General features: G+C 44.5%; 1 protein-coding gene and 1 pseudogene across 5 annotated transcripts; both read left to right on the top strand.

The window, feature by feature from the left end:
* Nucleotides 1–5337: 5337 nt before the first annotated feature.
* On the top strand, nucleotides 5338–108655 carry SCAF11 (SR-related CTD associated factor 11). 5 transcript variants are annotated; one of them, XM_040343903.1, is made up of 16 exons: nucleotides 5339–5628; nucleotides 18914–18988; nucleotides 21542–21696; nucleotides 25685–25762; nucleotides 29083–29168; nucleotides 36041–36096; nucleotides 37445–37476; nucleotides 40814–40905; nucleotides 58012–58110; nucleotides 68990–69084; nucleotides 76363–78930; nucleotides 78979–79317; nucleotides 80622–80992; nucleotides 96912–97133; nucleotides 97983–98102; nucleotides 107841–108655. In XM_040343903.1, the coding sequence occupies exons 2-16, from the start codon at nucleotides 18928–18930 to the stop codon at nucleotides 107952–107954; spliced, it is 4488 nt and encodes a 1495-aa protein (XP_040199837.1). In that variant the 5' UTR covers nucleotides 5339–5628; nucleotides 18914–18927; the 3' UTR covers nucleotides 107955–108655. The 5 variants fall into 5 exon arrangements, 4 of the variants coding, with proteins under 4 accessions (XP_040199837.1, XP_040199836.1, XP_040199835.1 ...); XM_040343902.1 differs by having other exon boundaries at nucleotides 78967–79317; XM_040343901.1 differs by having other exon boundaries at nucleotides 76363–79317.
* On the top strand, nucleotides 46573–46691 carry LOC120933857 (annotated as a pseudogene).
* Nucleotides 108656–127001: the final 18346 nt, after the last annotated feature.

Raw genomic sequence — 127001 nt, 5'->3', positions numbered from 1 at the left:
TTCTGTCCCGCACGAACGTCGGATAATGCATATCTTATCCCTACTGGAGCGTGGTCTGACCACGTGATAGAGCCAATCGAGGTATCTTTAATCGCATGCAAATGGCCGTGAGGTACCAGGAAGTAATCAATGCGCGAATACGACCGATGGGGTTTGGAGTAGAAAGAATAATCCCTCTCTCCAGGATGGAAGAGCCGCCATGAATCAATCAGCTGTGCAGTGTGGAGTGCCGTGACTATCCGTTTACAAGCGTGGAGCGACGTGGATGATGTACCCATGGAGGTATCCTCCGGGGGGAAAGGGGTATGTTTAAGTCACCTCCCAGTATAAGTTGGCCTTCTGTGTATCTCATAAGTTTGTCCACTGTTCTTTTAATGAAAGTGTCCTGGTGGACATTGGAAGCATACAGATTCACCAGCGTCACCCTGCTGTTCCCAATGAGGCCCTTCAAAAACAGGAAGCGGCCTTCAATATCTGTCTGGGTGTCTTCAAGTCTCCAAGGTATCTTTGCTGAGTTAAGGATGGAAACCCCTCTAGACTTGGCCTCTGAGTACGCCGAGTGATAGACCAGGGGGTAGTATCTATTCTTAAGTAGTGGCAGGTCCCTAAAGTGTGTTTTCTGTATCATGACTATGTCTGCCTTCAAGCGGCGCATGTCATGGAGTAGCATCTTTCGCTTCTCGGGGGTGTTTAAGCCCTTTGCATTTAGGCATATGATGTTGAGTGTGTCCATGTCCGCACCTGGGGCAGGGGGGTTGGGGGGGGTATTAAGGTAGGGGGTTAGGTCAGTAGAAGTAGGAAAACAGAGAGCAGTACACCAGGGAGAGAAAGAGATAGAGAGAAAGAATAGAGAGCTGACACTAGGTCGTGCAGCAACCAAGAGCTCCACTGCCGCATCCCTGTGCTGGTCTCTGGCGTGCTCCAAGGCTGCCACTCTAGCCTCCAACGAGGACACCAATGCCTCTCCCGGCATTACCAGCTCCGCTAGCGTGGATACCTCCCCGCGGACCTCCTGTATGTCATGGTTGTCTGTTTCCTCCAACCGAAGGATAAGGGTCTTAATGTCAGACCGGGTCGGGAGTGCCTCGATATCCGCTCGGGTCGGGAGGGCAAAGAGTAAGGCCCTGATCTCCTGGTCCTGCATCTCAATGTCGGGTGGCTGGGTCTCGGGGGACTCCGGATCGATGGGACCACAAAGCTGGCCAAGAGGAACGGCCTCTGGTGCAGTCGCAGCAGGTGAGTCGGTGCTGTTAGCTGAAGTGGCGGCCTCCTGTGGGGATCCACGTGGCGGGCCTCGTGGCGCGGTTGCTCTGGTGCCCAGGGATTGGTCTTGTAGGGCGCAGAAATATCTGTGGATTTCGCCAGGCTTTGCTCCAGAAGACTTCCTGCGGTTAGTTGCCCTAGTGTTTTTAGGGGATTCGGGACGGGAGCTCACAGAGAAAGCTGCCTCACTCAGCCATGTCCAGGCCACGCCCGGGAACACTTTTATATATAAATCCTGTGTGGTAAATGCATGGTTGATAATTGTGATGTATGAATAATGTGTAGAGTAGAAATTTAATTTCATTGTGAATTTGTTTCAACAATGACAATAAATCTTATCTATCTTATCTTAAATGTAACTCTATCTTGTGGACTGGATAGTTGCACTCACTAGAAGTGAAGTTTCGGCTGAAGAAGGTTATTGGTATTAGCCCAGCTGTATACTCTTGATCCAACATGCCACCAATTTTATTGCCTTTTTGCATAATGGTAAAAATCGAACATACCCCAAAATTTCTCTAAAAATCTGGAGTTTTTCATTTTTCACTTACAGCTTTCAGAGTTTGTAAAATACCCCCCAAACCATATATTTTCTGAAAGCATATGACCTCTGAAATATAAAGAAGGTGCTACTGATTTTTTAGGCCCCCGCAGTATTTGTGCAAATGTTTATCAAAACAATATTTAAGCTAAAAATAGTGGATTCATACATGGCAAAATGTACAAAATTCCTAGTAAATATAAAAATTAAAACTGTATTGAGTTAATAATTAACAAATATTTGTATGTTTTAAATTGCACCTCTTTGTGAAATTGCGAAAACTGAAGGTATGCAAAACTGTAAATAAAAACCATTTACTCAAAAAATCCGGAGGTTACCATTTTTCAGTTACAGCTTTCGAAATTTGAAAAGACCCCTCAAACTAGTTATTTTCTGAAAGCACATGACCTGTAGAGTAAACAAAAAGTGCTACTGATTTTTTGGGTCCCGCAATAATTGTGCAAATGTTCATCACAGTGGGCATTTGGCGCCTAATTAAGCTCAAAAATCAATCAATCTTATCCCTTTTTTTACCAAAATACACTACATAAGGCAGTCCCATTTATGTCAATTGGGATGCAACGGCTGCCCAGGCATAGCTGCTGTTCCCAATCTGACATTTGTATGGATGTGGGTGTGGGTACATGACCCCAAATGTGGGAGCTCAGGGACATGCATGTGACCTACATGGATGTAAAATTGGGAGCAACGACTCTGTTCGTGCAGTTGCTACATGCCAAATAACATCAACATGACTGCCTGCACAGAGATGCACGGAACACCTGTGTGTCCCTGTAAAGGTACGCTTTGTATGCCCTTTCACATCCCCCTCCCACATCAGGTCACAGACAGACTTGCAGCGGGGTGGGAGGTGGTCAGTGCCGAAGCTCAATTTCTATTGGCAGCCACCCTGGCTCTTGTTTGTTGTGGTCTTCAAGAAAATGGCGGCCGGTAGAGACATGGGGCCAGATCCACAAAAGGGATACAACGGCGTATCCCTGTTCCTAACTATGGAACTGATCCACAGAATCAGTTTTCCATACTTAGGCAGAAGATCCGGCATGTGTAAGGGACTTACACTGCCGGATCTTAGGATGCAGTACCGCATCCGCCGCTGGGGGCATTTCGTGTCAAAATGCCGCCTCGGGTATGCAAATTAGCACTTACAGAGATCCACGAAGCTTTTCAGCTTCGTTTTTTCTCCGTAAGTTTTAGTTTGCAAACGTAAAATTAGGGCTGCTTTTACAAAGTGTAAACTGTTCACACCTTGTAAAAACAGACCTTTCTGTCCAGCGACGCGATTTTTTTTTATTTTGAATTTTTTTTTTTTCGCGCCGTATCTTTTTTTTTTTTCGACGCAACTTTATTGACCCGTCGCAATCCACAAAGCGTAACGTAATTTCGCAGTATGCACGTCGGGAAAATGACGTCACGAGCATGCGCAGTACGGCCGGCGCGGGAGCGCGCCTAATTTAAATGGGAATCGCCCCCATGAAAATAGGAACGCCTTGTGCCGGCGGAATTTAAGTTACACAGCCCAAAATTTCTAGGTAACTGCTTTGTGGATCGGGCACTTAGGTAGAAATTTTAAGGCAGTGTAACTTAAATGGAAAAAATTAAGTTACGCCGGATCTTTGTGGATTACCCCCTTGGTCTCTTCCAGGCTCGGACCTCTAGCGGCGGCGACGGCGGTGGTGAAAAATCAGGAAAACATTTCCCGGGAATCGCGAAAACCGGGTAAAAGGTCTAAATCCCAGAAATGTCCCGGGAAATTCGGGACAGTTGGTAAGTATGAACTTACTACCCCAATCTGTCCTACTCTGTTTGCTTTTAGACGATCCCTGAAAGCCCTTCTCTTTAGAGAAGCCTATCCTGCTCATATCCAATAACTGTACGTACTTTTATTTTTCAGATCATCCTCCACAGTTATTACCTTTTGCATCACTTGACCCTCCCTTCTAGATTGTAAGCTCTAACAAGCAGAGCTCTCTGATTTCTCCTGTATTAAATTGTTTCATAACTATACTGTCTGCCCTCATGTTGTAAAGCGCTGAGCAAACTGTTGGCTCTATATTAACCGCTTGCTGACCGATGCATGACTATTTACGTCGGCAGAATAGCACGACTGCGCATATGGACGTACCTGTACGTCCACTTTAAATCTCGTCATTGCGCGCGCCCCCCCCCCCCCCCCCGCCGCGAGCTCCGTGAGTGTGAACGCAGGTCCCACGGACTCGATGCCCGCCGGGTGCCCGCGATCGTGTCACGAAGAGGCAGAACAGGGAGATGCCTGTGTAAACAAGACATTTCCCTGTTCTGCCTTGTGACAGGACAGTGATCTACTGCTGCCTGTGATCGGAAACAGTGATTACTGGTGTCACTGGTAGCCCAGCCCCCACACAGTTAGAATCACTCCCTAGGACACACTTAACTCCTTCCTCGCCCCCTAATGGTTAACCCCTTCCCTGCCAGTGTCATTTACACAGTAAACAGTGCATTTTTATAGCACTGATTGCTGTACAAATGACAATGGTCCCAAAATAGCGTCAAAGGTGTTCGATGTGTCCGACATAATGTCGCAGTCATGATAAAAACCGCAGATCGACGACCATTACTAATAAAAAAAAATTTTTTTTTTAAAAATGCTATAATTCTATCCCCTATTTTGTAGACGCTATAACTTTTGTGCAAACCAATATACGCTTATTGCGATTTTTTTAACAAAAAATATGTAGAAAAATACATATCCTAAACTGTGGGAAAATACATTTTTTATATATTTTTGGGGGATATTTATTATAGCAAAAAGTAAAAAATATATATATTTTTTAATTGTCGCTCTTTTTTTGTTTATAGCGCAATAAATAAAAACCGTAGAGGTGATCAAATACCACCAAAAGAAAGCTCTATTTGTGGGGGAAAAAAGGACGTCAATTTTGTTTGAGTACAGCGTCGCACGACTGCGCAATAGTCAGTTAAAGGGACACAGTGCCGAATCGCAAAAAATGGCCTGGTAATTCAGCAGCCAATTCTTCTGGGGCTGAAGTGGTTAATCCTGTATAATAATAATAATAATAATAATAATAATAATAATAATAATAAGCAGAAGGCAGCAGATCCCTACATATGCAATACAGAACATTACTGAAGTTCAGCTGGTGATGCAGATACAATTTGCACTTCCATTTTCTTCACCTATGCATACATCTGTAAATCTGAAATTGTAATGAAGAACTGACCACATATCATCGTTTCTGGAAGATATAATAGGCACGATGAACAAAATGCAGCCAGCAGGGGGCGCCAGCCTCCATGTTTATAATATACCTCAACACATGAAAGCTCAGCTACAATGGACGCTGAATGGAAACTGAAATGACCCTGAAAAGCCCCCGTACTCTGTTTTCTTTCCCCCTTAATGACGTCAAGGCTGACTGGCGTCTACCCCGCCTGTTCTCGCGGGATTGACGTGCAGAATCGAACCGTCAATCATTACGTGTCATCCTCAGAGGGGGCCAGTGATTGGTCGTCAACAACAAGTCGTCCCCTAATTGGCAAGCAAGATGGCGAGGGCTGTTTTTGTGCTTTGAACTAGGCCGTTGAGCGCCGCCGTGCGGTTGTGTCGCGTTCCAGCTTCTTCCGCTGCTTCAGCTCGGGCATGTGGCCTGCGCAGGAGTAGGTTTGTGTGAGAGAAATAGAGCCGAAGCCTTGCTCGGGTGTAAATGTGGCCGGTGTTTGTCGTGACGTCCACTCATAACACGGGAGGAGGCGGTGGCTGCAGTCGGCACACCTAGCGGCCGGAGACGGGCTGACATCTAGAGTTGGTAAGTGGCGTGCGGCCTGCTCAGGCGCTGCGTGTGTCCGTGCGGCCTGTGTATTCTGTCTCTGTGGTGACTTCCTCGTGTGCTCCCGCCGGGCCCTTCCTCGTGTGCGTGTCGTCTACACGGGCCTGGTGAGCGGGCATTGCGGGGAAGATGAGCCAACGTTATGACGGCAATGTGTTCGTGTGGCTCTGTGGAGGCCCCGCTCCGCCGACCGGTCTCGGCTTGTATTAGGACAGCACAGGAAGGGCTTTGGAAGGTTTTCTAGGAGAACACAAGCATGGCACAGCGTAGGAAACTACTATTATAGGACAAGGCCTAGCCCCTGAAGCAATGCAAAGCCCCAGTCCAGTCACAAAGCCATGTGACCAGTGTATAGACTCATGGACACCAGAGAGGAGTGCATGGACAGGAGAGGACACGGTGCTCATGGCCTTGTTTGTTTAGTGAATACAGATGGCCGCCTGCACTGTGTTCAATGGATAGACGTGAGATTAGATGGGCAAATAGGTCAAAGTGCACATACTAAGGTTGGCCATACACTTTGCAAATTTCTTTCCTGCCAAGGAGAAAATTGCACGATTCCCCCATTAACGCAGGCAGTGTTTACTGAGGAATCTGCAATTGTCTTGTCGTGGGGGAAGTCATCTCCAGTGATTATCGCTAGGGGCTATAGAAGCTGCTATCGCTAACCGCAAGAGAATCCAGCAGGCTGGTTGTACCCAAGTTGATCAACTTGGTACATTTGGCCTGCCCATTAAAGGGGTTGGAAAGGTTTGCTTTCTTTTTTTTTTTTTTTTTTTTTTTTAATAACACACGTCATATTTACACTGTGCAGTTCGTTTTGCACAGAGTGGCCCCGATCCTGCTGTTCTGGGGTCCCTCTTCGACTGTCTCGGCTCCTCCCCTCCACAATAGCTACCCCCCTCTGGGATGCTCTCTCCCAAAGGGGGGTTTACCTTGCGTGTGCGATCCCGTTTCATACACTCAGCGTCCATAGTGTATGACTTGGTCCTGCCCCCCAGCGGCTGTGTTATTGGATTTGATTGACGGCAGCGGGAGCCAATGGCTGCGCTGCTACCAATCAACGCAGAGACTCTGTGGAGAAGGACGCCTGGGGGACGTGCAGAGTGGGTGAACGTAGTGAAGTAAAATGGGGGGGGGGGCGTGTTTTTATTTTATTTTTTTTCATCTTAATGCTTTGGATGCATTAAGGTGAAAATATACGAACCTTTACAACCCCTTTAACTAGGGATCAACCTATTTATCGGTGTGGCCGATATTTTATTTTTTAGAAGTAACGGTCCAAAAAACAGACCGATATTGCTTCAAGGGGGTTTTACCAGGGTGATGCATGCATCACCCCAGTACTGTTCTTTTAGAGCAGACAATCGGCATTATCGTAGTAACTAGGGTTGTCCCGATACCACTTTTTTAGGACTGAGTACAAGTACCGATCCTTTTCTTTATGTACTCGCCGATACCGAATACCAATACTTTTTTTAAATGTGTCCCCAAATGCAGCCATGTCCCCCCACATGTTCCAGCCATGTCCCCCCACATGTTCCAGCCATGTCCCCCCACATGTTCCAGCCATGTCCCCCCACATGTTCCAGCCATGTCCCCCCCACATGTTCCAGCCATGTCCCCCCACATGTTCCAGCCATGTCCCCCCACATGTTCCAGCCATGTCCCCCCACATGTTCCAGCCATGTCCCCCCACATGTTCCAGCCATGTCCCCCCACATGTTCCAGCCATGTCCCCCCACATGTTCCAGCCATGTCCCCCCACATGTTCCAGCCATGTCCCCCCACATGTTCCAGCCATGTCCCCCCACATGTTCCAGCCATGTCCCCCCACATGTTCCAGCCATGTCCCCCCACATGTTCCAGACATTACAGCTTTTGTTTGAATAGCTGTATCCCCGCCGCGTATAGACACTCCCCCTTGCGCGGGATTGGACAGATCACTCGTCCAATCTCGCGCAAGGGGGAGTGTCTATACGCGGCGGGGATACAGCTATTCAAACGAAAAGCTGTATTGTTCCCCGCACGCTGATTAACGGCGGCGGGAACAAGTATTCTATTTTAGTATCGGGGGTATTTGCGGGAGTACGAGTACTCCCGCAAATACTCGGTATCGGTCCTGATACCGATACTGGTATCGGTATCGGGACAACCCTAGTAATAACCAATGCAGTTTGGCAGCCGCGCAGTTATTGCAAGCAGTGGGAGGGGACGTCCACCCACCGCTGCTCGCCTGGGCTTTCCCGCCTAACGGGGAGGCCCAAGCAACCTGCCTGGCACGTCCGCTGACTGGCTGAAGACCCGAACAAAGCCAATGCTTTGTTTGGGTCTCATCTAGTAATCCCGAAGCAATGTCCTGGCATCTTATAGGTGCAAATAAAAAATAAAAAAAAGTATTCAAAAACGCTGATCTTGAATAGTTTGAAGTGCAGAGGGAGTGGTTTGGGGTCTTATAGACCCCCGATCTCCCCATAAAGAGTACCTCTTGCATGCCTATTACTGTCACAAGGGATGTTTACATCGTATCGGCACCAAAAAAAATGAGATTGGTCGATTCCTACCATTAACTGTTTGAATTCCTGCTGAATCAGTGTTCTATCAAAAAAATGCCTCTGGGTCTGCGCATGTGCAGTACGCAACGTCACTCCAGCTGGTATGTTGATCAACTGGCGTGACGTCAACACGGTGCATGCACAGATCGTCAGAGGCAGTATCCGACGATCTGCTAAGCACCGAGGGAGAATGTAATTGTTGTATTCTGCCTCGCTATTGCGGGTTTTGTGTGTTTTAAACTGCCCTTATACACAGCAAAAACTTGTTGTTTAAGACACTTAAGCCGCCGTGCAACAGACTGTATTGAATATACAGCCAAAACCTGCCCCGCAACAGTGGGGCAGCATCTGACAATTTCATTCTCTCTTGGCGCTTAACAGATCGTCAGATACTGCCTCCGATGATCTGCGTGTGCGCCGTGTTGAAGTCATGCCAGCTGATGAACATATCAGCTGGAGTGACGTTGCGTACTGCACATGCGCAGACCCATCTGAGGCATTTTTTGACGGAGGGCATTTCTTGATGGAACACCAGCCATGATTCTAACCTTCTATGGATTTTCTGACGGGAATTCTGTGTTGACAGCCTGTTGGTGGAAAATCCAACCGGACAATTGTCTGATTTTCCTGCAGACAAATATTGGGTGGCAGGCTTTAACATTTTTTGTGGACAACGGTCTGTTTTTACGATTGTGTGTACACAAGTCCAAGCACGCAATGCTCACCAAACACAACATTAGCAGAAGGTGCTCAAAGGGTGGCACTAAAGAGCTGAAAAACCACATAGTACGTAACTATGTTCGTATTTGTTGGCCGACAATTGTGTGCCGTTTGTATGCAAGACAAGTTCATAACCAGTGCCCTTCGGACAAAAGTCCAACGCTTTGCGGTAAATCTGATCGTGTGTACGAGGCTTAAGACAGAATTTATATAGCGCCAACAGTTTATGCAGCACTTTACAATATAAAAGTGAGACAATACAATAAAATGCAAGCGGATTAAAAGAGAAGTAAAGAAATCCTCCTTCCTTTTTTATTTTTTGATTCATACTTTGGTGGATGCAGCATCTGTCCCCTGGTTCCTTTGCACTGAAAACCGAGAGATCGAACATCGCCGATCGCTTGGTTTTTAGAACTGAGATGGGTGTCAGTCCAGGCACCTGGCAGCTCCAGACTTCCGTTGTCGGTATGACGCCGAGTCTGGACTGACATTGGTGGCGTCAGCAGAAAGCGGACCTTAGTCTGCTCTCTGCTAAAAACGGGTCACAGGAGTGTAAAATGAAGTGCACTCCTGTGACCCATAGAAGTACACCCAAACAAGCTTTGGCTGGACTTATCCTTTTAAAAGGGCCCTACTCAGAAGAGCTTACAATTTAATAGGGTGGATCAGGTGGTAACTGTGGGGGAATGAGCTGATGGAAGTGGTTAACAGATTAGTTAGAGGTGTGACAGGTTCCCCTGAAGAGACCATCTACCCTTTTCTTCTGCGTTCATCGCTGAAGCATAGTGAACTGTTTACTATGCTCCAGTTCGTAAATGAAGCATTGTAAACAGTGTTTGCTATGCTTAACCACTTAAGACCCGGACCAAAATGCAGCTAAAGGACCTTGCCCCTTTTTGCGATTCGGCACTGCGTCGCTTTAACTGACAATTGCGCAGTCGTGCGACGTGGCTCCCAAACAAAATTGGCGTCCTTTTTTCCCCCCACAAATAGAGCTTTCTTTTGGTGGTATTTGATCACCTCTGTGGTTATTTTTTGCGCTATAAACAAAAATAGAGCGTCAATTTTGTAAAAAAAATGCAATATTTTTTACTTTTTGCTATAATAAATATCCCCCAAAAATATATAAACTTTTTTTTCCCTCAGTTTAGGCCGGTACGTATTTTTCTACATATTTTTGGTAAAAAAAAATCGCAATAAGCGTTTATCGGTTGGTTTGCGCAAAATTTATAGCGTTTACAAAATACGGGATAGTTTTATTGCATTTTTTTTTTTTGCAGATATACGTCGGCAGAATGGCACGGCTGGGCACAAGTACGTCCTCTTTAAGTGCCCAGCCGTGGCTCGCGCTTGCCCGCGACCCGGTCTGATGCTTCGTGACCGTGGGACCCGATCAACGCCGGAGTCCTGCGATCGCTCCCTGGAGCTGAAGAACGGAGAGAGCTGTGTGTAAACACAGCTTCCCCGTTCCTCACAGTGGCAGCTTCATTGATCGTGTGTTCCCTAATATAGGGAAACACGATCAATGACGTCACAGGTCCAGCCCTGCCCCCCTACAGTTAGAAAAACATATGAGGTGGCACATAACCCCTACAGCGCCCCCTAGTGGTTAATAAACTGCAATCGTCATTTTCACAGTAAACAATGCATTTTTATAGCATTTTTTTTCTGTGAAAATGACAATGGTCCCAAAAATGTGTCAAAATTGTCTGTGTCCGCCATAATGTCGCAGTCACAAAAAAAAACGCTGATTGCCGCCATTAGTAGTAAAAAATTAAATAAAAAATGTAATCTCCTCCTATTTTGTAAACGCTATAAATTTTGCACAAACCAATCCATAAACGCTTATTATGTATTCTTCTACCTATTTTTGGTATATTAAAAAAAAAAAAATCGCATTGGACTAAACTGAGGGGAAATTTTTTTTTATATCTTTTTGGGGGGATATTTATTATAGCAAAAAGTAAAAAATATTGCATTTTTTTTCAAAATTGTCGCTCTATTTTTGTTTATAGCACAAAAAATAAACGCAGAGGTGATCAAATGCCACCAAAAGAAAGCTCTATTTGTGGGAAAAAAAGGATGCCAATTTTGTTAGGGAGCCTCCTCGCACGACCACGCAATTGTCAGTTAAAGCGACGCAGTGCCGAATCGCAAAAAGGGGCCAGGTCCTTTACCTGCATAAAGGTCCGGCCGGGTCTTAAGTGGTTAAGGCTCCATGTACACGGGACGTTTTTACAACTGCTCCTAAATGATTAAACTTGACAGATGGTAACCCACGTTTAAAACTTCAGATTTTGCCGCGTTTGCTTTTAGAATAGTTTCTAAAAAATATACAGTGCCTTGCGAAAGTATTCGCCCCCCTTGAACTTTGCGACCTTTTGCCACATTTCAGGCTTCAAACATAAAAATATAAAACTGTAATTTTTTTGGAAGAATCAACAAGTGGGACACAATCATGAAGTGGAACGAAATTTATTGGATATTTCAAACTTTTTTAACAAATAAAAAAACTGAAAAATTGGGCGTGCAAAATTATTCAGCCCCCTTAAGTTAATACTTTGTAGCGCCACCTTTTGCTGCGATTACAGCTGTAAGTCGCTTGGGGTATGTCTCTATCAGTTTTGCACATCGAGAGACAAATTTTTGCCCATTCCTCCTTGCAAAACAGCTCGAGCTCAGTGAGGTTGGATGCAGAGCGTTTGTGAACAGCAGTTTTCAGTTCTTTCCACAGATTCTCGATTGGATTCAGGTCTGGACTTTGACTTGGCCATTCTAACACCTGGATATGTTTATTTGTGAACATTCCATTGTAGATTTTGCTTTATGTTTGTGATCATTGTCTTGTTGGAAGACAAATCTCCGTCCCAGTCTCAGGTATTTTGCAGACTATCAGGTTTTCTTCCAGAATGGTTCTGTATTTGGCTCAATCCATCTTCCCATCAATTTTAACCATCTTCCCTGTCCCTGCTGAAGAAAAGCAGGCCCAAACCACGATGCTGCCACCACCATGTTTGACAGTGGGGATGGTGTGTTCAGGGTGATGAGCTGTGTTACTTTTACGCCAAACATAACGTTTTGCATTGTTGCCAAAAAGTTAGATTTTGGTTTCTTCTGACCAGAGCACCTTGTTCCACATGTTTGGTGTGTCTCCCAGGTGGCTTGTGGCAAACTTTAAACGACACTTTTTATGGATATCTTTAAGAAATGGCTTTCTTCTTGCCACTCTTCCATAAAGGCCAGATTTGTGCAGTATACGACTGATTGTTGTCCTATGGACAGAGTCTCCCACCTCAGCTGTAGATCTCTGCAGTTCATCCAGAGTGATCATGGGCCTCTTGGCTGCATCTCTGATCAGTCTTCACCTTGTATGAGCTGAAAGTTTAGAGGGATGGCCAGGTCTTCGTAGATTTGCAGTGGTCTGATACTCCTACCATTTCAATATTATCGCTTGCACAGTGCTCCTTGGGATGTTTAAAGCTTGGGAAATCTTTTTGTATCCAAATCCGGCTTTAAACTTCTCCACAACAGTATCTCGGACCTGCCTGGTGTGTTCCTTGTTCTTCATGATGCTCTGCGCTTTAAACGGACCTCTGAGACTATCGCACTGCAGGTGCATTTATACGGAGACTTTATTATACACAGGTGGATTCTATTTATCATCATTAGTCAACATTGGATCATTCAGAGATCCTCACTGAACTTCTGGAGAGTTTTCTGCACTGAAAGTAAGGGGGCTGAATAATTTTGCACGCCCAATTTTTCAGTTTTTTTGTTAAAAAAAGTTTGAAATATCCAATAAATTTCGTTTCATTTCATTGTGTCCCACTTGTTGATTTTTAAAAAAAAAATTGTTTTATATCTTTGTTTGAAGCCTGAAATGTGGCAAAAGGGTCGCAAAGTTCAAGGGGGCCGAATACTTTCGCAAGGCACTGTATATCAAAGAAACGCTGTTAAAAGCAACTGCCTAAAAACGACTGTAAACGAGAATGTGTACATGGTCACATAAGATAACATTGAATGTGTTCAGGGGCAGTTGAAAAAAAGCATCCAACTGCCTTTGAACGTCCGTTTTAACAGCAGCAGCGTACATGGGGCCTAAGCGTGCGTCTATGTGGAACTGTATCCAATGCTCATGCAAAATCCAGATACATCCACGGGCCCCCCCTATCTAGATGGCAGCTCACTTCCTTGTAGAATGTTAACAGATTGGACTGGCAGGAACAACCCTTTATAAACCCATGCTGATTACTACTAATTATTTACCTCAGTACCCTGAGGAAACCTACACAAGGAGAACATGCAAGCCCCAGGCCAGGCAGGTAGTGCTGTGGTTGTGGTTCAAACCAGCAACCCTAGTGCTGCTAGGCAGAAGTGCTAACCACTTGGCTGGCCCAAATTATTTTAGAATAATTGACCTATCCTTCTCAAGGATGCTAATTACTGGTGATTTGTTGCCAATATCGATGCTTTATGATTCACATAAATATTTGCAGCCTATTAAAATTGATATGATGCAAAGAGATGGGCAGTGGATTCTGGTGTGTACGTCCTGCAAGCTGTTGCATCAGGGGATTAGCTTTTCACGTGATTCAGGAAATGTAAATGGATAAGCTGGCTGTGAGGTGTACTGTCTATAAATTGGAAGAGGCCATGCACACTTATGCATTTTGCTTTTCTACTTCCTGGTCCATTCATCTCTATGTGATATGCAATCAATGTAGCTAACACTAGCATTGCAGGATCTTTTTAAAGCTGCCTATAGAAGGATTGTAATTTGGGTGGAACAGCAGGGACTAAGCAAATTTCAATCCATGTGACACCACTGCCTGCTCAACAATTGTTGGGGGTGGCAAAAAAAAGCTGCTCAATCAGGTGCTGCAGCCAATGGTTCACACTACCGCAACTTGTGTCGCTCCAAGTCGTGCGACATGACGACAAATTGCATGGAAGTGAATGAGAGCCGTCTTAATGCAAACAGAAAAGGTTCCTGTACTACTTCAAGGTGATTTTTTTTTTTTTCTCCTTCAGCTGCAAACTTAAAAAAAAAAAAAAAAAACGAGACATCCATCCTTCAAGTGGTTGGAGGGAAGCTGCAGAATGACAAAGATTTTATTACAAATTATGTGAGCTCATAAAAAATGCACCAAAAACGCACTGTAACGCACATGTTTTTGAGGTTAGGGGAGAAAAATGCACTGGACTGCATCAAAAATGCAGAAAAGCATCTGAAACACATCCAGACTGTGTTTCTATGGTGTGAACTGGCCCTCGGGGATCATATTTTGGGACCTGAACTCCATGCCATTTTACACAGCACAGTGGACAAGGAGAAGGTCATACTGATTTTGAGGAAAATAAACTTGATTCAGAAAAGTTTTATATCATGGCCCCCTAACAGCAGGGATAGACTTCACAATCCAAGGAATCCGCAGCCAAGAAAATTTGGGGGTCTGGGAAGACTACAATGGCGGTCTACACTGTGGTTTACACACAATTCTTTGTGCTGGTGCACGTGTATCAGGTCTCCTGCCATGCAGTGGGCATGCTCCCTCTGGCCAAAAAAAGGGTAGGACGTACCCTTACAGGATTTTGCCCAGGAGAGCCATTGTGCCACAGTATATCTGCGTGACATGGTCGGGAGCCAGTTAAAGCGGAGCTCCACCCTAAAGTGGAACTCCCGCTGATCTGAACCCCCCCCCCCCCCCCTTCGGTGTCACATTTGACACCTTTCAGGGGGCAGGTATTTGCACCCAATTCCGGCCACAGTCTCGGGCAGACTGCGGGCATGACGTCAACCCCCCCCCCCCCATATTGTGTTCTGGGAACACTCGGCTCCCAGTACACAGCAGGAGCCTATCGGCAGGCGTAGCGCGACTCGCGCCGTAGGGAACCGGGCAGTGAAGCCAGAACGCTTCACTTCCAGGTTCCCTCACCGAGGATGGCGGGGGGAGCAGCAGAGTGACGAGCGATCGCTCGTCCTCTGCTGCGGACGGCGCTGGACTCCAGGACAGGTAAGTGTCCTAATATTAAAAGTCAGCAGCTGCAGTATTTGTAGCTGCTGGCTTTTAATACTTGTTTTTTCAGCGGACATCCTCCTTTAAGAGCAAATTTTCCAAAGATGAGGGCTGCTCTCCAAGTCTAAGGGTCCTTTCACAGAGGCTTGTCCATGTACAGGCTCCACTTTGCTCAGCAGGGATCGATTCACTGAGCAGTCGGATGACAGTCAGTTTCTGCTTTCACTGTGTGGAGATGGATCTGTCAAAGCCCCGCTGTTCTCTACAGAGATCGGATGAAAACAGGCCGCTTGTCCATTTTTCATCTGATTCTCCAGATAGATGGAACATATGGTTTCCATTCGTCTGGCTTTCATGGACAGGATCGGATATTGGTTGATGTCAGTGGACATGTTATCTGCTGCTCCATAGGGCTGAATGGAGCGTTTGATCAGGTCCGCCGACCTGATTGGAAAGCCCGTGTGAAAGGACCCTTAGCCCTGGATCACATTGGTGCGATTTGACATATCAATTTCCGGCAATGGCACCATCCTTATCGGGGCAACGCTGCATTTGCGACGCCACACTGATTTCAAAAAGTAGTTTCTGTACTGTTCGGGGTGCGATATACGTCGACGTGTGCAGGAACTCGCACAGATGTCTGAAATCTCAGCAGACTGCACTTGCACGGCTTCATTCCCGCAGCTCAGTGTGAACCTGGGCTTAGGCTGGGTTCACACTACGGTTTTCCCGTCCGTCAGCCGCATACGATTTCAGTATTGAAAACGGACGGGCACGGACGGGAAAACGTATAGATAGACAATGCATTGCAAATCGTATGCACTCAGATGCATCCGGGTGCATACGATTTGCTGGCAAAACGTTTTTTAAACGTACACAAAACCGTGTTCAACCACGGTTTTGCGGTCGTTTTTAAAACAGTATGGCAACCGCATACGTTTTCCTTTAACATTAATGTCAATGGAAAACGCACATATGTGCGGTTCCATACGTTCCCGTCCGTTTCAGCCGCATACGGTTTTTCATATAAATCGTATGCGGCTGACGGACGGGAAAACCGTAGTGTGAACCCAGCCTTAGACTGCAAAGGAATATTGGCATTGATGAACACAGAACAGAAATGGGAATTTTTCAAAAAGACTGAACACATTGCAAAGTGTATTCCCATGGGCAACAAGCTAAAAATAAAACCTATGTGGCTCGCACCCAATCTTAAAAAGCTATAAATAAGAAATTAGTTTTAAATATAAAAATTGGAGGTCGACCGATATGGGTTTTTTTCTTGCCGATATTTAGAAATCGGGGCGGCCGATATGGCAATTGTTGCGGCTGATATCTTGGGCCTTTTTTTTTTTTTTTTTTTGACAGATGGCACTAATAGGTGCCACTGGCAGGTGGCACTAGATGGCGACAATACAAAAAACTGTCACAGCCCCTACCTATGACTGGTCTTCACAGCAAGGAGCATTTGTAGGTCTGAAGCATGTCAATAAACACACAGAATAACCATGCTCAACTTGCCAACCAATCAGCAACCACCCAAATTCACCTGTCTAACAGTGCGTTAAAAACATGGGTTTAGTTCCACGCATTTGCAAATACATGCGTAAGCCACAGGCCCCGTCAAGGCTCTGTGTACTGCAGTCCTAACTCTACTAGATAGCACTAGTTGGCAGGTGGCACTGGTTGGCATTGGCAGGTTTCACATAGTGTAACTGGGTGAAACTGCTCTCTGCAGCACCGCAGCGTGAAACTATGGAGAGAACCTGACAAATTCAGCGTGAGGTGGGCGGTGCCCAGCAGCTATCCAGCCAATGATCTCTCTCCCTTTCACACTTAGCCACCCATAGCGTCAGTGGTAAAACTCTACTATTTTTACCGCCGACGCTATGGGCGGATTTGCAGCGCTTTTAACCCCTGCTAGTGGCCAAGATGGGGTTAAAACTGCCAGCTCATTGCCAGCGGTATAGCCACGCTGTCTCATTGATTTCAATGGGGAGGAGCGGTAAACACACCGCTCCAAAGATGCGGCTAGCAGGACTTTTTTTACTGTCCTGCTAGTGCAACACTACAGTGTGAAAGCCCTCTGGCTTTCACACTGGAATGAATGGTGCAGCTGTTTGAGGGCGGATTGTAACGCTATAGTGCCTGCAAACCGCCCTCAGTCTAAAGTTTCACAAACACTACTCTGCCAAACAAAAAAGTGTGAAGAAGGAACCCCCATGTTCCTCCTCCCTTCTCCACACTCTGCTGGCAGAGGTGCGGCCAGTGTTGAATATTGGTCCAATTTGGATAATAATTGGCCGATGGCAATTTCTCCAAAATGGGCAAATATCGGCCAATATATATCGGTCGACCTTTAATAAAAATTAACGCTATCATTTAAATGTTACAAAGAAATTGTCATTAGTTTTGAATTTTCGCATCCTTTATTTCCCTTTTTTATATTTTTACAGATTGCAAAAGAAAGTATTACAAACACCAAAAAAATCTTCAAATATATTAATAGTAAAAAGCTCGTTGCAAAATTAATCTGGATATGGGACAAAGGGCACATTTTATTAAATACTTTCTTCAGCTCTGTGTTATACAAAGAAGCATGGGGGTGGTATTGACACAGCCACAAATGTACCATTATGGCTCAAAACTGATACGGCCCAGAAATATTTAGACAGAATAATGGTGGATAAAGCACGTGGGCCAGATGGTTATCCACCCACGGATCCTAAAGGAATTGAGCTCTGACTTTTCAAAGTCATTGTTCCTAATTTTTAGGGACACTTTAATGACAGGAATAGTACCAAAGGCCAATGTGGTGCCCATATTTAAAAAAAGATCAAAATCTTTACCAAGTTACTATAGACCTGTAAGTTTATCTTCCCTAGAGGAACCACTTCAGCCCCGGACCATTTCGCTGGTCAAGGACCAGGCCACTTTTTGCGATTCGGCACTGTGTTGCTTTAACAATTGCGCTGTCGTGCGACGTGTCTCCCAAACAACAAATTGACTTTCTTTTGGTGGTATTTGATCACCTGGTAAAAATCGCAATAAGCGTTTGGTTTGCGTAAAAGTTATTGCATCTACAAAATGGGGGATAGTTTTATGGCATTTTTATAAAAATATATATATATATTATACATTTTTTTTGTGACTGCGGCATTATGGCGGACACTTTTGACACCATTTTGGGACCATTATCATTGATACAGCGATCAGTGCATTTTTATAGCACTGGATTACTGTAAAAATTACACTGGCATTGAAGGGGTTAACCACTAGGTGGCTCTGCACAGACTGAAGCAGCGGCACATTTGTGCCATTGCTTCAGTTTTCCCCATTGCGCTGATTACATTGGCAAATGCAGGGGACATCTCCTAAACCATGCAGGTTTAGGAAATATCCAGGGTAGCTACAGGTAAGCCTTAATATAGGCTTACCTGTAGCATAACATTGTTTTCAAGGGTTTACAACCCTTGTAAGAGGAATTGACCCAAAAATGTCTAGAATGTCAGATGGAGATATATAAAAAAAAAAGTTAAACCTTATTGAGGGGGTATTAAAAAAAAAAAAAAAAGGAAAAAAACCCCTAAGGTCGTTTTTTTCCCCTGCCAAATGGAAAGAAAATCGGCTACTGTAGCTATTCCCAAATGAAGTTGTGGATTACTTGAGATAAAACTGCATATCTGCTTTATACTACCCTGTCCAGAAGCTGACAACACTGCACTGATTTCACTGCAGAATGAACAGTATTCTCACCCTATTACAGCAAGTTGAAATTCTGTGTACCTATTGGAAGGAACAAAAAAGAAAATGTACATAAGCGGGTGACCATTTGCATCAAATGTGTGTGTTTTTTTTTTTTTTGGTGTGTGTTTTAGCTCTACTTTTAATTATGTAACGGTTTGTTTATAATTGTGTGGATAGGAAAATTACCTGCACTTCATTTATACTTGTGCATTGTTTGTGTTCTAGGTTTAGTGGGAAAGATGAGGAGCAAACGTTTATGCTCATCTGATGCCAGAGACCAGCAACATGAAGAAAAAGATGGTAAGACTGTTGTAGCGTGTATTTTTTCAATTAACTTTTTTTTGCTGTCAGACTTTTTTTTTTTTTTTTGCGCACCTGTTGAAATTTTCATTCTAAAACCCCAAAAATATAATTTATTTGGTAAAAGCAGAAGCCCTTTAGAATAGAAAAGATTGTACTTGAAATTTTTTTATGTTGCACAATATTTGTGCAGCTGTTCATTAACCACTTAAGGACCGGCTCACGTACATATAGACGTCGGCACTTTAAAGATGGATATCTCGGTAATGGCAGCAGCTGCTGCCACAACCGAGAGTTCCATTTTTTCCGTGGCCGGTCCTGTAAACAATAATGGTGGTCTCCATTGGTAGCGGCGGAGACGATCGGGTCCGTCTCCCTCTGTGGCATGGATACGAGTGAGGGCAAGATGGCCCCCACCCGTCTCCATACCATAGCAGGGTGGAAGCGACGTCAAAACGTCACTTCTGCCCATGCGTCTTAAAGGCAAATTTTTTATTTATTTTTATTGCACTTTAGTCTAAATATGAGATCTGAGGTCTTTTTGACCCCAGATCTCATATTTAAGAGGACCTCTCATGCTTTTTTGTATTACAAGGGATGTTTACATTCCTTGTAATAGGAATAAAAGTGACCTTTTTAAACTGTATAAAAAATAAATAAGAAAACAAGCTTGCGCGCAGAAGCAAACGCATACGTGGGTAGTGCCCGCATCTGAAAACTGTGTTCAAACCACACAAGTAGGTATCACCGCAATCGTTGGAGCGAGAGCAATAATTCTAGCCATAGACCTCCCCTAACTCAAAATATGCAACCTATAGAATTTTTAAGGGTAAAAGTTTGATGCCATTCCACGAGTGGATGCAATTTTGAATTGGGCTAACCTTACTGTTTTATTTTTTAATAAAAAAAAGTGACCCCCCCCCCCCCCCAAAAAGTGCGCTTGTAAGACCGCTGCACAAATACGGTGTGTGACAAAGTATTGCAATGACCGCCATTTTATTCTCTAGGGCAGTGGTTCTCAACCTTCTAGTGGCGTGACCCCTTGATAAAATTTCCCAAGTTGTGGGGACCCCTAGCAGTAAAAAAAAATTTGTAGCGTGGGTTGTCGGCACCCAAGACAAGTAATTTGCGCCCCTAACCCACAGACTTTTAGCGCTCCCCGAGTCCCTTCCACTTGTACAGTATTAAAACCCCTTATGGTACATTTTAGGATGTACCACTCTTTCTTTGTTCTCCTTTCTTTCCCTTTTTTATCTCCCTCTCTCCCTAATTTCTTGGTGTGTTTTTTTTTTTTTTCTCGCTCTAGCCGTCTTTTTGTGTTTTCTCCTATTCTTTCTCTCCCTTTTTTTCTTTGTTCCCCTTCTGTTAAAAAAAAAAAGATGTATTCTCAATTTTTTTTACTCATTCTCTCACTCCTTGGTGGGGTTAGTGGCAGTGCTGGTGTGGGCCTGGGATGAGTGCCGTGCTGGGGGGGAGGGAGGAGTTCAAGAGCGCCTAATTTGGCTGATCAGATCAAGGTCCTCTGAGAACTGTCGTAGGGACTTTTAATAGCAACTATAATCACAGGTATTGTTACTCACTGTGTCTCTGGCTTCACTGTGTCTGACTTTGTGGTTTCCCGCAGCAGTGACACCTATGCCCAAATCAGGAGATGGGGTCTCCTCCAGCCCCTCCCACTTCACATTCCTCACGAGCCAGCTGGCACCTAGTCTCTGCCCCCTAGCCATGTCATGAACTGAATGGGCGGCTGCGAAGAGGGTGAGTGGGCGGCCGTGGGCTCCAGGAACAGCCCTGCTGAGCAGCCACGAAAGGGCTTGGAGAGCAGTTCGGGATTCAGGAACAGCTCAGGATTTGGTGACCCCTGGCAAATTGTCATTTGACCCCCAAGGGGGTCCCGACCCCCCCCCAGGTTGAGAACCACTGCTCTAGGGTGTTAGAACCCCCGAACATATTTTTTTTTTTTTTTTCTAGCAAAAACCCTGTTTTTAAACTTGTAAACACAAAGTTTGAAAAACAGGCTTGGTCCTTAAGTGGTTAAACCTATAATTTAAGTAAAGCACAAATTAATTTTAATGTACACCATTGCAATGTAATTCCTGTTTCTTAAAGTGATATTTAAGCCTTGCTTAAGCCAACTGAAGTGCATAGCCTTGGGCGGCGGGTAAAAATTGGTGGAGGAGTTACTTGAAGCAGTTTTATACTTTGTAGAACCTGTCTGTTAATATATTGTTTTATCCTTTTTAGGTTGGGTTCACACGATTGCCACATGAGGCTCACAGCAGGGGTCCGGTGCATCCCTGTTTACCGTTTCAGGTCTTATTTCAGCCCGAATTTTTGGGCCGATTTCCGACCTGAAACTAACCAAAAGACGCACAGGACCCCTGTGGAGATATGTGAACCACCTCCATAGAGTCGGTCACAATCTCCTACCATGCATATTGGATGCGGGAAACCCACATCCAATTTGCATAGGTGTGAAGTTGAACCCAGCCTTAAAGTTTCTTTTGCAAAAATGTTAAATGTGTACTTTTTTTTTTTTGCTATATGTTGCAGGTGACGAAGGCAAAGGTGGGACTGGTGCCAGTACTTTAGCATTAAGTTCAACTGAGAGGTGTCCAATTTGTCTGAACAGTCTTTCCCCGGAGGTTGGCTTTCCAGAAGATTGTTGTCATGCTTTCTGTATATCCTGCATTCTTAAATGGTGTGAAGTAGGTATCAAATATTAAAGGCTCTAGAGTTTGTGTTTCTCCATGTCATGTTTTATCTGTCAGGGCATACTTTTGCTATCCTTGATAAAACCAGCATTTGATATGGGGATTTTTAGGCTTAAAATAAATCCTAGGCAAAAGGAAGTTGATATAGTTTAATGGCATTTTACTCCGTTCAAATGCTTCTGCTGTTCCAAATGGATTTTAGGTAAATTTTTCTGTATTTGCTTGCCTTACCTTGTAATGATGGGCTCGCGTGTTGTGGCTGTAGTTTGTAGTGTCATGGCTGATCAATTACCCTTTGTCTATACATTCAAACATCTAGCTTTTCCCTTGCTGCAAATACAGAAATATGCCTGCGATTGCTGGAAATCCAGTCAGCTGCTAACTTTAAGCCATTCATGCCTGCACTATAGCAAAAGATGGCTACAGCACGGGCTTGCTTTGCTGGGGGGGTCCTCAGATGTCCTCTCGCGATCATGCTGCCTTTGTGCCCCCTGCGGCGTGTTCTGCGATTGCCGAGTCCATTGGACAAACTATGAACAAAATGATAAATTTAAAGTGTTGCATGACTGCACAATTGTCATTCAAAATGTAAGTGCTGAAATCTGGCCTGGGCAGGAAGGGGGTAAAAGTGGCCAATAGGCAAGTGATTAATAAGCAGACAACCATGCCTTTGTCAGAACTGCTCGACAAAGAGATGAAAAAAATATTTTTAGTATTTCTGTGGCACATATGTATATTTTGCTGTGGGAGGGAATACTAAAAGGGAGACAAACTCCTGTTTCTAGTATCCAAAGGAGCCCTTTTCAAACTTCTAATGTAAGATCGACTTCCCCAGCTGACCCCAGGACAATACAAGTCTTTAAAGTAGAAGTTCAGCCTAAAGCTAAATCTACGGGCAGCCACATTCTAAGACTAATCTATCTAGCCCTGTAAAGCAAAAATCGCTATACATACCTTTTTGTAGGCATGTGCAGAAGAGGCAGCCGACAAGGGAATCCCCATAGTAAGTCTGACTCTTCCACACAGCATCCACTGCTAGAGACCAGCCTGGCTGCAGAAAAGGTGTGTGTTAGGGCTGCAACTAACAATTATTTTCATAATCGATTAGTTGGCCGATTTTATTGTTTTGATTAATCGGATAATAACCTTAAAAAAAATTGAATACATGCTTTTCTGCAGCTTCTCCATTGAAGTATATTGAACCAAAAAAAAAAAAAATAGCACCGTTTTGTGTTAACAAGTCCTTGCCCTTTCCAAATACGCAGCAGCTGGAAAAAAAAAATCACGGCTGTGAACGTGTCCCATAGGAAAACATGTAAATGACCTGTATTGTGTTTCTGCAAAAAGCACCAAAAAACAGAGGCGTGACCCAGGCATGAGATGTTTAGTAACATAATGGGGTTAAAAACAAAAATAAGTATAAAAAGAGCAAATAATCGCTACTGTAAGGGGTTAATTTTTTTTACTGTGGGACAGTGAAAGTGATATTTACAGTAGCGATTTGCTTTTTTTGTACTATAAAAGGCTAATTTTTTTTTTTTTTAACCCCATTATGTTACTGGCCGATTAATCGATATGAAAATTGTAATCGCTTTAATTTAATCGATTAGTTGTCGATTAATCGATTAGTTGTTTTTCGGCTTGTGTGTGTGTGTGGCGAGGGATTTTTGCTTTTTTAGGGTTAGATTAGTATTGACTCGCTGGATTTTTGCAGTCTAGGTGAGCAGGCGGGGGGGGCAGTAAAATCCAAGATTCAGCCACCTGTTTTTAACGTGGTAAAATTAAAAGCTCACCTATTTTTTTTTTTTTTGCAGGATCAGCAAGTGTTCTTTATTTAAGGGGGAAAAAAAACATGGGGAAATATGCATGTATTGCGGGAAAAAGATACAAGCATCATACTTCCTTAGTTTGTTATACAACAAGGTTTATTTTTTTAGTTTTTTCAGCCTTAAAGTGGTTGGGAAGGCAAAAGGTTTTCCATCTTGATGCATTCTATGCATTAAGATAATCCTTCTGTCTGCAGCAGCTTCCTTGAATCCAGCGATGTTGCTGTCCGGCGGTTCCCCTCCTCTGACAGCAGCAGGAGGAGCCAATGTCAGTGAGCCAATGAGTAGAGAGGAGGCCAGGGCTCCATGTCTTAATGGACACATTGCAAGCTGCTTGCTGTGGGGGCACTTAACAGAAGGGAGAGGCCTGGAGCATCGAAGAAGGATCTGGGCTGCTCTATGCAAAACCATTGCACAGAGCAGGTAAGTATAACATGTTTGTTATTTTTATAGAAAACAAAATGACCTTATCACTTTAAAGAGGAACTGCAGTCTACTCGCATTATTTCTAAAAAAAAAAAAAAAAACCTGTTTACCATTCTGAAGCTTCCCTCAAACCACTTTGCATATTTTATATATACCGTGATTCTGTACTTGCCAAATATGCTGAAGAAATCTCCCTCCACTGAGTCTGGCTGCAACTGTTTTAATTGTGGGCAGCTGAAGCTGCTGCCTGTTGACTTCCTGGATTTACACGCACACATGCAGCTCTCATTGTCATCGTACTGTATTCTGGTAGTGGACAGCCCCCGCTTTCAGAATACAATGTCCTGGTGGTGGGACTCCTGCATCTACATCGCTTGTGTGGATGATTATATATATATATATATATATATATATATATATATATATATATATATATATATATATATATATATATATATATATATATATATATATATACATATAAAAATTTATATTCCTTTTCAGCCCGCTGGCTAATAGAAACTTAGCGTTTACTTTAAAGCCTACTTCATTTGGGTCTCATTTACACAAATATACAGTTTATAAAAACAAATCTGTTTGTCGCCAAGGCCATTACATTCATATCTAGCATGATAAACAAGAAGAGGCGCCTCTAAGAGTAGACGTTGGCTAAACACTTTAATTAGCATATAGTATATGCACTCACATTTAGGTGTGTAAAAACGAGCATATCAATTTCCAAATGAAGTCCCGGTGATCTTTTCTACGACCTGCTTCCTGAATCCAAGCAGCTGGGGCGGCACTCGCTGGGCTGGCATCACTCCATCAGGTGGAAGCCGGCGTCTGGAGGAACTCTGCGTCAGGCCGAGGCTTGAGAAGCAAAGCAGGGATGGTAGCAGGGAGATGGCGTCACCTGATAATGGACGCGTTTTCTGAGATGGCGCGCTGTGATGGTAAGGCAAACCACACTTCTTTTTCAACAGACCTGTCGCAGCGCACCAGTTCTGTTTGAAAATGAAGTGCGGTTTGCCTTACCATTGCAGTGCGCCATCTCAGGAAATGCGTACATTATCAGGGGACAACATCTCCCTGCTACCATCCCTGCTTTGCTTCTCAAGCCTCGGTCTGACGCAGAGTTCCTCCAGACGCCGGCTTCCACCTGATGGCGTGATACCAGCCCAGCGAGTGCCGCCGTAGCTGCTTGGATTCAGGAAGTGGGTCGTAGAAGAGGTCACCCTGACTTCATTTGGAAATTGATATGCTCGTTTTTACACACCTAAATGTGAGTGCATATACTAATTAAAGTGTTTAGCCAACGTCTACTCTTAGAGGCGCCGCTCTTCTTGTTTTGCAGTCTGGAATCGGGTTTCTGTTCCCCCATGACGGCAGCCCTCGGAGCCCCTGGACATTGTGCTCCCATCCTTTCCACACTATATATAATTAGTTTCACATGGACTCTTGGAGACTTTGTCCTGTTATACCAAATGCTGCTAATTGGCAGAGGACAGGACTATTAGTTTCTTGCGCATTTACCTGTATTTTTTATATCTAGCATGATGTTGGTATTTAGTCCATATTAGACATTTCAAGATCCTAATTTCAGCGTGCACCTTAATTGAAGGCTTTGTTTTTATATTTTGCTGTTTCTTGGTTTTGGTGTGTGTGTGTGTGTTTAGTTTTTTTTTTGTTTAGTTTTTTGTCAAATATGTATTTTTTTTTTTCATTTTCAGACATCCTCCTCCTGCCCTGTTGACCGCAAACCATTTCAAACAGTGTATAAAATAGATCCGGTTGGCGGGTGCACCAAGGTAAGATTTTGGTTGTTAATGCCTAAATTAATGTAGTATGTAAAAATGCTGAAGTGCTGTGAAATATGTGAATAAGTACATTCCATGAAGCTTCTTGACTTTTTCAACATGTTAGACAAGGCAAACATTAGATGCCTTCAGTTAAAGTACTTAAATTCTTAAATTTTCAATTCTTGGAAATTCAGATTTGTGGGAAAAGTACAATCACCATGTTTATACCATCCTACATCCAATTCAGAAATGTAGTTTTGGGTTTTCTAGATTGGGTGCCAATGGTTACACCCACCAGACAGTTGGAACTTGTCTTATTTTGCCGACCAGCCGCTGTCATTATACTGCGGCAGGTCGGCTTTCCTGCGCATTCTACCAAAGGTGTATGTCGGTCTTTGCATAGGAGATGGCAGGCGTGCAACTGCCATGGGTCCGACTGACTGTCTGCCAGCGACCCATGTTTTGCGGTGTACAGAGGCAGAACAGGAAGCTGTAAACAAGGCAATTCCCCGTTCTGCCAGATGACATGTTGGGTCCTCTGTTCCCAGTAATCCGGAACAGCGATCTGTTATGTCCCTGGTAGCCCATTCCCCCTTATCCCCCTTATGGTTGGTACACACCCAGGGAACACACTTGACCCTTTGATCACCCTCTAGTGTTAACCCCTTCCCTGCCAGTGTCATTTTTACATTGATCAATGCATTTTAGGGATCGACCAATATAATTTTTTTTTTCCTGTGCCGTCAGGATACCGATTTTTCGGCCACCTCTCATGCCCGATGGCCAATATGATGTGTGCTGATGGGCTGTAATTTTTTTTTTTTTACACCAATTTATTTTTTTATATTGTCACATTTATTGCTGCCACAAAGAATGTAAACTTTCCTTGTGACAGTAATAGGCATGTGACGGGGGTCTATAAGACCCCCAAACCTCTCCTCTGCACTTGAAAGATATGAACTTGAAATATCAAGATCTGAGTTTTTTTGCATACTTTATATTTTTTTAAAAGGGTCTCTTTTAATAACTTAAGACCCGGACCAAAATGCAGCTAAAGGACCAAAATGCAGCTAAAGGACCAAGCCCCTTTTTGCGGTTCGGCACTGCGTCGCTTTAACTGACAATTGCGCGGTCGTGCGATGTGGCTCCCAAACAAAATTGGCGTCCTTTTTCCCCACAAATAGAGCTTTCTTTTAGTGATATTTGATCCCCTCTACGGTTTTTATTTGCGCTATAAACAAAAATAGAGCGACAATTTTGAAAAAACAATATTTATAACTTTTTGCTATAATAAATATCCCCCCAAAAAATATTAACTTTTTTTTTCCCCCTCCATTTAGGCTGATTCGTATTCTTCTACCTATTTTTGCTAAAAAAAAAAATCGCAATAGGCATTTATCGATCTGGTTTTTGCTAAATTTATAGCGTTTACAAAATAGGGGATAGTTTTATTGCATTTTTATTTATTTTTTACTACTAATGGCGGCGATCAGCGTTTTTAAATTTTTTTTTTTTTTGGGAGTTAAGTGTGACCCCCATGTGTTTCTAACTGTAGGGGGCGGCGGCTGGACGTGTGACATCATTGATCGCCTTTCCCTATATCAGGGAACAGACTATCAATGACAGCGCCACTGTGAAGAATGGGGAAGGTGTGTTTACACACACCTCTCCCCGCTCTTCAGCTACGGGGACTGATCGCGGGACTCCGGCGGCGATCTGATTGCCGCGGAGCTTCGGACCGGGTCGCGGGCGCGAGCCCCCAACCCACAGCTGGGCATTTAACAATCACGTGCAGGTACTTGATTGTGCCATTCTGCCGACGTATATCGGCGTTAGGCGGACCTTAAAGCGGAGTTCCGGACACAATTTCACTTTTTAAATATAAATACCCCTGTAATACACAAGCTTAATGTATTCTAGTATAGTTAGGCTGTAAACTAAGGTCTGTTTTGTTAGGTTGTTACAGCATTTAGACACTTTATGAAATAGATACTGGGGCCATCTTAAGTGTGGGCATCATGAAGCCAGACTGTGTGACTTCCTGGATTTCAGCCTTGCAGATCTCGCACATGCTCAGTGCTACACAAGCAGTGTAATAGATTTCAGATCAGGTTTCGGCACCTGTGCTGTCCAAGTCACATGATTCCCAGGAGTCTGTGCGGTGTAGGTTAGGAAGCTTAGGCACCTAGGTGCAGGAAGATTAACTATTCTGCCTAGCAACAACACTTTGAAGGCATCTAAAAAAAAAAAAAAAAAATGTTCTTAAAGGACTAATGACTTTTTTTTTAAAACTACTGATGTAATGTTATATTTATGGGTGGAACTCCACTTTAAGTGGTTAAGATGGCAATAATCCAGGAAGTGATGTCATGACGCTTCCGGGTCACTTTCTCCGAAGGAAGCATTAGCTTTGTGCGGGGCTTTGGCCAGTCAGTGGACGTGAACATTGTGTTAGAATTTTCTCTTCCTGTTCCCTTTTTGGAGGAAAGGCGCATAGGCACAGGAAGGAAGAAATGTGCAGAGCTGTACTGTGAATAAACCAGCATTCTGCAAATCAATTTTATATGCACCATCCCAGACACTAATTTCATACTGGTTTTATCTCGGTTGTGCTTGTCAGAAGTTATCATGCTGATAACAGAAGAACTGAGCAGCAGAAAGATGCAGGACTTGGGGCGTTGGAGAGAGATAAGGGGGGGGGGGGTTGAAACGTTGACATCACTTCCACAGGTGAAGCAGTAATAATTACTTTATTAAAGATAAAAATACATCAAGGTGATGTATGGGTGTCGCATGTTATGAAAGTTGATCCTTTTAACTGCTTCAGCCCCGGAAGATTTTACCCCCTTAGTGACCAGGCCATTTTTTGCCATACGGCACTGCGTTGCTTTAACTGACAATTGCGTGGTCGTGCGACGCTGTACCCAAATAAAATTGGCCGCAGCAAAGTCACCTGGAAGTGGGAGCTGGTACCAGCCAAAGGTGCCAAATGTGGCAGCAGGGAGCGCTGCTTTTAATGTTATATGTTGAAGAGATCAACTATTTCCATTGGGTGTACGTACTTTTTACAAATCTGAGTGAGTGAGTGAATAACTTGTATAGCGCTACAAATGCGAACTGAATCACCTCAAGGCGCTTGGTATCCATTGCCATCCTTATCCTTCAGAAAAACTTTATTGTGTGTGTATATCACATTTTCAGTTCTGCAACTTATTTATTTTTTGCATTTAACAGTTTTTATATAGCCCTTCTAGTTTTCAGCATTATGACATGCCTTTTTTATTTTTTTGACATTACTATGACCATTCTCTGTATTTCAATCCCTAAAGATCCATGTCGTGGCAAGAACACAAAAAGAAAATTGCAGCTGTAATCTGTGCCAGTGGTGCTGTACAAAAGGGAAGATATGCTTTAGGTCAGTAAACATGAAGATGTAATTTTTACAGCAGAGATAAGATGAGGTCAAATTTTATATTAAGTAATTTTATATAGCAATCTTTTAATAAATGGGTGGATGTGAAAAGTGTTGTGGCCAATTTGACTTTCTATCCTAGTCTGGGTGGGGAAACTGGCTACAGATATTGTGTGTTCCAATTTTATATATGCATTTTGTCTAAACCTGTCATTGTTTTCGTGCTTGGGTGCACCAGATGCATGTGATTATTTTCATATGTCTGTGGGAGGCTTTAAACTTTATTTTTTACTTAATATACTTTTTACTCTGATATTGGGTAATACAAGTTCACATGTGTTGGCACAATGGATGTTACAGATTCTCTTAAATGAAACTTTGGGTGTCTTAGACCCCTGATATTTTCCCTGCACTCCATTGAAGGTGATCAAGCACAGATTTTGCTTGATTAGCTTCTTGAATGATGCTGCTGAAACCAAGTGGGGAGGGGGGCATGCTTATCACTTCTCGCTTCATTCACTGCAAAGACAATCCGTGAAAGGATGTTCTGGACAGCCTAGGTGCCCAGGAAGCGAAGCTCAGGATACATGGTGGTGGTGGAAGTTGGGCAGCTGCAAATCCCTTCCACAGGAACACCAATAGTCCACTGCTGAAGTGTACACGCACTCCTGGCTGCTATAGTGTGTGACATGAGCTGTACATTGGAAGTGAAAAGGTTAAAGCACGATTCTGTCTTTTTATAGTTTCGTTATTTTATTGATATTTCATGAGGGGAGGTGTGAACAACTGGTAAACCCACGCAGTGGCGAAAGCATCTGCAGAAAACCGTTTGAAACGGAGATAACAGAATTAACACTTTTTTTTAGACTCCAAAGGGGCAGACTGTTCAAGAATTGCATCAAGATTGGTAGTCTGCAGGTAAAGCAGGTTGCCACAAGAGGCTGAAACTCTCTCAGGTGAAAGGAAATAAGTCAAAGTAGAGCAGAGAAGGCAAAAAAGTTGGGGGGTGCCAGGTTGTAGTAGAAGACCCACAGATTTTAGACCCTGCCGGAAGGCTTAAAATGTGACGGGCTTGCAGGGTGTAGAGAAGGTTAAGTGTAAGCCATGGTTATCATATCTTTAAAATCTTGGGTTGTGATTCATAAGGGTGCTGGACATATTTTTCCACAGATTAACCTCAGATTCATGCAATCTGACTTGCAAAGAGACAGATTGATTCTTTGGCAGCCAAGAAAAAAATACATTTGGCATTTTTTTTGTTGATGTGCTTAGAGACCTGGGATTGGGCAGTGAAGGAAAGCTAACTTGATGTCCTTCTGGGATATGAGGTAAAACAAGGTTTGAAGAATCCAAAAATTTGAGACCAAAACGAGTTATGGACAAGACCACCATATATGTAGTACATTGCCACGTAACCACAACCCTGGAAGCATCTGTCAGTATGATTTTGGGTTTGCCAGGGCAATCCGGGCCGGTGGGATTTCAAAGAATGCCCGTAGTGGGATATCCTGAGGTGGTAAGAGGGAGTTGTGAGATTTTGAGCTGTCTGATAGTATTTAGTTATATTGGGGACTCCTAGACCTCCCTGCAATCTATGAATGAAAAGCATAGCCCGAGCAACCCTAGTTAGTTTGTAGGCCCAACTTTAGCCTTTTTTCTTTTCTTTCTCCCATCGAGACACAGCAAGTCTTGCACTAGCAAGCAAAATACTATACGATTATGATAACCCTCCTAGTGGCTCTTTTTCTTTATCGTACACCACAGAGCCATTCATTACATAATGGGCTAAGGATCACCAGTGGTGATTGGACTTTGGCACAACCAATTGAAGACAGTTCAAGTCTGCCTTCTGTAGATGCAGCCATTTCTTGTATAAATAAGAACCTGACTTGAGGTGTTTAAAGATCCTTCTGAAAAGAAGTTGGAATCTTTACTAAAAATCTTCCTTCTGGCCGGTTCAGTTGCCCAACCTGTAGCAGCAGTAGGCATGTGTCAGGTCTTCAAGGACCAGGTAAAACGGGCTGAATGAGCTGCCTCCAGAACAAGTCAAATTGTGGGAGAATTTGCCCTAAAGCCTTATGTTTTACAATGGATGCTATGAGAGATTCGATTCAGCAAGCATCTCGTCTCGCACTCCAGCTGATGCATATGTGCAGAATTCTTTGACTAAAGCATTGGTCAGCAGAGGCATCATGCAAAAAACTTTTGGCCAGTTTCTCCTTCCATGGCGAACGCCTCTTTGGGGAAGATTTTGAAAAATATAGCCAAAAGATATCGAGTGGGATGACCAGAGTAGAAGAAAAACAAGACCTTGTCTTAAATGTTCTCTCTCCCCGGCTCCTGGTAAATCTACCTCCAGTCAGTGGCGAAGGCATTTTCAGCCAGCCACAAAGGCTAAAGACCAGGCTCAGAAGAACAAGCTGTGGGGTTAAAAACTTAAAGCGGGAGTTCACCCGAAAAAAATGTTTTAACATTAGATTGAGGCTTATTTTGGGCAGCAGAATCGGGTGTTTTTTTTAAAACGAAGCAGTACTTACCGTTTTAGAGAGATCTTCTCCGCCGCTTCCGGGTATGGTCTTTCGGGACTGGGCGTTCCTATTTGACAGGCTTCCGACGGTCGCATACATCGCGTCACGAGTAGCCGAACGTCGGTGCAGCTCTATACGGCTCCTGCGCACAAACGTTCGGCTACTTTCGGAAAATCGTGACGCGCTGTACGTGACCGTCGGAAACCTGTCAATTAAATAGGAACGCACACACCCGGAAGCGGCGGAGAACATCGCTCTCTAAAACGGTAAGTACTGCTTCGATTTAAAAAAAAAAACACCCGATTCTACTGCCCAAAATGAGCCTCAATCTAATGTTAAAAATTGAGTTTTTGGGTGAACCTCCACTTTAACGCGCAAAGCCTCTTTATGAAGAGGTGCCCCCGCTCGGCCGAGTGGGGCTACGGCTCCGTCAGTTTTCAGTGGCATGGCAGACAGAAATCCAGGACAAGTGGGTAGTATCCCTAGGGTACAAACTGAAATTTCGAGAGATCCCATCTTCTCGGTTCCGAAGCTCAAGGCTCTCCAAGGATCCACTAAAGAGCATCCTTTTCAAAGGATTGGATCACTTGCTGTCTCAAGGGGAGATCACAGAAGTACCCCTAAAGGGTACTCCCAAAACCAAACAGACGTCAGACCCATCCTGGATCTAATATCTCTAAATCGATTTCTGAACATTTGCCATTTCCGAATGGAAACTAGTTATCGCCACCCTACAAGGCGGAGAATTCATGGCGTCGATGGACATCAAGGATGCATATTTACATGTGCCTATCCATCCCGCTCACCAAAAGTTCTTAAGTTTTGCTGTAGAACATTGCCACGTCCAGTTTGTGGCTCTGCACTTTGGTGTGGGTACCACGCCCCGGGTATTTACAAAGGTACTAGCACCTCTGTTGGCAAATCACAGGGCATAGTGATAACAGCTTTTTATACAAAAGTCCCCCTAATGGCGCTACCACATGGTATAGTGACACACAGTGTACTGTGATGAGTATAAAAAAATCTCAGTGCAGCTATCAACCAATAGGATATGGGCAGAAGAACAGAAACAAAAAACAGCGCACAGAAGATAAATTGGTAATATCACTTTATAGTCTCAATAGGCATAAAAAGCAAAGATGTAAGCATAGACAGATAAAAATGCGATTAAATGGCATAAATGTGAGTAAACACAGTCCACAGCAAGTCCACAAGAATAATCTAATAATGGAAGGATTAAATGGAGAGGTGGCTGGCTGTATATCCAAGCAGTAGGCAAACTGTAGTGTGGGAATTAAGTACAGTACCTCAACGCTTTGTCAAAGCGTCAGGGACGCGAAACATGTCAGTTACGGCTCTTCCCCACCACCTTTGATGTCCACCGGAGCTTCTACAATATTTTCCTGCTTTCACCGATGTTCTGTTTTCCTACACAGTAACATTCGTGTGTGTGTTTCACTTTGCCTGCTGTCCACATCTCTGATTGGCTAAATGATCATAGACCCAGCCCAAAGCCGGGTATTCCTACCAGAGCCAAAGATCAAGTCGCTATAGGACCTGATCCACAAGTTCAAAGAAAAGACCATCTATTTGCATGAGGCCATTTGGGAAGATGGTAGCCTCCTTTGAGGCTGTTCCTTTATGCCCAGTTTCATTCGAGACTACTTCCAGGACAGTGTTTTAGCCGCCTGGAACAGGATGATCCAAGCTCTAGATTTACCCACGCGCCCGTCTTCACAGGTGCGCCAAAGCTTCCATTGGTTATAAACCAAGAACTTGCGGAAAGGGAGATCCTTTCTCGAAGTCACCTGGAAGGTGGTGTCTATGGATGCCAGTCTAATGGGCTGGGGAGCAGTGTTAGAAGCTTCAGCCCAGGGAACCTGTGCCAAAACCAAAAGGAGCCTGCCCATCAACATACTGGAAATATGGGCAGTTTACTTAGCCCTCAGAACCTGGACACACAGGTTACAGGGCCACCCTTTTCGGATTAAATCCGACAATGCTACTGCAGTAGCTTACATCAATCACCAAGGAGGCACCCGCAGTCAGGGTGCTCAGGAGGTGAATTTGATTTTGACATGGGTAGAAGAACATGTTTCTTGTCTCTCTGCAATATTCAATTCAGGGGTAGAAAACTGGCAAGCGGACTGAGTCACCAGGAGAGTGGTCTCTCCACCCTGAGATCTTTCGGGCCATATGCCAGAGATGGGGGATCCCGGATGAAGACCTGCTAGCTTCCAGGTTCAACAGGAAATTTGACAACTTTGTGTCCAGGACGAGAGATCCTCTGGCCTACGGATCGGATGCTCTAACAATTCCGTGGAATCCGTTTTCACCGATTTATGCGTTTCCTACGATCGCTCTCTTACAAAGGCTGCTTTGCAGAATCAAGAAGGAAGGAATTCCAGTAATCTTAGTGGCCCAGAAGGCCCTGATACACCGAAATCATGAAGATGGCGGTAGGAAAATCTTGGAAGCTTCCGCCTCGGCACGACCTGCTGTCGCAAGGTCCAGTGTTCCATCCTTCCTTACAAAAGCAAAATTTGACGGTTTGGTTACCGAGACCCACATTCTGAAGAAACAAGGTATCTCGTGCCCAGTTCTTTCTACACTTATTAATGCTAGAAAGCCAGCCTCCAGACTTATCTACTATAGAGTCTGGAAAGCATGTTTCATGGTGTGAAACTAAGAAATGGAATCCGCAAAATTGTGACATAATTAGGATTCTCGCCTTTTTGCCAGCTAGGAGTGGTATTGTCAGTGTTGCAAAAGCAACCTTTTGCACCTGTTTGCCATATTCCGCTGATTATTTTAAGCAGGAAATTTGGCTTTTTTGATTGCTATCGCTTCGGCTAGGAGAGTATCTGAATTAGCAGCTCTTTCTTGCAAAGAGCCTTATTTAATTTGTCACAGACAACATTTGTACTACGACCCCATCCTGCCTTTTTACCTAAGGTGGTGTCGGCTTTTCATTTAAATCGAGACTTTGTTCTGCCTTTTTTTCTGGATCATCAGACAGCGGAAGAAAGATTACACTCCCTAGATCTAGTGAGAGCAGTAAAGGTGTAGCAGCAGGCAACCGCTCAGATACACAAAATTTATGTTTTGTTTATTTTTCCAGATGGTCCCATGAAGGGACAAGAGGCATCAGAATACACCATCTCCAGGTCGATTCGACAATTATTCAAGCCTATGGTTTAAAGAACAGAACTCCTCCTTTTCGTGTTAGGGCGCACTCTACCAGGGCGATAAGCGCTTCATGGGCAGTGCATCACCAGGCTTCGTTGGCTCAGATCTGTAATGCTGCAACTTGGTCTTCAGTCCACGCATTTTCCAAATCCTATCAGGTGGACGTGAAAGGACATGAGGATGCTGCCTTTGGGCGAAGTGTGCTGCAGGCAGCAGTATAGGGCTTCTTGTCCATAATGGCCTGCTTGATCTGTGTTTCCCACCCTTAATTGAGCATTGCTCTGGGACGTCCCATCATGTAATGAATGGCTCTATGTCCCGTGATGTACGATAAAGAAAACAGGATTTTTAAAACGGCTTACCTGTAAAATCCTTTTCTTGGAGTACACCACGTGACGGAGCCATTCATTACAAAATTGGTTAAGGGTCACCAGCGGTGATTGGACACTGGCACAACCAATTGAAGACCATTCCCCCTCCATATAACCCCTCCCGTCTTTAGTTGTGCCAGTGTCCAATCACCGCTGGTGACCCTTAACCCATTATGTAATGAATGGCTCTGTGTCCCATGGTGTACTCCAAAAAAGATTTTTTACAGGTAAGCTGTTTTTAAAACTTTTTTTATTTTTTTCACTCTAGACTTTTTACTAGCTTTTACTTCAATCTCGAGTCTTTTTGCATTGCTGCTTTCTACACACAGCTGTCAAGATCAGGGTTTTCATAGCTTGACCGTTCACTGACATACCTGGACGTTGCAGGACTAGCTAGTCCACAGGGACTCCAATTGTTTACCTCTGTCTGTGATCATGCACTGCATACTGCTTTCCTGAAAATCAGACCTGCTGGGAGAGGTTATCCTGATCTATCCTGTCTTTTTTGTTTTCCATTGGCAAATCCTCCCGTATGCAGTAGTATAACCTGACAGTATAAGACTAGTGTGTCCATGAAAAGGATGTTTGGGGAGCAGAAAGTGACTGGAGCCACGATTTTTTTTTTTACACACACACACACACACACACACACACACACACACACACACACACACACACACACACACACACACACACACACACATATATTTCTCCATCTATCTCAGTTTTTCAGAATATAGTTATGGCCATCATTCACTTACCTGTATATTTATGTTTTCATTTATAGAACGGATGTCGTAAAGAAATATGCAAATGAAGTCATGACTATTTGCGCAAAAGATGGTATGTTGCATTGAAAGCTACCTATTGCATTTCCTATGTAAGTGACTAGTTGGTGTTGCATGTGCAGTGGCATAAGGGATGAACTGAATAGACAATTTCAATATTTTGCTGCGGAGCAATTTAAGGGCTTGGCAGGTGGTCAGAGGGGTGGTTGATCTGTTTTTGCTGCCCACTTAAAGGATAAGGTCACCTGGCATCGGACAGCTAGGGGGCAATATACATATAGCGTTTTTAAGTGGTTTACCGGGATTACCTGAAGCTCATAAGCCGTAGGAACACTTTCAGAAGCAGCCGGTGTTTCTCAGGCTTACTGCTTCCACTGACGCACGAAACTGTGCGACTGATCTAAAGATAAAAGATTTGGGGTCTTTTTGATCACAGATCTCTTCAAAAGACCCCTTTCACACTGGAGCGGTTTTCAGGCGCTATTGCACTAAGAATGGCGCCTGCAAACAGCCTCTGCTGTGTCTCCAGTGTGAAAGCCTGAGGGCTTTTACACTGGAGCGGGATGGTGAAAAAAGGCAGGTACCTGTTAAAACCAGTTGGATTGGCACGATGATCCAAGCAGAGGTTTGGGGGACCCCCAGCCTTCTGGGACATGTCACAGGTCACAAAAAGCTGCTAGACCATTAACAAAGTGCAATGCGGTTCGTGCATGCACAATGAGAAGCTGACTGTAAAGCCGCAAGGAGTCACAGGCGGCTTCCCAAACTAAACCTGCCAGCGCCTGGACTCAAAGATGGCTGAAGAGAGGACCGCACTGGATCCTTGGACAGGGGATTGTCTTAAGAGTCAGCAGCTACAGTATTTGTACCTTTTTAACTTAAAGTGGTTGTAAAGGCAGAAGGATTTTTATCTTGATGCATTGAGATAAAATGCCTTCTGTGTGCAGCAGCCCTCTAAGCCACCCTAATACTTACCTGAGCCCCATCTCGATCCAGCAATGTTGTACACGAGACTCTGCTGTCTGGGACTGTCCGTCCCCCATTGGCTGAGACAGCAGTGAAGTGCCATTGGCTCTTGCTGCTGTCAGTCACTGAGCCAATGAGAGAGGGGTGGGGACGGTCTGTGGCTCTGTCTAAATGGTCAGAGCCTCGACTTGGGTGCCCCCCATGGCAAGCTTCTTGCTGTGAGGGCACTCAACAGAGAGTGGGGCCAGGAGTGCTGCAGAGGGTCCGAACAGAGGAGGATCTGGGCTGCCCTGTGCAAAACCACTGCATAGCAGGTGTGTAGAACATGTTTATTTTTAACAAATAAAGACTAGAATCGCCTTAAATTTCTTTACTAGGGTAAAGAAGCACTTTTAAGCTTGATTGCAGTGTACTAACTTTTTTTTTATTTTTTTTAGGATGCAAAGATGATGGAATAACAGAATTGCAGGTAATGTATTGACTTTGTTTTGGCTGATAGACTTTGTTACAGTAAACCTTTCAGTGGTTCGCCCACCCTCACACTAAGGGTTTCCCCAACAGCAATACACCTTTTACTCTTGTTTACAGTCATAGTCAGTGTGGCAGCAGGGCGGGGGGCAGGTATGGGTGGAGGAAGTTCAGTCGTCGTGCTGTGGCAAGCACGCCATTGGCTTTCTAGGATGCCCGGGGGTCCTAACCATCCGATTTTGATAAGCGGTGTATCGGAATGTTGGCCGCCCGCTGTCCTAACAACCAACTGATGAGATGATCACAGCCCTTTGGGGGGGATAACCGAATTGGAGGTAATTTTATTATCTTTGTTTTGGCTGATTTACCCTGTTATCTTAAAGCAAACATCAGTGGGACATCGAACAGTTTGCCTGTCTCTGGGTCATACATTCAATTCAAAATATAATTGGCAGTTTTAAAGAGGTAAAAAAACTTTTTATCCCCTTAGCGCTTTCATTTCAGTTTTTCAGAATTTACTAACTATCTTATGTCCAAGAGAAGTTGTGCCAGTACCCATATAGGACCGGTTCAGAGGATTCTATTCAAACATGTTGATGGTACTAAAGCCCAATGGGCTTATCCTGGACCTAAAATCCCCTCCAATACCCTCACATTCCTAAATTTTTGCATGGAATTCACAAGGTCAGGTATTGTCTTTCTGAGAAAAAAAACTTGGTATCTGTAGACATTCAAGATGCGCATATTCCCGTGTATCCATTTCAACAGTACTTTTTATTTTTATTTTTTGTAAGCTTTACAGTAGGAGACAATCGCTTCCAGTTTGTTGCACTGCCATTTGGCCTATCCTGTGCTTCCAAAGTATTCACAAAAGTCCTTGCTCTTCTTTCCTTTCTCAGAGCATCCAGGTCATAGGTTATCTAGAGGACCTTCTCCTGAAAGCCCCGTCCCCCTTCCAGCTTTCTGGAAATGTCCACAGGATGCTTCAGGCTTTTTGCCGGGTCATCAACTTCCATAGCCTTCTATTTGCCTGGAATACTTGCGTCTGATTTTAGACACATCCCTTGCATGTATTCCACCCTAGCTCTGGACTTGAGGTCCATTCCTCCTTGAGTTCTTCGTAAGCATTCTAGGTCTTATGGTAGCCCCCGCAAGGCTGTTTCATTAACATAATTTTGAGACATAGCGCAACAGCTTGACCTGGAACAAGCATGAGCCTTCTCTCGACCTACCGACTGGTCCTGTCCAGAAAAGTCTTCCCTAACATAGTGGATCTCAATCCCAGTCTCGACAATGCGGAAGTCTTTACTACTTTATCACTGGAAAGTGATAATGACTGATGGGAGGAAGAGGGGAAAGATCCCTGGTGTCCGGAGTCCTATGAGACAATCTCTGTCTGGGCTCCTGCAAGGCCACGCCCACATTGTTTCACTCCGTCCCTGAAGCCTATTCATGGGGGTATAGTAAAACGTGTGTACGTGGCCTGGGGGGAGCCCAGGCTGAGCTTGTGTGTGTGTCTCAGTGGATGCAGCATCACCCACGCTATTCTACTCTTGGTTATCAAGTCGTGTTTTTTTTTTTTTTTTTTCTTATTTTTTGAGACTACAAAATTTTTTGGTAGTACATCAGATTGTAAGGAAACCTTCTTCCTCCATTTTTATTTTTAATATAATATTGCAATAATGGGAATTCTTGAAATTTTAGGGTTTAAGTTTTGAAGCTTTATATCTTGGAGAACTCCAATTGAGTCTTGCCATCCTGACTACTTATAGGATCCTGGAGTTGAGTCGTTTCCCTAGTCGTCTTCATTTCATTTGCATTTAGTAATTGTATAACGGTCTTGCCAAGAAGTGGTGTACCGTATATCCTTTCATCAAACTTAAATTGTATACTAAAGTCTCAGGTTTTTTTTGTTTAAAAATAACATTGTAACATATTGTACTTGCCTGTTCTGTGCAGTGGTTTTGCACAGAGCTGCCCTCATCTTCACGGGTCCCTCTTCAGTGCTCCTGGCCCCTCCCTGCTAAGTGCCCCACAGCAAGAGGCTTGCTATGGGGCACTTGGGCCGCTGCTCTGTTTTCCCATTTAGCCACAGCCCAGCCCCACCCCCCTCTCTCCTCATTGGCTCACTGACTTTGTCAGAAGCGGGAGCCAAAGGCGTCCCTGCCAATCAGGTAGTGCAACATCGCTGGATCGAGATGTGCTCAGGTAAGTATTAGGGGGGCTGCTGCACACAGGCTTTTTTTAATCTTAAAGTGGTTGTACAGTCAGGTTTATCTTGATGCATTCCATGTATTAAGATAAAAAGCCTTGTGTGCAGCAGCCCCCTATTACTTGCCTGAGCCCGTCTCGATCCAGCAGCGTTGCTTTAGAACCACTTAAACCACTTCAGCCCCGGCAGGATTTTCCCCCCTTAATGACAGGCCATTTTTTTGCGATACGGCACTGCATTACTTAAGCTGACAATTGCGCAGTCGTTTTTTTTTAACCACAATTGGAGCTTTCTTTTGCTGGTATTTGATCACCTGCGGTTTTAACCATTTTTGGAAAAAAAAAAATTATTTTCTGTTAAACACACCAAATAAACCACTTTAAAGGGTATTGACTAATGTTTGGATGAAATCTGCTGAAGTATCAGACTTTTTACCTGTGTCAATTAGGCTTCATATTAACACATTTTATATTTGCTGTGTCAGGGTAGCTGTGCATTGTATTTAAGCAGTTTGCTAGTTTTATTATATTTGCTTGATTTTGCAAAATAATTGATTTTATATGGCGACACTTGTTAAAAAAAAAAAAAAGTACTGCATTTTTAATATTGTGGGTTTGCATTGCACATATTTTTGTATAATTTGAACATATAACAGATATTCTGCATTTGAGATCTATACTGGTATTGCATAATATAATTGCGGGTGAGTGCCAAGTAATTGTGTAAACCTAAAATCGCTCTTTATCGGAAACCTGTCAACTCTTTAAAAAAAAAAAAAAAAAAAAGAGTAAGTCCTAATGAAGAGCAGACCACACAAGGTACCTGCTATGGCCCTTGACTTCGGTCTTTGGTACCACCGTATAGATAAGACCCATGCCCATTTCACATGTTCAGTGACAATGTTATTTGCTCTTGAAGACTCTCCTTGCATAGTGAAATAGTGGGTGGATGAACCTTGGCACTGGGGAGGTCATACTCTAAGTAACAGAGAAACCAGGATAAGTGGGTGTAAAGTAGGTGGCTTTTTTTTTGCCACCAAAGGTAGTAATGGCAACCTTGTGGTTAACTCTGAAATTGGTCTGAGGCTTTTTTATAAATCATTAACTCAGAATTTCTTTTATTTCAGTTGAGGAATCAGAGCTACGATGGCCTTTGCTTGGCTGGTGATTTTATGGTTGCATCCATTTCTGACCCTGCTGAGATAAATCACATTAATAGGTAAGCTTATTGTACAAGGTTTTACTATGCAACACCCATAGTGAATACATCTGCATCTTTCCATTGGCTTTCAATTATTGGAAGAAGTGAACTGGTGAATGTTTAAATATTTTTTTAGATGGAGATCTATCTCTATTATTGCACAGCATTGTACTGCACTCAGTAGGGGGGAAAGGTGAAGTGACATGGGTATGCTGCTGGGTATGATTTGTGTTTCACTTGCTTGGAAACGACCATGCTTGGTGTCATTATATCACATTTTAATGTGACATGGGCTCCTGCTCTGTACAGGCTCACACGCAGGTCTGTGAAGAGTGATAACATGACCTGCAACTGTGTGTGTGCTGGCTAAGGGCCCTTTCAGATGGAGCGGAATTCATCAAGTGGATCTCCGCTGATCCCAGCTGAGCAGGCGGGTGTCCATTTACAGACGCAGCCGGCTGTTTTCTATTGGGCAGTTGGATGATAATTGACTGTTTCCATCTGACTGTCCTCCATTCCTCCAGATGGATGGGAAACTGATCCCCATCCATCTGTTTTTAGCAGACCGCTGGTGTGAAAGGGGCCTAACACATAACTAGCCAATTTGTTTACAAATATACATATGGCTTTATAAATGGCATATATGTACTCAAATGTGTAAATCATAAATTAACTTCACAATGACTATAAAAGGGTAGTAAAAAATTATATACATCTTAAATGTATTTTTTACAAACAAGGATGTCTTTATTAAAGTGATACTATAGTACTTTTTTTATTTTATTTTTTTGTTATTTAATTTTTGTTTGTTTAAAAATAACATGTTATACTTGCCTGTTCTGTGCAGTAGTTTTGCACAGAGCAGCCAAGATCTTCTCAGATCACTCATCGGCGCACCTGGCCCCTCCCTCTTGCCCCCACAGCAGGCAGCTTGCTATGGTGGCACCTAAGCTGAACCACGGCTCGGTCCCCCCTCCACTCCATGTTGGCCCACTGACTTTGACAGCTGCGAGAGCCAATTGCGTCCCGCTTCTGTCTCAGCCAATGAGGGAGAGTCCCAGACAGCTGAGACTCATGCAACATCGATGGATCCTGATGGGACTCAGGCAAGTATTGGGAGGGGGCTAAGGGGCGCTGCTGTGCACTAAAAACCGGACTTTAGAACCACTTTAAAACCCTAAGAGTACAGCTGTAAATGGCAACCAGACTGGCATGATCATAAAACCGCAGAAGTACACCATGGTACAAGTGAAAGGGTTACATAGGTTAAGTGGGACCATCTTTTGCGGCAATCCTGTGCAAAACAATATTCTGAAGTAAATGATTGCTATACCCCCCCCCCCCCAAATGGAAAAAAGGGGGGCAGATAAACTGTGGGAACGGGAAAAGGGAGAGGACTAGGAACAGATGAGGCAGTCCTACTTAGCCGTCCAAGGCTGCCAAACCTTGTCAAATTTCTTAAGGCAATTCCTATTTGCGTACGCCAATTATACAATGGAAAAACGGCAATAAGCGAACAGTCCCAGGATGGCACAGTAGCAGGGGTAAACGTTCTTATTACAGAGAATTTCTTCACGTAGTACAGAATATATTTCAATTTGGTGTGAGGAAATTTGAGCATAGTCCTGTATACCCAATAATGTCAACTCAGACCTTGGGAGGCTCAGTTGTAGATTAACATTAATGAGATCAAATTCTTTGTCCACAATGGAAACCACTTAAAACAGGCCCAAAACATAATAATGTACCAGGGGCTACTAAACAGCAGGGACAGAGTAGTGACCAAGGATTTAGGGTTGGAATGTCAGCCCGCCATTGTTCCCACACGAGATGACAAGCAACATACAGGGAGGAAGAGGGGCTTCTGAAGGAGCTCATGAGACAAAAGACCCTCAATAGGATCAACTTGGATTATAAGTGTACATAAAAATTGGGATCGAGCAGTATGACTCAGTTGGAAGAATGAAAGCACAAAGAAAAGCTGGCCTAGAATCTTCTAGGGTTTTTTTTTTTTTTTTTTAAACTAAACCGTGTTCACAGCTGTAGATTTTGCAAAAATTTACTAAAGGAAGTCCCTCGTCCCCCCCCCTCCTATGTTTCTATCTTAGAAAAGTGGCTAGTGTGAGAGTGAAATTGTTCATCTAGGATGGAATCCAACAGTACACTGGAGTCCCCTTTTAATAAAGACCACTGCCTCAATTTCCAGAAATAAGGTCCCAAAGAACAGTAGTTGGCCTATATTTGGAGCGTAATAAGAAAATTAAAGTAATCAGATTGTTCTCCAATGTGCCTTGAAGCAAAATGATTTGTTCCTCCGGGTCACTTATTTTATCTAAAACAAATGGATATTGGTTTGCAAAAACAAATGGTCCGCTCCCTTTTCAGGACAGTTTGCCAAATAAAATTAGGTAAATTGCTTATGTAAGAATTTTGGGATGTAAGAGGGTTGGAAATGCATTTCCTGTAAAATAGTCTGCGTGGTGGGAATGATGGTGTTGAAGCCTCTGCACCTCTTCACAGGGGAATTTAAAGCAGAGGTTCACCCTCAATAACAACTTCAGCTTATTCAGACCAGCTCCCTATTTACATACACATTCCGGTATCCATAATTTTTAAAACGGTTCCAATACCTGTATTCAGTAGACAATAGCAGCCACTTCCTGGTTTCCCTCCCGCGGTAGTGGGCGTGGCTCTTTGTTTCTCAGCGCCCCAGTGTTTACTGGGACAGGATTGCAATGTCTTCTGGGAGAACAGTGTCACGCTTCCCAGGAGACGATTTCTAACACAGAATGCCGAGATATCGCGAGATTTTGCTCGCCGGCCGTTGTGATGCTTCACAGTGCGCACAAGCAAGATGGAACCTTACAGGACGAATTTTTATAAATCCTTTTCTTGGACGGACAGTTCATGGACGGACACGGCTCCTTAAATCTTGACAAGTGGGTTATGTTCCCTGTTTACAGGAGAGGACTAGGCAGAAACATGTTGGATAATTAAATACATGTTACATTAACAGTTGAACAGCCCCGCCCAGGGGGCGGTCCCTCTAGACATAACCCTCCTCCCTGCAGTATGCAGCCTAGTTTTGTTCTGCCTAGCAAGGAGAAGGACGTATGGCTCTCTTTGGGCCCAGCGCCCTGAGGAGGAATGTTATTTTACTTTTTCTTGAAGAATCTTCTTTCAACCGTCAGCTGAGAGACAGGCTGGATAATATAGATCCTTGTAGTCTACTCAGTCCGACCAGCAAGCGTGGGCACACCTTTGCAAAGAGGCTGGGTCTGCCACGCCATACCCCATGACTCCTGGGGTGGCCGGTGAGCTTTGCTCCGAGGTCCACATATGACTGGGCTGTGGTGTTGTCTCACTCACAGTGGACCGGGCCGACAGCTACCTCCATTGCGGTTGTAGTTCTGTCAGGTACGCGTCAGCGGGTCCTCGCTCGGACAGGTAAGTACAGTCCCTCCCGCTTCGGTGGGTTGGTACGGCTGGGGTTTCGTGGGTCCTTTTCTCCTCCCTTCCCCTTTCCTGCATTGCTAACATTGCCGCTGTCAGAGGGGGGGCCCTTTCTGAGGTGACTGTTATCTGGCCTGTGTTTTTTTTTTTTGTATGGGGCTTTCCTGTGAAGTTTTTCACTGTTAAAAAGCCCTAAGAGACTTTTCCTGTTTAAACGCGGCATTTGGCCGATGCTGGCGCCATTTTTTTGGGAGGTTTTTCAATTACATTGAAAACTCCCATTGGCGGTCATTTTGTCGTAGCCGCGCTATGACGCAGCTTACATTGCGGTCAGCTATTTTCCTGTGGCTGCGTTCTGAACGCTCGGCGGCCATTTTGGAGTAGTCCTGACCCCTAGTGCTGTATCCTACAGCGCGCACACAGGTCCCTGCAGATGCTGCACAGTTACCTCACGGTTATTTTCCTCTCACACACCGTGTGCTGGGAGCGGACCTGCTGCCACCACATGCTGGTGGTGGCAGCAGGCGTTGGCACCTGGGATTCCCACAGAGGTTTTATTGTTAGTCCTGGACATGTTTGTGCCAGGGTGGGGGTTGGCTTGTGGGCGGGTGGTAAGAGTGCCCCCTTCCCCTGTTATCCCCTGGGGAATGCTCTGTTATGGAGCCATGGACCAGGTACCTGGGCAGTAAAAAAAAAAAAGCAGAATAAGGCATTTATGGGTGCGCTTCTCACTGCTTAAGGGACTCTCAAGCTGGATAGTGCATCTGGGTTTCCGTTGAGGGCTCTGTCTTTTTTGGTTCACACAAATCGGACCGCTCTGTGTAGGTTTTTTCCTTCTGTGCCCTTCTTTGATAATTTCTAAGATGCGGAATGAGAAAAGCCGCTGAGGGCTTTTGTAGTTCCTCACCACCGGGTGGTTCAGTGCCCCTTTTCAAAGGGTGGGCTTCTTCTCCGGTGGTGGACCCTCCGGGTGTCATGTATTGGTGACCACTCTCCCTATTGCGGGAACCCCCGCTTGTATGGATCTGACTGATGGAAGATCCGAAGTACTGACCCGTTCCATGTTTACCATGCTGGAGTCCGACTTGCGGCCTATTGTGGCTACTACTCTGGGGTCTCAGTCACTCACGGAGTGAGCATTTTGCACCAGACAGTGGAGGCGCACCGACTCTCTCCCGAAGTTATTAGGCTAGCGGACCAGCTGGTCCAGGGCCTTGTATAGGTCTGTGATGCTTCATGAATGCCGTGCCCATGTTATCCAGGGCTCCTGTTTCAGAGATGGTTTTATGCACACGCTGGTGTAGTGGTAACTCCATTACTTGGCAGCAAGAGTCATTGGTTCGAATCCGGACATTGACACCAATCTGCCTGGAGCTTGCATTGTCGCTCCCTGTGTCTGCGTGGGTTTCCTCTGGGTATTCCGGTTTCCCCCCACCCGCCAAAGACATGTGTGCATACGCCTGCATATAATACATACACACTGTGTATGTATTATTAAAGGGCAACCCTCCCAGGCCAACAAAGGCTCAGCTGGGGGACTAATCTGTCCCTGGGTGCATACGCCGATCACGCCTGCACCCACATCCCGCTATTGTATGTAGCTTTCCCTCCCCATCTCAAGGTGGGGGCGGCTGGTAGGTTCACAATTCGGTGAACCTCCCTGCTCTCCAACCAGTGGGTCTGCGAGGTGGTCTCTTCGGAGCACTAGATGGGGTTTCCTCCTATCCACAGAACGGAGTTATTTTCTCGTGTCTTCCTCTCCCGCCTCGTTGGTCTGCCTTAAGCAGTGTGGGACTTGCTGAGCTACGGGGTAATTTAACCTTTCCTGCAGGACGAGAGGTTTGGGGTTTTCTATGGGCCTCAGGCCCCGAATACCTTTTTGTGAACATCTGGTAGTTCTGCATGGGATCCATTCGTTCGGTGGTAGCTGCGCTTCATCCGAGGGACGTTCTGGCGTCCTCCGACATCAGGGACGCATACATGCATGTCCCATTTTGCACAGCTCAGAGCTTTCTGTGCTTTGTGATGGGGGAGGGCCTCTGTCAGTCTGTGGCCCTCCCTTTTGATCTGGCGTCAGCACCAGGGGTTTTCACCTAGGAGCTCGCACGTATCCGGACTTTGTGGGACTTGTTTCTTCCTTCCTGTGGTCGGTGTTTATGACGGACACCAACCTCAAGGGTTGTGGGGGCACCTGGGAGGTCCAGTCGTCCCCGAGTCGTTGGACTTGCGTGGGCTTACAGCCAAACCTCCCTGAATGCGCCCGCTCTCGTCTGATCGTGGTAGCTACCCAGGGTCGGGCCTGGTTAGTACCTGGGTGGGAGACCGCCTGGGAATATCAGGTGCTGTGGGCCCTGTCTACCGTTCATTGTCCTACTATTTTGGGCGATCAGGCTATGCTTCCCCTCGTGGTCGAGGAGGTTGCAAGGTCGTCCGATCTGGATTCAGCCGGACAACGCCGTGGCTTCGGTCTGCCATCAGGTATACCGGCAGGTGGACTACTGGGCGACTGGTCTTTGTGCTTGGGGGTGTTTCGGCGCCCTTGCAGGATGGTGAGTCTTACAGGGCATGGATTTTCTGGCCGCTCGTCTCCACTGCAAGGGTGTCAAAGTTAGTGGCCAGGTCTAGTGATCTTGTGCAGACGCGTCAGTTGCGCTAATGGCCGTGTGGGGTCTGTATCGGCGGCTTTATGCCGTTCCTCCATCTTGGTAGCTTCCTCGGCTGCTCCACAGAGTGGAGGCTGAGGGGATCCCGATGATTCTAATCGCTCCAGACTGGCCTTGGTGTCCTTGGTACGCCGATACCGGGCACCTGGTAGCAGAGGTACCCTGGCGGTTGCCAGGGCGGGAGGTCCTTCTGTCCCGAGGTTCCATACTTCCTCCTGTTGTACAGTCACTGACTTGCTCAACATGGCTATTGGAAGCCAGACTTTAAGAGACCGGGGTCTGTCCAACTTGGTCATCTTAACCATGCTGAGGGCACGGTAGCCTTCTTCAGGAGGATCTACCGTCGCACCTGGAAGACTTGCATCTCTTGGTGCGAAGAGATGGATGGAGTGACGTCCAGGGTCCTGCTGTTTTTACAGCTTTGAGTGTATCTAAACATTGTTTAAAGCACCGTTTTGGGGCACATTTCAGCCTTGGCTGTGTTCTTTCAGTGGCTTTTTGCGGCGCGTTCCCTGGTGGGTACCTTTTTTTTATGCAGGGGGTTTGTCGTATACTTTCCCCTCTTGGCCCACCTCTTCCCCCCCCCATGAGTTTTGACTCTGGTGCTCTCGGTTTTTCAGGAACCCTCCTTTTGGAAACAGATTTTTCTCTTGACACATCTCAGAAGGTGGCCCCTTTAGTGGCCTTTACCCTCTGTTAGAAGGGTTTCTAAGTTGGCGGTCTTGTCTTGCAAACCGCCATGCTTAATCCTCAAGGATTAGGTGGTGCGCCCGCAACCTTCCCTTCTTCCGTTCAGGTGTTTTCGTTCATTTCACCTTAACGAGGACATTGTACTTCCATCTTTGTGTCCTCGGCCGGCGCATCCTAGGGAGGTTGCGCTAAATACTTTGGACCTTCTTGTGTACCTGCCTGCTACGGCTCCGTTTTGGAGATCTGACTCTTGTGTCGTGTCTGTTCCATAAAAGGGCCTGTCATTGTGGTGATTATGGCTTGCAGCTCATGAAAACCCCAAATCCACAATCCCCAAAAATTTGAATCTTGCATGCAATCAATAAAACAAGGATTGTACATAGAAAAATATCGGACCTCTGAAAAGTATAAGCATGCATATGTACTCGATACTTGGTTTGGGCCCCTTTTGCAGCAATTGCTGCCTAAATGTGGCATGGAAGCTATGAGCCTGTGGCACTGCTGAGGTGTTATGGAAGACCAGAATGCTTCAAATGCAGCCTTCAGCTCTTCTGCATTGTTCGGTCTCGTGTCTCATCTTTCTCTTGGCAATGCCAATGAGAATCTATGGGGTTCAGGTCATGCAAGTTTGCTGGCCAATTAAGCACAGTAATCCACGGTCATTGAACCAGGTTTTGGTGCTTTTGGCAGTGTGGGCAGGTGCCAAGTCTTGATGAAAATGAAGTCGGCATCTCCATAGAGCTCGTCTGCAGAAGGAAGCATGAAGTTCTCCAAAATCTCCTGGTAGACGGCTGCGTTGACCCTGAACTTAATGAAGCACAGTGGACCAACACCAGCAGATAACATGGCTGGCTCCCCAAATCAACACAGACTGTGGAAACTTCACACTGGACTTCAAGCATCTTGCAGTGTGTGCCTCTCCATTCCTCCTCCATACTCTGGCTCCTTGGTTTCCAAATGAGATGCAAAACTTGCTCTCATCAGAAAAGAGGACTTTGGACCACTGGGCAACAGACCAGCTCTGTTTTTTCTTTAGTCCAGGTAAGACACTTCTGAAGTTGTTCAAGAGTGGCTTGACAAGAGGAATATGACATTTGAAGCCCATGTCCAGGATCCGTCTGTGGTGGCTTTTGATGCACGGACTCCAGCTTCAGTCCACTTCTTTTGAATGGCCTTTTCCTGACAATCCTCTCCAGGCTGCGGTTATCCCTGCCACTTGTGCACCTTTTTTCTTCCACACTTTTTCCCTTCCACCTAACTTTTTCTATTAATGTGCTTTGATACAGCACTTTGGGAACATCCAACTTCTTTTGAGGCTTTCCCTTCTTATGGAGGATGTCAATGATGGTTTTCTGCACAACTGTCGGGTCACAGTGATTCCTACTGATCCAAACTGAGACCATTTGAAGGCTCAGGAACCCTTTGCAGGTGTTATTGCTTAATTATCTGATTAGAGTGGGACACTTTGAGCCTAGAATATTGCACCTTTTCACAATATTCATATTTTCTAAAATTGTGGATTTGGGGTTTTCATGAGCTGTAAGCCATAATCACAATTATGACAAATCAAGGCTTGAACTATATTGATTTGCATGTAATGAATTTCTCTCGTATATTTCACCTTTTAAGTTGCATTGGTGAAATTTGACTTTTGCACGATATTCACATTTTTTTCGAGTTTTGCCTGTATGTAGTGTGTGTCCTTGTTCTACAAGAAATGTTGGTACAGGGGTATAATATTTTGCATGGGCAGCACAGTGGCTGGCGCTACTGCCTGGCGGCGCTGGGATCATCATTTCAGCTTCAACCATGACATTGGAGTCCTGCATGTTTTCCAAGAATGCAATTGGTGCTAAAAGCCATGGCTGGCAAAGGTGGGACATAATTGCAGCAACTTGCTTGTGTGCCTTCTCTGCCGGTTCACATAAAGCTCTAACACTGCCAGCAGCAGCACATCCTCAGCAATGATTGCAATAAGTGAGGTGGGTGCGAATAATACATGCATGTGCAATTTGGCATGTATGTGCTCTAATTAGTAGAAAGGGGTGCATTTGGAGGCTTGTCCTGGCTTTTTTGGCATCCCATATTTCAGAAGTACGGTAGTCATGGCATTTTCGGCCAACCCCCTACGGCTTGGTCTTTTCAGGTGGCGGTGGGTGCAAAGTTGCTTGGCGTATCAGTGCTCTCCCTATAACAAAGCTTTTTTTAATAGAACATGTTATGCAGTGGAGAGTAACATAGTTGCTGAAAAGATTATGTATGTCTCGAGGCATGGGGGTTTGTCACATTCATATACAAGGATGTAGGTAGATGTATGCCCTTGTAGCAGATCAATGGGTTTATATTCTATATAGGATGGTGGTTTTTATATCTCCATCAAAGTTCTAACCTAGTCATTCTATGTAGTGTCTATTGGGGCTAGTCTCTATTGAGAATTTAAGATAAATGGTTCCACCATATCTATGATGATTATGGCAATTCCAAGAGTGGTTAAGGCATTTTGGACATTTAATGACTCTCCCTAATATAGTAAGTTCTTGCTAATCCTCTCATGGGCTGTACTGGAAGAGGTGCCATTGCTTCAGTGCGCCGATTACGTCTGTCTATCTGCTAAACCGTTGAGGTTTAGGAGATATCCAAAGTAGCTACAGGTAAGCTTTATTGTAGGTTTTTCTGTAGCAAAAAGTGTAAGGATTTACAACCACTTTAAAGTGGTATTGGTGACGTGTTTACTGTTGGAGGAGGTGCGTCTCTCATGGGCTGTCCTGGAAGACTACTGGAAACTGTTGCCAGTAAACAGAGCAATATTTTGGAGGTGTGGGACTTTAAAGTTGCTTAGTACTACAAACATGTATAACACAATGACTATATTTATTACATGGAAAAACATTGATAAAAAGTCACCATATACAATATATCCACGAGAGAAGGTATATATTGTAAGATACAATATATAAAGTGACTCAAGTGCTGATAAATATTCAAAATTCCAAATATATGTGTGAAATAGATGCTCAAATGATAAAAGCTGCAACTAAATAAACGTTTCAAACACTGTGGCATGTAAAATAAAAATAGTGTATTTGTGCTAAAGTCAACCTAATTAATACAAAACACACCTTAAAATATATGCAAAAATGCTAATGCATTATGATCAAGAGATTTTAAATGTCCACAAAATGGGTGCCTTGGTATGCTGGTGCAATAAATACGATACCTAAAATCAGAGATTATACATAAATGTCCAAGGAACTGGTGCAAATAGGCTTGTCTATTGATTAACAGTCTCTGCACGTGGCACTCACAAGCTAATTGGTAGAGATTTCAGATGCTTGCTACCAATGTTCCAAGATTGCTTTGAGTAGACTCTCAAATCAAAAAGAAAGATACATAGTACAATATGCTGATGCTGGCTTCTGAGACACTACAGTGTAAGTACAACTCACATGCCATCAGATGAACTCCAGCACATATGATCAGATACAAATACTGGACTCCTCCGTCTCCTCGGGTCTTGTCACTAGGATCCTCCCCTCTGCGTTGCGTCACTTGACTTTTTCAAGGTACCTTAAAGTCGCGTGACATAATGTGTAGAGGGGGGGCCTAGTGAAGAGACCTGAGGAGTCCAGTATTTGAGGACTTAGAGCTGAGTTGTGGTCAGAACATGAAGGAGTAAGGGCCAATAGCCCTATGCATCACGCTGACCCAGAACCCCCCAGATATCCTGGAACACCCGCAGAGAGTGATTTAGATCACTGATGTACATATCATTAAAACGGTATACCCTGTAAATCAATCAAGATATATAACGCGTCTACATCAGTACATGTTGATATGTATAATCTCTTCAAACTCGCTTACTTAAAAGCTTCCTTTAAATTGGTAGCTGGGAGCCTATGATTTATTGCAGATGGGCTGTCTCAATTTTCTGTATATAAGATGAGGTAAAAAATGTGGTAGTAAGTAAAATGATTTTGGGCAAAACACACCTCCAGCACATAGTACCTAAATGATTACACATCCCCATTTTGTATTTGTATAAGAACTTGCCTCCGTATGATGTACAATCAATGGGTTTTTTTTGTACTCCAAAAAATGTACCAGTTTGACCAGCTCATAGTGTAGATTGCCCAGAAATTCATAAATCTTCTAAATATCTTAATTTTGTTATCTCAATTCTAAAGGATTTAGAATTGGGGAAAATGTATATGATCTCAAATCCTGGCTGCTTGCTGAGTCCCACCTAGTTTTTGGCACTGCCTAGACAAAGGGGCCTGCTTTCACAAGAAAATATGAAATATTTATTTTTATACTTGGTGTACTATAAAATAACAAAATAGAAAACCTATTGTAAACAAGAGTGGATTACTCAAATCACTGTGGTGTAAAACCTGCTGAGCCCTCTGATACCTTCTGCTCATTGGAAGGTTGTGACAATCTAGAAGCTGGTACTCTTGGAGATTTTCATGATCTTTTCATCTCAGTATACTTGATTACATCTCCCCTTGTCAACATTCTCACAATACTTTGCTACCAAGTGCCAGTGTATATAGTATTTTATCACGTAATGTTAAAGTTACAGAAAATGAATAACCTGAGAATGTTTTAGGTGTATCTAAAGCCAGAAACATGTTTTTTTTTATTATAAGACTATTGAGATTAATTAGAAAACCCAGTTTGCCATCCAAATGCAGTGAGGAATCCGCTATTTTTTTTTTTTTTTTTAACACCGAAGATTTGTTTAATGACTTCTAAAGGTGTGCACCAACGGCCATAATGCTACGGTCTTATTTTTTTTTCTGCTACATTGGCTCTTTAATAAATATATATAAATATTTTCAATGTTGCTACAGTGCCTTGCAAAAGTATTCGCCCCCCTTGAACTTTGCGACCTTTTGCCACATTTCAGGCTTCAAACATAAAGATAAAAATGTTTTTTTTATTTTTTTGAAGAATCAACATGTGGGACACAATCATGAAGTGGAATGAAATTTACTGGATATTTCAAACTTTAACAACTGAAAAATTGGACGTGCAAAGTTATTCAGCCCCCTTAAGTTAATACTTTGTAGCGCCACCTTTTGCTGCGATTACAGCTGTAAGTCGCTTGGGGTATGTCTCTCTCTGTTTTGCACATCGAGAGACTGAAATTTTTGCCCATTCCTCCATGCAAAACCGCTCGAGCTCAGTGAGGTTGGATGCAGAGCGTTTGTGAACAGCAGTTTTCAGTTCTTTCCACAGATTCTCGATTGGATTCAGTTCTGAACTTTGACTTGGCCATTCTAACACCTGGATATGTTTTATTTGTGAACATTCCATTGTAGATTTTGCTTTGTTTGTGATCATTGTCTTGTTGGAAGACAAATCTCCATCCCAGTCTCAGGTCTTTTGCAGACTATCAGGTTTTCTTCCAGAATGGTTCTGTATTTGGCTCCATCCATCTTCCCATCAATTTTAACCATCTTCCCTGTCCCTGGTGAAGAAAAGCAGGCCCAAACCGTGATGCTGCCACCACCATGTTTGACAGTGGGGATGGTGTGTTCAGGGTGATGAGCTGTGTTGCTTTTACGCCAAACATAACGTTTTGCATTGTTGCCAAAAAGTTCGATTTTGATTTCATCTGACCAGAGCACCTTCTTCCACATGTTTGGTGTGTCTCCCAGGTGGCTTGTGGCAAACTTTAAACAACACTTTTTATGGATATCTTTAAGAAATGGCTTTCTTCTTGCCACTCTTCCATAAAGGCCAGATTTGTGCAGTATACGACTGATTGTTGTCCTATGGACAGAGTCTCCCACCTCAGCTGTAGATCTCTGCAGTTCATCCAGAGTGATCATGGGCCTCTTGGCTGCATCTCTGATCAGTCTTCACCTTGTATGAGCTGAAAGTTTAGAGGGATGGCCAGGTCTTCGTAGATTTGCAGTGGTCTGATACTCACATTTCAATATTATCGCTTGCACAGTGCTCCTTGGGATGTTTAAAGCTTGGGAAATCTTTTTGTATCCAAATCCGGCTTTAAACTTCTCCACAACAGTATCTCAGACCTGCCTGGTGTGTTCCTTGTTCTTCATGATGCTCTGCGCTTTAAACGGACCTCTGAGACTATCGCAGTGCAGGTGCATTTATACGGAGACTTGATTACACACAGGTGGATTCTATTTATCATTAGTCATTTAGGTCAACATTGGATCATTCAGAGATCCTCACTGAACTTCTGGAGAGAGTTTGCTGCACTGAAAGTAAAGGGGCTGAATAATTTTGCACGCCCAATTTTTCAGTTTTTGTTTAAAATTTGAAATATCCAATAAATTTCGTTCCACTTCATGATTGTGTCCCACTTGTTGGTTGTTCAAAAAAAAATAGTATTACATCTTTGTTTGAAGCCTGAAATGTGGCAAAAGGTCGCAAAGTTCAAGGGGGCCGAATACTTTCGCAAGGCACTGTATGTTTGATTCATTTGTGGGTGTTACTAGTAGTCCCAAACAGCTGTTTTTTTTTTTTTTTTCCCCCTATGTTGGTTTAGAATTGTCTGAGTTGCAAAAAAGTATAATGCTTTTTCGTCTGGATCTGTAGGCACCATTCTCATGTGCTTTAAAGGGCAGACTACAATTTACTGTGGGAAACATGGTGCCGGCTTTCTGTGGACAGCTGCGAGTTGAAGGCAGTGTACAAATCGATGCAGCCGTCCGCATATAATCAGACAGCTATTACCTGTGAATGATTGACCCTGGATGCACACTGTTTCCAGGTCCCGTCATCCACAGGAAATTGCTGCATATCCGATTTACATGTGAGCCTGTGGCTTCCTGCTTGCAGTTTTTTGCAGAAAGCCTTTGGTTTACCCCAGGAAATTGTAGTGAGTCCCCAAACACACGTGTAAATGAGGGATTATTTTGGGCAAAATGCAGTTAAGTCGTGGTGATTTAATTGATTGAAGGCTTCTGTCAATATCTGTGGTGATATATTTAAAAAAAGAATATCTAAATTTTGGGTTTCTTCCATGACCTAGTGGATCCTTCTTGAGAATACAATATTCAGAAAGTCTTGTTTAAAACAAACTCTTCTAAACAAGATATTGGAGTGGCACATCAATTTGGTTAGGTTAAGTTTAAAGCCCGTGATTTGTGCCACGTAGTGGTTGCAAATATTTATAGGCACAAATGCAGGAAACTATTTAATTTTCCTCCATTTTGTGCTTTTTTTTTTTTTATGCAAAAATTTCCATATTTGGTGATCTGTACATTAGATTCTAGTTTGCCATTAACACCAAAGGCATCTGCACTTTTAATTTTGTATTTTTATATGTAAACTATTGGAGGGCTAATCTGAAATGACTGAGCTCTGATAAACCACCCATCTAAAACCAGACATCTATTTTTAGGTTGCGCTTTCAGAGCAAATAATATTGTAATCTTGATCTCCATTTTTTTTTTTTTTTTTTTTAATGACATCATAAGATCAAATTCGACTTTAAAGTCCGTTACTACAGTGGGTTTTAAATCTGTTTTGCAGGCATTTAACCAAGCCAACACATGAGCTTCTTGATGATTATGGAAGACTTCCTCGCATTAAAAGCTCTTTTCGGTTGTGGGCAGATCCTCAGGAGCGTGGAAGACATTCTTGCTTTAAAAAACAAGCAGCTCTTGTAGCCCTTATTTCCTTCTCTCAAATAGCTGACGTAAGAAGCAAGTTTTCTATTGGTTATCACAGAATACCTTGCCAGAAGCCTTGAATCAAAACCTTAGATGCAGAGAGCAAAAAATCTTAATTGCTTAATCACCTCTGTTAAAATTCTAAAAGGATGACATTAAGAACAAATGAGTACATGGGTGCTGCGGGCTCATGACCTAGTAAGCACAGGGTTAAGGAGCAATGCCAATGCTTATTGTATGGTTCACTGAACTCCAAGGGAGAGAACTCTACCATTGTATGCAGTTGTTTAGGGTTGGCAGTGTAAATGAGACCTTAATATTTTCCTTGCATCAAGCTCACTTCATACCCGTGGACATCGTATACAGAATGACACATTCCCTGTAAGATTTAGAGATTGCTGTGGGCACAGATCACAGCATGACTTGGTGCCTGTGTACCCTAGTGCAAGGCTGTATTGTACTGCTAACAATATGATTTATACAGCTAATGGTAACACCCACAAATCTGTACAAGCTGTCAGTTTTTCCTAGCTTTTGTGCTTAATGATACTTTGGTCAACTTAGACTTTTTAGCTACAATTATGCCTTTGAACCGAACACTGCCATGTAAGTTAAGTACAGTGTGGTTAAAGCTCACCAGACACTATTCCACCCCCCCCCCCCCTTTTTTTTTTCTTCTTCCCCTTATACCTTTTGTAGTCCTAAAAGAAGTATGGCCAGAGCTGTTTTTTTTTTTTTTTGTTACACCATACCTCTTTTGGATCGCAGGAGTGCACTTGTGTTCTTATGTAACCCAGATTCTGCTAACATTGGCCTTTAGCCTGCTGTCGGCTAAAGTTGGAGCCAGTCCAGTCTCTGGAAGCATCCCAACAATATTATTGAGATCCATCCGGATGCCTGATCGGCAGCTAGCTTGGCCTCTGTATCCCTCCTGCCTCCTCCCTAGCCCAGTGCTGCAGGGGCAGAGCAGAGAGCTTAAGCTTGCAGCAAAAATAATTTGCATAAATTTAAAGGACACCGTTTAGGACAATAAGGGACCGCAAAGATATAAAATAGTGTCTAGGGTTGGGCTTTAAAAGGGATGTAAAGTGTTGTTTTTTTACATAACATACACATAACATAAATCACAAAGTTATTTTGCATTACCCTTTTGGCCCTCTTGTTTGATGAATAAAGTCTGTTTACAGTTAAAATGAATACTGAAGTGAAAAGTCTTGGATGGCTGCACTCCCATTAAATCACCTTTTATTGATCCATGATAGAAAAACGACAATCCATACAGCAATAGGGGTACAAATACAGCACAACTAACGCGTTTCACGCCTTCCCTGGTGCTTAGTCATAGCAACAGAGTAGAGGGATTTTGTTACCTGGAGTGGTGTATGTATTCTTTAAAAATAATACTGGCTAGTGTACTGCTCATAAGTGACTCTTCCTTTATTAACGGCCGAACAGGAAATCTAATTCACATTTGTGCTTTCTCCTTGGCTAACCCACACTTATGTATTTTCAACGTACAGTGGTTGTTTTACTAAAACTGGATCACGCGGAATCTGGTGCAGCTCTACATGGAAACCAATTTGCTTGCAGATGTTTTTTTTTTTTTTTGTGAAAGCTTAATTGAACAAGGTGAAGTTAGAAGTGAATTGGCTACCATGCACAGCTACACCAGATTTTGCAGTCTTCAGTTTTAGTAAACCAACCCGAGTGTATTATCTTAAGGTAAAATGTACACATGCACAAAAGACTAGTTCCCTTTTACAGTGTGGTAACACACTCCACAGTTAAACATACTCTGCTGAGCTGCTGGTAATTTTTTCTCTGTTTAAACGTTGCGTTTAAAAAAAACACTGTTGCTGCAAACACGGTACAACAGTCTCCAAAAGAAACGTATTAATATTTTCTGACAGGCATAAGACCCCTTTCACACTGGAGGCGCTCTAGCGCCTGCAAAAAGCCTCAGCTGCAATCCCAGTGTGAAAGCCTGAGTGCTTTCACACTGGTGTGCTGCGCATCAGGAAAAGTCCTGCAAGTGGCTTCTTTGCAGCGCTTTAGGAGTGGTGTATATACACCGCTCCTAAAGCGCCCCTGCCCATTGAAATCAATGGGCAGCGCTGCTGAACCGCAGCCAAAGCGCCGATACAGCAGCGTTTTGCCTGCGCTTTTAACACCATTTCGGCCAATAGCGGATGTTAAAAGTGCCCCACTAGCGGACGAAAAGCAATGCAAAAATTACGGTAACGCGCTGCTAAAAATGGTGTTTCAATGTAAAAGCAGCCTTAGTATTAGAGCGTGGCGGTTTATAGGATTTCTGACGGATAGAACCTCTGCTTCCAACACAATTACTGGTCTCCTGCGTCCTTTGGTTTTGTCCGATGGCACGCTCATTACTACGTGACACAGTAGGCGCAGGAGAGCTTTAATGTGGTGTGTTTTTTTTTTTAACACAAATGCACAACTTGGTCACTAGTAACGGAAGTGGGGGGGGTGGGGGGGGGGGGAGATTTCTCAACCTACACCTGTAAAACCTCTGCCTTTTCTGTGCTATCCAAGAAAACATTTGGTTTAAATTGGTCTTTTTTGCAGTCTACAGTGTTCCTGCTAACATGCTTTAGTGTATTTGGATTTTACTGTATAAAAATGTGGTTATTGAAAATGTATTTTAGTGCAGAAATGGAAGAGACGAGCGAGCTGTGTTTGATACAGCGGAAGAGGGAAGGGATGAAACATTTGAGGCTTCCAACTACAATGGAAAGAATAGAAAGGTATGTGCTTTTATTGTATTTGACTGCACACTTCCACATGAAATCAATCAACTATGTACTGAAAACTTTTTTTATACTAAATTTCCATCTCCAGGCACATAACTCTCCTGATTGCTGATGGCAAAAATGCTTCTAGGGGCTCATTTACAAAAGTTTATCCTTGGTGAGTTTTTCAGGGATGTTTGACAGGCAGTGAAAAGGTGAGAAAAAGGGGGTTGGTAGGTGGTGGCGCCTGCTGTGTAGACTATACTATAATTGTGCTGATAAAGTGAAATATGTAAATACTTCTTAGATTACATTAAGTGAAAAAATATATACAAATGAAAATAAAAATATGAAATATATATATATATATATATATATATATATATATATATATATATATATATATATATATATATATATATATATATATATATATATTTAGTAAATGTGTCACATATAGATCTGGTAATGCTCAATACATGCATAAAGTCCATATGATATTGCATAAAGTCCATAAAGTGATTAACGTGCTGAATAATACATTTTCTAAAGATATATTGCTGTATTATAAAGTTCTGATCCGTGCAAAGGGTGCTGCATGCCACTCTTAATAGAATTTCAGGTTATTCACTCTGTGCACCCTTCCTCTGTGCTCGAGTGTTTCCCGCACTCACCAGATTAAAATCCCCTTCTGGGGTAGCAGGCATCCACAGTGTACGTCCCTGTACATGGACTTTATGCAATATCATATGGACTTTATGCATGTATTGAGCATTACCAGATCTATATGTGACACATTTATTTACTAATATATATATTTCATATTTTTATTTTCATTTGTATATATTTTTTCACTTAATGTAATCTAAGAAGTATTTACATATTACACTTTATATACACTTTATATTTCACTTTATCAGCATCAGCACAATTATGGTATAATCTACACAGCAGGCGCCACCACCTACCAACCCCCCTTTTTCTCATATTTATATTCCACCCCGGTGGGATACTTTTGTAGGGGCAGCCACTGTAACCGATATTCTTTTATACTTATTTGCATTCATTTCATTGTCCTCCCTGCAAAACCTATATACATTTATTTTTTTTCCGTGGCGCGGATTCATACTACCTTTTCAGGCAGTGAAAAGGTGTTATGTCATGTCCCCATCTGTTTAAACACCTAAAAAGCTGTGGGTGGTACTACTTGCTGGATGCGTTGTGTGAGTATATGCGTTTGTGCGGCTGGAATTCCCAGGTGCGGCCTCTCTACCTAAATTCAGAACATGAGCACAACTTCGTACTGCATCTAGCTGCAGTGAATGTCTTAGACTTTGCACTTTTTGGCTTTTGACCGAATGAAGGTGCTAGAAATGGATGCATGAGGGCTAAATGTCCAGTGTGCACATGGTCTTTAGCCACACTAATCTGACACTTCATTCTCAAGTGTTCATTTTTGTTAACATGATACGAGTCCTCTGTGGCACCTAGGGAAAACAAAAGTAAATGGGAGAGAAAGCAGTGCATAGTGTGGACACTTCTATTGGCTTTACAGCAGTGAGGTCCCTTTGAGATCCCAGAGGAGTGATGCCTGTGCAAGAAAAGGTAGGAGATCAGCATGGGCACATCTGCACAGCTGGATTAGTGATATCGTGCATCAGTACTTGGCACTGCCATGGGACCCAGATGGTGTCCTTTGGTCAGATAAATCTTGCTTCACACGGTAATATTGGGGTGGGGAGTGCAGGTTAAGGTTTTTGGGGAAGGGGTTTATATTTTGTCTGAAGATGGGCTTTTCTTTTAATATATCGAGCTAATTGCACAAAAGCCATGTAAATGGTTTACTATTTGGCTTCTAAAAAATTTCAGCAAGATATATATAAATGGTTGCACTAAAAAACACTTGGAATCTTTCATAAAGTATGAAGCTTGTAATAAACAAATTTTTTTTTTTTTTTTTTTTGCTTTTTTGCATTTACGTTCACCTTCAGCAAGATTTTACAAAAATCCTCCAATGCAAATTTCATGTTCTGGTTAGTAGTACATAGCAGCACTCCTATTTTAAATGCTGCATCTCCTCCCATTACCTATGCAGCTATAGGGGGGTTGTCAACAAAAACGTCTTTCCCCTATTGTTTGCAGGATGGGCTAGACATTAGTTGTGTGCCCCTAGAGGCAGTTCAAACTACACACTTGCCTTCTCTTGCTGAGGTCAGGAGACCTCCCCCATTATAACCCTTCCCTCTTTCAATGTTTTTTTTGCTGGTGTCCATTGACAATGGACGACTTCTCTATTGAGTTTACCTCTTTCCTATGGCTGTAAGAATTCTTGTGTTGGACATCCTGGCTGCATTAAAGCCACTGAGGCTTTTGCAAATATCAGTTGCTCTCCATTTTGTTGAAGTGAGGCTGGCTTGTAATGTTTCTGGGTGAATTGGCTCCTGCTATAGGTGCTCCCCTTGATACGTAGTGCAGCGTGTTAGGGGCAGGAGATATGCACATCGTGGAGGGCAAAGCCAGGATGGGGTCTGACCCTTCGTATCTTGCCTGCATGAAGACTTCAGTGGGGCAGAAGCCTTTTAAATATTCATTCGTAGGTTACCGCAACCTCCCAAAGCTAGAAACCACCCGTGTGATTATGACTTAGTTGGGAGCAGTTTTTTAAATTTGCCACTATTTGATAGCCAGGGCAAGCATCTTTATTGCTTTTACTTTGCCAGAATATGCTCCTATGGTGACCTAATGGATTGGCACTCAATGCGCTGCCTTGTTAAGTGGGTTATTGAGACTGCACGGCCCTGCCTCTTCCTCTAAATGTGCTTACTGATCGGCAACAGCTCCTCGCTTTTGCTCAATTGGCACAGCGCAGTGGTCTCCCTGTTTTACCTGGGTTCTCAACGTCCTACAGTGCTCTGCGCAAAAAGGCCCTCTCCCTCTACAGGCGCAGAGGTTTCAAATACCCATGTGGACACTGGCAACTCCACAGAATCAGTTCAACTTCAACTTTAACCTTCATCTTTCTGCCCCTCCACATTCTCCCTCCCCTCCGGGTCCTGCATGATGCAAGGACACCGTAGACCAAACTCATTGGTGAGGAGGAGCAACCAACTCTACTCTGCAGATTCTGGGAGGCAGTAGGGAACCTTCAATCTAGGCCCTGCTGCTAAGCCCTTTACATCAAGTGGAGGCAGAAACCAGTGGCCCCTGTCTAGGTAAGAACGCTTACATGGGTGCAGACTGCATACTTGGGGGGGGGGGGGTAGTTCTTCCCCCTCTCTATCCTGCAGGACTTTGTTGCTCCTTAACCACTTCCCGCCTGGCCTATAGCAGAATGATGGCTGGACGGTGGTTCGGTTATCCTGACTGAGCGTCATATGACATTCAGAATAAATAAGGGCCTCTGTACACCCACATGGCGGCGATCGGTGCGGTGTCAATCTGACACACCGATCTCGGTAAAGAGATCCAGCGGAGGCTCTTTACCACCGTGTCTGATCACAATGTAAACAGAACTGTTGATCGGCTTTTCCTCACCCACAATGGACCACCAGGGATATGCCACTCAATTCCCAGGCAGTTGCCAATCGGTACCCATCCACAATGCTTGCCAGTGCAATCTATCGGTGCCACCCATAAGTACCCTTCGGTGCAGCACATCAATGCCACCTCGTGCCGCCTTAGTGCCCATCAGTGATGGAGAAAACATACTAATTGGCAACATTTTATAACCTGTGTAAAGGGAATAGTTGCGCTATCTATGTGAGTGAGAATGTTTTATAATGCTTGATGTGCCGTTAAAGTACAAACTACAGTGGAACAATAGATCCAACGGCATATAAACACAGATAAATACAGTGATGAAAATAAGTATTTGAACACCCTGCTATGTTGCAAGTTCTCCCACTTGGAAATCATGGAGGGGTCTGAAATTGTTATGGTAGGTGCATGTCCACTGTGAGAGACATAATCAAAAAAAAAAAAATCACAATGTATGATTTTTTTAACTATTTATTTGTATGATACAGCTGCAAATAAGTATTTGAACACCTGAGAAAATCAATGTTAATATTTGGTACAGTAGCCTTTGTTTGCAATTACAGAGGTCAAACGTTTCTTGTAGTTTTTCACCAGGTTTGCACACACTGGAGGAGGGATTTTGTCCCACTCCTCCACACAGATCTTCTCTAGATCAGTCAGGTTTCTGGGCTGTCGCTGAGAAACACGGAGTTTGAGCTCCCTCCAAAGATTCTCTATTGGGTTTAGGTCTGGAGACTGGCTAGGCCACGCCAGAACCTTGATATGCTTCTTACAGAGCCACTCCTTGGTTATCCTGGCTGTGTGCTTCGGGTCATTGTCATGTTGGAAGACCCAGCCTCGACCCATCTTCAAAGCTCTAACTGAGGGAAGGAGGTTGTTGCCCAAAATCTCGCAATACATGGCCCCGGTCATCCTCTCCTTAATACAGTGCAGTCGCCCTGTCCCATGTGCAGAAAAACGCCCCCAAAGCATGATGCTACCACCCCCATGCTTCACAGTAGGGATGGTATTCTTGGGATGGTACTCATCATTCTTCTTCCTCCAAACACGGTTAGTGGAATTATGACCAAAAAGTTCTATTTTGGTCTCATCTGACCACATGACTTTCTCCCATGACTCCTCTGGATCATCCAAATGGTCATTGGCAAACTTAAGACGGGCCTTGACATGTGCTGGTTTAAGCAGGGGAACGTTCCGTGCCATGCATGATTTCAAACCATGATGTCTTAGTGTATTACCAACAGTAACCTTGGAAACGGTGGTCCCAGCTCTTTTCAGGCCATTGACCAGCTCCTCCCGTGTAGTCCTGGGCTGATTTCTCACCTTTCTTAGGATCATTTAGACCCCACGAGGTGAGATTTTGCATGGAGCCCCAGTCCGAGGGAGATTGACAGTCATGTTTAGCTTCTTCCATTTTCTAATGATTGCTCCAACAGTGGACCTTTTTTTACCAAGCTGCTTGGCAATTTCCCCGTAGCCCTTTCCAGCCTTGTGGAGGTGTACAATTTTGTCTCTAGTGTCTTTGGACAGCTCTTTGGTCTTGGCCATGTTAGTAGTTGGATTCTTACTGATTGTATGGGGTGGACAGGTGTCTTTATGCAGCTAATGACCTCAAACAGGTGCATCTAATTTAGGATAATAAGTGGAGTGGAGGTGGACATTTTAAAGGCAGACTAACAGGTCTTTGAGGGTCAGAATTCTAGCTGATAGACAGGTGTTCAAATACTTATTTGCAGCTGTATCATACAAATAGTTAAATCATAAATTGTGATTTCTGGAATTTTTTTTTTTGATTATGTCTCAAAGTGGACATGCACCTACGATGACAATTTCAGACCCCTCCATGATTTCCAAGTGGGAGAACTTGCAAAATAGCAGGGTGTTCAAATACTTATTTTCCTCACTGTATATCAAACTGTGAAGATGTTGTATACTAAAAGAAAATACTAGCAAAAAATGTATAAATATGAGAGTCTACAAGTACGGTATATATCTACTGAACAAAAACATGCTCAAAATGAATAAAGAAATGAGTGCAACGTCCATTACATCCAAGGAAAGTGAATCCAATTCCCCAGTGCAACAAAAAATGTTTTGAAAGGCTGAAGCTGAAATTGAAAATGGATATCCCCACCACCAAGAAGGTAGGCTTATATTTGTGACGCACTAGAGGTAACGGGGACCCTTGCTGTATAAGGTAAAGCTCCTAGTAGTAGCAAGGTCGCAAACGCCTGCAGATTTTACCCTCTGCGGGGGTCTTGAGTCCGTCTGAGATGTCAGAATCCCCAGGCTTTTATCGTCCTCACCGCCAGTACTGTATCTCCGTCTGGTATGTTAGTGGAAGTTTCTCATCATAGAGGGGCTAAGCCCTCCCTCGGACTGGGATCGGGCGTGTGAAAGGGTAGAAAAAAAACTTGAATATTGTATTATCCTGTACTGATGTTTTTTTCAAGCTACAGGACTATTGGCATTTTTTATTTTATTCAGACTTCATGAAAGTAACTTTCTAACCCTTACTTTCCAGCCATCCTCCACAGTCAATATAATCATTTCAATTTGCCATATGAAGTGAGAAAATCTGTGAGGGAGTTCTGACCTTCCCGCCAATTTTTTCCTGACAGATGTGAGGGGGACATCCTGAGCTTCTGTCAGTGCCAGGCTGTTGATAGCTGAGGGTAGAGCTCATGTCAGTGCCAGGCTGTGGGTTGTAATGGCTGATCACAGGGAATCTCAGCCATGAAATGTTATAACCAAACAATTTTTTTTTTCAAAACATTTTTATTTTTAAGCAAAAAAAAAAAACTGCAGAGGTGATCAAATACCACCAAAAATCTCTATTTGTGGGAACAAAATAATAGTTTGGCAACAGTGTAGCATGACTGTGCAATTGCCATTTAGACCGCTCTGAAAATTGGCTTGGGCAGGAAGGGGTAAATACCTGGTATTGAAGTGGTTAAAGAGGAAGTAAACCCAGATGGTTCCCTGCAAAGGTAAAGCATAATGGGCTACGATGCATCGCATCGTAGCCAATTCTGTGACCCCTGCAAGAGAAGCCCTCAATGTCCCCGTCTTCCTCCATTGCAGCGAGCGTCCATTCTAAACCCCTCTTCTGGGGGCCGTGAACTCCAGCTCTGTGACTGGCCGTAGTCGCGTGACGTCACTACCGCACATGCGTGCGGGAGCGGCCACTTACGGCATGCCCCGAGCTAGAAACGGCACAGCGTGCCCTTTCTAACTGGGGCTTGCGCAGAAATCGATGTACGGCGATTTGTAAATATCTCCTAAACGGTGTCGGTTTAGGAGATATTTCCAGTACCTACAGGTAAGCCTTAATCTAGGCTTGCCTGTAGGTGCAAGTGGTATGTAAGGGTTTACAACCACTTGATCTCCCCATTTCAAGCACCCGTAGGCTTTTTTTTTTTTTTTTTTACTCTCAATGCACCAGGTGGTGTTTTAGCAGGCTTTTGCAGGCCACTAAAGACATGTCTCAAGTTAAACTGGAGCTGGAGAAAACCTGTAGTCCTTCTCACAAGTGTTTGGTTTTAAAAATTAGATATACATTTTTTTTCCCCACATTCTTTCAGACCTTACACCCCCAATAGAGGTGGCTGTGGACTGTTCCTATTTTTCACTCTTGTTTAATGTAATCAAAAGTATCCATTCTACAATAAAAATGCAGCTATATATCTCATTAAAGCGGTGTTTCACCCTGAAAAACAACTTTATAGCATCTCATTGAGCATAGTAGCGTGAGCTACAGTATGCCTTTATATATTTATTTTTTTTGCGCCGAACTCGCTGTGTAATCTCGTAGTAAAATTTCAGACTCCCCGCGGGGAATGGGCGTTCCTATTCAGAGGGCTCGTGGTTGACGGCCGGCTATGGCGCGTCACGCTTCACGGAAATAGCCGGAGTAGGTCCCTCTAAATAGGAACGCCCATTCCCCGGAAACTTTCGTAGGCGATTACACTGAGTACGGCACCAAAAAAATATATGAAGGCATACTGTAGCTCACGCTACTATGCTGAATGAGGTACTAGAAAAAAAAAAGTTTTTAGGGAGAACCCCCGCTTTAAGAACAGCGCTCACGTGACTTGCCCGCTTCTTCCTCATCTGATAATTGCATTGGGTGAGGCCGCGAATGACGTCGGGAGGAGGACTCTTGATTAGTTATATAGCAGCATTTTTATTGTATAACACTTTTGCAGATTATATTTTTAACCACTTGCTTACTGGGCACTTAAATCCCCTTTTTTGCCCAGACCAATTTTCATCTTTCAGCGCTCTTTGAACGACAATTGCGCGGTCATACAAAACTGTACCCAAATAAAAATGTTATATTTTTATTTATTTCCCCCCCCACAAATTAGTGTTTTTTTTTTTTTTTTTGATCACCTCTTATTTAAAACATTAAAGGCAGACAAAACCGTTTTATATTTTGTTATAAAATTTGGCAAACAGGTAATTTTTCTCCTTCATTGATGTACGCCGATGGGCGGCACTGAGGTGTGGCGCCTGTAGGCACAGATGAGGCGGATGTGCCTCTTCCTCTTTGGGACTGATGTCCCTTGCACAAAAGCCACCGATCAGCTTTTCTTTTCTCCTTGTGAGCGCGAGGAGAAAAAAAGATTACTGAGCTTTTGTTTACATCACGTGATCAGCTGTCATTGGCTGACGACTGATCACGTAAAGAGCCGGGATCGACCCCTTACTCCGATCACCCGAGTCTGACTCTGTAATCAGTGTGCTCCCTGCAGGGGGTGCGCGGGAAGCATGCAAAGGGGAGGACGTCTATTGACTGCCTCCCGGCAAAGCAGATCCACGCTGTAGCTGTCATTCGGCTATAGCGCGGATCTGGAGAAGTTAAACTGACAACCACTTGTCCGCAGGCCGGAGTGCCTGTGAATTAATGATGGGAGCAGCAGACCGGGTGCGCTAGCGGGTTGCTGACCCCTGGCCTGAAGAATGGCATTCCACCTTCCCTGTTAAGGTGCACTCTACCAGACCTGTTGGGCATCGGTTTTTTTTTTCATATTTTTAAGGCTGCCACTTGGTCTTCTGTTTTTAACATTTAAGTGTTACCAGGTGCTTTGAGGTATTGCCCCCTCACCTGACCACCTGCGCTCAACTCCATTTCAGAGGGAAAGAATGTGCCTCAGGACAGCCTGCGGGCTTGCATCTTGTTAATTCATAAAGAGAAGGATCTCCTCAGGTGAAAATTGGTTATCGCCAACCTGAATTCTGATCTGAAGAGGTTTGCCAAAATCCTAGCCAGTCGGCTACTTCCTCATATCCCACGTCTTATTCATTGGGACCAGGCAGGCTTTGTACCTCTACGTGAATAGGGATATTACAATTTGAGTCCTCAACTTGATCCATGCTGTCAGGATCCCCTGTTCTGGGGAATCCAGAGTTTCAAGCTGGTCTTCACACCCCGCAATTCAAATGTCTGTTGTCCAGTGGTCCCCCCTCTTTATTGAATTCTGGTTATCTTTGTACCCTTCTATGCTTAGTCTTGCCTAGGTTGTACTGTGCAATTTTAGGTAAACTATTAAAAAAAACAAAGCGTGACCAGGTAAATCTTCAGTTCCACTTCTAGCACGAGGTGCTACAAGTTGCTCTGAGTTATGTCGCGCCATTCTTGATGCTTTTTGTTATGCGAGTCTGGCGTTTGCTGTGTTGCTCACCCCTCAGTTGGACTGCTTTTGGATGTCCCACAGTAGTTGACGAAAGATCCTGCATCCCATACTGTACAACTAATCTGCTTCTTGGGGTACAGTACCTGGATACATGTCTTCCTCTGTTCTTGTGATCTGCTTGTTACAAGACTGGGGATAGCTGAAAGTGATAGTGATTATATAGGGGGATGTTCCGATGACCTTCTCTTTTTACCAGCTTCCAATAGCCTGAAGGTAGCTGCATAAACCATGGTTAATGGCTAAAGATCTCTGTCCTATTATGTACTCCCTAGAAATGGATTTCAGAAATCCTGTTGATCCAAACTTTTTTCTTTGTATACACTATAATTCATTTTTGGACATGGTGGCAAATCTAAATATCCAGCACAAATACATATTAAGTATAGGTCTTGGACCAGCCTGTGAAATTTTTTTTTGATCTATCATTTCCGTTGACATTGAGTTATGTACACCTCCTGTGCTGTTTCTTCACAAAAGCAAGCCACACAGGGCATTGATATCAAACAGAGCACTGCATTTTGTGTGGCACAGGGTATGTAGAAAGAGGTCTCTTGCATAATAAGTTCTTTTCTGCATTGGTACAGACGGCTAGAAACACTACAAGGGACACTTTAAACAACCCATCTTTTTTGTGCATAGTTTAGAAGGTGCACAATATAAACAGTGAATGTTGGACATGCTGCTACATAAAAAACATTAACTTAATCTACATGTTAAAGTATGTTCAAACCAAGGATGATAATTTTAAGCATTAGAGCTTACCAGTCCTTAAATGGTGGCTGCATTCGTTTTTTCATTTTTCAGAGCATTTCAGGTGCAGAAAATACATGACGATCTTGCAAAGAAGGCACTGTCCTTTTCACATCTATAAGCTGCAATGGAAGCAAAAACAATCTTATAAAAGAAGTCTTGGGGGTTAAAAAAAATTGGACATACCTGTACATACTTCTCTCCAAGTTGCAGCAGCCATGTAACATTGCAGCTTTCCCATGTTGGCTCTAATACCTAGAGATGACATGACCAATGACAATGACCTGTCGGCTTGTAATGGAGAACGCTCCCTTTCATTCGCTCAACACCACTCTGGTCCCCAGGGCTTACTGGCCTGACATGCCTGGAAGGAAATGGCAAGCTGTTAATCAGGCTGCTGGCTGGATCCCAACAATTTTGTTGGGATTATTCATGGAGATGGTTTTGCCCCATCAGCTGATAGCGAGCAATAACCAAAAATGGTTTGGCCATTCTTCAGTCCAGAATGGATGCCAACCGTAGTGCCCCTAAGTACAGTGAAGTGAGTGAACATAGCCATTGACTGGTGAAAGGAATGCATTAACCCAGACCTCATCTACGGAGACTGGTAAGCTGCAATGTTGCATATTTTGCTTTAGATGATCTTTATGTATAATGTAAATGCAACAATATTACTACACAAGCTGATAAAGGCCTTGCATGCTCAGATGTTTTATTTACTGACATTTTTATCTGAATAATAAATCTTATGCATGAAAAGGGTACCGATGCCCAAAGCATTTCATTGTTTTCCTATTCTGTTGTCATTACAGCCCAAGGTTTGAAAATGTATTCTGATTGGCACGTTTCATGCATAAGCCTACACTACAGTATTTGTTACTAACCTGTTTTTTGTTTTTTGTTCATAGCAATTCCCTTTTTTCTGTTGAAACACTCATCCACTCGCCATCGTTTTTGGATGACTATATATTTACCATAAGACCTTTATCAGTCAGGAGCAAAGGTAACAATTCTATGAAAAAATATTGTAACTGAGGATTTGTGATTAATGACTTGTTTTATTTTACTTTTTAATCAAAATCTTGAGATTGTATGTAGACTGCGCTAAACTGTGTGCTGCAAAGGAATTTAAATTTAATATGGGATTGGGGGGTGCAAAAAATGTACTGCTAATGTTTACACTCAGTTGCCATTTTAAACGCTGCAAATTTGATAGCTGTTTCAGTATTGGGTTTGTGTGGCTATATCTTTCAGCTTTGCAATGTATCGCTGCTAAATTTTCTCTATTATCATTGTAAAACTGCTCAGCTCCTTCCTTCTGATTGCATGGGCATCGTGAATCAACTGTCTTTTGTGTATTCAGTTAATGCCAAACATAAGAAAAATCTAAATTTTGGTCTAGTCAGACCATAGAGCATGGGTCTTCAAACTACGGCCCTCCAGTTGTTCAGAAACTACAATTCCCATCATGCCTAGTCATGTCTGTGAATGTCGGTGTGTTATAATGCCTCATGGGATGTGTAGTTCCACAACAGCTGGAGGGCCGTAGTTTGAGGATCCCTGCCATAGAGCCTTCTTCCAGTTGTCTTCAAAGCCTTTAGAAAATGCTAGGTTAGATGTGATCATTAAACTATATGTAAAGCCAACGTTTTTCATTTAGTTTTGGATTTTATTTTTTTATGATTTTTTTTTACTAGGAATGGCAGCAATCTGCGATGGTTTTTTTTTTTTCGGGACTGCGACATAGCAGACACATCGGACACTTTTGACAGTTTTGGAACCATTCATTTATACAGTGAACAGTGCTATGAATATGCATTGATTACTGTATAAATGTGACTGGCAGGGAAAAGGTTAACCACTAGGGGGCGGGGAAGGGGTTAACCGTGTAGCCTAGTGAGTGTTCGAACTGTAGGGGGAGGGGGGTGAGTGGGGGAGGTGACCGATCTGTGTCCCTATGTATAAGGGACACAGCATCCGTCTCCTCTCCCTGACAGGATGTGGATCTCTGTGTTTACAGGGGGGGCCCTGCTTCTTCGTTTCCTTCTGCTGGGAGGTCCCGGTCTTCACCGCCTTCTGGTTCTCTTCCGCCGGGGGCTCCGCTCTCTTCTTTAGCTCTTTTGCGAGGGGGGGTGCCTGGGCTTCCGTCGTCTTCTGTCACCTTCTTCTCCTCTTCGATGTTGACACGTCGCTTCCTCCCACTGTAATGCCGCATGCGCGTCTCGCACCGATTTACATAGGCCTCTTATGACGTCACAGTCCCGTCATGCTCCAGGGGTGCTCATGGGCCTGACACGTCATAAGAGGCCTATATAAATCTCTGCGAGCCGCGCACACGGAATTTCAGCGGGAGGAAGCGACGTGTCGACATCGAAGAAGGCGACAGAAGCCCAGGCACCTCCCCCTCGTAAAGGAGTTAAAGAGTGGGGCCTCCGGCGGAAGAGAACCAGACGGCGGTGAAGACAGGGTGCCGCAAAGCACCTCCCCCCCCCCCCCCCATGTTGAGGGCATGCGGCCTGGCACGGTTAAGGAGGGGGGGGGCGCGCCGTTTTTTCGGCGTAATGGGTTTCCCCATTAAAATCCATAGCAGATGGGTGCTCTTGTAGGGAGAACCCATTACCTTTTTTTTTATTTGAAATTTGGCGTGGAGTTCCTTCCCCCTCAAGATTCATACCATACACAGTGCTTGGTATTTGCAGGGATCCAAGTTGGATCCCCGTTCAATATCATGGCGTGGCTAAACGCAACCGCAGCTAAAAGCACTGTACAAATGCAGCTGATCGCTGTGCCTGGAGTCTTGAATTCCAGCAAATTAAAAAAAAAAAAAAATGCTTTTATCTGCGGCAAAACAGCCGTCGGTGTGAAAGGGGCCTAAAAAGCTGGACTTTGCTTTAAAAAAAAAAAATAATAATTATTCTCCAGGATACTTGGTTATCCTGCTGCACTATTTCCCAAAAGACATTACTATAATTATGGAGACTTGGCTTCTGGAAGATACAGGCTCTTGTACACTTCCTCCAGTTTTTCTTATATTTGTTCTCTTGTGTTTTCGATCTATGATTTTCAACTCCTGTTCTGTCTACCCTTTTGCATATATTTTCATTATTGAATAGGGAGGCTTTACATTTTAGGTGAGATTTAAGTGGTCGCCTCAATTTTGCTTTAAGGCTACGATGTATTTTAGAGCAACGTTTAGAAGCATTAAGGAGCCCAAAACCTGTGATCAGGGAGAAGCATACTAATGTAAATTATGCATGTGCACAGATTTTCTAGCTGATGTGCTTAATTTCATTCCATCAGTCTCGCACGTGTAAATATGCATCATATTAAGCATTTTTTACTCTGGGTTTTTTCGGCGGGTGAATGGGCATATTTTAACATGCCCGTCCGCATGCGGCATTAGTCTTTATTCGTGTATACCAGTTGCCATTTTGTTATCTTTACCCTTACCCCCTTTTTTTAGACCGGTGTGGTGGTTCACCCTACAATCTCCGTTCATAGTTTTAGGGTCACGACTTTTTTATTTTGGTACTTGGTTTTTAGAGGTACACACTCCCACTTCTGGCTGAGTTTGCCCCTCATCCTTCCTCCGCTGCCGTGCCATTCATAAAGCGCAGCGTGCTTCACACATGCGCTTTAGGGAACCGGCTGTGAAGCCGCATGGCAGGAAGCTTCCTTTAGCTGAGACGATGACAGCACCCGAGAGCCGATTTTGAAAAATTGGCTTGAGTAAGGACACCGATTGATTTGCAAACGGGTACGTGCCCTAATATTGAAAGTCAGGAGCTGCAGTATTTGTAGCTGCTGACTTTTAATATTCTGAAGGAGCCTGGTTCTGCTTTAAGAGATATAGGTCCCATTTTATCTCTCATTGGTCTTGTGTGCTGCTTGCTCATACAACTTGGGCATGACAATTTAAAGAAGGGTTATACAGGGGTTGGCTTTGTTTGTATACCTGTGTGCCAGCATCCTGAGGTCCGCAGTATACCCCATGTCTAAAAATGTACTCCTTGGGAGATCTCTCCTAAAGAAACACTGTAAAGATTGAAAATGTCCCAAATCAATCTTTTGGGATGGCACAGGGACCCTTGCTCAGGCATGTGATCCACATGCCTGATGAATGGTCTTTATTCTATGATCACACAGAAAAACAAAGTATTGGGTATAGCACCACAAGCTTTGCACTTTTTGAAACCAGCTTTTTTTTTTTGCTGATGACATACGGTATATCTTATCCTTGTCTTACACTGTAACCTGTCAAAATTCCCTATCTTGGCCTTTTTGACCAGTTGGGAGTCAAATCTTATCCATGTTTTGTACAGCGACCAGTTGGCAGTCATTGCTGCACCCTTTTACCACATTTCAGTATGGTGTGCAAGATTAACATGGTCTGCATATAGACAAAGCACACTTTTTTTTTTTTTTTTTTTTATTGATGTTTTGTTAAGTGATCTTAGATCTGTATGGCATAATTATAATTCTTGCCTTTAGTGTAGCAACTGTTCTTTCATGTAATGTATATGTGCATGGTAGGAATTGAAGTATAGTGGAACATGATGTTTTTGGTGCACAAATGCAGTATGCTCGGCAACCTACAAGAAACAAAGGCAGGATAGCTTTGCAAAAATATCATGTCTCTGCAGGCAAGCATAATGCCTCAAACATCTTGGCTGACAACATATTTGAAGCCATTTTAGTGGGCATATGATTGCAGAATACAATAAGAGCTTATTGTTGGATGCTTAAAGTGGATGCCTGTGTGTGTTGTTTTTTTTGTTTTTTTTTTATGTCACAATGTAGAGAATACGATTTTCTATCATCTGTGCCCAGTCTTGCCACACAGTTAATCCAGCTCTGAGCAATCCTTTTATTATTCAGTGAGATAAAATCGACAAACTGAGAACAACCTTGGTCTGTTCCGCCCCCTTGCTGTGAGTGACAGGTTATTTACATATCTCGTGCACTAGCCTGTGACAGACACATCCTGTGTATAAAAAAGTTCACAATTCACATCCCCCTCCTAGCTCTCCCATGATTGGCTGCCTATACTGTGTTTTGACTGGATGTTTCTCATCATGGGGTGTGATTCACAGTTCAGTGTGACAAGGAAATGTATTCTGCAGTGAACAGACAAGTGATTAGGGAAGATGTATTTAGTCAGAGCTGGGCAGCGTACAAGCTCTAGTGATGATATTGTTAGGTGTGTGTGTGTGTGTGTGTGTGTGTGTGTCTGCGGTCACCTGATGACAGTTGCAACATTGTTTTCCATCACCAGGATGTGTTATGTGGGGGAGGGGTGGATTTCTCACGTTTTATTATTGCACCCATTAAGGCTGAATGAGCTTGGCGTCAGTTCACACTCCTATGACACTCCACAGCAGTTTGCATATGGCAGTGTAAACTGCCGTGCGAGTCGGGTGCAATGTGGGAACCCGCAGTGGATTCTCGCACCGCATTGCTGTTCAGATCACATGCGATTTCAGCCATACAAAGTGTATGGCTGAAATTGCATCACATTCGGACTAAACACGCACAGGACCCTTTTTTGGTCCGCACCAGAATTGCTTGGTGTTTCACACCTATGTAATCCGATTCATGTCCAAGCTGTCAGTTCGCAGTGCGATATGCGAGCTGAAATGGGGGTGTCATTATCATTGTATGACACTTCCCAGCAGTTCACATATGGCAGTGTGAACTGCTGTACGAGTGGGAACCCACAGTGGATTTGCAGGGTTCTCGAATCGCACCAGTATGAACCGAGCCTTGGTGGGAGTAGTCGGGTGACTTTTGTAGGCTGTATGCTTTTGAGGCTGGGTTTGCACTGGTGCGATTCGGGAACCCTGCAAATCCGCTTCGGGTTCCCACTTCGCACCCGACTCGCATGGCAGTTCACACTGCCATATGCGAACTGCTGGGGAGTGTCATACAATGGTAATGACACCCCCATTTCAGCTCACATATTGCACTGCGAACTGACAGTTTGGACATGAATCGGATTGCATAGGTGTGAACACCAATGCGATTCTGGTGCTGACCAAAAAGTGTCCTGTGCATGTTTGGTCTGAATGTGATGCGATTTCAGCCATTTTGTATGGCTGAAATCACATGTGATCTGAACAGCAATGCGGTGCGACTCGCAGGAATGCGGAGTGTACAGTGGTGGGTAGTACGTGCAGGATGGTGTCAGGATAGTGGACAGTGTCGGATAAATATTTTTTTTTTTTTTACAATTTTTAGATATTTTTTCAAAAGTTTTTTGGACGTGTGTGTGTGTGTGTGTGTGTGTGTGTAATTACAATTTATTTTTGTACTATTGATGGGAGGTTGTGTGTGTTTTTTTTCCCAGTTTCATTTCATCTTCTTTTTTTTTTTTTATCAGCCCTGATGGGGGCATTGGTGACGTGTCAGGGGTCACGTGTCACTCTTATTTTATTTTTTGCCCCAAAAGTTTTTTTTTTATATATTTTAAAACGTGAACTTCTGCCACCACCAGCTCTTGCCACCATCAGCTCCTGCCCCACCAGCTCCTGCCAACATCACCATCTCCAGCTCCTTCTGCCACCACCGTCACCTACTGCTACCATCACCAGCTCCGGCCAGAAGCTCCTCCTGCCACCACCAGCTCCTGCCCTCACCAGCTCCTGTCCTCCCATAGCTCCTTCTGCCACCAGCACCTCCTATTGCCACCATCACCTCCCTCCACCTTCTGCCACCATCACCTCCCTCCACCTTCTGCCACCATCACCTCCCTCCACCTTCTGCCACCATCACCTCCCTCCACCTTCTGCCACCATCACCTCCCTCCACCTTCTGCCACCATCACCTCCCTCCACCTTCTGCCACCATCACCTCCCTCCACCTTCTGCCACCATCACCTCCCTCCACCTTCTGCCACCATCACCTCCCTCCACCTTCTGCCACCATCACCTCCCTCCACCTTCTGCCACCATCACCTCCCTCCACCTTCTGCCACCATCACCTCCCTCCACCTTCTGCCACCATCACCTCCCTCCACCTTCTGCCACCATCACCTCCCTCCACCTTCTGCCACCATCACCTCCCTCCACCTTCTGCCACCATCACCTCCCTCCACCTTCTGCCACCATCACCTCCCTCCACCTTCTGCCACCATCGCCGTCAACTCCTGAGTCCTGCCACCACCACCAGCTCCTTTAGTACCTTGAGGCAAGGAAGTCTGAGAATGCAGGCTTGGCTTGCCATGAGCTGGCCTGGTCCGTTTCTGCTGTGGATGCCTGGGTAGCTGCTGGGCTGTCACAGGGCTGTCTGGAGTCCGGATAGACCACCGCCTGGAGCCGGCACCAAGAAGGCAAGACGGCTCTATCCATTCCCTCTCGTGACTATTTTTAAAGCTTGGCGCGCCTGGCGGGATGCGCGATGACATCACTCGCATCGCCACCTCTGTCGAATCCGCGGCCGCCCCCTGGGCCTGGGGGGGGGGGGGGGGGAGAAACAGGATTGGAGGCTCAGCTCAGGACTCGGGCAGCGCCAGGAAACTGCGCATGCGAAGTTTAAAGCCAAAGCGGTCACGGCTTTTTTTTTAACGGGGAATCTTGTCCTTTAACGGACACGGAACTTGCGGCTGCGGGAGGGGGCTGGATGGAATGATTTTGCGGGCCGCAGGTTCCCCACCCCTGCTTTAAACACTGATACAGCCACTGCATACACTGATGTCCTGGAAGTAGCAGTAGCTACACGCAGCAAGAAGCACTGTGTTGTGGCAGCACTAAGGGAAACTTCCTGTCTGCTGCAGGAATAAATAGTCAGTCTGAGTGCGTCTCCACTATTCAGGAGCCATGTATTTTTCGGTGTTTACAAAACTCCTCTTCCCGTAGGCGGAGGTGGAAATCATGACCTCATGTGCCACCCCCCCTCCACCTTGGCCAATCAGAGGAAGACTTGTGTTCATTGATAACAGTAAAGGTTTCTCCAGTATGGCAGAGACAAACTCAGGTTGACTTTCAATTCCTGGCAGTAGATGGGAAGTACTGCCGCCGTGACACAGCGCTGCTTACTGTATGCAGCTAATGCTACCACAGTACATTGCAACACACGCAGCAACCGCATCAATGTTTAATGGAAATGATTTGGGCAAGCTTGGCAAAATTGACTGTTTAAAATGAACTGAAAGCTGGGATTCGACTTTAGGTGAAATGTATAGTTTTGTTTGAATTAATGTGTTCTAAAATAAAAGTAGCACTGTTTACTTTTTACAGTAATTGATTATTCCCTTTCTTTACACCCCTTTTGTTTACAAAAACAGTTTTTTCCAAGAGAACATGTGTTCAGTCCTGTGCTCAAGAAGGAACAGAAAAAAAACAAGCTGCTTCTAGTAGTAAAGGAGCAAGAAAAAAAAGTGTGCAGTCCACTACTAGAAGACGCTCAGCAAGAAACAGCAAATCTGATGTCAGTCAGCTTCAAAGCTCGCCAAAATCCAGCAACTCCGATAATGATGCATCTGGTTGTAATAGCTCTTCCACAAACACTTTGTCAACTGATCATTCAAATAAACCACCTGCAAAACAAAGAAAGAGGGCACCCAAAAAAACTGCTCAAAAGAGAAAACGACTCAGGTCAGCAACACAAACTCAACGAGAAGCTGATGAAAGTAAAGATGATTCTGAAAGTGAATCGGAAAAAGATGAGAAAAAGTTGAAGATGCCAGATTTGTCTGACACAACACAATTTGAAGTGTCTAGGTCTCCTGTAAGCAGTCCTGAAAAAGTAAACCAACCAGTAGATGATGATGATGATGATGATTCCTCTGTTTTGTCTCCCATGGACCAGTCCACAGAAGAACACATACCTGCATCATCACCTATGCAAAACGAGGAAAGCTTTGATAAAGAGACATCTGCTTCTCCAGAACCTCATAATGAACATTCACTTGACAAAGTGAATTCACCGCCTTCTCCAATATTTACAAATGGTCAGAGTGCATTAGAAAAGAGTCGGCCAGAGTCCATGTGTGGAAATGAACTAGACTCAGATGTCGATTCTTCGCAAAAATTAAGCACTGAATTGGGGCATTCTATGCAGGCAGAGAATTGTGAAGATTGTCCAGGTTCTCCTCCTTCTCCTAAGTACACTGATAATGTCTGCTTACACAAGGAATCTGCATCTTCGGACTCAGAAAATGAGTTGGGGGTTATTGAAAAAAACACACTTTCTTCAACACTATCTGAAGATCTTCCTGATTGTATGGAGCAAGACAACTCTGGCATTGGCCACACAGGTGTGCAGTCATCTGAAAGCTTGAATGGAAACCAGGCAAGCAGTTTCTCCCAGTCAGAAGCTGAACATTTGCCAGATTTAGACTGTTGTAAAGAATCCTCTAAGGATGAGGAATCAACAAGTTTGCCAGCTGCTGATCCAGAAAAGAAGTTTGACTTGGAACATTCCCTTAGTTCATCTGATTCTTTTAAGGAGAATCCATCTGAAACTCCAGACCTTCCTAAAGTGCTAAATGTGGAATCCCCTCTGCAGGGTAGTTCTCTTAGAAGTGATGATGGTTTAGGTGATGAAGTTAATGGAGTGGAAAATAGCTTGCAGGAACCCAAGCTGACAGATACTAAAACAAGTGTACCGGGTGAATCGGAGCATGGGAGCAGTACTGAAATTTCTGTAAATAAAACACTGCTGCCTGAACAGTCTACAGCTGAGGAGGCCTGTTATGTCGGTGAAGTAAAAGATGAACTATGCAGTGATGTCCTACAAAATGTACCTTTAGTTGGTAACAAAGTTGAAAGCATCCTTGATTCTAGTGCTGTGGCTGGCAGTAAATTGTCTGATAATGCTGATGCTAAAAATAAAACTGATCTTGACCATAAAGAGCAGGTAGCTTATGGTGAAGATAATACTGAATCTGTAGCTATGGAATGCGAGTCGATCTGTAGTGATCGTGAATCTGAGCAACAAACAAAATTGACTGAAGCAGTTGTAACTGAACCTGGTTCTTCTGTTTCAACAAAAACGGAAGAAACTGAATCCACTGAAAAACCTTCAGTGCCGCTTGGCGAAGAGGCGCAGAAAAAAGAAGTGCGTCCTCGAAGATCTAGGTTCCACTCTCCTTCAATAACATGGTCTCCTACTAAGAGTGAAGTTAAAGAGAGGCCAAAATCACGTTCTCCAACTAAAAATAGAGACTCTCCTCCTAAACGCAATTCTAGATCCCGTAGTAAGGACAGAGATCGGAATACTAGTGAGCAGTGGAAAGGCAGAAGTCGAGACAGGCAACATAGGAGGCAGTCTAGATCTAAAAGTCGATCTCGCTCAAAGTCAGGGTCGCAAAATAGAAACCGAAATAGAAGTAATACTGCTGAGAGGAGCGAAAAAGACTCTCCGCCTTGGAAAGAGAGACGATCAAACGACAGCTGGAAAAGTCCTAGGGGAAATGAAAGATACAGAAGAAATGAGCATGAAAAACCAAACGAACATTTTAGAATTGATAAATATGACTCCATGGCTTCATCGGAGCAATATCCTGAAAATAAAAATGAACCGGATTGGGTGTCAGAAAGAATTAAATCTTTAGACAGCAGAGGCAGGGGAGATGGCTGGATGCGAGGTGATAGGAGAGGGTGGGGAGACAATAGGGGCAGAGGAAGGGGAGAAATTAGGGGAAGAGGGGATTACAGAGGCAGAGGTGATTTTAGAGGAAGGGGTGACCTTCGAGGTAGGGGGGATGGACGAGGTAGAGGAGGGAACAGAGGAAGAGGTTCTCCTAGGGGCTGTAATTGGGATGATAACCAGTATAATTCAGGTGATTCGTGGAACAGAAATGTGAACATGGACTGGAATTCACCCAGAGGCCGTGGTGGCCATGGCAGAGGTGATGGCAGAGGTGATGGCAGAGGTGATGGCAGAGGTGATGGCAGAGGTGATGGCAGAGGCGATGGCAGAGGAGGTTTCAGAGGTGGTTTTAATTATGGAGACCAAAATGAGAATTATTGGAACAATAGACAGCCGCCCTACTCAGGAAATTCTAATGTTTTTGGGCAAGAGTCTACTAGGGTGCAAGAACATCAAAATTATAAACCTAAATATGAGGAAACATATGAGTCACCTGTTGATCGATCTGGGTGGACTTCTGCATCAAGTTGGGCTGTTAGAAAAACCTTACCTGCTGATGTTCAGAGTTATTATTCAAAAAGAGGAAGAGGCGCTGCTGGCTCCCAGCAGCAGGGATGGCCTAGACAAGAAGCAACTCAAGACCAAGGTTTGCATTTTACTTTTTTTTTTGCCCTTTAACAAAATCCAAAATGTTCTCTGAAGTACGTGCCATGCAAGTGTTAAATGTGTAATCGCAAAATATTGGGCAGTTTATCCTTGGAGTTCACATCAGAAGTAGTGAATATGTGAAGGCTCAGCTGTACCCTGCTCCCATCTCCAAGAGTACCTGTTCTGTGCTTAAGGCTGCTTAACTGCTGGAATTGGAGGAGCGTGGTGAGCTAAACTGCTGCAAAATTCAGTGCTTCTGCTGTGAACTTTGAGGATGATTTGCTCCAAGGTGCCCTGCAGCCACAGGTCAGTGAAGGCTGGTTTTAAAGCAAATTTACTATCCCCAGCCTGGCCACTTTAACCACTTAAGGTTCGGCTCACGTACATATACGTCTGCCCTTTAAAGATGGATATCTCGGTAACGGCAGCAGCTGCTGCCGCAACAGATATAACCATATTTTCCATGGCCGGTCCTGTAAACAATTATGGTGGTCTCCGCGGCAGATTTGCCGCAAGATCACCGTTGGCGGCGGGAGAGGGGGCGCCCTCCGCTGCTTACCGGAGCCGTCGCTACCGGCGAAGGCGATCAGGTCCTTCTCCCTCTGTGGATACGAGTGGGGCACGATGGTCCCCACCTGTCTCCATAGCATAGCAGGGTGGAAGCTACGTCAAAACGCCAGTGCATACTAGCTCATTATTATTTTCCCTTACAGATGTAAAGAAAAAAAAAAGCAGCAGGGGTGGGAGACATGGCTGGATACATGGGGGGGGGGGGGGGAGACATGGCTGGATACATGGGGGGGGAGACATGGCTGGATACATGGGGGGGGAGACATGGCTGGATACATGGGGGGGGAAGACATGGCTGGATACATGGGGGGGGGGGAGAAGACATGGCTGGATACATGGGGGGGGGGGAGACATGGCTGCATTTGGGGACACATTTAAAAAAATTATCGGTGAGTACTTGAAAAAAAGTATCGGTACTTGTACTCGGTCCTAAAAAAGTGGTATCGGGACAACCCTAGCCATAACAATATAATCAATAAACATGCACAATCTTTCCTTGGCTTTAAATTAAAAGAAAGCTATTGTGAGCGCTCAGTGTAGTGACAACATGGGGTTAACATGCACCTTTTTTTAATCAGTAATTATTGGTTAATTTGTTCAAAGTAGAAAATTATGTTCATACCAATGTATGTTTAACCTTGGTTAGTGTTTAGGTCATGGTATTGCAGAGTCATTTAACTGTTTAATTGGCATACTGTTTAATTGTATATTCTGATTTTTCTTCCAAAACAGACCAAGCCCTCAAAGAACAACCAAGTCAACAAACTGAAAGTGCTCCTATGCCAGTCAATATGGTGCAGACACAAATGAATGTAGTGCAGCAACCGATGACCGCACCCCCTGCACCTCCTGCTCCTCCTCCTCCACAGCCAGTGAATATTTACCCATATTCAGTGGGAGTACATCCCCCCTTAGTGAGCATGCAGCACAATCCATACAACATTCATCCTCCACTCCCTATTCATCTTCACCCACCAATACCTCTAGTGCAGGTATCTGCTCAATCTAGCGTGCCTCAGGGATTGCCCCCTCCCCCACCACCGCCACCGCCATCTCAGCAAGTTGGCTATGTTGCACCACAGCAAGATGTAAAACCACAGCAGGTACTTTATTTTTTTCCTTAATCGCAAGTAAGGAACATCAATTTTGTGTGTAATGTGTTGTGTTTTTAAGATTTTGTCTATTTTGCCTATCCAAAATAAACTAAGCTCACCAAGTCTTTTGAACTAGGACTGATTAGTCTTATTATACCTTTGTAACCTGCGGCTAAGGATAGCCATACATTAATTTTTTACTGATTTCTTGCTGAATGAGTTGAAATTCAACCTGTCTGTGGCCCTGTTGTCACCACATGGCTTGACAAACTTTGAGCCAGTTGAAAAATTGTTGAGCAAAACATAGACTGCATTCAGATGCAGTTACCGCATATTCAGACAGCCACTGGTGTGCTGCAGCTGTGTGAATACAGCAGCTGACAGAGCAGATTCCTTTAGCATGGATGGGGGAAATTGCATGATTTCTTTAATCTTCAAGTGTATGGCTAACCTTGCTGTGTTGGAGTGCACAAATGAGAAAAAATAAACTGTAGTGCAGCCATTTTATAATGGAGGCCGAGGGTGAAGGCTTGGCTGCTGCATGTGCCCCTATGGTATTTTAATCAGCACAAGTGGATATGACCAGAAGAAAACTTGCTTTCTTCCAGCAGCTGTGTGCCTGGGGGGGAACCTTCCTTTCCTAGGATGACTTTTTTTCTGTTCACACTCCTCCAGAAACACTGTTTCATTTATTTACTAGCAGTTACTTTATTGTGTTGTCTACATAAGTCCATATAGCCATTAGTGATTCTAAAAAGACTTGGTTAGGTCTGTCATTTGCAGTTTTACCACCCACCAATGATCTGTCCCATATTTATTTATTTTTTTCCCCCTCTCTATCTTTTAGGATTAGGTTTTCGTTCTTGAGCAATAAAAAACACAACATCCCAATCGTATCTATATAGATTAAGATTTTATAGAAACAAAAATGTGACCAATGTTAACACCTGCTGGGCCAATTGCACGTCACTACTTTTTTTGAAGGAGCTTATTCACTTATATACGTATAATTTGGATCTTTAACAGTATCCTCTTCACACCTGCTTAGACCCCCAAACATTATTATATTCTTAAAGCAGGGACCCTGGAGAATAAAATGATGGCTTTTACAATTATTATTTTTTGTTGCATGATATTTGCACAAATGTTTATCAAACCAAATTTTCTGGAAATAATACTTGTAAATTGATTTTAGTGCACAAAAACACAATATCCAATTTTTGGTTAAATAGAAGACTTTGTTGTGTCAAGATTTAAAACTGCAGATGCTTGTGAAATGGTGACAACCTTTACTACCTAAAACTGTCTATAGGTGATGCTTTAAATGTCTTATTGGTTATCCGTTTAGAGTTATGAATTGTAGTCCTAGAATTGTGCATTGAAATCATTGTTTACATTTTTTTTTTTTTTTTTTTTTATTGCTTTCACAAGGGGGCAAACCCACTCCCTTTTGATAGCTTTGGGTAGGTGACAGGTACTCGTTATTGAAACCTCAAAGGGTCTATTAGATCCCTGATATCTCTCCTGCTCTTCTAAGCAGTTGATCAACAGATTGTTTTTGATCAGCTGCTTCTCTGGCTGTAACAGCCTGGGAATGTCAGCACTTGCCTCATCCTTCCATTTTGCTTTTAAATGTCCTTATTTCTTCTGAGAAATGCTCACTTCCTGTTCTGTCTGTCAACTCGCCACCGTAATGCAAGGCTTTCTTCCTGTTGTCGAGAAAGCCTCTTGATGGGGCGAGAGAGTGGCAGGACGCCCACTAACATACTGCTCCTTTCTCTATCTGCAAAGTAGAGTGTCCTGACACTCCTGCTTGCCCCCTCAAGAGGCTTTCTCCATCCCCCTCAAGAGGCTTTTTCCACACCAGGAAGAAAGCCTCGCATTACAGTGGGTGTGAGTTAGACAGAAGAACAGGAAGTGAGCATTTCTTAGAAGAAATAAGGACATTTAAAAGCAAAATCGAAGGCTGAGGTAAGTGAAGGTGGACTGCACTAAGGTAAAGGAAGCTATTTAGGGAAAAAGTTTTCCTTTACAACCCCTTTAATAAGATTGCTTATATGGAAGAGATTTTCCTTGGCATTGCCATATGATGCGTAACATGGTTAGGGATAGCAGGTGTATAAAGAAAAGCTATCATAGGAGGCCTCTAATCGATTCACATCTTGCCTCGCACCCTTTCCAGACCTTTTTAGTAAATTTGTAGTAAGTGAATTGATACCTCTAACTTTGGTAACCAGACCCCAAAGCATAAAATTGCAATGTACCAGTGCAATCCTGCAATTTAATCACAAAACATTTATTTTAAGAATACAAAGTAAACCAGAATACGTTGGAATGTGTAATACTTGGGAAGAACAGGCCACCCTTAGATTTGAGAGCTTTAAGAACCATTTTTGCCACCCTATAGTGCTTCCAGTTTCCCCAAGTAAATGATAAAAGGTCTCATTGGAACTTTTTTTAAGGCCACAAATGGGATTTTCGCAGGGAGTGTTTAAAAATGGTACATCAATTTCGGCAGGACTGTCATTTTTATGGATGCAATACTACCCAGCCAGGATATATGGAATAGAGCCTAGTTCTGTAAAAGCGGCCCAATTTCTCTAAAGGGATTAAGATAATTGACTTCATAAACTTTGAGGTAAGGATGTCTGTAGTAAATGTTCTGACATTTCCAAGAATAACTAAATGGTGATTGCATTGTAGAAAGGTGTGGCTGAAAATGAAAGGGTTAAGCCTCTGGTTTAGCATCAATCTTATAATCTAAAAACACTGCAAATCCTTTAATGGAGACCGGTAAATTAAAGTGGTTCTGGGGTGTGTGGGTTAACAATCATTTGCAAAAGGGGCAAGTTTGAAGGAACAATTGTGCACAGTGACTCCCTCTTTTATATTGGATGTTAAAAATTGTAGCAGCAAAAGGTTCAATACATGAAACAAAAGACTTTAAACACACACACACACACACACACACACACACACACACACACACACACACACACACACACACACACACACACACACACACACACACACTCACTCACACACTTAGATGTGACCTGTGTAAGCTTCACTGGAGCCAATGGTGTAGCATAAACACCACCTGCCTGGAGTTTGCGTGTTCTTCCTGTGCCTACGTGGGTTTCCTCCCACACACACCAAAGACATGCTGGTAGGTTATAATTGGATCCTGTCTAAATTGGCCCTAGTATGTACGAATGTGCGATCAGGGGACCTTGGATTGTAAGCTCCTTGAGGGTAGGGACTGATGTGGATGTATAATATATATGTAAATTACTGCGTAAATTGACAGCGCTGTACAAGTACCTGAAATAATAATAATGGGCTTGAATTGCTCATTACATTGGACCTGTAATACCTCCATGCTGAAACATTGCAAAAAATCGGCCAAGGCAATTAAATGCCTTTTCCGCATATAGACACAAAAGAGCCTACTTGATCCTTGTGTATACAAGCTGCTATGACCTGTAATAGCCTGTTTGCTAAGATCTTACTAATCTGGAGATTGGAATTCAACAAGGCTAATAAAGAAAATAAACTGCTCTATATAGCAAAAACCATGTCAACAGCAGCTTTTTTTTGTGTGCAACATTTAGCACAGTTCCAATACAATATAGCTTTATAAAGTTGTGCTAAATAAATCAACATAAGTTCACAAGTGATGTCTTCCAGTATTCCTGGTATCACCACTATCTTGAAGTGTGATCCTGTGTGTCAAAACCAAAGGCTGAAAGGCTCGCTTACCAAATTATGTGGACCTCTCATTACAAAATGTCACAATCACTTGTGGCTCCAAACCCAGCCAGGGTCTTTATAGCTTCGGAAGGTCTTCCAAATTGACACTTCAATCTTCCTGACACGATTGTCATTGGAGTTCCCCCCAAAACATAAAAGGCTCCACATAATGTAAAATTTCAAAATTTTATTGTACATGAATATAAAGGTTGCACTGGCAGTAAAGAGGCAAGTAAAGCGACTTTAAATCCTATGCGTAAAAGACAAAAAGAAAGTGCCTCGGAGTGCAAATATTTAATAAAAGTAGCAACATGTATTTCCACCCTTGCATTAAAGCTATGGATAACAAGCGCCCCAGTAGATGGATACATCTCCTTTTGCCCTGCTTTGTACTTCCAAGCAAGTAAAAAAAAAAAAAAACCTTTCTACAAAATATTTAGAAATCTTATTTGTAATTTAAAGCATTCCTATTGTAACGGTCACCACCAATTACGACCTTCCATCAACTCGCGACAGCTTCCGACCCTCCAACCATCCAGCAGGCCCGAACCATTCCATAAGAATTCCCTCAATAACGAGACTGACGAGCTCTGTTACTGCGTCAAAATATGAACTAACTTTTAATGGCTTCTTAGCTTGCTTATAATGCAGTACAACAGGTCACAGGAACAATCAAACTGCTCCCCCCCCATCACACCATGGGGGGCTTCAATCACATTCTTTTACATAATGATATTCAGAGTTAATTATCCCCCAGACGTTGCGTCTCTGACAAGTACATTACACACAAACAGTATACATAATGAGAGGGTCTAGGAGCCAGCCTGACTCGGTTTCAATCCACAGAAGCAGTCTTAGTTGGCATCTCAACCGCCTCACACAATGGAAGGCCTTTCAAGAGCCAGGCTCATTTAACGTGTCACTAGCCAGGGCTAATCATTGAAAAGAGTCAGTATTGACCGGTAGGGTCACAATATCCTTTACAGACATTTCAAGAATATATGGTAGATTACTGTCCATGTTAAAACAATCCAATATATGTCTCTTTATTTCCTGGCTCAACCGGTGCCCAAAAGTGACTCCTGTTACATGGCTCCCTCCTTGTGGAACACTCCGGCAGACCCGGCTTGATCCTTTTCGGGTCAACTTGGGGATGTCCGGAACTAGGAGGCCGGGATGATGTCTGTTTGCCGGGATAACCCATCAGCATTGCCATCTGGCTTACCAGGTCGGTAGCTGATGGTGAAGGTGAATAATGGAATTCAGTTCTGGAACAGTCACTTGCTTTGCTCTCTCAATGGCCCCCAAAACCTGCTGTTGATGCTCTTGGGCAAGATAAGGCACCACCTGGATGCAAATCCCATTTAATCTTTTGACAATTTCAGCCTGTTTTGTGCATTTCAATGTTCAAGCCACGGGACATCTCATAATACATGACGTAGTGTCGTTGCATCTCCGATTTCTCACTGGCCAACTTGTCACATTCCCATTTTTAGACTGTGATATTGTGCCGGGTCTCGGCAGCAAGCGAGTTGGTTCCAGCAACGCGGGTCGGGGCACAGGTAGTCACTGTGTGGGCTTCAGCGGGGCACATCGGGGCGTACGCAGAAACAAGGGGGGGCAAATCATTCCCCAGTAGTACATCCGCTGGCAAATCCTTCATCACCCCCACATTCACATGTCCCGATCCAACCCCCCAATCCAGGTGAACCCGGGCAACTGGTAGCCGGAAGACGGTGCCTCCCGCTACTCTTACGGCTATAGTGTCTCCGGTGTGCTGGCTCTCTGGGATGAGTTTCTTCTGTAGCAGTGTCATCGTGGCCCCAGTATCACGTCCATTGGCTACCTTTCCATTGACCCAGACAGTCTGCCTGTGTTGCTGCCTGTTGTCCTGGTTAGCTGCTTGTATCGGATCTGCCTCGTGCAGAACGCCCCAATGCTCTTCCTCAACGCAGTGGGCCGCAGGCATGCGGGGGTTCCCCCTTTCTGGCTGTCTCCATGACTGTGACTGCCTGGGTGGATTCAATGGACAGTCTAGCTTTCTGTGTCCTAGCTGTTTACACACAAAACACCTGATGGGCTGGGAGTAGTCCTGGGAGTTGAATCTGGGCTGCTGAGGATAAGTGACCGCTGGAGGTGGTGTTGTAGGACGGTCCGACTGGGGTTTTTAGGCAATGGCCGGCGGCGGTGCCGCTGATCGATAATCCACCCGAGCTGTTGTCTTGACCAGAGTTGTCCAGTTTGCGGGCGTCTGTGTATTCGTCTGCCAGGCGAGCTGCTTCAGACAAGGAGAAAGGGTTTCTGTCCCGGACCCACGCTCTGACTTCCCGGGACAGTTTGTCAAAGAAGTGCTCCAGCAGGAACACCTGCAGCACCTCTTCCCCGGATTCTGCTTGGCATCCATCGACCCAGTGGGATGCTGTGCGGTGTAGGTGGCATGCCCACTCTGTATATGAGTCTCCAGTCTGCTTGCTTGTCTCTCGGAACCGCCTCCGGTATGCCTCTGTGACGGCATACCTGGCCAAAAGTGCTTCTTTTACCAGTCCATAGTTCATAATATCCTTGTCTGGGATGGCCCTGAACGCTTCACTGGCCCGGCCGGACAATTTCTCAGACAAAATGGTAACCCATTCCTCTGTGGGTACCCGGTGTAGGGCACATTGCCACTCAAAATCAGCAAGGTACCCATCAATCTCCCCTTCCGTTTCAATGAAGTTCTTAAAAGCAGCAAAATGTATCTTTCTCCTTTCAATTGGTGCTGCTGTGACTTCTACTGCGTCAAAATATGAACTAATATTTAATGGCTTCTTAGCTTGCTTATATGCAGTACAACAGGAGACTGTTTCACAGGAACAATCAAACTGTCCCCCCATCGTCACACCGTGGGGGGATTCAATCACATTCTTTTGCATAATGATATTCAGAGTTAATTATCCCCCAGACGTTGCGTCTCCGACAAGTACATTCCACACATAAACAGTATACATAATGAGAGGGTCTAGGAGCCAGCCTGACTCTCAGTTTCAATCCACAGAAGCAGTCTTAGCATCTCAACAGCCTCACACAATGGAAGGCCTTTCAAGAGCCAGGTTCATTTAATGTGTCACTAGCCAGGGCTAATCATTGAAAAGAGTCAGTATTGACCGGTAGGGTCACAATATCCTTTACAGACATTTAAAGAATATATGGTAGCTTACTGTCCATGTTAAAACAATCCAATATGTCTCTATTTCCTGGCTCAACCTGTGCCCAAAAGTGACTCCTGTTACACTTATTAAAGTAGAAAATCATTGTCTCCAGTGGCATCAATTGGAAGTGGGAGTTTCCAGCAAAAATGTCAATCGCAGTGGAAGTTTTTTTTTTTTTTTTTTAGTTAATCTATTCTAGTATGTTTCATATAGAAAACATGTCTTGGTAGTTGAGAAACTATTGCACACCTCTGAGGAAATGTAAAGTTTTAAAGCCAAGTTGATCAAGGTTAGACGATAAGGACATGTTAAAATCCCTTCTCTAAGAATGTATGTTGAAGGCATCAACAGTTTTTTAATTAAAGATATTTACAATTTTTTTTATTTTTCATTAAAAGCATAAAATTTAGAGTAATTCCACATTCCCTGATAGCGTCAGTCGGGCTGAACTAACATCTATTCTATCTCATCCTCATTTAGCTTTCTTGACTGTCATTCCCTGGATGTTGCAACCAGGGACACAGCTAATCGAGCACAATATGTTCTTGATTAGCTGATTTGGTGGGCAGGGTAAACTTTGGGAGTCTAATAGACCCCTTATGCCTCCATAAAAAGTAGCTGTCACCTGCCCAAAGTCATCACATAGGGGGGCTTATTCTCTATTTACTTGAAGCAACATCTTTTTTACCAAATAATGGGTAATACATTGTTTTTGTGTGCACTAAAATTAATTTCAGTGTATTTTTGCCTGACAATTTGCATTTGAGATGTAAAAAATTTCAGCAGTGATCATTTTTTTTTTTCTTCAGGGCATCTGCTTTTTTTTTTTTTTTTTTTTTTTTAGTGAAAATAGGTTTGGGTGTTCTAAAAGCAAGGCGCACCTGTATGAAAAATAAAAAATTGCCCTGGGCAGCAAGTGTTTAGGATAATCCTCTTCAGGAGACAGCCATTTTCTTCATCTGACCAAATAATCCGGTCTCCTTGAGATGTTAGAGGTTCATGGTTGTATACTCATCTGTAAAGAAGCACTTGGATCCCTCTGCAATTTGGGTGACATGGAAGAGCTCTTCTGCTCTGTCCAAGAACATACTGGTGTTTGTTTGCAACAGTTTAGATTGTGAGTGTCCCAGCTTGATCATCGGATATCAATTGAGTAACAAAAATGAGTGTCCATACACTCTCCAGTTTGTATGCCTGTAGCCATGCAGCCCCCTCTATTGAGGTCTCCTGCCCCTGTGCCTCTGGTCATATATACAGTTTCCCAGTCTGACTCCACACTGGTCAGAGTGGGGGACACGGCACCTGAAGAGGGCTTGATAAAACTATCCCTGCCCCATACCATTCAGGGGGAAGCTGTAGAGCCTAGCTCATTTCTGGTTGACCTTTAGCCATATGGTGTCTGAGGGAAAAAAATATGTAATTTGAGGCGACAATTCATAAAACTGCCTACAAGAGGACTGGACAAAAGCAATATCAGGATAATCCCTACTAAAATTGGCGTGCTAGTGTATGAAGATGGACCTTTCTTCTTTACCGGTTTTAACTGCTGTGTAAGACTAATTTTTTTACTAGCACCACTTTTTTTTATTTTTTATTATTCAATATCTTCAATCAAGATATTTTCTCTACATGCCTGCAGGAGCTGGTTTCTTTGTGGCTACTTGGTGAAGTGGCCTCTGCTTGGCTTTTGAAATGTCACCACCGCACCCTGCACATTACAGGAATAGCCTGGAATTCCTCATGGGGTGCTTTCCAGACTCCATTCTGTTAACTGGTTAGCTTGGGGGGGGGGGGGGGGCATTTTCCTAGGCTGAGATTGTCGGCATTGCCCAAGTGCCTGTCCTGTGTCTGAAGACTCACTGTGTGACTAGGCTGCAAACTAGGAGCTACCTTTTTTTTTTACAACAGCCACTTTTCTTGCTGGAGTCTTCCTAGCCTCCCACATTGGACTCATTTTAGTATACATTTGTGTGCAGATTAGCAGATCTCCATTGAGCCCTCTCCCATCTTCTGGACTAAGGTGTATCTTCCCCATCTTGAATCACCAAGCTCCATGTTTCTTCATTTGACTTTATAAATTCTTCATCCACCAGGTCTGTTATCGTTCCTTAGCCAGGGAGACTTTATTACTTATGTGAACATTGAGGATGTGTACCCATGTGCCACTATTTTTCAGGTACATCAGTTTTACCAATGATTTGCTTAGGGGCCCCTAGGACTTTATGGTCTAATTCAGCCAGTTATATGCCAACTCTGGTTGCAGCGGTCACAAGCACACTCCTACACCTTCCCCCACAGATTCTGACCTTTAGTCTCTGATCTGCACTTTGGGTGTTTCCCAAGGTGCTCGCCACAGTATTGGCTCTACTCTCATGGAAATCCCCATTGTGGATAATTGGACAACCTCCTGTTAGGAAAGTGACTTTGCCCACTGTATCTTTATCTCAGATTCAAGCTCTCCAGTCAAGAGTCGATGACAACGATTTTGCATGAGTTTTGGGCCTGATGGTTGCCTTATTCAAGGCAATCCCATTTGCCCAGTTCCACTCCAGACATCTGATACAACATGCTGTTGCCGTGCGACAAGTCAGTCAATTGCCTAAACAGACCAATTGTTTTGGTACAGAGCACCAGGTTGTCGTTTGCCTGTTGGCACAGAAATTCTGCTCTGGAATCAGGGTATTCCTTCCCATGTCCCCCGATGGATGCTAGGTCATTGGGCTGAGGAGTCATCCTTGGCACCCTTTTGGTTCCAGTTAACATCCCAGAACTTTAGGTGATATAGCTGTCTATGCAGCAGTAGACCATTCTAATGTATGGTCTGTCAAACCATGTTCAGAAAATGCTATAGCGGTGGTTTACATCAGCCGTCAAAAGAATCATAATTTTTGCTCTGGCAAGAGCGGTGGATTGGAACCTGCCTTGGATCCAACTTTTTCCAGAATGTATAGCCTAGGTGTAGACAGTTGACAGGGTAGACTTTGAGTTGACAGCATCTGCACCCAGAGGTGTGTTCCATGACCTGTCACAGGTTGGGAATGCTGGATGGTGGACCTCCCAGATTCAGCAACAAACTGGACATGTTTAGTACAGATATCCTTTAGAGGACGCAGTTGATGCTGTGGTGGATCCATAAGATCAGGTACAGGGATCCTTTAGAGGAAGGAATGGATGCTCTGTTGACTGTCAGATCAGGTACAGGAATCCTATAGAGGAAGTAGTGGATTTCCTGATGTCTAGGTAAGATGCACCCTGATTCATGCCTTTCCTCTCCTGAAGCTTTTTTCTTGTCTGCTTCGCAGGACTGAGATGAAGGGCATTCTGGTGATTCTCATTGCTCCGGACTGCCCCAGGCAGATGTGGGACACCTATCTGGTAAGACTACTAGTGGATGCTTAATTTGCTCTTCCAGATCATCAAGATTTTTTGTGGTTGGACTGTTTTCCCATTTTGCTACATGATTGCTGGCTTTGGGTACATTGCTGTTGAAGCCCAGGTTTTCAGAGACGGGGGCATCTCTGAATCTGAATTCTTTGAGAGCTAGGAAGGCTACATCCCGTGAAGTCCATCTTTAGACATGGAAGGGCATACTTGCGTCCCGGAGTTTCCACCCATTGCGTTTTTCTGTAACGTATCGGCTCCTCCCTACAATGTGGCTTAAACCAGGTTTCTGCCCTTGATGTTCTGTTTCAGAGACCATTGGCCCCTCACCCCTGGATGAAGACCTTTTTGTACAGAGCATCTTCTATGTAGCTCCCCTTGTTTTGTGCCCCTTTTCCTCCTGCGAGATCTGAATCTGGTTCTCTGTGCTTCAAAAGCTGCCGTGAACCCATTAGACATTCCTCTTTCTAACTGTACCCCCCCCCCCCCCCCCCCCCCCCCCCCCCCCCCCACTGTGGCTTTTGTTGTAGCCATCATGTCTGTGAAGCGATTGTCTGAGTGGTTTTGCATAGCGACAAGGTGGGTTTAAGGCTTAGGATTTCCTTTTTGCACCCTACTAGATCAGTGAGTGCTGCTTGGGCTTTTTGGCATCAAGCAACGGTTTGCTTGCAAGGCTGCAATCTGGTCTTCTGTTTACATATTTTCAAAGTCCTAGCAGGTAGACATTGCAGCCTCATCTAATGCCAGCTCAGATTCTGGTGTCCCTTAAAGTGTCACTAAACCCACATCATAAAAACAAAATAAGAATACATGCTGTTCAAACTCAATCGCTGAGATTAGTTTTCTGCATTCTGTAAAAAATGAGTTGATCCTGCTGTTCTCTATCTCCACCTTATGTCAAAGTTCCTGGTTCAGATGGGGATTTTGCTAAACAGTGTTGGCAACTCTGAACATGCTCAGGTTTCGGTGTGTTCTCTGAGCGTTTTCCTTTCTATTGCATCTGATTTGACTATAGTCACACATGTAGTCATATACACAGTGGTAAATGACAGCCCACGCCCTCTCTCCTCCAAGGGGACAGGCTATTACATGTAGATTAATGGAGGCTTCACCTTCCTGTTCCAAGATGCAAGCTGAAGAAGCATGTGACTGGCAGAAATCCAACCACACATGTCATTGCCATCAAAATAAGATTTGATTTCAAATATACAATGGTTAAGGTTAAAATGTCAGGTGTCTGTGATGTAAAAAAAATGTGACGGATAAATCATTTTAGACTTTTTTTTTTCCCCACTTTTTTATATATATATATATATATATATATATATATATATATATATATATATATATATATTCTATCCTATAAACTGTACAACTCAGTTGAACAACAAACTGAAATCTTTTAGGTGAAGGGAAGTATAAATAAAATATGGTTGCTTAAGTGTGCACACCCTTCGACCCCTTTCACACGGGGATAATGATCCGCCTCGTGAACCTCCGCTTGCTCAGCGGGGATCGCTCCGTTGATCCCCGCTAAGCCGAGGATGACAGGGTGGTCCCCGCACACTGTGCAGGGACCGCCCTGTCTTTTCGCCGCTCTCCCCTATGGGGGGGATCGGATGAACACGGACCATCTGTCCGTGTTCACCCGATCCGCCAGACGGATGGAAAAGTAGGTTTTTCTTCCGTCACACTTTGGCGGGTCGGATGTCAGCGGGCATGTCACCGCTGACATCCGCGGCTCCATAGAGGAGCACAGTGCGCCCGTTCAGGTCCGCCTAAAAAACTGGCAGGCGGACCTGAACGGGCCGCCCGTGTGAAAGAGCCCTTAAAGTAATACTTTGTTGAAGCACCTTTTGATTTTATTACAGCACTTGGTCTTTTTTGTTATGAGTATCAGCATGGCACATCTCGACTTGGCAATATTTGCCCACTCTTCTTTGCAGAAACACTATAAATGTCAGATTGTATGGGCATCTCCTGTGCGCACAGCTCTTTAGATCACCCCACAGATTTTCAATCAGATTCAGGTCTTGGCTCTGGCTGGGTCCTTCCAAAACTTTACTCTTCTGATGAAGCCATTGCTTCCTGTTAATTTGGATGTATCCTTTGGGTCGTCACGCTGAAAGATGAAGTTTCTCTTTGTGTTCAGCTTTCTAGCAGAAGCGTGAAGGTTTTGTGCCAATATTAACTGGTATTTGGAACGGTTCATAATTCCCTCTACATTGACTAAGGCCCTTGTTCCAGCAGAAGAAAAACGTCCCAAAGCATAATGCGGCCACCACCATGCTTCACTGTGAACCCTTTCACGCCCACATTGCCCCACACTAGTAAAGAACACTGTGAGTCCCCGTCCTTCATAGCGGCGCTCGCTGTTCCCCCTCAAGCTCCACACGTTCATCCTGATTCCCAGATCGCCGCCAAGACAGCCAGCCAATCCGGGCAGCCTTCCAATCAGAGAGGGCGCTCATCACGCGGGCCAATCGGGTGCAAGGAGACGGGACATCCCATCCAACCAATCACAGCCGATCTGTGATTGGTTGAGGTGGAGCAAGATGGCCGCCGCTTCGGAGATGGGCCGAAGTCGGGGACTTTCCTACGGCCGAGGCTCCGGAGCGCTCCGCGGATCGCGTGCCGAGCCGATCCGAACGGGGTGACCCGTTCGGATCACGGATCGGTGACGATCAGTTGCACTCCTACTTAACACACCCATCTGGAATAAACCATCCCTACCACACTTCAACGTGTTCCCAGACCCGATGGTGTGCAAGCCTGAAGTCGCGTAGATAATCTTGTTTAATAATTTAATTTTACCAGGTATGAAAATTTGGGTCAGTTCACAATTTTTTTGTTTTTTGATACAAGAGCAAAAACATCTTGCAGATAGTGGACCAGGGCTCTTGGCTTCCTTTTAACCTGTCTCTCTGAAGACTTTAATGTGTTTCCCCCCCCCCCCCCCATGCATGATTTCAATTTGACCTTTTCCACGCCCTAAGAGTCAATTTCCACGGGCCTCGCTAAATATGGTAGAATCGGAGCTCAAACAGGCACTCAGTGTGCCAAGAAACCCACATCTTATCTCTTTGTACATCTTAACGGTGCCTTATCTCCACTAGACAAATAAGAGGAAAATGGTTAAGAGATATACCACACTTGGATAATTATGACTAGGATGATATCTGGGACTTGCCGTTTTAAAACATTTAGTCTCCACACAAGATAAATTGACCCAGGGCAATTATACTCTTATTTGGTCATGCCCGGAAATTGCAGGTTATTGGTCAGAGGTACTAGCCGGCACAGATGAGTACAAATCAGTTCCAGTCCCCCTTAGCGGTATGTCTATTGGGTCTGGTTGACAATGTACTTCATACTAGAGCAGAAGAAACCCTTGTCGGCCTTTTGTAAACGTGATCACCTATGATCTACTTATGCAAATAGGGGATTCCCTGCCAAGTATGAAAAAGTATGGGCAAAATGGCTTGCTGACCCCACTACGGCCTCCTAGATACGAAATAAAGCGAAGCCTGAAGTTGCGTAGATAATCTTGTTTAATATTTAATTTTACCAGGTATGAAAATTTTGGGTCAGTTCACAATTTTTTTGTTTTTTGTGTCTACCACCTTGTGGCGAAGGTTACATAGTCAAAACTCTGTTCTCCTTGTGCTGCCCTCGTTATCATTAATGCCATGTATGCCATATCCAGACCCCTACATGGGCTACACACAATCTTTTTAGATGTTCTGTTTAACTGTTGTCTTGTACTTCTTTTTTTTCTTTAGTGTCCAGAGAGAAATAGAGGGGACAATGTAAACTAAACTGTTTATCACTTTAATGCACATACATATGATTTATGTACTCCTGTAAAATCCTATTTTTGGAGTCTAGTTCAGTGATAGTGAATCTTTTTTTTGAGCCAGAGTGCCCAAACTGCACCACAAAACCAACTTGTTAATCTCAAAGTGCCAATACTGCAATTAAACCTGAATACAGAGGGTTTTAGTTTAGAAAAAACAACTTGTACAGTTATCCAAGATAATTAACAGCTTTTGTCTTAAAGCGGTTGTAAACCCCCAAAAACAACCACCTGCAAGACAAAGGCATAATACTAGCATACTAGCTCATTATGCATTACTTACCTTGGATCGAAGCCACCGTTGCCTCCCCCTCTGGCCGCAGGCATCTCTCCAGAAGGTTACTTTTGGGTATCGCCGCTCCGGCGCTGTGATTGGCCGGAGCGGCGATGTCACTCCGCGCATGCACTTATAAGCCATCAAAACCGTCAGATCCCATTGAGAGAACCGGCATTCTCTGCGCGCCGCAGACAACGGTGTATTCTTTTTGGCAAATATCTCCTAAACCGTGTAGGCTTACCTGTAGGTGCAACTTGGCAGAGAGGGTTTACAACCACTTTAAAAGAAAAACACAATAACAGAGCTTTCAATTATACCGTGTGTGTTTTTTTTTTTATTTTTTTATTAATGGAAAAACTCTACATGTGCATGTATTTTTGGATAAGGATGCATTTGCTTGGCAATGGTAAGGATGAATTTTCTGAGCACTGGTAATGGTGAAGCAAGACAGGAAGAAGTTAAAGGGGAAGGTACCCATGTGGTACCGGTATTGCATGGCTTCGGTCAGCAGGATGTACAGTAAAGCGGCAGCTTGAGCCTTTGCCTCTAAGAAGCAGGTGGTACAGGTATTGCATGGCTTCGGTCAGCAGGATGTACAGTAAAGCGGCAGCTTGAGCCTTTGCCTCTAAGAAGCGGGACACCACGCTATTTTACCTACACAACACATAATGTCCACATTAAACATCTCACCTGGCTCCAGTGTCGGTGTGTCTCCCAATCTGGCAGCTCATTCCCGCCCACACGTCACCCCTGATCCCAGGCATGTGGGAGCCATGTTTTTTGTCATGCCCACTCCAGACATGTCACCGCTGGCCCCAAAGATTTGAAGATCTAGTTAGATTGGGGAGGGGGGGGGGTGAGAGTGCTTGTATGAATGGATTCCTGTCCACATGTCACCCCTGGCCCCCAGAGCTGTGTGGGAGCCGCCGCTTCTCATTCACGCCCACCTCAGACTTGTTACCGCTAGCCCTAGAGTCTCGGATATATAGTTCGATTTGTGGATGAGATGGCTTGTATGGATGGCCAGTCAGTGTGTGCTCTTCTTCCTGGCATGCCTACAGAGGGCTTTGTGTGCTGGCCACGGGTTTGCCATCACTGCTCTAGGTGCTGCTTTGCTATTAGATTGCCCAAGTGAAGGAAGTTTGAGAATGGCTTATCTCCAGTTTATTTTTTTTAGACCATTCTGTACAATACCAGTGCCATGGCACCTCACTAACAAGCAAATGCCTTCTATGCCATTGATCTGATTTTAAATATTTTTTCACATTTCATTTGGTTATGACTGCAGTTGTGACTTACTGGAAATGTAATGGGTTAATTTTAAATTCTTCCTATGCATTGCTATAATTGCAGTTTTATTAAAATCCTGGATGCTCAAGTTGAGAACTTTAGGTCAACAGTTTTTGTTTTTACTGATTTTTATAGTGCGTATTGTTTAGGAAATATAACCATGTGTTAACCTTTTCAATGCAGGCTAATCCAAGTGTTTCCCACATAAGTAATAACTCTGCTGCACCACCTTTGCCTGCTCCAGCAGTAGCCCAAGGAGGGATAGTGGGGCCAGTAGTTACACCAACTCCTGCTAGTGTGCCTGCATCGAGTCATGGCAAAAACCCATATGTTTCTGTAAAGCCTGCTCCTTGGAAGGAAACCGTAACAGTGGAAGCCAGTGCAGATGGCTCCAAGAAGGACAAGGTATATTCATGTTTATTGTGTAGTAACAATCTGCCCCTTGCGTGTCATTTCTTTAACCCCTTCACGCTGACGTAACATATATATGCTGACTTGCGGAAGTGGGCTTTTTTTCCGTGGGGTCACATATATGTGCGCATCTAGCTTTGTGCTGGGAGTGCACCCCAAGCAGAGACCGGGGTCTCATGTCTTCTCCCGGTGGGGACAGTTTCCACAACCTGGCCCCATCCCCCCCCCCCTCTGGGAGCAGACAATTGCGCAACAGGAGGGATTCCCCTGTCAGCGCGGTCTGTGTTGATGGGGCAATTTGTGCGAAATTAGTGGTGTCTGTGGCCTGCATTGTACGTAGTTTTCACACAGAGACCACTGCAGTGTTCTTGGATTTAAGATGACTTATCCGTAGCTCGGAGCTGAATTTTGAGTATTGCACTAAAGTATTATGCCACCAGAGCAGTCAAAGTTGTTGACGAGGTTAATTGCAAGTACAGAGATCTGCTTCTCAAAAAAAAAAACTACATACTAGTAGTTCTGTTACCAGGTAAGGGTTGGGTGGTGCAAGATACAAATATGTTCTGAAAGTTAATTTGCTTTCCCAGTTTCAGTGTGCTGGGTGAAGTGGTGAATAATATGGGAGCTTGTTGGGGGATACACAACTTGCTGCTATTGCTGTTCACTGGCGCCTGCCAGTGTGATGTTTTCTCAACAGGGCCCATCACTAATTGCAGTAGTTTAACTTTCAGTTTAGAGGAAATGTTTTTTTTTTTTTTGTAAATGGTTGTCTTATGTTTTTTTGCATTGTGAGTGTTTGTTGCATGGCATCAAATTTTTATTTTTACTTTTTCTCTCTTCTAGAAAGTTCTAATTCAGGAACGAGCAGCACATGAAGTAAAAGGGGCTATTAAACCCTACTATCAAAATAAAGATATCACAAAAGATGAATATAAGGAGATTGTGAAGAAAGCTGTTGACAAGGTAAGCAAAAAGCTAATTTAAAAAAAAATTCAATCAGAGTACGGTTCTACACAAAAGCATTCAATGAGCTAAATAAAATAAACGCACAGCTCTGCAGAGGGTCAACAGGAGGGAAAAGTGTACGCTTGTGTAAATTCCCTTATTTTCTTTCTGTAATCCCATGGAAACTTTCTAGATGCTCTTGAATTTGTTTTTTGGCCCAGAGAAGCCTCTTAGTAAGGCGTTTTTGTTTTTGTTTTTTTACATCAAATTTTGTATGCGAGATGTGTAAACAAGAATATTCTAGCAGCAGGTGTATTTCATGATTCACAATATCTGACTAAAGGACTGCTTGGAGGAGTTTAGTTGCTTTGGTGTAACAAAGACCTTTAGTGCACATTGAAAAATTATGCTGAATTTCAAAAAAATTATCCGGTTTTTAAATCGGTGAAAAAAATGAAGCCATATTTCACTTCCGTGATTGAAGGCATTCTGATGCAAATGGGGTTATACTGCTGTTTAGAGGAAAATTGGACACTGGCAAACAAAGCTGTTGTACCTCCAGGTCCCACTCCTCCCTCTCAATCCCATCAGGCATTGGTTTCTTTATAGTGTCCTTGGAGAAAGGATACCTTTATTTCGTCTCAGATAAAAGTAAACACATTTTATTCTACTTTTATCTTTATTTTTTATTAAGTTGTATTTATTTTTTTTGTGTGTTTTTTTTGCCAATTAAGTCACTTTGCTGCAGTGCCAAGAGTTTATTGGAGGCCATAGCCAGACTCCCTGATGACCAAGACGGTGGGGCCTGCTTGTAATGTGTAAATAATATTCTAACAATATTAAGTCCCAGAAAATCACGATAAGTGAAATATTTCAATACACACCATTGTTCAAACAGTGATTCCCTCACCAATCTCACTAAAGGATCTTAAAAAGCTGGGACCATGAGCCTTCCAATAGCTTCTGCTGTATTTAATCAGTCTGATGTCTATCTGTATGTCTGATGTCTATCTGTAGTCATGGAACACACTATAAGACCCCTTTCACGTTGAGGCGATATACCTACAAATTGCCTCTTTTTCTCTTTCGTTCATGGACGGACACAGCAGCCTTTGACTGTAGGGTTATGCACCTTCCTTCCAGGAGAGTTTAGGCAGAATTACAGCACTTAAAGTGTTAATAACCTTTCTTTAGTGCAGCTCCTCCCAGGGGGGCGTGGTTCCCCCGGGCATAACCCACACCCTGCTCTAGCAGCCTCAGTTTTTTTCTGCCTAACGACAGGAGAGGTCAGGCACTGCATTTTTGAATCCTAAGATTCTTCTATCAACTGCCGACTGGGTAACAGGCTGGGTCTTGACTCTTGTAGTCCCCCCATGTTTGGCCATCGCGCGTGTGCCGGCCCTCAGCTCTGGGTCGTCCACGACAGGCCCCTTTGCTCCAGGGGCGGCCGGGGAACATCTTGTTCTAGGGCACACATATGACCAGTCTTCATGGCTTTGTCACAGTGTCTGGCCGACAGCCATGCCGTTTAGCGGACGTTGGTTCTGTCTGGGATACCTCCAGCCGGTGGTCGCAGGATGGGTAAGTAGTGGCCCCTTGCTCAGGTAAGGTGGTATGGCTGGAATTTTCCCCTGGGAGGTCGACTGAGGGCTTGCCCTGCTTTCCTCTCTCCCTTATTTCCTCTCCCTCCTTTCCCATTTGGGTAGCGGCTGCGAGGAGGGTCTTTCTGGGGTCTCTTATTACACCTGGGCCTGTGTGCGGAGCAGGGGCTGTGTGTGTTCACTACAGGGTCTTTGGTGGTGGTCTGTGCTGTACTGTTGTCACTTTGGGCTCTTTAAATGCGCAACGGCCACCATTTTGCCGTAGTCGCGCTTTATATGGCTCGGCGGGCATTTTCTTGTGGTCCTATGCTGTTTTTTACACATACTGCGGCCATCTTGGATTCAGTTTGGCCTCGTGTGGCCGTTTTTAGCGCTGCAAAAAGACCCCGAATCTGCCTGAGGACAGGCGCAGCCGGCTTCTGAGCACACCTTAGGCTTGTCTCAGCCCGCGCTGCACCGGGAGGGGTGGTGAGTTCTCAGGGGGCCCCCATACTCTGTTGTAGCAGCCAGGAGGTGACCAGTGGGGGTTTTTCTGCTTTGAAGTAAGGGCGACACAGCGGTGGGGCATTATGGAGCCTGAACCAGGGACTTCTTCCCCAGCAATGCCTGAGTTAACCCTTGACGCCCCTCCCCCTGCCACATCTGTTGAGGCAATGTTGGCTGTCCTGGAGTCTTTTCTCGCCAGGTTTGAAGCAGCTAGTGCCCAGAAGGGGGGTAAAAAGCGCCCCCTCCCTGAGCCTGCTTCTGGGGATGACGCTGAATCAGACCCTGCAATTGCTGCTTCTGGTTCTGTAGTGTCAGGCTGCGGGCTTAACCCACGCCGACAGTGAGGATGACTGCTTCAGGGTCAGTTGCTGACAAGGAATTTGTTGGAGCTCTTATTTCTGCGGTGCGTCATGCTCTGAAACTTGAAGATGTGGCGGAGGCACCTGATGTGCCAGTCCCTTTTGGGTTCCGCAAACCGCCACGCACCGCAAAAGTGTTTCCTTGTGTTCCTTATTTGGACAATACGTTGTACAAGGAATGGGATACACCACAAAAGGTTTTTGCCGTTCCGAAGAACTTTGCAACCCGTTACCCCCTTGAGGAGGACTTTTTAAAAAAGTGGGTGTCTCCTCCGTCTGTGGACCCTCCCGTGTCCAGACTAAGCAAGGCCACCACGTTGCCTGTGGAAGGGGCTCCTGCATTTAAGGACCCTGCTGATAGGAGAGTGGAGGCTGTGGCCCGCTCCCTATCTACTGTTGTGGGTTCGGCGGTGAGGCCGGTTCTGGCCGGCACTTTGGTGTCAGACTCTGACTGAACGGGCGAAGCTCCTGCTGCAGGAGCTGGAGGAACAGGACTCTTCCGAGACCTGTAAGGACCTGGCCGAACAATTGGTTCAGGGTCTGAAGTTCGTCTGTGAGTCGGTCCTGGATACGCTTCCTTTGCTCTCCAGGGCTTCCGCCTATGCGGTGGTATTGCGCCGCCTTGTGTGGCTGAAATGCTGGTCGGTGGACCAGTCTAAGAAGGCTTTATTGGATTTGCCCACTGGCATCCCTGGATGACATCATTAAGAATACCATGGGTGGTAAGAGCACACTGCTCCCACAGGCTGGGAAGGGCAAGGAGCCTCGCCGCAGGCACCCTCCTTTACTACCCCAAAGCGTTTTTTACGTGCGCCCGGATTTTTTCCTTCCAACCTCCAGCTTCCTCTGGTTCGCCGGCAGGCCCTGTCAGGGGCTGTCCAAGATCTACTGGACAGGGGGGTGATTGTACCGGTTCCCTCGTTGGAACGATTTCAGGGGTTTTACTCCAATCTGTTCGTGGTCCCCAAAAAGGATGGGGTCTGCCCTATCCTGGACCTCAAGGCCCTCAATTGCTTTGTCAAGGTGCAAAAATTCAGGATGGATTCGCTCGGTGATAGCGGCACTCCATCAGGGGGACTTTCTGGCGTCCTTGGATATCATGGGCTCATACCTACATGTTCCCATATGCACAAAATCACTTTCAATTTGTGGCCCTCCCGTTCGGCTTGGCCTCGGCAGGTTTTCACCAAGGTGCTCGCCCCGATACTAGCCCTGCTGAGACAGCGAGGGATCGCTATCGTGGGATATATGGACGACCCTCTCCTGCGAGCTTCCTCAGGCTCAGAATTGGAAGAGGACGTGTCTATCACGTGTCAGACTCTCCAAGAGTTTGGCTGGCTTCTGAATCTCCAGAAGTCAGTGTTCCATCCCAGAGACTGGAATACCTGGGACTAGTCCTGGACTCCGGAGGCGAGAGTGTTCCTCCCGACGGAGAAACTGAAGACCCTGCAATCTGCAGTGAAGCAGTTGTCGACCCAGAAGTGGTAGTCTCTTCGCTTCTGCATGAATTCTGGGTCTGATGGTGGCCTCCTTCGAGGCCGTTCCGTATGCCCAATTTCACACCAGGGACCTACAGAAGGAGATTCTGTCACGTTGGGACAAACTCCCGTCTTCTCTGGATTACCAGATTCAGTTGAGCCATCTGGTCAAGTCTTCTCTGGTGTGGTGGCTGACGTCTCCGGTGCTTCGGACCGGGAAGTCTTTTCTGCCGTGCTGCTGGACAGTGGTCACGACGAATGTCAGCCTCTCCGGCTGGGGGGGGGGGGGCGTTTGGGGCACTCGGTCAGCCCAGGAGCGCTGGACTCGGGAAGAGTCCCGCCTGCCGATCAATATTCTGGAACTCCGAGCAATCAAGCTGTGCCTTGCCAGGTGGTCCCTGGATCTGCAGGGCCGTCCGGTCAGGATCCAGTCCGACAACGCCACGGCCGTGGCGTACGTCAATCATCAGGGAGGCACAAGGAGCTCAGCTGCAGTGATGGAGGTTGTGAACATCCTTCGGTGGGCCGAAAGGTCCGTTCCAGCTCTGTAGGCTGTGTACATTCCGGGAGTTCAAATTTGGCAAGCCGACTTCCTAAGTCGCACAACTCTGGATCAAGGGGAGTGGTCTCTCCACCCGGAGGTGTTTCAGAGTCTGTGCCAAAGGTGGGGCACTCCAGATGTGGACCTTCTAGCGTCCCGTCTTAACCGGAAGGTGCCACGGTTCGTGGCCAGGTTGAGGGACCTATGGGCGGACGCAACAGATGCGTTGGTGGCACCTTGGGGTCACTATCGTCTAATTTACGCCTTCCCTCCTCTGCAGCTTCTTCCTCGCCTGCTGCGCAGGGTGGAAGCAGAGGGGATTCCAATAATCCTGATCGCCCCAGATTGGCCCCGCCGCTCCTGGTAGGCGGACCTGGTGCGTCTGGTGGCAGATGTCCCCTGGCTTCTACCCCTGAGAGAAGATCTTCTGTCGCAGGGTCCGATCTTCCATCCTGCTTTACAATCGCTGGCTTTAACAGGGTGGCTGTTTAGAGCCAGGTGTTGAAGGACCGGGGCCTATCGGGCTCAGCGGTTTCTACCATGCTGCGTGCACGGAAGTCTACTTCTAGGAGAATTTACCATCGTACGTGTAAGGCCTACATCTCTATGTGTAAGGAGATGAAGTGGCACCCCCGTACATACGTGGTGTCCCGGATTCTGCTGTTTCTACAACGGGGAGTGGAACAGGCTCTCGCCTTGAGTACGGTCAAGAGTCAGATTTCTTCTCTGGCTGTTTACTTTCAGCGTCCCTTGGCAGCGCACTCCTTGATACGCACGTTTGTGCAGGGGGTCCGGCATGTGGCCCCTCCGGTGCGCCCTCCACTGCCCCCATGGGACTTGAATTTGGTCCTCTCGGTGCTTCAGCAAGCTCCCTTTGAGGACATTCGGAAGATCCCCTGACTGTCACAGAAGGTGGTTTTTCTGGTAGCGATTACTTCGATCAGACGGGTGTCTGAACTGGCGGCCTTGTCCTGCAAGGCCCCCTACTTGGTCATCCATAAGGATAAGGTGGTGCTGCATCTGCAGCCTTCTTTTCACCAGACGGTCGTTTCGGCTTTTCACATTGAGGACATTGTTCTTCCATCCTTATGTCCTCAGCCAAAAAACCAGAAGGAGGCCACTTTTTCCCCCTGGATGTGGTTCGGGCCCTTCGAGTGTACTTATCGGCGACGGCTCCGTTCCGGAAGTCGGACTCGCTGTTCGTGTCAGTGACTGGTCCTAGAAAGGGCCTGGCAGTCTCGTCTGCCACCATTTCTAGGTGGATCAGACAGGTTGTGCTTCAGGCCTATGCCCTGAAGGGGCGGGCGCCTCCTTTTCGGGTCACGGCGCATTCGACCTGGGCGATCGGTGCCTCTTGGGCTTTTCGACATCAAGCCTCTGTCTTGCAGGTGTGTAAGGCAGCGACCTGGTCGTCGGTCCACACTTTTTCAAAGTTTTACAAGGTGGATGTGAGTGCATCCTCTGATGCCTCCTTCGGCCGCAGGGTGTTATAGGCGGCAATTTAAGGTTGGAGTTCCTCCGTTGAGTAACTCCGGTTTTGTTTGGGGTGAAGCTTGGTTTGCTGTTTTTCCCACCCCTCAAATTTTTTGACACTGCTTGGGGCCGTCCCTACAGTCAAAGGCTGCTGTGTCCGTCCATGAACGGAAGAGAAAATAGTATTTTTGTACTCACCGTAAAATCTATTTCTCTGAGTTCATGGACGGGCACAGCACCCACCCCTCATTTGTTTGTACTGCTTGTTACGAACTGAGGCTGCTAGAGCAGGGTGTGGGTTATACCCGGGGAACCAATCAAACAGCAAACCTAAATCGTTTTAAAAAGTATCTCCCCTTTTGTGTGTATGTTTGGAGCTGGACTCTTGGCAGACTGCAAACTACTCTGAACAATTTTAGGGGGTTTAGAGTAGTTTGTGGTGAGGAATTCTGTGCCCACACAGATTAAGGGCACACTAAGCTTTCCTTCATTAACACGTCAAGAAGTGCGACTTCCAGATCTTTAATTCTGTTTTCGTGCAGACAGCAGACAAAGCTCCTGGGAGGAGCTGCATTGAAGAAAAGTTGTTAACACTTTAAGTGCTGTATTTCTGCCTAACTCTCCTGGAAGGAAGCGGATATAACCCTACAGTCAAAGGCTGCTGTGTCCGTCCATGAACTCAGAGAAATGGATTTTACGGTGAGTACAAAAATCCTATTTTTTCGGTACTGCGACATTATGGCGGACACTTTTGACACACTTTTGGGACCATTGGCATTTTTATGGCGGACACTTTTGACACACTTTTGGGACCATTGGCATTTTTATAGCGATCAGTGCTATAAAAATGCATTGGATTACTATAAAAATGCCACTGGCAGGGAAGGGGTTATCACTAGGGGGCGGGGAAGGGGTTAAGTATGTTCCCTGGTTGTGTTCTAACTGTAGGGGGTGTGGCCTCACTAGGGGAAATGACTGATTGCTGTTCATACATTGTATGACGGTCAGGCATTTCTCCCCTGACAGGACCTGGAGCTGTGTGTTTACACACACACAACTCCCGGTCCTCGCTCTGTAACGAGCAATCGCGGGTGCCCGGCAGCGATCGCGGCGAGTCGGGGACGAGCTTCGCGAGCCGATGTAGAACTACGGGCTCTGGCGCAGGGGAGCCGACCTGCCGCCGTATAACTGCGGCAGCTGGTCGGCAAGTAGTTAAATGTCACCAAAGGAAAGCTCCATTTGTGGAAAAAAAAAGTCATGTGTATCGTGTTGACTCAAATTGTGACTACGCTGAAACTTGGCCTGAGCAGGAAGGGGTGAAAGTATCCAGTATTGAGGGGTAAGATGCATGGGAAGCAGGCAGAGGATAAAAATTGGAACCCAATCAAACTGGTGGTGATCTCACCAGTTTGCAGGCGGCACCTCTAGGGTGAGGAATTCTGCTGGGGAAAAAAATCCTCCTTATTTTTGACCTCAAAGTATACCAGGCTCAGGATTACCCTGACTCCCCAGATCCAATCAAGCGGAAGTGTCAATGTCACAAGGAACAGGAATACTTTTGGGATAGCAAAGATTATTCACTTGTTTGAAAATATTTTTTTTATTTAAAGTGCCCAGAAAGGCCTTTTAAAGGAATCTGCCAAGAAACGGGGGCCTTAACCCCATGTAAACATCCCACGGTGTCATTAAGGTGTTCCCTGTTCCTGTCAGACGATGCCTGAAGCGGTAGATGAAGGCTGGCCATACACTGTTCGAATCTTGCTCGGTTTAGCCGGAACCCGGCTGAGATTTAAACCGTTAATGGGCAGGCTGAATCTACCAAGTTGATCTTGAAACTACATGAAACTCTCCTCCCTGTCCAGAAGATATTGGAAGAACTGGCTTCAAAATGAGCAACATTAAAAAGTGTATTTGCACTTTGCAGCCAAGTTGGGATAGCGCATGTTTTATATTTGTTCCCATTTACTTGGCATAACTAATAAATACAATTTGCTGCTTACATTTTTTAAATGCTTTTTTCTTAACTCCAGAATGGAAAACTTTTGCTTAGCTTTTCTTTCTCTTTAACTGCTTGCCGACCACGGCGGCAGGTCGGCTCTGCTGGGCGAGATCATGTAGGTATTCGTCATCTCGCCGTTCAGCCAATAGGGGCGCTCGCCGCTGGGTATGAACAGCGATGAGTCATTTCCCTAAGTCAGTCTCCCCCCCCCCCCCCCTTGAGTTAGGACACACCTTGGGAACATACTTAACCCCTTCCTCGCCCCCTGTTAACCCCTTCCCTGCCAGTGGCATTTTTATAGTAATCAATGCATTTGTATAGCACTGATTGCTATAAAAATGCCAATGGTCCCAAAAATGTGCCAAGTGTCCGCCATAATGTCGAGGTACAGATAAAAATCACTAATGGCCGCCATTACTAGTAAAAAAAAGTCTAAAAAAAATAGGGGATAGTTTTATGGCATTTTTATTAACGCTATAACTTTTGTGCAAACCAATCAAGCGCTTATTGCGATTTCTACATATTTTTCATAAAAAAAAAAAAGAATACGTATCGGCCTAAACTGAGGAAAAAAAATGTTTATCTTTTTTTGGGGATATTTATTATAGTAAAAAATATTATTATTTTCAAAATTGGCGCTCTATTTTTGTTTCTAGCGCAAAAACTAAAAACCGCAGAGGTGATCAAATACCCCCAAAAGAAAGCTCTATTTGTGGGGAAAAAAGGACGCCAATTTTGTTTGGGAGCCACGTCGCACGACTGCGCAATTGTCGGTTAAAGCGACGCAGTGCCGAATCGCAAAAAGTGGCCTGGTCATTGACCAGTAATATGGTCTGGGGCTTAAGTGGTTAATGTTTTGAGTGCTTGGAAGTTTGTTTGCCATAAAAATCCTGTCTGTACCATGCTAGCAGATCTCATTATCTGTTGTAAATTAGCTTTGTCTGCTGTCTGCACGAAAACAGAATTAAAGATCTGGAAGTTGCACTTCTTGACGTGTTAATGAAGGAAAGCTTAGTGTGCCCTTAATCTGTGTGGGCACAGAATTCCTCCCCACAAACTACTCTAAACCCCCTAAAATTGTTCAGAGTAGTTTGCAGTCTGCCAAGAGTCCAGCTCCAAACATACACACAAAAGGGGAGATACTTTTTAAAACGATTTAGGTTTGCTGTTTGAATTGGAACGCGTAACAATCATAGTGAGGTTTTCTCCGATTTTTGATTGCCTTATCTGCATTGATGCCATGAAGTTATTTCAAATTTGCGAAGAGCCATAGTCCACAATATGGATTAAAACAACCTCTCCTGATGCAGGAAGGATCAATGTTACTCTTCAGTAACTGTGACACTATCTATATATGGAGATGGGTCCATGGAGGCAATCGCCTCCCCAGAGGTTCGCATCAAGCAGTCCTTATTGGCTGTCTGGTTGGGTAGCTGAGGTATCAAGGCATGTACAAGCCTGCTCCTTAGAGGGAGACACAAGTCTGTTCACAAACAAAACCCACAACAACAAAGTAAGGGTTGAGGTATACCGAGAAAGGGTTGTGCCAGTATGCCCCTCACCAAGCTATACTAGGTGGAGAACCTCTGGGGGGATGGCAGATGGAAAAGATCTGATAATTATAGATCAGACTATTGGCATGCATTATTAGAAAGGGTTGTTATTGAAGTTATATGGAAATTTCCAGACCTACAATATTGTCTTTGCTGTGATATTTTTAAGGGGGTTAGAATGTTTCTTCTGCAATTTATAAACATAATAACATATTCTAATAGGATGAATACTTATTGGTCTTTTTTTTATTTATTTTTTGTTTAAGGTGTGTCACAGTAAAAGTGGCGAAGTTGATTCAGCTAAAGTGGCAAATCTTGTTAAGGCGTATGTGGACAAGTACAAACACTCTCGCAAAAAGGGGCCAGATGACAAATTTTGAGCTACAGATCATCATCACTGAGGTCATACGAAAGGACTGACAGTAATTGTCAAAGTGCAATTTCAGTGTCTTGACAGAATTGTACACAACTGTGATTGAAATCGGGTTTTGATACAATTATAATTTCAATGTATGATTGATTACATTTAGAGCTCCCCTTCTGATGTTTTCACCCTAAAGTATACTTAATGAATTTTTGTTTTTACTAGGACAAACATGGTTAATAATGATGTACAGCATTTTGACTTAATTACTTATGTGTGTAATATTAGAGAAGTAATTCTCAATACTTGGCTACCAGCTGGGTGCTGTGTGTACAGTATATGGAATCTGTTAGTTAAAAATTCTTATCATGAGAATCTTTGATTGTGTTTTTCTTCTAATCATAGTGAGATGTTTTTCTTGGCCGGTTTCTAGTCTAACTGGACGCACTGGTCTTTCAGTGTAGCCATAAAGATGTATGTACCTCGGTAGAGAGTCTGTTTAGAATACCCGTACGCTACTACTGCAACATTTGTGTCCAACAAATATATATTTTTTTAAGATGGACACCAACTATGGCAACACCAAATAAATATCATGCTGCTTGTCTGCTTTGTCCTTTCCTTGTGCAATGCAATTTCTCTTTCTGAAAATATTGGATAAAAACAATCACGTCTTATGCAGTATGTCCAACAGTAAATGTATAAACCGTCAATGAACTTTGCGTCCAGAGCAATTTTTTTATTTCTTTTATGTTGGTCAAAATCTGTATGTTTTGCTAGAAAACTGCTTAAAGTAGAACTAAGGGCAATTTATTTTTTAGATACAAATAAGGAAGGCATAGAATCGCACGTGTTTTTTTTTTTTTTTGCCATCTGTATCCCTATTGGGATGGTTTTTCTTTACTTCCTGTTCATAGCCAAAACCAGAAGTGAGCAGAAATTGCTCAAAAGTGATGGAATGTCACCTGAACTTAATTTTTTTAACCACTTCAGCCCCGGACCATATTGCTGTTCAATGACTGGGCCACTTTTTGCGATTCGGCACTGCGTTGCTTTAACTGACAATCGTGCGACGTGAATCCCAAACAAAATTGGCGTCCTTTTTAATTTTTGCGCTATAAACAAAAATAGAGCGACAATTTTGAAAAAAAATAATTGTTTTACTTTTTGCTGTAATAAATATCCTCAAATATATAAAGGCCGATACGTATTCTACATATTTTTCGGTAAAAAAATCGCAATAAGCGTTTGCGTAAAAGTTTTATAGCGTCAATAAAAATTCCATAAAACTATGCCCTATTTTGTAATTTTTTTTTTTTTTACTAGTAATGGCGGCGATAACCTTTTTTTATCGGTACTGCAACCTTATGGCGGACAATTTGGACACTTGACACATTTTTGGGACCATTGGCATTTTTATAGCGATCAGTGTTATAAAAATACATTGATTTACTATAAAAATGCCACTGGCAGGGAAGGGGTTAACACTAAAGGGTGAGGAAGGGGTTAAATATGTTCCCTGTGTGTGTTCTAACTAAAGGGGGTGTGGGACTGACTTGGGGAAATGACTGATCGCTGTTCATACATTGTATGAACAGACGATCAGGCATTTCTCCCCCTGACAGGACCGGGAGCTGTGTGTTTACACTCTCAGCTCCCGGTTCTCGCTCTAATGAGCGATCGCGGGTTCCCGGCGGTGATCGCGCCCGCCGCGCACGCACCCCTATTGGCTGATTCGCGAGATGACGTATAGCTACGTGATCTCACGCAGCCGAGCCGACCTGCCGCCGTATAACTGCGGTGGCTGGTCGGCAAGCAGTTAAAGGGGTTGTAAAGGTAAAAGTTTTTTTACCTTAATGCATCCTATGCATTAAGGTAAAAAAACATCTGACAGCAACGCCCCACCCCCGAGCCCCCGTTTTACTTACCTCACCGTTCGAAAGTCCCGGGCGCGTGCTTGTCATCTTGCTCGGTTCCCAGCCTGGCCGTTGATTGACTAGGCTGGGCGGATTGATAGCAGCGCAGCCATTGGCTGGCGCTGCTGTCAATCACAGCGGATGACGCCGGCCCGAGTGATACAGTTGGCGGCTATGGCCGCTGCTGTATCACGGGAGTGCGCTCGCAAAAGCTTTCCACCATGCGAGGGAGCTCGCATGAACGTGGAAAGCTTTTGCGAAGAGGAGCAGAGACAGCCGCCGAGGGACCCCAGAAGACACGGGTCCGGGTCACTCTGTGCAAAACGATCTGCACAGTGGAGGTAAGTATAACATGTTTTTTTTTAAAATAAAAATAAAATTGTGACTTTGGGAACGCCGATTTAGGTTGGCAGAATGGCACGTGATTGTTAAATGCCCAGCCGCCCGGGACCCGATCGCCGCCGGAGTTCTGCGATCGGTCCCTGGAGCTGAATAACGGGGAGAGGTGTGTGTGTGTGTGTGTGTGTGTGTGTGTGTGTGTGTGTATATATGTGTTTATATATATATATATATATATATATAACACATATATACACACACACACACACACACACACACACACCTTCCCCGTTCTTCACAGTGGCGCTGTCATTGATCGTCTGTTCTCTGATATAGGGAAAGGCGATCAATGACGTCACACGTCCAGCCCCACCCCCCTACAGTTAGAAACACATATGAGGTGACACTTAACCCCTTTAGCGCGCCTTAGTGGTTAACTCCCAAACTGCAATTGTCATTTTCACAGTAAACAATGCATTTTTATAGCATTTTTGCTGTGATAAATGACTGGTCCCAAAAATGTGTCAAAATTGTCCGATGTGTCCGCCATAATGTCGCAGTCACGAAAAAAAATCGCTGATCGCCACCAAAAGCTCAATTTGTGGGGAAATAAAGGACGCCAATTTTATTTAGGAGCCACGTCGCACGACTGCGCATTTGTCAGTTAAAGCGACGCAGTGCCGAATCGCAAAAAGGGGCCTGGTCCTTTACCTGCATATTGGTCCGGGTCTTAAGTGGTTAACTTTTACTTTTGATAATCATGGTAAACATGACAAATAGAGTGAATCTCCCAATTGGGCATACATACTGTAGACATTAATAAAAACCCACCAAATGTCATCCCTCTTCACTCTAGCCGCAACAGGCTGTGTTTGTGTCAATGCTGCATGAGCAGACACTGGCATCAGGCTGCTCAGCACAGCAGGGGATCAGCAGATAAAGGGGTCCAATACTGACTATTGGAAGAAGTGGGAGGGTCTATCTAAGAATTGTTAATGCTATAACATAGAACCTGTCACTTAGTGGCTTGTTAAAAGATAACTTTTTATAAAGACATCAGGGGTCTGTTAAACCCCTGTCCTCTACCCTGCTCTCCACTTCAGCTGATCAGGCACAGGACTGTGCTTGATCGGCTGCTTGGCATATCGGCTATCCTGAGCGTTTGTTGAAATTACGGGACTGCCCTACACAGATGTGAACCAAGGGCAGTCCAGAGGTTGCTGGATGATAAAACCATGTGGTTTGCTGCATTTTTATCACCCCAAATCTACCCCTTTTGCTTCAGAGGCAGCAGCCAGGGTTGTACACATGCTGTGTAAAAGTATACCCCTAGGTGAATGGGGCCATGCTGCAACCACATGCTGGTGCTGTATTTCTTTTTCATACATCATGGGACACAGTCAAGCCAATAATCACTACCTGCTAGGTTATACTTCATCATCAGGTGAATGGACACTGGTAGACCAAGGTCTTTAAACAGGAAGTGATCCCCTATATAACCCCTCCCATACAGAAAGTTACTTCCGCTTTTTTTCTCTTTTTTTTTTTTTTTTTAAACCAGTGCTTACAAGGTGGATGGCAAATTTGAACTTGCTGAGCTCCAGGTCTCTATTCCCACAAATGGTTCCAAAAATGAAACAAGGGATTGACTGATCGGCTCCATTTGACACAGGCTATATGCTTGGATAAATGGTATCTGAACCTCGCAGAGTCCAGATCCTGCAAGGTTTTGCCTGTAAGCTGCCTCCGGGCGCTGGACCCTGCAATATGGAATCCTGGATACTATAGCGCTAAGGCATTCCTGCAGGGTGCTGTACAGGTCCAAGGGAGTGAACCCTAAACATGAAAAGGGTACCCAGTCCTTGAAGGTCCTCAAGTGACAGGAACCCACTGTGATGGGTGAAGATTGGGCTCTTAGTTTCTAAGCTGCCCTGTGCCTGGACGGGTAAGTGAAACCCATATATAGATCGGGGATAGATATATATAAAAAATAGATCTCTATTTATAGGTGTCCCAGTGATTGTAATAATCAGTCAAGCTAGCTAAGGGCTGGCCACCTGTGTGCGGTGACCATACAGGGGCGTTTTGGGCTAGCTGTGAGTGTTTGCTAAGTGTACTTTTTTTTTTTTTTTTTTTTACCTGCATGATGGTGCACAACACTACTGCTACAAGCGCAGTTGTCTGGTGGCCATGGCACACTGCCGTTATACTCGTGTGCAAACGGTCAGGTCATTCGCAAAGATGCCATTTGGCTCACCAGTTTGCTGGCAGCCATGGTGCACACGGCTTTGCTGCACTGGCACAGTTCTTTGGCGCACAAAGATTTGTTTCATACGCCAATGTAGCCACGCCCGTTCTCCAGAGCTGAAAAAAAGGGAAGAGATGCTCTGTCCACCAGGAATGCTGACTGATTGCTCTACTGTTTGACAGTTATATAGGTAAGGGGCAGGGCCCCAGGTGACTTAACCTGGTGACACTGCCCCCAGGTGACATCACCGACCAGGGCATGCTAGGTCAGTGATAGCACAAGGAGGTGGGGCCTCCAGGTGGCCCCACCCCTTGCCTATTTAGGAATTGTTAAATGGTAGCGCAAGCATTAGGTGGACAGCCTTCCTTGCGTGCGGATTGTGTTTTCTTTCTTTTTTTTTTCAGCGGCGGAACTACATCAGGGGACAGCCTTCCTTGCAAGCAAAGCTTATTTTCCCCCCTCACCTTCCAGGACAGCTACTTGAGAGATGATTGGCGCCGCCCTCTACAGGAAACACAAATCAGATACAATTTAAAAGGCCCCTCCCTTTCCTCTGACCCTCAGTTGTTTTCTTTTTCCAGAACCTCCAGGAGCACCGACACATTTTTTTTTTCCCCTAGGTCTGGTAACTGTAATTGGCGGACCCCCCTGCGCTGGCATCATGCAGTTACTGGTTGTGGCCAAATCCTGGGTGTGTTGACTCCCTGTTCTTTTGGCTAGAAGGGGTCCCTATTTTTGGAGGTACTTTCTTACCCGTGTAGTGGTGGCAACTTCCTTCAGGTTTTTTCACCAGCTGCCTGGAGGAAGCCTTGTCATCCTCGGCTTCACCGAGGTGAACCAAAATGGCGTCGGAACCAAAAGTCACGTGACGAACTTTCCGGCGCCGTGTTCATAAGGAACATGGCGGAGTACACTGAGGACATGCTGCCTGGGACAGCAAGCCTATTTTTCCCAGCCGATCTCCACTCGCCACATGGAGCTTGACAGGCCTGAGGAGGGAGCACCCACTCGGATAGAACCAGCGGCAGCCTCTGGTTCCCATACTGCCCCCAAGGTAAGCCCTTGTCTGATTTTACAGCAGGGGACCTTTTGTTTTTTTGTATGGGCCTTTTCTTATGGCTCTTGTTTTCTGCTTTTTTTTTTCTACAAAATGTGAAAACTGTAGAGCCAGGCTGTATGATGGATATAAAAGGCTTTTTTTTGTGAAGATTGTATTCCATCTACTGTAGGATTTCAGAGACGACCTCTTGAAAGAGTTGATGTCTTTTAGCGACAGGGCAGCAGGTCTGTGGCCTTCTTCCTCTGGTCCCAGAACTCAAGAGCCTTCAGCCTCAGACCCCCTCCTTGGTCCGAGATCAGTGATTCACACTATACGTCAGATCTGGAAGAAGGGGAGAACCCGAGCTCCTCATCTGATGGGGATTACGCATCAGTGGGGGAGGCGGGTAACCCCAAGTTTTTTTTTTCCAGCAGAGGATATTGATGAACTTTTAAAGTCAATTTATGCCTCGGAACAGATTGAGATGCCACAGCAAATCCAATTTGTGCAGGATAGAATGTATAGGAGTCTTCAGGGGCGGAAATCAAGGACTCTCCCAGTTCACCAGTCACTTAAAGCAGTGGTCATCAACCCTGTCCTACAAGGCCCACTAACAGGCCAGGTTTTATGTATTACCTTGGGAAGATGCAGACTAGAATACTGCAATCACTGAGCAGCAAATATCACCTGTCATGTATTTCAGTTATCTTGCAAACCTGGCCTGTTAGTGGGCCTTGGAGGACAGGGTTGATGACCACTGACCTAAAGAACAGGAAGGCCGACTCTTTGCTGTGTAATGCTTCAGCTTTATCCTTGGGTCCAGCTGTAGCATCCACCTGTGTGGCTAGGAATTTGGATGTATGTGTTCAGCGTCTGGATGATCTCCTTTCATCCGACTCCCCCAAAAAGGAGATTAGGGAGTCTCTCCCACTTATTGCCAAGTCAGTGGCCTTCTTGGCTGATGCAACTGCAGCCAGGTCTTCTGCTCTCATTAATTCAGCCAGGCCTGCGATCTGGCTTAAGTTTTGGGAGGGGGACCTTACGAACAAGCTCTGCTGCATTCCCTTTGAAGGCAAGCTGTTATTCGGTTCCTCCTTGGTGGAGGTCCTAGCTCGTTCCTCTGAGAAGAGTAAACGGTTCCCTTAAAAGAATGAGCCACAGAATAAGAAGCCTTTTCGCAGTTTCCAGGATAAAGTTAATTTTGGAACCAATAGGCGAAGAAAAGTGGTCTTTTAACAAAGATAAGCAGAAGAAGGGGACTCTCTTTGCTCCTTCAACCCCTTCCAAAAATCCCCAGTGACGCCAGGGTAGGGGGAAGGTTGTCCCATTTCGTCAAAGAATGGGCAGAAATTTTCTAATTCCCTTTTTCTTCAAACATTGGAAAGGGGTTGCATGTTGGAATTCAAAAGTCTCCCCCCCAGAGATTTTTTTTTTTTTCTTACTCGTCTGCCTAGAAACAAAGAAAGACGGCAAGCCATGTTGAATCTAGTTTCCATGTGGGAAACGGAAGGGGTCATACCCCCTGTTACGGAAAATCAAAATTTCCGGGGATTTTGGGATTTTATTACCACGTCTTTTTTTTGTTCAAAAAGCTTCCGGATGGTCATCAATTTAAGCATCCTGAACAAATATATTCTCTCTATAGACGTCTCCGGATGGAAAACATTTATTCTGTAAGGAATCTATTGTGGCCAGATATCGTCATGGTTACCCTGGATCTTCAGGACGCTTATCTTCATGTTCCAATCTGCCAGAACCACCGAAGGTTCCTCAGATTTGCGATTCTCATGGACAACGCGCAGTCATTAGCAGTTCAATGCCCTTCCTTTCAGTCTCTTAGCAGCGCCCAGAATTTTTACAAAGATTATGGCTGAAGTCATAGCCTTTTTTCGGATACAGAGTGTATCGATCGTCCCATATCTGGATAATTTTCTGATCTTTGCCTGAGACTAAGAGTCCCTTATCCGGGATCTGCAGTTGGTCTTGCGGAGCTTTCAGAATTTGGGGTGGAAAGTCAACCAACAGAAGTCTTGTCTGGTACCCTCCCAGAGCATACTTTTTCTTGGTTATATAATAGACTCTGTTGCTCAGAATTTTCTTCCTGAGGAGAAAATTTTAAAACTTCTCGCCGTGCAGGCCTTCAAATTGCTCCCACAGACCTTGCTTCGGCGAATCATGCAGTTATTAGTATTAATGACTGCAGCCATCCCAGGGGTGCCCTGGGCCCAATTACACACCAAACCCCTTCAGGCGCTTCTCTTGCGCCATTGGGATCGCAGGAAGGATTCTCTAGGTCAGCTGCCAAGAGGATTTTCTCAATCTCATCTGGTGAGAGCAGCGGGAACACCTGCAGGGAGGGAAGAACTGGGGGCAACATGCTCCAGTAAAAGTTACTACAGACGCCAGTCTGTGGTGCTCACTCTCAGGGCTGGCATGCCCAGGGAGCCTCTTTGCCAGAGGAGGCAGACCACTCCTCAAATTTTAGGGAACTACTAGCTGTGGGGAAAGCTCTCTTGGCTCTGCAAGAGAGAGTCGGTTCGAAAGACCTATTGTTTTTTTCAGACAATACCACTACGGTGGCGTACCTGAACAAGCAAGGGGGGCACTCGTTTGGAGTCGCTTCTAATGCTTTTGCAGCTGATTCTGTCCTGGGCAGAAATCAATGTTGCCTCAATCGGAGCAGTCCATATCAGGGGCTCAGAGAATACACTGGCGGACTAACCGAGCAGAGTGAGCATCAGTTTCAGCTGTTGGGAGCTGCATCAAGGCACGTTCCGGGAGATTGTGCCAAGATGTGGTCTTCCTGTAGTGGATCTTTTTGCCTCTAATCTCAACAGAAAGCTGCTGGCATTTTTCTCACTGGAGAGAGATACAGGGTCCCGTGGGATTTCCCTCTGGCTTACGCCTTCCCTCCTTTTCCCCCCTCTTACCCCTGGTAGTTCGGAAAATTATTCAGGAACGGGCAGAAGTGGTTCTGATTGTCCACCAGTGGCCCAGGAGGAGTTGGTTTCCCTCTCTGAAGACCCTCTGTGCATCTTCCCTGGCCCCTACCAGATCGGAAGGATCTTTTCCATCAGGCACCAGTGTTGCATCCAAGCCCTCAGACCTTCCATTTGATGGCCTGGAGGCTGAGCGGCGCATCTTACAGTTGAGAGGGTGTTCAGAGAAAGTTACTTAAACTATCCTCGACAGCCGCAAGTTGGTAACTAGGAGAATCTATGGTAAAGTTTGGAAAACTTTTAATTCTTGGCAAAGGAAATCCGGATTAGATTATTTTTCCACTCCCTGTATATTGGATTTTTTTGTACAAGGGAGTGGACAAAGGTCTATCTGTCAGCACCCTTAGGGTTCGGGTTGCAGTCCTGTGTTTTCAGACAAGAGGCTAGCGGAAGATCCTTTAGTGAGGAAGTTCCTTTCAGCCAGATCTAGACATGCTCCCAGGATTGTCAAACATGTGCTAGAACAAGGGCTTCTTTTGAGCCTTTGCATGAAGCTTCCCTGAAATGTATTTCCTTAAAGATTTCCTTCCTTTTAGCTATTACGTCAGGGAGAAGGATTTCTGACCCACAATCCTTTCCTGTAAAGATCCCTTCCTGAGGATTCTAGAAGACAAGGGTAGTGGTTAGACCTGATCATTTCTATTTGCCCAAAGTATCTTCTAACTTTCATAGGTCCCAGGAAGTAGTCCTGCCTAGTTTCTGAACCTCTCCCAAGAATGCGGAGGAGGAAAGATTTTGTTTTTTAGACGTAAAGAGATGTCTTCTTCTTTACCTAGAGCAGGGATATGCAATTAGCGGACCTCCAGCTGTTACAGAACTACAAGTCCCATGAGGTATTGCAAGATTCTGACAGCCACAAGCAGGACATCCAGAGGCATAATGGGAGTTGTAGTTTTACAACAGCTGGAGGTCCGCTAATTGCATATGCCTGACCTAGAGAAATCCAGTGGGGTTAGGAGTTCCTCCCAGCTGTCAGTATTGTTCAGTGGCCCCCAGAAGGGGTTCAAAGTGTCTAAAAGCTCTATTGCTAGATGGATTAGGAAAGCTATCTGCGAAGCGTACAAAGCGTCAGGTCGTATTCCTCCTTCCAAAATTAGGGCTCATTCTACCAGATCCATGGCTACATCATGGGCAGAAAGAGCAGGGGCATCATGGGGAAGACATTTCTAAAGCTGCCGTCTGGTCCTCCTCTCATGCATTTGTCTAACACTATAGAGTTCAGATGCTTTCCAGCCAGGACCTCTCCTTTGGTAGGTAAGTGCTTCAGGCTGTTGTCCCTCCCTAAGGTATAGTATCTTGCTTATCCTCTCCAAGTAGATGTCCTGGAAGGTGAGAGGGGGAAAACCCCCTTTAGACTTACCGGTAACGGTATTTCCAGGACAGAGTCTATATTCCCACCCTATTTTACTTTCACCTGGTGGTGGTGTTTTGTCTTTGTGTTTTTTTTTTCCTCTGCCGAGTGCACTTTGGTGGAGGTTTGCTTGATCTTCTAAACAACTGAGAGTCAGAGGAAAGGGAGGGGCCTTTTAAATTGTATCTGATTTGTGTTTCCTGTAGAGGGCGGAGCCAATCATCTCTCAAATAGCTGTCCTGGAAGGTTCCTGGAAATACCATTACCGGTAACTTTCTTTTTATAAACCACTTCAGCCCAGGACCATTTGGCTGGCCAAAGACTAGAGCACTTTTTGCGATTCGGCTCTGTGTCGATTTTAACTGACAATTGCGTGGATATGCGACGTGGCTCCCAAACAAAATTGACGTCCTTTTTTCCCCCCACAAATAGAGCTTTCTTTTGGTGGTATTTGATCACCTCTGCAGTTTTTATTTTTTCGCTATAAAAAAAAGAAGAATTTTGAAAACAAAAAAAAACAATATTTTTTTACTTTTTGCTATAATTAATATCCCCCAAAATATATAAAATAAAACTAAAACATTTTTTTTCCTCAGTTTTGCCCGATACGTATTCTACGTATTTTTGGTAAAAAAAATAAGCGTATATCGATTGGTTTGCAAAAAAGTTATAGCGGCTTTTTTTTTTACTAGTAATGGCCGCAATCAGTGATTTGTATTGTGACTGCAATATTGGGGTGGACATATTGGACACTTTTGACACTATTTTGGGACCATGCACATTTATACAGCGAACGGTGCTATAAATATGCACTGTTACTGTGTAAATGTGACTGGCAGGGAAGGGGTTAACCGCCAGGGGGCGATCAAGGGGTTAATTGTGTACCCTAGTGAGTGATTCTAACTGTAGGGGGAGGTGACCGATCTGTGTCCCTATGTACAAGGGACACAGCATCAGTCTCCTCTCCCTGACAGGACGTGGATCTCTGTTTACACACAGAGATCCACAGTCCTGCTCAGTTACTGGGCAATCGCGGGTGCCCGGCAGATATCGCGGCCGCCAGGCACGCGCATCAGATTCCCAGTAACGGGGGGGTGCGGTAGTAAAGTGGTTAAAGGAGAAGTAATTTTATTGGTGTCTAAAGTGAAACAATAAAAATGAAATACTCCTTTAACTATAATGCCTGGGGGCGGGGGTTAGTCTGCCTGTAAAGTGGCGCATCTGTACCATATATAGAACCTGCTTAACCACTTGCCGACCTCCTCATGTAAATATACGTCAGCAGAATGGCACGGACAGGCACATGCACGTACCTATACGTCCTCTGCTTGACGTGGGTCGGGGACCGCCCCCCCCCCCCCCGCGTACATGCGGCGGTCGGTAAGCCTCGGGGAGCGATCCGGGACGACGGCGCGGCTATTCGTTTATAGCCGCCCCGGAGCGATCGCTCCCCGGAGCTGAAGAACGGTGAGAGCCGTATGTAAACACGGCTTCCCTGTGCTTCACTATGGCGGTGCATCGATCGAGTGATCCCTTTTATTAGGGAGACTCGATCGATGATGTCAGTCCTACAGCCACACCCCCCTACAGTTGTAAACACACACAAAGTGAACCCTAAATGTTACAGCGCCCCCTGTGTTTAACTCCCTAACTGCAACTGTCATTTTCACAATAAAGAATGCAATTTAAATGCATTTTTTGCTGTGAAAATGACAATGGTCCCAAAAATGTGTCAAAATTGTCCGAAGTGTCCGCCATAATGTCGCAGTCACGAAAAAAATCGCTGATCGCCGCCATTAGTAGTAAAAAAAATAAAAATGCAATAAAACTATCCCCTATTTTGTAAACGCTATAAATTTTGCGCAAACCAACCGATAAACGATTATTGCGATTTTTTTTTACCAAAAATAGGTAGAAGAATACGTATCGGCCTAAACTGAGGAAAAAATATTTTTTTATATATGTTTTTGGGGGATATTTATTATAGCAAAAAGTAAAAAATATTGAATTTTTTTCAAAATTGTCGCTCTATTTTTGTTTATAGCGCAAAAAATAAAAACCGCAGAGGTGATCAAATACCACCAAAAGAAAGCTCTATTTGTGGGGAAGAAAGGACGCCAATTTTGTTTGGGAGCCACGTCGCACGAGCGCGCAATTGTCTGTTAAAGCGACGCAGTCCCGAACTGTAAAAACCCCTTGGGTCTTTAGGCAGCATATTGGTCCGGGGCCTTAGTGGTTAAGCAAAACTTAAATTTCTAAAGGAAAAAAAATGTGAAAAAGAAACAGCGTGTGCTCTCTCCCAATCCATACCAGGGTCTGTAAACTATTTTAACCATTTGCTTACTGGGCACATATACCCCCTTCCTGCCCAGGCGAAATTTCAGCTTACAGCGCTGTCACGCTTTGAATGACAATTGCGCGGTCTTGCGACGTGGCTGCCAAACAACATTTTTTTTTTGGTGGTATTTGATCTCTGCGTTTTTTTTGCGCTATAAACAAAAAAAATTAGAAAAAAACACTATTACTTTTTGCTATAAAAACTATTCCATTTAAAAAAACAAAACAATTTTTTTTCTCAGTTTAGGCCAATATGTATTCGACATATTTTTGGTAAAAAAAAAATCGCAATAAGCATATAGTGATTGGTTTGCGCAAACGTTATATCACCTATAAAATAGGGGATAGAATTACTTTTTTATTTTACTAGTAATGGCGGGGATCTGCGATTTTTTGTCAGGACTGCGATATTACGGCAGACACTTTTGACACATTTTTGGGACCGCTGTATAAATGTGAATGAACAGTGCTATAAATATGCACTGTATCTATAAAAATGTGACTGGCAGGGAAGGGGGCTAACACTAGGGGGCGATCAAGGGGTTAAATGTGTTCCCTGCTAGGTGATTCTTACTGTGGGGGTTGGGGACTGACTGGGGGAGGTAACCAATGGTTGTCCATCGGTATCCTCTCCCTGACAGGACCTCTGTGTTTACACACAGAGATCCACGTCCCTGACTCTTTACCGACAATCGCGGGTACCTGGCGGACATCGCAGCCGCCAGGCACACGCATCGGCACCTAAGTGACGCGGCAGGCGCACCCCCAGCGGCAGAAGGCCGTATATTGGCGGCCTCCCGGCATTGTAGAGCCACCTTGTGGCTGTCAATTGTCGATGGCCTGGAGGAAGTGGTTAAGGGGAACCCAATGCCAAAATGTTAAACAAAAGACATTGGGGGGCCCCCCCCCCAATATCCATACCAGACCGCTATCAAGCGAGCGCCCCCACACCTCAGCACCTTGTCCCCATGTTGATGTGAACAAGGGCCTCTTCCCAACAACCCTGGGCTGTGGGGGGGTCTGTGAGCAGGGGGCTTATCTGAATATAGAAGTCACATTAAAAAGGAAGTCCCCAGATCCCACCGACTCAATGTAAATAAGTAAGGCCTACCCATTCACCAGAAAAGTGTCAGTTTTGAAAAAAAAAAAAAAAAAAGCAATGTCTCCTGATGTAGATCCATCTGAAATCACAATGCCGCTGCCAAACCCCAAAAAAAGAAAAAAACACTCTGCCCCTTACCTATATAAGAACTCTCAAACGGAAGATTCTTTGTTGATCGCAGAGTCACCTGGTGGACTGGTATGATTCGGGGTGGGGGGAGGCGCTCGCTCATCTCTCCCCTTGCCTAACCTGCCATGCTACATGCTCAGATAATGAATCTGGTATGGATTTTGTGGGGGACCCAACGTGTTTGTTCTCATTTTTACATTGCTGGCAATTTTAATATTTTTTGTTTCTTTAGAAATATCAGTTTTGCTGCAGCAGGTTCTATACACGGTAGAGATGAGCCACTTTACAGGCAAACTAAGGGGAGTTTTTAATTTTTATTGTTTCACTTTAAAGCGGGAGTTCACCCAATTTTTTTTTTTTAACATTAGATTGATGCTCATTTTGTCAAGGGGAATCGGGTAGTTTTTTTAAAATCGAAGCAGTACTTACCGTTTTAGAGAGCGATCTTCTCCACCGCTTCCGGGTATGGGCGTTCCTATTTGATTGACAGGCTTCTGACGGTCGCATACATCGCGTCACGATTTTCCGAAAGTAGCCGAACGTCGGTGCGCAGGTGCCGTATAGAGCCGCACCGACGTTCGGCTTCTTTCGGCTACTCGTGACGCGATTTATGCGACCGTCGGAAGCCTGTCAATCAAATAGGAACGCCCAGTCCCGAAGACCATACCCGGAAGTGGCGGAGAAGATCGCTCTCTAAAACGGTAAGTACTGCTTCGATTTTAAAAAAACTACCCGATTCCCCTTGACAAAATGAGCATCAATCTAATGTTAAAAATTAAGTTTTCGGGTGAACCTCCACTTTAAGCACCTTTTAAAATCACTGCTCCTTCAACCACTTCAATACAGGGCATTTTCACCCCTTCCTGCCCAGGCGAATTTTCAGCAATGTAACATTTTGAATGACAATTGCGTGGTCATGCAACCCTGTACCCAAATGATTTTTTTTTTCTTTTTTGTTCCATAAACGAAAAAAGATCGACAAGTCTGGAAAAAAACAACAATATTCTTTACTTTTTGCTATAATAAACATCAAATTTTTTATTTTTATATTGTTTTTATTGAGACTGATATTGCGGTGGAGAGATCGGACACTTGACAATATTTTGGGACCTATGACATTTATACAGCGATCAGTGCTATAAATATGCACCGATAACTGTATAAATGTGTTCCCTCAGTATGTGTCCTACCTGGGGGGGTAGGGGGATGGGACTGACTTGGGGAGGAGACCGTTCATTGTGCCTATATACACTAAGAACACACGACCTGTCTCCTTTCCCCTGACAGAACGTGGCTTTGCATTAAACACAGGAACAATCACGGGTGCCCGAAAATTGCACGCGTGGGGTAAGTGCAGCAGTTCCTTAGGAACGCAGCACACGTCCCATATACTTAAAACGCCCACGCTACAACAATTCGCACAGGAGTGCTATTCTGCCGACATCATTCGACAGTGGGCAGTCTGCAAACAGTTCATGATTTTGCCATTGTTTTATGACCTACAGTTAACTAGTTGCCGACCGTGCACCGTCATTATACGGCGGCAGGTCGGCTCTCCTGGGCGAGAGCCCGTAGCTATACGGCGGCTCTCTTTGCGGCCACTAGGTCCGTGACTCCCGTGCGGGTGCCCGGCGGGCACGATCACCGCCGGGCACTCGCGATTGCGCGTTACAGAGCGGGGACCGGGAGCTGTGTGTGTAAACACACAGCTGCCGGTCCTGTCAGGGGGGGAAATGCTGATCCTCTGTTCATACAATGTATGAACAGAAGATCGGTCATTTCCCCTAGTGAGTCCACCCCCCCCCACAGTAAGAACACACCCAGGGACATACTTAACCCCTTCCCCGCCCCCTAGTGTTAACCCCTTCACTGCCAGTGGCATTTTTATAGTAATCCAATGCATTTTTATAGCACTGATCGCTATAAAAATGCCAATGGTCCCAAAAATGTGTCAAAAGTTTCCGAAGTGTCCGCCATAATGTCGCAGTACCGAAAAAAAATCGCTGATCGCCATTACTAGTAAAAAATGAATAAAAATGCCATAAAACTAAACTGACTTATGATACATTGGGCGAATGCTCTGAAGCATCTCAGTTTGTCAGCAAAAGAAACCTTGAACTGTCTGGTCCCTCTACTTTTGATTCAGTAAGGGACAACCCCACCTCACCCCTTGGCACATCTGTACCAGACACAGTAGTATCAGCTGTGAGTGCACAGGCTAGCTCCCCATCATATGACAATTGGTGGGAAGCTCTTCTGTCTGTATTGTATGACCGTATAGAGCAGGGATAAGCAATTAGCGGACCTCCAGATGTTGTCAAACTACAAGTCCCATGAGGCATAGCGAGACTCTGACAGCATCAAGCATGACTCCCAGAGGCAGAGGCATGATGGGACTTGTAGTTTGGCAACAGCTGGAGGTCCGCTAATTGCTTATCCCTGGTATAGAGGCTAAAATGCAGAATAGAGTTAGCAATTTGAACCTCTTTGGAGGACCAAAGAGATAAAGTAGGGGGAGTGTGTAGCGATGACATTCTTGTATATTGATGTGTGTTTGCATACTTTAATACAACGTCTATAAGTATTTGGAGCCATCTAGTGACCAAATACTGGTAATGCAGAGATGTTTTGTTTAGTATTTTGTTTGCCTTGGAGACGAGAGGAGGGGAAAACAATCCTGGTTGTTGGGGCAAGTGATTGGAGGGTGCCCGAGGGATGGTGGCCGGATTGCAGAGACCGAGAGACACTCATCGAAGCATCGGAGAACCAGATCCATCCAGCGGAGCTGAACGGAGCAGCAAGTTGCAGTCACAGGACCCTGAACAAAAGTTACTACCCGTAGCTCCGATCCAGTGGGTGAGCGGGTCACGACCCACAGTTTGCCAAGTTTACACGCAGTTAGACTCATATACAGGCCTCACTGGGATTTATAGTTCCACAGAGAAACTGACACTGGGAAGGTTTGAGGCCTATCTAATTTGACATTTCAAGCGATTTTAAAATAGTTGTTGCAGTTACACCAGGAGCATTTTCACTTCAATTTGACTCATCAAAACTGCGGATTACAAATCACAAGGAATTACTTTAGCTAGCGAAGAAAAGAAGATCCAAGACTAAGTACTTTAAGTGAGATCTCACGCATAGTTTATAAAGTAGGGGGAGCTCCCAGGTATAAACCTATGTTTATGTTTACTGTTTTCAAATAGCTTATGTTTGAATCAATTGTGCTGTCGTCTTACGTTGGGATGACAGCACAATTACTGTAATCACTTCTTTGCATATTTCACAGTAAAATATATCTCTGGTTAAGTATCCAGTTGTTGTGGCGTACTGTTTTTCTCACTCCCAAGTGCAGTCAGTGGATCCTGGGGTTATAATACAGGTATTTTGTATTGTCTTACATTGTATTGTATTGTATTGCATCACAGCTGTGCCAAGGGGATTGAGCCAAGTTAGTGGGGTTTATTGGTAGAGTGCAGGCCCAAATTAAACCAGCAGCTCCTTCGGGGGTCAGTGCTACACGTATATAGTGTAAACGCTATAACTTTTGCGCAAACCAATCAATAAACACTTATTGCGATTTTTTTTGCAAAAAATATGTAGAAGAATACGTATCGTCCTAAACTGAGGAAAAAAATGTTTTATATATATTTTTGGGGGATATTTATTATAGCAAAAAGTTAAAAATATTCATTTTTTTTTTAAATTGTCGCTTTATTTTTGTTTATAGCGCAAAAACTAAAAACCACAGGAGGCGATCAAATACCACCAAAAGAAAGCTCTATTTGTGGGAAAAAAAGGACGCCAATTTTGTTTGAGAGCCACGTCGCACGACCGCGCAATTGTCAGTTAAAGCGACGCAGTCCCGAATCGCAAAAAGTGCTCTGATCTTTGGGCAGCAATATGGTCCGGGGGTTAAGTGGTTAAATATTATTCCCATAATAAAAGAAATGTGTTTTGACTGCTCGCTCATGTTTAAAATGGTACATACTGTATATCAATTCCCCAAGGATATGCAAACTTTTGAGCACAACTGTATGCTCCAACTTGGGAGACAGAATGGCACAAGCAGGCAAATGCACATACCTGTACATCCATTTGAATTTGCTGCCTAGCGGGCCCACAGGTCCCTCACACTATGTTCGCCAGTGGCCCGCGATCGTGACATGGAGAGGCAGAACAAGGGAGATGCCTATGTAAACAAGGCATTTCCCTGTTCTACCTGGCAACGGGAGCAATGATTTGTCATGTTGTAGTGGGTCTATCCCTCCCTATAGTTAGAATACCTCCCTAGGACACAATTAACCCCTTGATCACCCCTAGTGTGTATCCCCTTCCCTGCCAGTGTCATTTATACAGTAATCAATGGCTCTGGTCGCTGTAAAAAAAAATGCCAATGGTCCAAAAATAGTGTCAAAAGTATCCGACATGTCCGCCATAATGTCACAGTCCCGATAACATTTATATATTTATATATCGCAGACTGCCTCCATTACTAGTTAAAATATATAAAAATACCATAAATCTATCGCCTATTTTTGGAGACACTAACTTTTGTGCAAACCAATCATACACACCGATTTATTTTACCTGCAACAGTGGAAGAAATTCGATTTTTTTTTTCTTCAAAACTTTTGTTTTTTTGTTTTTAGCGCAAAAATAAAAAACCGTAGAGGTGATCAAATACCACCACAATAAAGCTCTATTTTTTGGGGGGGGAGGACATCAATTTTGTTTGGGTACAACGTCACACAATTGTCAGATAAAGCGACGCAGTGCCAAATCGCAAAAAATGCTCCGGTTTGGGAGAGGGGGGCGCACGATGTACCAACATACAGAGTAGCCACATATCTTTGCAAATGCAGGCAACTAAAACCTATTTTTAACATGAATTGTTAAGACAGGGTTAATTTGTTTTTTGCAGGCTGGCAAGTGTGCTGGGAAAACATTTGTCTGCTGTGTATTGCCCTTCCATGTGCACCTTACTGCAAAGGCTAGTTATAAATTGGGGTGGTTGCCATCTTTTTGTATAGCTTATTCACACACTAGGTGTGTCTTGGGAACACATTGGCTGCCTTCAGCTGCCATTGTGCTCTTAGTGAGCGTCCACGTGCCTTTAAGGCCCCATGCACACTGGACATTCCTTTTTTTAATCCAAAAACAAGTTTATTAATCACAAAATTGACACATACAGTTCAAAGTACCGCAATCATAACCAATATAGCAGACCCATACATGGCCACATACAAAGCAGTGGTAAACGTAAATACAGGCATACCCCACTTTTACGTACACAATGGGACCAGAGCATGTATGTAAAACAAAAATGTACTTAAAGTGAAACAATACCATTTTTCACTTCTAAGGTGTAGTGGGGGGTCAGGGACAGTAGTGGGGGTCTCAGGAGCTGTAGTTGAGGTCTCAGGGGCTGTAGTGGAGGTGTCAGGGGCACACTGGAACAGGGCGGGCAATGCTCTCTGAGCTTCAGCTCCTTCTGCTACGGCTGCAAAATGTCTGTACAGTACTTGTGAGGCACTTTACATACACTCGCGGGTATGTCCTTACTCGCGAGTGTATGTAAAGTGAGTGTACTTAAAGTGAGG

Source organism: Rana temporaria, chromosome 3 (genome assembly GCF_905171775.1).
Source record: "Rana temporaria chromosome 3, aRanTem1.1, whole genome shotgun sequence".
Taxonomy (NCBI): domain Eukaryota; kingdom Metazoa; phylum Chordata; class Amphibia; order Anura; family Ranidae; genus Rana; species Rana temporaria.
This window is presented reverse-complemented; position numbering and strand designations above follow the sequence as displayed.

Bases quoted from the DNA above. Each gene is read 5' to 3' on its own strand.
- SCAF11 (XM_040343901.1), top strand. From the start codon at position 18,928: ATGAGGAGCAAACGTTTATGCTCATCTGATGCCAGAGACCAGCAACAT. The intron at 37,477-40,813 runs GTAATGTATTGA...CTTTTATTTCAG, and splicing joins ATGGAATAACAGAATTGCAG to TTGAGGAATCAGAGCTACGA. The intron at 69,085-76,362 runs GTAACAATTCTA...TTACAAAAACAG, and splicing joins TTTATCAGTCAGGAGCAAAG to TTTTTTCCAAGAGAACATGT.